The sequence below is a fragment of the Scyliorhinus torazame genome, chromosome 3, assembly GCF_047496885.1.
Source record: "Scyliorhinus torazame isolate Kashiwa2021f chromosome 3, sScyTor2.1, whole genome shotgun sequence".
NCBI lineage: Eukaryota > Metazoa > Chordata > Chondrichthyes > Carcharhiniformes > Scyliorhinidae > Scyliorhinus > Scyliorhinus torazame.
This window is the reverse complement of record NC_092709.1, coordinates 32928-177106: the sequence shown is the minus strand read 5'-3', so window position 1 is coordinate 177106 and position 144179 is coordinate 32928. Positions and strand designations below refer to the sequence as shown.

Here is a 144179-nt window from a genome sequence, read left to right as displayed (position 1 = left end):
GCATGTTTTAATATTTTATCATTTAAATAATAATCCCTTTTGCTGTTATTCCTACCAGAATGGATAACCTCACATTTGTCAACATTGTATTCCATCTGCCAGACCCTGGCCCATTCACTTAGCCTATCCAAATCCCTCTGCAGACTTCCAGTATCCTCTGCACTTTTTGCTTTACCACTTATCTTAGTGTCGTCTGCAAACTTGGACACATTGCCCTTGGTCCCCAACTCCAAATCATCTATGTAAATTGTGAACAGTTGTGGGCCCAACACTGATCCCTGAGGGACACCACTAGCTACTGATTGCCAACCAGAGAAACACCCATTAATCCCCACTCTTTGCTTTCTATTAATTGACCAATCCTCTATCCATGCTACTACTTTCCCCTTAATGCCATGCATCTTTATCTTATGCAGCAAACTTTTATGTGGCACCTTGTCAAAGGCTTTCTGGAAATCCAGATATACCACATCCATTGGCTCCCCGTTATCTACCGCACTGTTAATGTCCTCAAAAAATTCCACTAAATTAGTTAGGCACCACCTGCCCTTTATGAACTCATGCTGAGTCTGCCCAATGGGACAATTTCCATCCAGATGCCTCGCTATTTCTTCCTTGATGATAGATTCCAGCATCTTCACTACTACCGAAGTTAAGCTCACTGGCCTATAATTACCCGCTTTCTGCCTGCCTCCTTTTTTAAACAGTGGTGTTACGTTTGCTAATTTCCAATCCGCCGGGACCACCCCAGAGTCGAGTGAATTTTGGTAAATTATCACTAGTGCATTTGCAATTTCCCTAGCCATCTCTTTTAGCACTCTGGGATGCATTCCATCAGGTCCAGGAGACTTGTCTACCTTTAGCCCCATTAGCTTGCCCATCACTACCTCCTTGGTGATAACAATCCTCTCAAGGTCTTCACCTGTCATAGCCTCATTTCCATCAGTCACTGGCATGTTATTTGTGTCTTCCACTGTGAAGACCGACCCAAAAACCCTGTTCAGTTCCTCAGCCATTTCCTCATCTCCCATTATTAAATCTCCCTTTTCATCCTCTAAAGGACCAATATTTACCTTAGCCACTCTTTTTTGTCTTATATATTTGTAGAAACTTTTACTATCTGTTTTTATATTCTGAGCAAGTTTACTCTCATAATCTATTTTACTCTTCTTTATAGATTTTTTAGTAGCTTTCTGTTGCCCCCTAAAGATTTCCCAGTCCGCTAGTCTCCCACTGATCTTTGCTACTTTGTATGTTTTTTCCTTCAATTTGATACTCTCCCTTATTTCCTTAGATATCCACGGTCGATTTTCCCTCTTTTTACCGTCCTTCCTTTTTGTTGGTATAAACCTTTGCTGAGCACTGTGAAAAATCACTTGGAAGGTTCTCCACTGTTCCTCAACTGTTTCACCATGAGGTCCTTGCTCCCAGTCTACCGTAGCTAGTTCTTCTCTCATCCCATTGTAATCTCCTTTGTTTAAGCACAAAACACTAGTGCTTGATTTTACCTTCTTACCCTCCATCTGTATTTTAAATTCCACCATATTGTGATTGCTCCTTCCGAGAGGACCCCTAACTATGAGATCCTGAATCAATCGTGTCTCATTACACAGGACCAGATCTAGGACCGCTTGTTCCCTCGTAGGTTCCATTACATATTGTTCTAGGAAACTATCGCGGATACATTCTATAAACTCCTCCTCAAGGCTGCCTTGCCCGACCTGGTTAAACCAATCGACATGTAGATTAAAATCCCCCATGATAACTGCTGTACCATTTCTACATGCATCAGTTATTTCTTTGTTTATTGCCTGCCCCACCATAATGTTACTATTTGGTGGCCTATAGATTACTCCTATCAGTGACTTTTTCGCCTTACTATTCCTGATTTCCACCCAAATGGATTCAACCTTATCCTCCATAGCACCGATGTCATTCCTTACTGTTGCCTGGATGTCATCCTTAAATAACAGAGCTACACCACCTCCCTTACCATCCACTCTGTCCTTCCGAATAGTTTGATCCCCTCGGATATTTCACTCCCAGTCGTGACCATCCTTTAACCATGTTTCAGTAATGGCCACTAAATCATAGTCATTCACGATGATTTGCGCCATCAACTCATTTACCTTATTCCGAATACTACGAGCATTCAGGTAAAGTACACTTATGTTGGCTTTTTTACCTCTGTTCTGAATCTTAACACCTCGATCAGTAACCTCTCCTAAGTTATATTTCCTCTTAACCTTTCTCCTAATTTTCCTTGTCATTGAACCCATATCTTCATGTAACAACCTGCCGTGTCGCTTACCATTAATGTTTTCACTTCCCGTTTTATTCCTTTTAGTATTCCTGGTCGTATTCACTGAGCTCCCCTCAGTCACTGTACCTTGTACTGTCGCCCTTTTTGATTTTTGACTATGGCTTCTCTGCCTTAACTTTCCCCCTTACTGCCTTTTGTTTCTGTCCCTGTTTTACTACCTTCCAACTTCCTGCATCGGTTCCCATCCCCCTGCCACATTAGTTTAAACTCTCCCCAACAGCTCTAGGAACCCCCCCCCCCCCCAAGGACATCGGTTCCAGTCCTGCCCAGGTGCAGACCGTCCGGTTTGTACTGGTCCCACCTCCCCCAGAACCGGTTCCAATGTCCAAGGAATTTGAATCCCTCCCTCTTGCACCATCTCTCGAGCCACGCGTTCAACCTCTCTATCCTGACATTCCTAATCTGACTAGCTCGTGGCACTGGTAACAATCCTGAGATTACTACCTTTGAGGTTCTACTTTTTAGTTTAACTCCTAACTCCCTAAATTCAGCTTGTAGGACCTCGTCCTGTTTTTTACCTATATCGTTGGTGCCTATGTGCACCACGACAGCTGGCTGTTCACATCCCCCCACCCCCCAAAGAATGTCCTGCAGCCGCTCTGAGACATCCTTGATCCTTGCACCAGGGAGGCAACATACCATCCTGGAGTCTCTATTGCGTCCGCAGAACCGCCTGTCTATTCCCCTTACAATTGAGTCCCCTATCACTATAGCCCTGCCATTCTCCTTCCTGCCCAGCTGCGCAGCAGAGCCAGCCACGGTGCCATGAACCTGGCTGCTGCTGCCTTCCCCTGGTGAGCCATCTCCCTCAACAGTATCCAAAGCGGTATATCTGTTTTGCAGGGAGATGACCGCAGGGGATCCCTGCACTGCCTTCCTACTCTTGCTCTGTCTTTAGGTCACCAATTTTCTATCTCCCTTAGTAACTTTCACCTGCGGTGTGACCAACTCGCTAAACATGCTATCCACGACGTCCTCAGCATCGCAAATGCTCCAAAGTGAGTCCATCCGCAGTTCCAGAGCCGTCAAGCGGTCTAACAGGAGCTGCAACTGGACACACGTCTTGCACGTGAAGGAGCCAGGGACAGTGGACCCGTCCCAGAGCTCCCACATCGCACACGAGGAGCATGTCACCGGTCTGCGATCTCCTGCCACGTGTTAAACCTTCGGTTAACTTCAACAATTACAATTTCCCCCTGAAAAATTAAATAAATCAATAAACAACGAAGAAAAAAATATATATATATACCAATGAAAAGAAAACGAAAACAGAAACACTACTTACCAGTCACTTGCCAGGGTTAAAACGCACTTCCTCCCCACCCAGCTTTGAATTCCCACCTAGATTCAAATTCCCAAACTCACTCTTGGTTCTGTCTCACTCTGGTTGTGTCTTCTCTGGCTCACTGGGAGAACTCACTGGGAGAGAGTTTACAAGTTGCTCTTTTTAAACTGCCCTGAATTGACTCCCCTCCCCCACCTGCTTTTAGATCAAGGTAGATTTAAGTAACTGACACTTAACTGCCAACCAGTTATGTGAGTGGGTGGGGCAGCCCTTGTTAACCTACACTGCACAATTCTAGCTTAATTTAAATTAATTTAAACTCCTGAAATTTAAAAGGAGCTGCCTTACTGATTTAATTCAATTCCCACCTAGATTCAAATTCCCAAACTCACTCTTGGTTCTGTCTCACTCTGCCTTGTTACCTCTTGACTCGACCACTCCTAGCTGGTCTCCCACCTTCTGAGCTCCATAATTTGATAGTATCCAAAATTCAGTCACCTGTTATGGGGCAAGGTGTTTTCAGAACCCCAAAATGTATCATGGAGTTCAACCAACCTCCCCCTTTAATGCTATTGTTGCTTTTCCGAGCACACGGCTTGTTCCCTAGGAGTGGGATTACAATTATGGACACATGGGTTTTTAAACACAAAACAATTTTTATTCCATGAACTCAACTTAACCTCTTAAATAAACATTGGACCTCTTAACACCCCTTACTTCAAAGATAACCCCGAAAATATTACAACACTAAATAATCCTTCAGTTATTCCTTTCAACATCCATGAGACTTAACACCTTTAAACAGAAACACATCAGGTTAAAGGCTTTACTATTGAGTTTAAATCACCCAAATGATCCAGAGATAGTCTTTCATGGCAGAGATCACAGCAGATCCAGCTCACTGCAAACATAGACACACACCCAAGCTCTTTTCAAACTGAAACTAAACTGCAAAATGGCTGAACTAAAACCAAGCTCCACATCACTGCATTTCTTAAAGATACATTGCTTAAACATCCATATCTTAAAGGTACCCTCACATGACACCTCCCCCAAGAAAAAATAAATAAACCATCAACTTCAAGATGGTTTCATTTTTTCACTTTTGCACCATCCACTAAGAAATGCACACAGTAAAAATACTTTTTTGTTTAAAAAAAAAAACAACACACACAAATAGGCATAATAATATAGTCCATTTTTCTTTGTTCTTCTTCCTCCAACCGAAATCCTTCTCGATTGACAGTCTCTTTGAACAAAGTCTCTGCACTATCCACCCATTCCTCTACTCCTCGGCATTTCTCTTTAGAATCAGATACTTTAGTTAAATCTGACCACAGAGCCCCTTGCAATTCTCCAATACAGGAACATTGGTTACCACAGCTTTCAGTCAGTCAAATGCCTGTTGAAAGTCCGCTGTCCATTGAAATTTTTGACGTTTCTTTAGCAAGTCCATCAGTGGAGCAACCACGCTACAAATCTTTTGCACAAAGGGTCGATCAAATTCACTCATGCCAAGAGATTGCATTATTTCCCTTCGTCTTGAAGGTATCGGAAACTCCGCAAGGAAAGTGATTCGGGCTTCTCCAAATTCACTTTCGGCTAGGTTCATCACCAAACCTGCCGCCTGAAGTCGATCGAAGAACTCCATACGATGTTTTAAATGTTCTTTCCATGTCTGGAAGTTGTACATAAAAGCAGATTGTCCCAATTTCTCAATGCAATCCTTCAAACGCGGGATAGGATAAGAGTCCGTTCTTGTAACTGCATTTATCTTTCGATAGTCCACACACACCTGTTGGGTACCGTCTGGTTTAGGTACCATCACTATGGGTGAGCTCCATTGGTTGCAACCCACTTCAATTGTGCCATTTTTAAGCATACTCTCAACCTCTTTGTTAACCTGTGCCAATTTTAACGGGTTAAGTCTATATGGATGTTGTTTGATCGGAACAGCATTTCCCACATCTACATCATGTATATCCATTTTAGTACTTCCCAATTTATCTCTACAAACTTGCCCATGTGATATCAATGACTCTTTCAGGTCAGTTAGTTTTTCCTCTGGAAGGTACCTTAACAATTCATCCCAACTTTTGAGAACATCCTCATTTTCCAATTTAATTTGAGGTATGTCAAACTCACAGTCATCTGGATTTGGTTTGTCACTTTGAGTTAGAATCATTAAAACCTCCTTTTTCTCTCCTTCCCTTTCAAAGTACCTTTGAAGCATATTCACATGACACTCGGTGAGTCTTCCTTCTATCTTGGGTTTTTAAACCACATAATTCACCTCACTCAATTTCCTTTCAATCTGATACGGCTCACAAAACCTAGCTTATAAAGGCTCACCTACCACTGGTAACAACACTAAAACTTTATCCCCACTGGCAAAACTACGAACGTTGGATTTCTTGTCCGCTACCCATTTCATCACATTTTGTGCAACTTTCAAATGTTGTCTTGCCAATTCACCAGCTCTATTTAATCGTTCCCTAAAATTTGACACGTAATCCAATAGCGTAATTTCCGATTTCTCACCCACCAATTTTTTCTTAATCAGTTTAAGTGGTCCTCTTACCTCATGACCAAAAATTAGTTCCAAAGGTAGACTCATTAGGTGCATCCCTAATTGCAAACAATACGAATGGAATTCCTTTATCCCAGTCCTCTGGATAAACTTGACAATACGCCCTCAACATTGTCTTTAATGTCTGATGCCACCTTTCTAACGCTCCCTGCGATTCTGGATGGTATGCAGTTGATTTAAATAGTTTTATTCCGAAGCTATCCATAACTTCTTTGAATAACTGAAGTAAAATTTGATCCTTGATCCGATTGAATTTCTGTGGGTAGTCCATATCTAGTAAAGAATTTAAGTAACTCCTCCACAATCCTTTTAGCTGTAATATTACGTACTGGAATGGCCTCTGGAAACCTAGTAGACACATCCATTATAGTCAAAAGATTTTGCTTCCCACTTTTTGTTTAGGAAGTGGTCCTACACAATCGATTAGGACCCTTGTAAAAGGTTCCTCAAATGCTGGAATGGGTATTAAGGGCGCTGGTTTTATCACTGCTTGAGGTTTTCCTATCACTTGACATGATTGACAAAATTTAACTACATCTTTATGTAGTCCAGGCCAATAAAAATGTTTCTGGATTTTAGCTTGAGTTTTCCTTATTCCCAAATGACCTCCCACTGGTACCTCATGTGCAACTCACAACACCCCCTTTCTATACCCTACCGGCAATACTACTTGATGAACTTCTGCCCACTTTTCATTCGCCTGCATATGTACAGGTCTCCATTTTCTCATCAAGCCATCACTTTTATGGTAAGAACACTCTGGTATACTCTCAGATTCCTCTTCCGTATATGCTTTCTGATATATCCGTTTTATTTCTACATCTTTCTGTTGTAACTCCGCCAATTTTCCTGAGCTAAAAATATGCGCCTCATCCTCCACCTGTTCTTGTTCTTTTTCAACCATCTGATCGTTTCTGATAATTGCACTTCAACTTCATCTTCACTCTTTGATTTCTCCTCTTGTCTTAACCTGTGACTTTGCAACCTTGTTACTCCATAATCCGGAAATATCCCAGGATATTCGACCTTCAACACTTCAGTTGTCTGATTTTCCACTGGCTTATCAACCACAGTAGGTATCACTCCCATCTGCGATCCAGCTATATCATTACCCAAGATAAACTGTATTCCTGGACAAGATAGTTTCTCTATTACTCCTACTACCACTTCACTCTTCACTGGACTTTCCAACCTTACCTTATATAATGGAACGCTACTCCTCTCACCCTGAATTCCACATATCACCACCTTTTCTGGCAACATTCTTCCCAAATTACATAATTCCTCATCTCTTACCATTAAAGATTGACTAGCCCCTGTATCTCTCAAAATTGTGATTTCTTTACCTGCTCCTCCTGATACACATGAGTAAACTTTACCCACACAAGTAAATTCTTTAAAGACATCTGGCACCTTCTTAACAATTACTTCTTGAACAGGCTGTACAATCGTTTGCACCTCCTTCGCTTCCTTTGGGCTTTCCTTCACCACTCTAACAAATCCCACTGTCTTATCCTGTTTTACCACATCATCCTTCCCAGTGCTTTTTTTCAACCACCAACACTGTGACTTTACATATGGCCTAGTTTATTACAGTGAAAACATTTGAAAATTTTCATCTCTTTTCCAACCTGGATTTCTTTTTTAATCTGAAGTGCACTCTCTTTATTGTCTCCCATCAGATCACCTTTACCTTTACCACTTGAGTATTTCTCATGTCCCCAGTTTCTATCCCTCACCGGCTGAAACTGATGTTGGAAACCAATCTTTGATTTATGAACTAATTCATAATCGTCTGCCATTTCTGCTGTCAACATCGCAGTTTTAACCCTCTGTTCTTCCACATGAGTTCTCACTACATCAGGAATTGAATTTTTAAACTCCTCCAAAAGTATAATTTCTCCGAGAGCTTCATACGTTTGATCTATTTTCAAAGCCCTTATCCACCTATCAGAATTACTCTGTTTGAGCCTTTCAAACTCCATGTATGTTTGACCAAATTCTTTCCTTAAATTTCTAAACCTTTGTCTGTAAGCTTCAGGCACTAGCTCATATGCACTTAAGATGGATTTCTTCACCTCCTCATACGTTCCAGATACCTCCTCCGGTAGTGATGCAAACACTTCTCTAGCTCTCAGTAATACCCATATGTCCTGTGGCCATTTAATTTGTTTAGCTACCTTCTCAAATGAAATGAAAAAGGCTTCCACTTCCTTCTCGTCAAACCTCAGCAATGCTTGGACATATTTAAATAGATTCCCACCAAGCCTTCTACTATTACGCTCTTTCTCACTATCCTCCAACTGTACATTTCCCTTTACGTCTGCCAATTTTAACTGACTGTCATGTTTCATGGCCATTTTCTGAAGTTCAAACTCCCTCTCTTTATCTTTTTCCCTGATCTGTATCTCCCTTTTTCTTTTTGTTCTGCTAGGGCTATTCTTTCTTTTCTCCTTTCTTCTCTCTCCTTTTCTTTTTCCTCTCTCTCTCTTTCTTTTTCCTCTCTCTCACTCTTGTATTCCAGCCGCTTTAATTCTTTCTCATGTTCCATTTGTTTAATTTGCAACTGAATTTTTGCCATTTCCAATGAGTCAAACTATCTCAGGCAACTTTAAATGCTTAACCACCGCCATAATTACCTCATCTTTTCACATTTTGTCAGGTAATGTTAACTGCAATGTTTTTGCCAGACCCAACAGTCTGCGTTTAGTCTCTGTCCATAAGGTACTGCGTGTGACAGTCTCCACCCCAAAATGCTTCGGAGCCTCTGAAAGAGCCATTGTCCACAACACACTTAAACTAAAATACCACACCGGAAAAGCAACAATCCTTCACTGTCTTTAAGTTCACAAAAGCCAATCCAATAGATAGACTTTTATCCCCCTCAAGCCCCCAATTGTTATGGGGCGAGGTTTTCGGAACCCTAAAATGTATCATGAAGTTCAACCAACCTCCCCCTTTAATGCTATTGTTGCTTTTCCGAGCACACGGCTTGTTCCCTAGGTGTGGGATTACTATTATGGACACGTGGTTTTTAAAAAAATATATATTTTATTCAAATTTTTCGGTCAAACAAAGACAGTACAAAATTTTCCCCTTTTGCAACTTTAAAACAATATAAATAATGATGATGACTGTTTTTTTTAAAAGAATAAATAATATATTAACTAGACGGCAACTGCCAGCAACAAAAATAAAAACTAGCCAATATCCAAAATAATAAAGTCACAAAAACCAATATAAATAACTCATATACAAACACCTGTACAAAACCCCTGAGGGCCTGGATGGGCCCTCCCCTTCCCCCCCCCCTCCCCCCCCCCCCCCCTGAGTTGCTGCTGCTACCTTTCCCATTTCCCTTATCGTTCTGCGAGATACTCGAGGAACGGTTGCCACCGCCTGGTGAACCCTTGAGCCGAACCTCTTAGTGCGTATTTTATCCGCTCCAGTTTTATAAACCCCACCATGTCATTTATCCAGGCCTCCACGCCCGGGGGTTTAGCTTCTTTCCACATAAGTAATATCCTTCGCCGGGCTACTAGGGACGCAAAGGCTAAAACATCAGCCTCTCACGCCTCCTGCACTCCCGGCTCGTCCGCAACCCCAAATATCGCCAACCCCCAGCCTGGCTCGACCCGGACCCCCACCACCCTTGAAAGCACATTCGCCACCCCCACCCAGAACCCATGCAGTACCGGGCATGACCAAAACATGTGGGTGTGGTTCGCTGGGCTTCCCGCGCATCTCCCGCACCTATCCTCCACTCCAAAAAATCTACTTAACCTTGCTCCAGTCATGTGCGTCCAGTCATGTGCGCCCTATGTAGAACCTTGAATTGTATCAGGCTGAGCCTGGCGCATGAGGACGAAGAGTTTACTCTACTTAAGGCATCTGCCCACAGCCCCTCCTCAATCTCTTCCCCTAGCTCCTCTTCCCATTTTCCCTACAGCTCCTCCACCATCGAGACGTCTCCCCCTCGTCTCTCATTTCTCTGTATATATCTGACACCCTACCATCCCCCACCCATGGCCCCGAAATCACTCTGTCCTGAATCTCTTGCGCCGGGAGCCGCGGAAATTCCCTCACCTGTTGCCTCGCAAAAGCCCTCAGTTGCATATAGCGAAATGCATTCCCCGGTGGCAACCCATATTTTTCTGTCAGTGCTCCCAGACTCGCAAACGTCCCGCCGAGGAACAAATCCTTCAATTTCACAATCCCTGCTCTCTGCCAAGCTTTAAAACTCCCATCTATCTTCCCCGGGACGAACCTGTGGTTGTTCCTTATCGGGGACCTCACCGAGGCACCCGTCACTCCCTTATGCCGTCTCCACTGCCCCCAAATTTTCAGCGTTGCCACCACCACTGGACTTGTGGTGTATTTCTTCGGGGAGAACGGTAAAGGCGCCGTCGCTAATGCTTTTAGGCTGGTTCCCCTACAGAACGCCATCTCTAGTCTTTTCCACGCTGCTCCCTCCCCTTCCCCCATCCACTTGCATACCATTGATATGTTGGCGGCCCAATAATAGTCACTTAAACACGGCAGTGCCAGTCCCCCCCTATCCCGACTACGCTGCAGGAACCCCCTCTTCACTCTTGGGGTCTTCCCAGCCCACACAAAACTCATAATGCTCTTATCCACTTTCTTGAAAAAGGCCTTTGTAATCATCACAGGGAGGCACTGGAACACAAAAAGAAACCGCGGAAGGACCACCATTTTAACCGCCTGCACCCTACCCGCCAGTGACAGGGGCACCATGTCCCATCTCCTAAAGTCCTCTTCCATCTGCTCCACCAATCTTACTAAATTAAGCTTATGCAAGGTTCCCCAGTTCCTGGCCATCTGGATCCCTAGGTACCGAAAATCCCTTGTTACTCTCCTCAACGGCAAATCATCTATTCCCCTGCCCTGTTCCCCAGGGTGCATCACAAACAGCTCACTCTTCCCCATATTCAATTTATATCCTGAAAATTCCCCAAACTCCCTGAGTGTCTGCATTATCTCGGGCATCCCCTCCTCTGGGTCCGCGACATACAACAAATCATCCGCGATATTGACACCCGGTGCTCTTCTCCTCCCCTAAGTACTCCCCTCCACTTCCTAGAGCCCCTCAGCGCTATGGCCAGTGGCTCAATTGCCAACGCAAACAGTAACGGGGACAGAGGACATCCCTGTCTTGTCCCTCTGTATAGACGGAAGTGGTCAGATCTCTTGCCTATTTGTAATCACACTTGCCACCGGGGCCCTGTATAGAAGCTGAACCCATCCAATAAACCCCTCTCCAAATCCAAATCTCCTCAGTACTTCCCACAGGTAATCCCACTCCACTCTGTCAAATGCTTTCTCTGCATCCATCGCCACCGCTATCTCCGCCTCCCCCTCTGGCGGGGGCATCATCATCACCCCCAACAGCCTCCGTATGTTAGTGTTCAATTGTCTCCCCTTAACAAACCCCGTTTGACCCTCGTGAACCACCCCCGGGACACAATCCTCCATCCTCGTCGCCATCACCTTGGCCAGAAGCTTGGCATCTACATTCAGGAGGGAGATAGGCCTGTAAGACCCGCACTGCAGCGGGTCTTTGTCCCTTTTCAAGAGCAGCGATATCGTCGCCTCCGACATCGTCAGGGGCAACGTCCCCCTTTCCTTGGCCTCATTAAAGGTTCTCGTCAGAAGCGGGGCCAGCAGGTCCACGTATTTCCTATAAAATTCCACCGGGAACCCATCCGGTCCCGGGGCCTTCCCTGCCTGCATGCTCCCAATCCCTTTTACCACCACCTCCACCTCAATCTGTGCTCCCAGTCCTGTCCTCTCCTGCTCCTCAACCTTCGGGAATTCCAACTGGTCTAGGAAGTGCATCATTCCCTCCTTCCCTTCCGGGGGCTGAGCCTTATACAGCCTCTCATAAAATGCCTTAAACACCCCGTTCACCCTCTCCGCTCCCCGTTCCATCTCACCCTCCTCGTCCCTAACCCATCCAATCTCCCTCGCCGCCCCCCTCTTCCTCAGTTGTTGGGCCAGTAACCGGCTCGCCTTCTCTCCGTACTCATACTGCACTCCCTGTGCCTTCCTCCATTGTGCCTCCGCCTTGCCCGTGGTCAACAAATCAAATTCCGTGTGCAACCTTCGTCTTTCCCTGTATAGTCCTTCATCCGGGGCCACCGCATACTGCCTATCCACCCTCAAAATTTCTCTCAACAATCTCTCCCTCTCTTTGCTCTCTTGTTTCCCCTTATGGGCCCTTATGGAAATCAGTTCCCCTCTGACCACCGCCTTCAGTGCTTCCCAGACCACTCCCACCTGAACCTCTCCACCATCATTAATCTCCAGATACCTTTCGATAAATCTCCTTACCCTTACACACACACCTTCGTCCGCCAACAATCCCATATCTAATCTCCACAGTGGGTGCTGTTCCTTTTCCTCTCCTACTTCCAGATCTACCCAATGTGGGGCATGGTCCGAAATGGCTATAGCCGAGTACTCCGTCCCGGCCACCTTCGGGATCAGCGCCCTTCCCAGGACAAAGAAGTCTATCCAAGAATACACCTTGTTGACATGGGAGAAGAAGGAGAACTCTTTACTCCTAGGCCTAGTAAATCTCCAGGGATCCACTCCTCCTATCTGCTCCATGTAGTCCCTAAGCACCTTGGCCGCTGCTGGCCTCCTCCCGGTCCTAGACCTGGACCGGTCCAGCCCTGGATCCAGCACCGTGTTGAAGTCTCCCCCATTACCAACTTTCCCGCCTCCAGGTCCGGGATACGCCCCAGCATACGCTTCATGAAGTTGGCATCATCCCAGTTCGGGGCATATACGTTCACCAGAACCACCGCCTCACCTTGCAATCTGCCACTCACCATCACGTATCTACCCCCACTGTCCGCCACTATGGTCCACGCCTCAAACAATACCCGTTTCCCCACTAATATTGCCACCCCTCTATTTTTTGCATCCAAGCCCGAGTGAAATACCTGTCCCACCCATCCTTTTCGTAATCTGACCTGATCCGCCAGTTTCAGATGCGTCTCTTGCAGCATGACTACATCTGCCTTTAATTTCTTTAGGTGTACAAGTACCCTTGCCCTCTTAATCGGCCCATTCAGCCCTCTCACGTTCCACGTGATCAACGGGTTGGGGGGGCTCTTTACCCCCCCCCCCCCCCCCCCCCTCGTCGACTAGCCATCCCCTTTTTTGGACCAGCTCCTCACCCGGTTCCCACGCACCCACTTGTCCCCCCCAACGGTGTCCTCCCGTCCCGACCATCCCATCCCGTAGCAGCTCCCCCTTCCCCTTAACAGCAGCAACTCAGTTACTCCCCCCCCTGCTAGATCTCCCTCTAGCGTGATTGCTCCCCCCATGTTGCTTCCAGAAGTCAGCAAAATCTGGCTGACCTCGGCTTCCCCCGTTTATCCTCAGCCTCCCATTGTGTAAGGCTCCCTCCTTCCTGTGCCCCCTTTTCCCACCACCATTACCATAGCGTGGGAGCAAAGCCCGCCCTTCCCACTCGGCCCCGCCCCTAATGGCGCAGCTTCCTCTCTCCTTCCCCCTCTCCTTCCCCACCGGCGCCCACAGTTCACCATACCCCCCCCCCCCCATCGAGGGGAAAGAGAAAATGTCTCTTCCCCCCCCCCCCCCTTCCGATTCCCAGTCCCACGCAATCACACCACTACTTTATTACAAAAGTTCTTTCTCTCTCCAGTCTAGTCCAGCTTCTCCTCTTCAATGAATGTCCACGCCTCTTCTGCCGTCTCGAAGTTTCCCTTGATGTGTAACCCACAGTCTCGCCGGCTGCAGCATACCAAATTTAACTTTCTTTCTATGGAGCACCGCCTTGGCCCGATTGAAACTCGCCCTCCTTCTCGCCACCTCCACACTCCAATCCTGGTACACGCGGATCACCGCGTTCTCCCACCTGCAGCTCCGTGTCTTTTTCACCCATCTCAGGACCATCTCCCTGTCTTTATAGCGGTGAAACCTCACCACTATAGCTCGAGGTATTTCTCCCGCCTTCGGTCTTCTCGCAAGGACTCAATATGCTCCCTCCACTTCCAAGGGGCCCGTTGGGGCCTCCGGTCCCATTAAGGAATGAAGCATCGTGCTCACATATGCCCCGATGTCCGCTCCCTCTGCACCTTCGGGAAGGCCCAAAACTCTTAGGTTCTTCCTCCTCGAGCTATTTTCCAGGGCTTCTAGCCTCTCCATACACCTCTTAGGCAGTGCCTCGTGTGTCTCTGTCTTCACCACCAGGCCCTGTATTTCGTCCTCATTTTCGGCAGCCTTTGCTTTCACGCCACGAAGCTCCAATTCTTGGGTCTTCTGCGCCTCCTTTAGCCCCTCAATCGCCTGCAGCATCGGGACCAGCACCTCCTTCTTTAGCTCCTCAACACATCTCCGAAGGAACTCTTGCTGTTCTGGGCCCCATACCAAACGGCCTCCCTCCGCCGCCATCTTGCTTCGTGCTTCCCTTCCTTGCCGCTGCTCCAGAGGATCCTCTGCAATCCGGCCACTATTATCGCCTTTCTCCATGTTCATCCGGGGGGATTCCCTTCTGTTTCATCGCACAATGGGTTTAGCCGTCAAAAATTGCCGTTGGGGCTCCCAATAAGAGCCCAAAAGTCCGTTCAAACGGGAGGTGCCGAAACGTGCGACCTAGCTGGTCATCGCCGCACCCGGAAGTCTCGACACGTGGGTTTTTAAACACAAAACAATTTTTATTCCATGAACTCAACTTAACCTCTTAAATAAACATTGGACCTCTTAACACCCCTTACTTCAAAGATAACCCCGAAAATATCACAACACTAAATAATCCTTCAGTTATTCCTTTCAACATCCGTGAGACTTAACACCTTTAAACAGAAACACATCAGGTTAAAGGCTTTACTATTATGAGTTTAAATCACCCAAATGATCCAGAGATAGTCTTACATGGCAGAGATCACAGCAGATCCAGCTCACTGCAAACACACACACACCCAAGCTCTTTTCAAACTGAAACTAAACTGCAAAATGGCTGAACTAAAACCAAGCTCCACCCACACTCTGACATCACTGCATTTCTTAAAGGCACATTGCTTAAACATCCATTTCTTAAAGGTACCCTCACATAACACACCCCGTCTTAATTTGCAACAAATGCCGTTCCCGTATCACTCCTGTGCTTGCTGACTTACCAGGCAACTAATGTCTTGTCTTTAAAATTCTCAACGTTAACTTTAAATCCTTCCATTGCCTCGCCCCTCTCATCTCTTTCATTTCCTACAGCCCCACAATCCTCCAAGATATCTGCTTGCCTCTAATTAGCCTCTTGTGTATTCCCAATTCTAATTGTTCCACCATTAGTGGCTGGATCCCAGTCTCTGAGGCTGAAGCTTTGAAATTCCTTCCCTACCCCTCTCTTCCTCACTCTCTTTCTTTAAGGCAATCTTCAAAACTCTTTGTCCAAGCTTTTCTAGCCTAATATTTCTTTGTGGGCTGGCATCATACTTTGTTTTTTAATGTTCCTGTACAGCACCTTGGGACATTTCACATGTTAGATAAAGATAGATAGCTTTTTGAAGAATAAAGGGATTAAGGGTTATGGTGTTCGGGCCGGAAAGTGGAGCTGAGTCCACAAAATATCAGCCATGATCTCATTGAATGGTGGAGCAGGCTCGAGGGGCCAGATGGCCTACTCCTGCTCCAAGTTCTTATGTTATAGAAACTGTATCACAGCATTTGGAAAGCAGAGCGTAATCAGATAAAGTCTGATTTACGAAAGGAAAATAATGCGTGACAAATCTACTAGAATTCTTTGAAGATGTGACGAGTAGAGTTGACTAGGGAGAACCGGTGAATGTGGTTTATTTAGACTTTCAGAAGGCTTTTGACAAGGTCCCACATATCAGATTAATATGTAAAGTTACAGCGCATGGGATTGTGAAATAGATATGATGTGGAGATGCCGCATTTGGACTGGGGTGGGCAAAATAAGAAGTTTTACAACACCAGGTTAAAGTCCAACAGGTTTATTTCAAATCACTAACTTTCAGAGCACTGCTCCTTCCTCAGGTGATTCACCTTCATTCACCTGAGGAAGGTGCAGCGCTCCGAAAGCTAGTGATGCAAAACAAACCTGTTGGACTTTAACCCTGGGATTGAAATGGATAGAAAGCTGGTTAGCAGACCGGAAGTAAAAAATTGGAATAAATGGGTCTTTTTCTGATTGGCAGGGATCTGTGCTAGGACCCCAACTGTTCACGTTATATATTAATGATTTGGACACAGGAACTAAATGTACTATCTCCAAATTTGCAGATGGTACAAAGTTGGGTGGGAGGGGTGAGCTGTGAGGAGGATGCAGAGATGCTTCAGGATTTGGACAGGCTGAGTGAGTGGGCACATGCATGGAAGATGCAGTATAATGAAAATAAAAACTGCTTATTGTCACAAGTAGGCTTCAATGAAGTTACTGTGAAAAGCCCCTAGTCGCCACATTCCGGCGCCTGTTCGGGGAGGCTGGTACGGGAATTCAACCGTGCTGCTGGCCTGCTTTGGTCTGCTTTCAAAGCCAGCGATTTAGCCCTGTGCATCAGTCACTGAAAGTAAGCTCGCAGGTACAGCCGGCAGTAAAGAAAGGAAATGGTATGTTGGCGTTCACAGCGAGAGGATTTGAGTATAGGAATGAAGATGTTTTACTGCAATTGTATAGGGCATTGGTGAGGCCACACCTGGAGTATTGTGCACAGTTTGGGTGTCCTTATCTGAGGAAGGATGTCCTTGCTGTGGAGGGAGTGCAGTGAAGGTTTACCAGGCTGATTCCTCGGATGCCGACTCCACCATCCGGCCCTCCCGCCTGCTCCACCATCCGCCCCTCCAGCCTTCTCCGCCATTCGGCCCCTCCAGCCTTCTCCGCCATTCGGCCCCTCCAGCCTTCTCCGCCATTCGGCCCCTCCAGCCTTCTCCGCCATTCGGCCCCTCCAGCCTTCTCCGCCATTCGGCCCCTCCAGCCTGCTCCGCCATTCGGCCCCTCCAGCCTGCTCCGCCATTCGGCCCCTCCAGCCTGCTCCGCCATTCGGCCCCTCCAGCCTGCTCCGCCATTCGGCCCCTCCAGCCTGCTCCGCCATTCGGCCCCTCCAGCCTTCTCCGCCATTCGGCCCCTCCAGCCTGCTCCGTCCTTTATGGCGGGCCTGATAGTAACCTCAACACATTCCTGCCTACCCTCGATAACCTTTCTTCCCTTTGCTTATCAAGAATTGATCTATTTCCGTCTTAAATATATTCAAAGACTCTGTCTCCACCGCTTTTTGAGGAGGAAATTTCCAAATCCTCATGACCCGTAGAGAAGAAAATTCTCATCATCTCTGTCTCAAATGGGTGAGCCCTAAAGATTCCACTTTGAACTGAGCCAATATCCATCATGTGTCATTGGTTTGTTTATCTTTATTGCGTAGGTAAACTGCCCAAAAATTATGACGCTAAAGTGCCTCCAGATCCAGAGCGATGGCTTCCCATGCGGGAACGTTCATACTATCGTGGGAGAAAGAAGGGGAAGAAGAAGGAACCAATAGGAAAAGGAACTCAAGGAACAACGCTATCTGGAGCAGCGGAACTGTGAGTGTCACTCACTGAGATCTTTACTCACAATGTGCCAATAGTAAAGAATGTTGTACAATGCTTGGCACTGTTCAGAGTATCAGATATAGGGCAAAATTGCCTCCTGATGGGCTTTACAATTCCAGGTTTCTACGGGTATGTAATTATGGCCGATTTCAATCATTCTTTGTTGTTTGGGCAGCACAACCTGTGTTTGAAAACCTTCTGGAGTATCCAGAACCCACAGCCTGTGGATATCCAGAACCCTCAGCCTGTGGATATCCGGAACCCGCAGCCTGTGGATATCCAGAACCTCCAGCCTGTGGATATCCGGAACCCGCAGCCTGTGGATATCCAGAACCCGCAGCCTGTGGATATCCAGAACCCGCAGCCTGTGGATATCCAGAACCCGCAGCCTGTGGATATCCAGAACCCTCAGCCTGTGGATATCCAGAACCCGCAGCCTGTGGATATCCAGAACCCGCAGCCTGTGGATATCCAGAACCCTCAGCGTGTGGATATTCAGAACCCGCAGCCTGTGCATATCCAGAACCCTCAGCCTGTGGATATACAGAACCCGCAGCCTGTGGATATCCAGATCCCTCAGCCTGTGGATATCCAAAACCCGCAGCCTGTGGATATCCAGAACCCGCAGCCTGTGGATATCCAGAACCCGCAACCTTTGGATATCCAGAACCCGCAGCCTGTGGGGTATCCAGAACCCTCAGCCTGTGGATATCCAGAACCCGCAACCTTTGGATATCCAGAACCCGCAGCCTGTGGGGTATCCAGAACCCTCAGCCTGTGGATATCCAGAACCCGCAACCTTTGGATATCCAGAACCCGCAGCCTGTGGATATCCAGAACCCGCAGCCTGTGGATATCCAGAACCCGCAGCCTGTGGATATCCAGAACCCGCAGCCTGTGGATATCCAGAACCCGCAGCCTGTGGATATCCAGAACCCGCAGCCTGAGGATATCCAGAACCCGCAGCCTGTGGATATCCAGAACCCTCAGCCTGTGGATATTCAGAACCCTTAGCCTGTGCATATCCAGAACCCTCAGCCTGTGGATATCCAGAACCCTCAGCCTGTGCATATCCAGAACTGCAACCTTTGGATATCCAGAACCCGCAGCCTGTGCATATCCAGAACCCTCAGCCTGTGGATATCCAGAACTGCAACCTTTGGATATCCAGAACCCTCAGCCTGTGGATATCCAGAACTGCAACCTTTGGATATCCAGAACCCTCAGCCTGTGCATATCCAGAACTGCAACCTTTGGATATCCAGAACCCGCAGCCTGTGCATATCCAGAACCCTCAGCCTGTGGATATCCAGAACCCGCAACCTTTGGATATCCAGAACCCTCAGCCTGTGCATATCCAGAACTGCAACCTTTGGATATCCAGAACCCGCAGCCTGTGGATATCCAGAACCCGCAACCTTTGGATATCCAGAACCCGCAGCCTGTGGATATCCAGAACCCGCAGCCTGTGGATATCCAGAACCCTCAGCCTGTGGATATCCAGAACCCGCAGCCTGTGGATATCCAGAACCCGCAACATTTGGATATCCAGAACCCTCAGCCTGTGCATATCCAGAACCCACAACCTGTGGATATCCAGAACCCGCAGCCTGTGGATATCCAGAACCCGCAACCTTTGGATATCCAGAACCCTCAGCCTGTGGATATCCGGAATCCGCAGCCTGTGGATATCCGGAACACGCAGCCTGTGGATATCCGGAACCCGCAGCCTGTGGATATCCAGAACCCCCAGCCTGTGGGTATCCAGAACCCACAGCCTGTGGGGTATCCAGAACCCACAGCCTGTGGGGTATCCAGAACCCACAGCCTGTGGGGTATCCAGAACCCACAGCCTGTGGGGTATCCAGAACCCACAGCCTGTGGGGTATCCAGAACCCACAGCCTGTGGGGTATCCAGAACCCACAGCCTGTGGATATCCAGAACCCGCAGCCTGTGGATATCCAGAACCCTCAGCCTGTGGATATCCGGAACCCGCAGCCTGTGGATATCCATAACCCTCAGCCTGTGGGTATCCAGAACCCGCAGCCTGTGGATATCCAGAACCCGCAGCCTGTGGCTATCCAGAACCCTCAGCCTGTGGATATCCAGAACCCGCAGCCTGTGGATATCCAGAACCCGCAGCCTGTGGATATCCAGAACCCGCAGCCTGTGGATATCCAGAACCCGCAGCCTGTGGCTATCCAGAACCCTCAGCCTGTGGATATCCAGAACCCGCAGCCTGTGGATATCCAGAACCCGCAGCCTGTGGATATCCAGAACCCGCAGCCTGTGGATATCCAGAACCCCGCAGCCTGTGGGGTATCCAGGGTTTTTGCCCTGACTCAGGCCCAGAGACTTTAGATTCATATCTTCAATAATATGCAAATATCTTGCGTTGCTACTATTACAATCCCAGACCAGACCCCAACAGTAGCTACGATGCTGAACAGAAACCCCAATATTTTATTTTAAAAATTTTAAAGTAAATTTAGAGTGCCCAATTCTTTTTTCAAATTAAGGGGGTATTTATTGTGGCCAATCCACCCACCCTGCATCTCTTTGGGTTGTGGGGTGAGACCCACGCCGACAAGGGGAGAATGTGCAAACTCCACGCGGACAGTGACCCAGAGCCGGGATCGAACCCGGATCCTCAGTGCCGTGAGGCAGCAGTGCTAACCACTGTGCCATCGTGTCACCCCATTTTATTTAAATTTTGTTAGACTATGAGGAAAGGACACCTCGCTTCAGGAGTGATTGCACAAAGAAATAGGGATCTGGTAAATTAAAATAAACTTTATTTCCAACACAGTATTAATTACCTTTGACATCACCAGAAAATAGCTTACAATTACCCCTTAAACAATACTACTCACTTCAGTGAATACAATACCCGTAAACTGCTATCGTTATTCCCATTTAAACAACATGGGGGGAAATTCTGCTCTCAATCCACTGTTAACTACCAATGGCAGATAGGAATTTGTGCTTTGCAGATATGTTCTTTGAGAAAGCGAGATCCTCTTTGACACTGCTTTAAATACAAGATCTGACTCCTGTCAGACCCATGCAGAAACCTTGGCTGTATATCTTCAGAAGATGTTTCTCAGCTTGTTTCAGCTCCCCCTTGTTCTCAGACAAGTCTGCACTGCTTTAAAGACTGTTAATGTCTTTTGACTGAACTGCAGTGAGATCAAACTTTAACCTCTGGACACAGCTTCATTCAGATCAGAACTGAACTGAGCTGCTTTCTGATAACTTGGCTCCACCCAATAATGGCATCATCTTACGAAGCTAAAATCTGGTTAACTCCTCAGGGAATTTCCTTAATCAAAACAAAATTCCATTAGCCCAAGTTCTTTATGATGCTTTAATTGCACCCAAACTTTCAAACTAGAATTTATTTTAAAAACATGCCTGCAGCAGTCACACACACAAGGGGCGGATTCTCCGAAATGGAGGCAGAGTGTCCGCGCCGTCGTGAATGTCGTCGCATTTCACGACGGCGCGAAATGGGCGCGGGCACTACCAATTCTGGCCCCCACAGGGAGCCAGCACGGCGATGGAGCGGTTCACGCCGCTCCAGCCTCCCTTCCCGGCGCGGACTGGGTGCCGCGCCAACCCGCGCATGCGCGGGGGACTTCCTCAACGTGCCGGCCCCAACGCAACATGGCGAGGGGGTTCAGGGGCCGGTCGCGTAACAAAATAGGGCCGGGGCTGGAGAGGCCGCCCACCGATTGGTGGGCCCCGATTGCGGGCCAGACCCCATCGGAGGCCCCCCACGGTGAAGGAGATCCCCCCCCCGCACAGGCCGCCCCCCCGGACCCTGCGTGCAGAGTTCCCGCCGGCTGCGAGCAGGTGTGGACGGCGCCGGCGGGACTCTGCTATTTCCTCGCGGCCGCTCGGCCCATCAAGGCCGGAGAATCGGCAGCCCGGCTGCAGACAGCGGCCCGCGACCGGCTCGCACCAAACACACTGGCGCAAATGGCGCCGATTCTCCGCTCCTCGGAGAATCGTGTGCCGGCGGCACGGTGCGGTTGTGGAGATTCTCCGGCCCGGCGTGGGGTTCGGAGAATCCCGCCCAAGAACCCAGGTTTTTAACCCTTGCTGCACCAAATACCTATAATACAATACATCTGAAATTCTAACATTGATCACAGTTTTGCTTCGAGTTCTTCGGATGAATTCTAAATCCGAACACAGCAGAAGCTCGTCCCAAGCTCAGAAGATTCAAACAAACCAAACCAGCAATTAAGAAACATCAGTAAAAATGGGATTGAATTGTCTGGGAGGGGCTGTTGGGGACGTCCCGAACTCGGGGTCACAGCGTAAGAATAAGGGGTCAGCCATTCAGGACGGAGATGAGGAAGAACTTCTCTCAGAGAGTTGTGAGCTTGTGGTTTCTATATCACAGAAAGCTGGTGGGGCCGGTTCATTGGATATATTCAAGACGGGGCTGGACGTGGCCCTTGTGGTTAAAGAGATTGAGGGGTATGGAGAGAAAGCGGGAGTGGGATACTGAATTTGCATGATCAGCCATGATCATATTGAATGGCAGTGCAGGCTCGAAGGGCCGAATGGCCTCATCCTGCATCTATTTCTATGTTTCTATGATTAAGATGGGCCACATGTGACTTATAGGTCATAACTTAGCTAACAACTCGGTTTTATCAAGTTTTGCTAAATTTGGAAGAGCCGTCCCCACTGGTAAAGCAGCAGCTGATATATTCATACTCAACATTTCAGACCACACAACCAATGTCCTAAAACCCTCTTCCAATGTACCGAGGTATGTCCAATGGCAGGACAGACACAGCGGAGGTGACGGGATAATGTTGGGAAGGAGTAGTCCTGGGAGTCCTCAATATTATCTGTGGACTATGACATCTCATGACATCAAATAAAACATGGGCAAGGAAATCTGCTGATTGCCACTGACCATCAGCTAATTAATCCATGCTCCTCCATATTGAACACCACTTGGAAGTAACACTGTAATATATTTCGAATGGGGACTTCAGTGTCCATTACCAGAGTGCTTTTGGAACACCCTTACTGACCACGCTGGCTGAATCTTGAGGAACAGTTTTGCCAGACCGAGCCTGCAGGTAGGTAGAACTAACTCAAGCCAAATACCAACTTGACCTCGCCCCTCGCCAACCTACCTGTCGCAGTCCAGGACAATATTGGTACAAGTGATCAGAGTACAATACTTGTGGAGATGATGTCCTGGCCTCACAATGAGAATGCCCCCATCATGCAAATTGGAAGAATTCGGAACAGTTCGAGCAGCTCCAAATTGGTCCTCCGTGCGACACATCAGCCGCAGAATTATATTCAACCATAATCTTTAACCATATAGCCTGACATTGACATGATGGGGGGGGGTGAGGACAGGATATCATCTCCACAAGGATTGTACTCTGATCACTTGTTCCAATATTGTCCTAGACAGATGCACCTGCGACAGGTAGGTTGGTGAAGGGTGAGATCAAGCAAGTTTACTATGAACAACAGGTCAGGGGACTGACCCTGGTTCAACATGGAGTGTTGGAGTGAATGCCAACCTGCTGACACCACAGCACGACCTTCATCCAAAAGTGAAAGCAGCAGGCCAGAACTTAGTGATCCTACAACCAACAGATTGGATCAGAACTCTGCAGTCCTGTCGTATCCAGTTGTGACTGGTGTGGACAACTAAGCAACTGACAGAGGTGGCTTCAAAAAACCCATTTCTTTTAAAAATAAATTTAGAGTACCCAGTTATTTTTTTCCAATTAAGGGGCAATTTAGCATAGTCAACCCACCTAACCTGCATATCTTTGGGTTGTGGGGGTGAAACCCACGCAGACATGGGGAGAATGTGCAAAATCCACACGGACAGTGACCCAGGGCCAGGATTTGAACCTGGGTCCTCAGCGCCGCAGTCCCAGTGCTAACCACTGCGCCACATGCCACTCCTAAAAAAAACATTTCTCAAAGGTGGAGTTCAGCACATCAGTGCAAAAGGAAAAGCTGAAACGTTTGCACCATCATCAGCCAGAAGTGCCATGTGCATAGTCTCTCAGGGCCTCCTTCTGAAGTTCCCACTAGTCTTCAGCCAATTGAATTCACTCCAATGATATCAAGAAACAGCTGAAAGCACTGGATGCCGCAAAGACTGTGGAGTCTTGTCAACATCCTGACAATAGTACACCAGAATTGTGTTCCAGACTAGCTGTACCCCGAGCCAAACTATTCCAGTACAGCTACATCACTGGCATATACCCAACAATGTGGAAAATTGCCCAAAGTAAAAAATGTAGTTCAGTACAAGTATCACAACTTGTAATCTCCTAATTTACAATCCGAGTATTTCTAGCTCGTGTTAATTATCAAGAAAACCCACTGTTGGGATTTCCCAAGATTCTTGCACCTCTTAAACCAGTTTAATAAATTTTACACATGATGTTTATATTGCCCCTGTAAGTAAATGATTGAATGTGTTTATTCTACTTTAAAGCCCATGTTAATGATTGCTCTGCTTTTTACTCCAGTGATGCTAGCAAGACTGTGAGTAGCCCTCCCACATCTCCACGACCTGGAACTGCAGCAGCAGCTGCATCTTCCAGCAACATTGTGCCTCCTCGGCAACAGAAACCTTCTGCTGCCTCAAAGAAAAAACAGCAGCAAAAAAAGAAAAAGAGTGGAAAAGGGGGATGGTGACACTCAGATTGTGGAATATGTGATGGTGACCACCATCGAATTGTGGGGTTCATGTTTTGCATCTGCCTAGAGACCGTTAAATCTTAATCAGCGTATGATGTATTGGAAGCTTTAATAATAAAGGACTTTATGTGTAAGTCATTTGTGTTTGAATGTTTAATTTATACCAGATGCTGTCACCTATACCGGTACTTAGGCAATTCTTTTTTAGCTTAAGAATTCCCTGTTTGGTTCTCATATCAGTATGCATCTTTATCCAAATTGCGATTGTTTAATGAAGCTTCAAACAGGATTGTTACCAGAATCTTAAAATAAAGTTTACATGCAAAACTTATGTTGTGCTTATTTAGTCATGATGTGGAGATGCCGGCGTTGGACTGGGGTGAGCACAGTACGAAGTCTTACAACACCATGACTTATTTAGTCATGTCACTGCACTGTTCCATTGCTCATCAAAACTGATTAAATGTAAGTGCTCACTTGCTCACCTGAGCCCCAGGTTTGCAAGAATGGCAATGCCAGATTTCAAAATGAAAGATTAAAGTCTAAATTCTGCAGGGTTTCCGGAAGTAGCCAGATTAATGGAAATATACAGGCAAATCTTCAATGCAGTACAAGTATTCAAAAGCAAGATTCTCCCTTAATTCTATAGTGATCTTGCCCAAAGCAAATGTTAAATTATGATCTTCAATCATCAATCATGTGCTGCATTGCAAACTTACGGAAGCTTTGTAACGCATTAGATAAATTAGGATTAGTAAAAACATTTCAACTACCAGTAATTCACAATTTTATTGATATAAGTTGTTGGGAAAAATGGGTTTTAAAAATTGCAGTTTTAAAATGAAAAAGACATTTATATAATATAATTTTTATTAGTGTCACAAGTAGGCTTACGTTAACACTGCAATGAAGTTACTGTGAAAATCCCCCAGTCGCCACATTCCAGGATCTGTTCGTGTACACTGAGGGAGAATTCAGAATGTCCAAATTACCTAACAGAACGTCTTTTAGGACTTCTGGGAAGAAACCGGAGCACCCGGAGGAAACCCACGCAGTCACGGGGAGAATGTGTAGAATTCGCACAGACTACTGCGGGAGGACACCTCGCAAGGCTCATGCAGCGAAGCAATATGGGTAGAGTTCAGGAATAGGAAGGGTGCAGTCACAATGTTGGGGCTTTACTGCAGGCTTCCCAACAGCCAGCGGGAGATAGAGGAGCAGGTATGTAGCAAGATTTTGGATAGGTACAAAAGCAGCAGGGTTGTGATTTTAACTTCCATATTGACTGGGACTCAGTGCAAGGGGCTTGGATGGGACAGAGTTTGTAAGAAGCAATATGTAAATAGTCCAACTCGGGAAGGGGCCGTACTGGATCTGGTATTGGAGAATGAGCCCAGCTAGATGGTTGAAGTTTCAGTAGGGGAGCATTTTGTGAACAGTGACCATAATGCAGTAAGTTTACGGTACTGTTGGATAAAGATAAGAGTAGTCCTTGGGTGAAGATGCTAAAATTGGGGGATGGCTAATTATAACAATATTAGGCAGGAATTGAAGAATCTAGATTTGGGGCAGATGTTTGAGGGTAAATCAACATCTGGCATGTGGGAGGCTTTCAAATGCCAGTTGATAGGAATTCAGGACCAGCATGTTCCTGGATAAGTAACAAGTTTCAGGAATCTTGGATAATGAGAGATATCATGAGCCTTGTCAAAAAGAAAAAGGAAGCATTTGTAAGGGCGAGAAGGCTGGAAACAGATGAAGCCTGTGAGGAATACAAGTAGGAAGGAACTAAAGCAAGAAGTCAGGAGGGCTAAAAGGGGTCATGAAAAGTCATTGACAAACACGATTAAGGAAAGCCACATATATTAAGAACAAGAGGGTTGGCCCACTTGAAGACGGGAGGGAATTTATGCGTGGATCCAGAGGAAATGGACTAGGTATTAACATAACATGGAACTTAAGCAAGGAGTCAGGAGGGCTAGAAGGGGTCACGAAAAGTCATTGGCAAATAGGGTTAAGGAAAATCCCAAGGCTTTTTACACGTACATAAAAAGCAAGAGGGTAGCCAGGGAAAGGGTTGGCCCACTGAAGGATAGGCAAGGGAATCTATGTGTGGAGCCAGAGGAAATGGGCGAGGTACTAAATGAATACCTTGCATCAGTATTCACCAAAGAGAAGGAATTGGTGGATGTTGAGTCTGGAGAAGGGGGTGTAGATAGCCTGGGTCACATTGTGATCCAAAAAGACAAGGTGTTGGGTGTCTTAAAAAATATTAAGGTAGATAAGTCCCCAGGGCCTGATGGGATCTACCCCAGAATACTGAAGGAGGCTGGAGAGGAAATTGCTGAGGCCTTGACAGAAATCTTTGGATCCTCGCTGTCTTCAGGGGATGTCCCGGAGGACTGGAGAATAGCCAATGTTGTTCCTCTGTTTAAGAAGGGTAGCAAGGATAATCCCGGGAACTACAGGCCGGTGAGCCTTACTTCAGTGGTAGGGAAATTACTGGAGAGAATTCTTCGAGACAGGATCTACTCCCATTTGGAAGCAAATGGACGTATTAGTGAGAGGCAGCACGGTTTTGTGAAGGGGAGGTCGTGTCTCACTAACTTGATAGAGTTTTTCGAGGAGGTCACAAAGATGATTGATGCAGGTAGGGCAGTAGATGTTGTCTATATGGACTTCAGTAAGGCCTTTGACAAGGTCCCTCATGGTAGACTAGTACAAAAGGTGAAGTCACACGGGATCAGGGGTGAGCTGGCAAGGTGGATACAGAACTGGCTAGGTCATAGAAGGCAGAGAGTAGCAATGGAGGGATGCTTTTCTAATTGGAGGGCTGTGACCAGTGGTGTTCCACAGGGATCAGTGCTGGGACCTTTGCTCTTTGTAGTATATATAAATGATTTGGAGGAAAATGTAACTGGTCTGATTAGTAAGTTTGCAGACGACACAAAGGTTGGTGGAATTGCGGATAGCGATGAGGACTGTCGGAGGATACAGCAGGGTTTAGATTGTCTGGAGACTTGGGCGGAGAGATGGCAGATGGAGTTTAATCCGGACAAATGTGAGGTAATGCATTTTGGAAGGTCTAATGCAGGTAGGGAATATACAGTGAATGGTAGAACCCTCAAGAGTATTGAAAGTCAAAGATCTAGGAGTACAGGTCCACAGGTCATTGAAAGGGGCAACACAGGTGGAGAAGGTAGTCAAGAAGGTATACGGCATGCTTGCCTTCATTGGCCGGGGCATTGAGTATAAGAATTGGCAAGTCATGTTGCAGCTGTATAGAACCTTAGTTAGGCCACACTTGGAGTATAGTGTTCTATTCTGGTCGCCACACTACCAGAAGGATGTGGAGGCTTTCGAGAGGGTGCAGAAGAGATTTACCAGAATGTTGCCTGGTATGGAGGGCATTAGCTATGAGGAGCGGTTGAATAAACTCGGTTTGTTTTCACTGGAACGAAGGAGGTTGAGGGGAGACCTGATAGAGGTATACAAAATTATGAGGGGCATAGACAGAGTGGATAGTCAGAGGCTTTTCCCCAGGGTAGAGGGGTCAATTACTAGGGGGCATAGGTTTAAGGTGAGGGGCAAGGTTTAGAGTAGATGTACGAGGCAAGTTTTTTACACAGAGGGTAGTGGGTGCCTGGAACTCGCTACCAGAGGAGGTAGTGGAAGCAGGGACGATAGGGACATTTAAGGGGCATCTTGACAAATATATGAATAGGATGGGAATAGAAGGATACTGACCCAGGAAGTGTAGAAGATTGTAGTTTAGTCGGGCAGCATGGTCGGCACGGGCTTGGAGGGCCGAAGGGCCTGTTCCTGTGCTGTACATTTCTTTGTTCTTTGGAACAGTACAGCACAGAATAGGCCCTTCGGCCCTCGATGTTGTGCCGAGCCTTGTCCGAAACTGAAATCAAGCTATCCCACTCCCTGTCATTCTGGTGTGCTCCATGTGCCTATCCAATAACCGCTTGAAAGTTCCTAAAGTGTCTGACTCCACTATCACAGCAGGCAGTCCATTCCACACCCTAACCACTCTCTGAATAAAGAACCTACCTCGGACATCCCTCCTATATCTCCTACCCTGAATCGTATAGTTACGCTCCCTTGTAACATCCACCTGAGGAAATAGTCACTGAACATCCACTCTATCCCCCTCATCATCTTATAAACCTCTATTAAGTCGCCTGTCATCTTCCTCCGCTCCAAAGAGAAAAGCCCTAGCTCTTTCAACCTTTCCTCATAAGACCTATCGTGCAAACCAGGCAGCATCCTGGTAAATCTCCTTTGCACCCTTTCCAATGCTTCCACATCCTTCCTATAGTGAGGTGACCAGAACCGCACACAATACTCCAAATGTGGTCTCACCATGGTCACGTACAGTTGCAGCATAATCCCACGGCTCTTAAACTCAAGCCCCCTGTTCATTAACGCTAACACACTATAGGCCTTCTTCACAGCTCTATCCACTTGAGTGGCAACCTTCAGAAATCTGTGGACATGAACCCCAAGATCTCGCTGTTCCTCCACATTCCTCCGAACCCTGCCGTTGACCCTGTAATCTGCATTCAAATTTTTCCTACCAAAATGAATCACCTCGCACTTATCAGGGTTAAACTCCATCTGCCATTTTTTGGCCCAGCTCTGCATCCTATCAATGTCTCATTGCAGCCTACAACAGCCCTCCACCTCATCTACTACTTCACCAATTGTTGTTGCTGAATCCGTGTTGACTATCCCGGATTAAGCTGCATCTTTCCAAATGGTCATAAATCCTATCCTTCAGGACCTTTTCCATTAACTTACCGACCACCGAAGTAAGACTAACCGGCCTATAATTACCAGGGTCATTCCTATTCCCTTTCTTGAACAGAGGAACACCATTCGCCACTCCACACCTCCGGCACTATCCCCGTGGACAGTGAGAACCCAAAGATCAAAGCCAAAAAGGCTCTGCAATCTCATCCCTTGCCTCCCAAAGAATCCTAGGATATATTCCATCTGGCCCAGAGGACTTGTCGACCCTAAGGTTTTTCAAAATTGCTAAAACATCCAGCCTACCTGCCTGTATGACACTCTCATCCTCAAAAAACATGGTCCCTCTCCTTGGTGAACACTGAAGAAAAGTATTCATTCAACGCCTCTCCTATCTCTTCTGACTGCATGCACAAGTTCCCACTATTGTCCTTGACCGGCCCTAACCTCACCCTGGTCATTCTTTTATTTCTCACACAAGAGTAAAACGCCTTGGGGTTTTCCTTGATCCGACCCGCCAAGGACTTCTCATGCCCCATCCTAGCTCTCCTAAGCCCTTTTTTTAGCTCATTCCTTTCTACCTTGTAACCCTCAAGCGACCCTACTGAACCTTGTTTTCTCATCCTTACATACGCTTCCTTTTTCCTCTTGACAAGACATTCAACCTCTTGTGAACCATGGTTCCCTCACACAGCCATTTCCTCCCTGCCTGACAGGGACATACCTATCAAGGACACACAGTATTTGTTCCTTGAACAAGCTCCACTTTTCATTTGTGCCTTTCCCTGACAGTTTCTATTCCCATCTTCTGCTCCCTAATTCTTGCCTAATCGCATCATAATTACCCCTCCCCCAATTATATACCTTGCCCTGCCGTATGGCCCTATCCCTCTCCCTCTCCATTGCAATAGTGAAAGACACCGAATTGTGGTCACTATCTCCAAAGTGCTCTCCCACAAACAAATCTAACACTTGGCCCGGTTCATTACCCAGTACCAAATCCAATGTGGCACCACCTCTTGTCGGCTTATCCACATATTGTGTCAGGAAACCCTCCTGCACACACTGTACAAAAACTGCCCCATCCGAACTGTTCGACCTATAGAGGTTCCAATCAATATTTGGAAAGTTAAAGTCAAAGTGAGTACTTTGCATCAGTATTCACCAAAGAGAAGGACTTGATGGATGTTGAGTCAGAGGAAGGGTGTCTAGATAGTTTGAGTCACATTATAATCAAAAAGGTGTTGGGAGTCTTGAAAAATATTACGGTAGGTAAGTTCCCAGGGCCTGATGATGGTTGAGTGAGAGGCAGGATTGGCAGCTCAACATCCCGGGATATAGAATCTTCAGGCAAGACAGAGGAGGGGGTAAAAGAAGAGGCAGTTGCTGTAGTAAGGAGTGATGATATCTTGGCAGGGGCATCAAATGGAGCTTTGTGGATAGAGCTTAGGAATAAAAAAGGTACAGCTATGTTGCTAGGTGTTTATTATAGACCCTCAGATAGCGGGACATTGAGCAGCAAATATGTGTGCAATTCGCAGAGGTAGGTAAAAATAATGAGGGTAATTATATTAGCTGATTTCACCTTTCCCAAAATTAATTGGGATAGCCATCGTCTTAAGGGCTGAGATGGAGTAGAGTTCTTAAAATGTATATCAGAGAACCTTTTACCTCAATATGTAGAAGGCAGTACGGTAGCACAAGTGATTAGCACTGTGGCTTCACAGCGCCAGAGTCCCAGGTTCGATTCCCTGCTGGGTCACTGTCTGTGCGGATAAAAGTGCCCTTAGTGACCAAAGAAAATAGGTTAGGAGGGGTTATTGGGTTACGGGGATAGGGTTGAAGTGAGGGCTTAAGTGGGTCGGTGCAGACTCGATGGGCCGAATGGCCTCCTTCTGCACTGTATGTTCTATGTCTAACAAGGAACAGTGCAGGGTTGGACTAAATTCTAGGGAATGAAGCCAGACAGGTGGTTGATGTGTTGTTGGGGGAGGATTTTAGTGATAGCGACCACAATTTGGATCAATTCAAATGTTATGGACAAAGAAATAGATAAGTTGCAAAAAAAAAGGTTTTGGATTGAGAGAGAGTAGATTTTAACAGAATAAGGCAGGATCTGGCCAAGGTAGACTGGAAAGACATATTTGCGGGGAAATCTACAGAAGAGCAGTGGAGGGCGTTCAAAGCTGAAATGCAGAGGATACAGGCTGTTGCTGACCTGCTGTTGTCTCTTAATTTGGCTCTGTTTAATTACAAAGAACAAAGAAATGTACAGCACAGGAACAGGCCCTATGGCCCTCCAAGCCTGTGCCGACCATGCTGCCCGTCTAAACTACAATCTTCTACACTTCCTGGGTCCGTATCCCTCTATTCCCATCCTATTCATGTGTTTGTCAAGATGCCCCTTAAATGTCACTATCATCCCTGCTTCCACCACCTCCTCCGGTAGCGAGTTCCAGGCACTCACTACCCTCTGCGTAAAACACTTGCCTCGTACATCTACTCTAAACCTTGCCCCTCTCACCTTAAACCAATGCCCCCGAGTAATTGACCCCTCTACCCTGGGGAAAAGCCTCTGACTATCCACTCTGTCTATGCCCCTCATAATTTTGCAGACCTCTATCAGGTCGCCCCTCAACCTCCATCGTTCCAGTGAGAACAAACCAAGTTTATTCAACTGCTCCTCATAGCTAATGCCCTCCATACCAGGCAACATCCTGGTAAATCTCTTCTGCACCCTCTCTAAAGCCTCCACATCCTTCTGGTAGTGTGGCGACCAGAATTGAACACTATACTCCAAGTGTGGCCTAACTAAGGTTCTATACAGCTGCAACATGACTTGCCAATTCTTATATTCAATGCCCCGGCCAATGAAGGCAAGCATGCCGTATGCCTTCTTGACTACATTCTCCACCTGTGTTGCCCCTTTCAGTGACCTGTGGACCTGTACTCCTAGATCTCTCTGACTTTCAATACTCTTGAGGGTTCTACCATTCACTGTATATTCCCTACCTGCATTAGACCTTCCAAAATGCATTACCTCACATTTGTCCGGATTAAACTCCATCTGCCATCTCTCCGCCCAAGTCTCCAAACAATCTAAATCCTGCTGTATCCTCTGACAGTCCTCATCGCTATCCGCAATTCCACCAACCTTTGTGTCGTCTGCAAACTTACTAATCAGACCAGTTACATTTTCCTCCAAATCATTTATATATACTACAAACAGCAAAGGTCCCAGCACTGATCCCTGTGGAACACCACTGGTCACAGCCCTCCAATTAAAAAAGCATCCTTCCATTGCTACCCTCTGCCTTCTATGACCTAGCCAGTTCCGTATCCACCTTGCCAGCTCACCCCTGATCCCGTGTGACTTCACCTTTTGTACTAGTCTACCATGAGGGACCTTGTCAAAGGCCTTACTGAAGTCCATATAGACAACATCCACTGCCCTACCTGCATCAAGCATCTTTGTGACCTCCTCGAAAAACTCTATCAAGTTAGTGAGACACGACCTCCCCTTCACAAAACCATGCTGCCTCTCACTAATACGTCCATTTGCTTCCAAATGGGAGTAGATCCTATCTCGAAGAATTCTCTCCAGTAATTTCCCTACCATTGAAGTAAGACTCACCGGCCTGTAGTTCCCTGGATTATCCTTGCTACCCTTCTGAAACAGAGGAACAACATTGGCTATTCTCCAGTCCTCCGGGACATCACCTGAAGACAGTGAGGATCCAAAGATTTCTGTCAAGGCCTCAGCAATTTCCTCTCCAGCCTCCTTCAGTATTCTGGGGTAGATCCCATCAGGCCCTGGGGACTTATCTACCTTAAGGTTTTTTAAGACGCCCAACACCTCGTCTTTTTGGATCTCAATGTGACCCAGGCTATCTACACACCCTTCTCCAGACTCAACATCTACCAATTCCTTCTCTTTGGTGAATACTGATGCAAAGTATTCATTTAGTACCTTGCCCATTTCCTCTGGATCCACACATAGATTCCCTTGCCTATCCTTCAGTGGGCCAACCCTTTCCCTGGCTACCCTCTTGCTTTTTATGTACGTGTAAAAAGCCTTGGGATTTTCCTTAACCCTATTTGCCAATGACTTTTCGTGACCCCTTCTAGCCCTCCTGACTCCTTGCTTAAGTTCCTTTCTACTTTCCTTATATTCCACACAGGCTTCGTCTGTTCCCAGCCTTTTAGCCCTGACAAATGCCTCCTTTTTCTTTTTTGACAAGGCCTACAATATCTCTCGTCATCCAAGGTTCCCGGAAATTGCCGTATTTATCCTTCTTCCTCACAGGAACATGCCGGTCCTGTATTCCTTTCAACTGACACTTGAAAGCCTCCCACATGTCAGATGTTGATTTGCCCTCAAACATACGCCCCCAATCTAGGTTCTTCAGTTCCCGCCTAATATTGTTATAATTAGCCTTCCCCCAATTTAGCACATTCACCATAGGACCACTCTTATCCTTGTCCACCAGCACTTTAAAACTTACTGAATTGTGGTCACTGTTCCCGAAATGCTCACTGTTCCTGAAACTTCTACCACCTGGCCAGGCTCATTCCCCAATACCAGGTCCAGTATCGCCCCTTCCCTAGTTGGACTGTCTACATGTTGTTTTAAGAAGCCCCGCTGGCTCTTGGGAGGCCTGTAGTAAACCCCCAACATTGTGACTGCACCCTTCTTATTCCTGACCTCTACCCATATAGCCTCACAGCCCTCTGAGGTGTCCTCCCGTAGTACAGCTGTGATATCCTCCCTAACCAGTAGCGCAACTCCGCCACCCCTTTTACATCCCCCTCTATCCCGCCTGAAACATCTAAATCCTGGAACGTTTAGCTGCCAATCCTGCCCTTCCCTCAACCAGGTCTCTGTAATGGCAACAACATCATAGTTCCAAGTACTAATCCAAGCTCGAAGTTCATCTGCCTTACCCGTAATACTTATTGCATTAAAACATATGCACATCAGGCCACCAGACCCGCTGTGTTCAGCAACTTCTCCCTGTCTGCTCTGCCTCAGAGCCACACTGTCCCTATTCCCTACTTCTCCCTCAATGCTCTCACCTTCTGACCTATTGCTCCCGTGCCCACCCCCCTGCCATACTAGTTTAAACCCTCCCGTGTGACACTAGCAAACCTTTGCTCAAAAACCTTTGCTTTACGTTTTCTCAAGAGTCACCAGGTATCTTTCGATACCACCACAAGCTTCAAAACTGAATACTGATCAAAGATTCGATACACCAGTTAGTAAGTTCAAAAGCAATGCTCATTTATTTACACAAAGTCAAATCTACTCATGCATAAAACTCTACAACCTAAACTATCATTATTACTAAAAGCCTATAATTAGCTTCGGGTGCCCACTCAGTCAGAGTAACAATGGCCGTTGCTCGGTTCTGAGGCTGCTGGGTTGAGCTGTTTACAGGATAGCAACTAGGAGCGTCTATCTCATAGCGTGCATTGACTTGGAACTTACTTGGTCTGGAGTAGCTTTGGCAGGTCTCTCCTCACTGAGAGCCAAGGCCAAGAGAGAGATTCTCTCTTGGGGAGTCCTTTTTATACCCAAAAGGGCTTTGCGCGCTTTTGGTCGGGCCTTGAACTTGGCCCCAATTAATTGGGTCATTTCCCAATCGTCCTTATCGATTTCCCTCCGATAGAGGGGTGGGTTCCCTGATTGCTGGGCGTGTCCTAGGTGGCCGATGGTTTGCTTTGTTTTAGTCTCCTCTGGCGTCGAGGTGTTTGTTTTAGCATTGTTTACCTAAATGTTGCCTTTTGTTCCCGGAGATAGCTCATTAGTATACAGATGGTTCTGCAGTACCGGTCTTGTCTGAGAGCTACAGCTCTAATCAACAGACAGACCTTGCACCTGCTTGTTTCTTAGCATTGTCCAATTTTCCCTGCATTCTTTGCGAGTGTCCATTTTGTAATCGGGACGTGGCCATCCCAGATGGCTACAGCCCCTCCTTGTGATCCTCAACGCGAAGCGTCGTCTTTGTCCTCTAACCAATCGGGGCACCCATAATCAGGCTCTACTCTGCCCTATCCTATGAAACACAATTTTACCTAAATCATTTTAAATACATACATTATTATAAAACTCTATGGGGCGCTATGACATTAATGCATGCATTACAGAAAAATACAAAACTGGGACCTCTAACCTCTGGGGTTCCTGAGGTTCCGGAGTTCTATGAACACAAGCATAATAGCTGTTATTATTTTGCTTAAGATCTCGTATGTCTGTCTGTCTGTCGTTTGTTGCCAATTTCCCTTTATAATTGGTCACAATCTGTGACTCCCTCATTTTTTTAAAAACCAAATATTTGGGACAAGACATCCGAGAAAAATACTGACATAGTGCGAGCTGTCTCGCAGTCTTTCCGGTCTACCATCCTAGTGTTTGAGGATGTAAATAGCATTTGGAAGCAACCTAAGGGTTGCCAAAACCAAACAAAAGAATTTCAAACTGAAAGTGCCAAAATGGGGTGTGTATGGGCCGCAGTGGGTAAGAAATGGGTGGAATCCCTGGGTAGGACGGTGATCAATGCCGTTTGTGCTCTACCCGACGTAGCTGACCAGAGGAGGTCCTCAGGCAGGGCGGGGACCAGTGCCGTTTCTCCACTGCCTGAGCAGGAACGGGCAAGACTGTGGTCGTCGTGGGGGTTGCCCTGTTGTCTGCTGACAAACCTGTACTTCTAAACTGGTTTCTGTTGACAAACTAGTTCCTCTGAACTGCTGTCTGGGGACAAACTTGTTCCATTAACTGCCAGGGGCATTAAAGGAGTGGTGACGTGGGGCTGTGAAAAAGTTTCAAGTTTACAAACAACACTTAACATTAACACTAACGAACAAACATACAACAAACATGGTGCAGGTTCCATCAGAAAGCACATCGTATCTCTCCATCGGTTCCTTTTTTCCATTATCTGGACACCTCCCTGCTCAATAGCGAACAGGGTCGCAAAGGGATTTGTTTGGTGGGAGTCAGACTCTATGTCATCATCTTCTCCCGGCTGCCAAATTCTTGACTGTAGTAACCGTGCTAAAGCTGCTTGGGCGAATTGGGGTCCATCTCATCATTCCGGATGAGCCTGAACGAATCATCTTGGTCCCAGAATCGTGCGTCGAGGTTGGAGCTACTAGGTTTCAATCCGTAATCGTTGGGCGGTGGGTCTGGGTCAGGGGCTTTGATATATGTAATCTCGAAGGGGTCAGTGGAATCATGCTCGGATTCGCTGGGAGTGGGGCCTGGTACAGGGGAATAATCATAACATGGTGTGCTGTGGCTAGTGTCATCGTGATCGCTATCACTGTCGCTGTCGCTGCTGGTTGAGGGAAGGGAGAGGCGGAGTTGTGCCTCTGGGGGTGGAGTTGAAGTCATGTCTGAGGACGGGCTGGACTGGTTGGGGGAGGGTAGGAAAACGTCATCTGAGGGCAGGGCGTGCTCGTCTGCTGATGCGAGCAGGATGTGGTGTGTGTGGCTATACTGCGAGCCATAAGCCTTGAGCTGGTTTATGTGAAACCACACAGACTTGCCATTGGGATATGTGATCTTGTATACCGAGGGGCTGACTTTGTCCGAAATGGAGTATGGTCCGGAGAACTTAGGGGAAAGGAGTGAGCTGGGGTTGTGTAGGGAAAGCATCACTTGCTGCCCTACTGCAAACTCAGTGGCGTGTACTGTTTTGTCAAAACAAGCCTTGCTCTATTTCTTCCTGGTTCCAAGTCTCACTGCTGCTGCGAGTTGGGCTGCCTTTATGTTCTCTAACAATTGTTGAACCGCATTTTCATGCGTGAAGGCTGTGACATCGGGGCTGACCAAATCCAGTCCTAATAAATACTCTGTCCCTTTCATGGGGCGTCCGGTCAAGAGGGTGTGGGGGTGTATCCTGTGGATGTGGATACCGTGTTCCTTATAAACATAAAGCAAATGGGAGAACTGAATCCCAGGTGCTGTTATTCTGCTGTACCATTTTCCTGAGGGTGGCTTTTAATGTCCTGTTCATCCTCTCTACAATACCACTTGACCGGGGGTGGTATGCAATGTGAAACTTTTGTCGAATGCCGAAAATCGTGAGGACGTTTTTCATTACACGTACTGTGAAATTGGAGCCTTGATCAGATTCTATACTGCGGAGGAGGCCCCATCTTGTAAAGATGTGCTGTGTTCGTATTTTAGCTGTTGTCTTGGCCGTATTAGGTCTCGATGGAAATGCTTCCACCCATTTTGTGAAGGTGTCGATGACCACCAACACATACTTATAACCATTTCTGCAAGGGGATAGGGGTCCTATCTAGTCTATCTGTAGATTTGTCCAGGGTCCATTAACGGGAACGGTATGACTAAGTTGAGCCTTTTTTGCATATCTGTCCGGATTGTTCTGGGCACAGTTCCAGCAATTCTCTATGTAGTGGGTTACATCGGGTTTTAAATCAGGCCACCAGCCAAGCGGTCTGAGGTGGGTTAGGGTGGGTTCAATACCTTGGTGTCCATGATTGTCATGGAACTGACAGATGATCTGGTTCCTGTCTTGGCTGGGAACTATATAAATGCCATCCTTTAAAACACACCGTCATGTGTGGTTATTGCATTCTTGTATTTATCATACGGGGCTGGGAAGGTACCCTTTAAAACTTCCCTGAGTTTCTCGTCCTCTTTCTGTGCCTTCGCTAGATCCTGAATATTGGTCTGTGAGACCTGAACTGCGTGTACTGGGGCGCTTTCAAGGGGGTTCCAAAAATAACCATGCCTGGAGCCTGCCTCCGCTAGGGCGTCTGCTTTAACGTTACCGGGGGGGAAGAACGGTGATGACGGCGAACTTTAATTATTCCATATTTTCTATCCTTCGCTGTCTCTAAGATATGACGGAGTAATGGGGCTGAGGGTAGGGGTTTACCGTCCGCGGAAACATATCCTCTCGTTTCCCACAGGGGTAGGAATTCCGCCAAACTATTGCATACATACAAGCTGTCCGAATAGATGTGTGCTGGGGTCGGGAACGAGTCGGAGTGGTCTACAATGTAAGCGATCGCTGCCAGTTCTGCTGCCTACGGGGCTAAGTGTCCTGGCAACTTTAGTGAAATCTCATCCAGGGCGCGTCCCTGCGCGTCTTCTACGTAAATACTGCAACCGGTGATTCTCTTTCCATTTAACACTGAGGAGGAGCCATCCACATAAATATTCAGGGGTGCGCACGTGTCTGTGGGCTGGGGTCTCTGGGGTGTACTACCTGTTTTCCTGGGAGGTGTCTTGGGTATAAATGGGCCTGTGTTCTGTTTCGTGGTGATGATCTCACATTCATGAGGGGTGCCTGCATACTGCAAATTATCGGCAAGGAAGGTGTGGGTCTTGGTTCTCTTTACCGTGATGTCCCGTCCCTGTAAAAGAAGGGTCCAACGGGCTGCGCAGATTTGGCTGACTGTGCCATCTTTAAGTCGGCCGTCTAACAATAGCTGTGTCGGGGTGTGATCTGTGAGGATGGTGATGGGATTGAGTCCTGTAATGTAGGCGAAGTACTGTACTGCCCAAAAAACTGCGAGCAGGTGCCTTTCACAGGCAGAAAATCCTTGCTCCACATGGTCTAACATGCGTGAGGCGTATGCTATGGGGCGTAATTGGTCATGGCGTTCCTGGAGGAGCACGGCCGAAAGGGTTCGGTCGGTGCTTGCTACCTCTATAGCGTACGGGGAATGTGGATCTGGGACCTGTAGTGCGGGGGCTGGGCTGAGGGCTCTTTTTAAAGCATCCACGGCATCTGGATGCTGTGGAAGCCATTCCCAAGGTGCCTGCTTCTTGAGAAGTTCGGATAGGGACGCTGCTTTAGTGGCAAAACCGTCAATATGGTTTCGGCAGTAACCAACTAGTCCTAAAAATGACCGGAGGGCTGAGACATTGTGGGTAAGGGGCAATTTGACGATCGAGTCAATTCTCACGTTTACCATGTGTGATCACTGTTCCCAAGTAAATCACTTTCTCTTTCAAAATTTGGGCCTTCTTGGGGTTGACTTTACAACCAATTTCTTTTCGGAGTCCTAGGAGTTCGGCAAGAAGCAAAATGTGCTCTCGCTTTGTGTCTGTCTGTAGTAACAAGTCGTCTACGTACTGGACCAGACAATGGGGGCGGGAAAATTTTGCTAATCCATTTGCCAGCTGTCGGTGGAAAATGGAGGGGGAGTTGTGGAAGCCTTGTGGAAGGCACGTCCATGTGTATTGTTGTCCTTGGAATGTGAAGGCAAATTTGTACTGGCACGCTTTATCCAATGGAATGGACCAAAAGCCGTTACTAATGTCCAAAACCGAAATTTTGTTTGACTGGAGTCCCTGTTTGAGCATGGTCTCGGGACTCGTGGCTATGGTGGGGGCTACTACTGGGGTTACTTTGTTCAGTTCCCGGTAATCAATGGTCAGTCGCCATGAGCTATCCGGTTTCCTGACGGGCCAAATTGGTGCGTTGCTTGTGGAGTCTACTGATCTGAGTACGCCTTGATCCAACAAACTCTCTATCACTTTGGAGATTTCTCCCTCTGCTTCCTGGGGAAATCCGTACTGCTTCTGGGGTCTGGGGTCGGGACCTGTAATGTTCACAAAGCCAGCCAATTTGCCAGTCGTGCTTGTGCTGTGCAAATGCCGCTTTGTGTTCCTGCAGGACTGCCCTAACCTGTTTGTCTGCACTAATGGCTCAAGGGTCGAACCAGAAGTCTCCTACTGAGCTAATGCTGTTTACGTATTCTCCTACTGTGAGCGTGGCCGGGGCTCGTGCTGCCTTTCCCATTTTCCATACACACTTGTTAACTGGGTCAAAACAAAGGTTGTGGGAGCTCATAAAATCGATCCCTAGGATATGTTCTGCTGTCTGGGGCAAATCAACCAAACCTACGGGGTTCTTAGTTGCAATGTTACCTATTTGTATCGCTACAGGGGCTGTGTTGTGTCCCTGTTGTAAATGACCTGTAAAACCGCTAAGTGTAATGGTGTCTGTTGTGGGCCACATGTCTTGTTGGAACATCGTGGAGGAATTGAGTGTGGTGCGGGACCCTCCTGTGTTCCAAAGAAATTCCACGGGTTGTCCCCGAACTTTGCCTGCTACTACCGGTCTACCGGACTTGTCCCAAAGGGTTTCGCAGACCCAAGTTGGGGAGCCCGACACCGTCAGTCGGTGCCGTTCGTGGCTGTACTCTTTGAACGGGCGCTATCGCTATGGATTGGCTTTGCCCTATTCTTGTTTAGGGTGCCTGTCTGTTGGTTTCTCTGCTGCTTTTGGGGCGCATTGCACTCTCGTGCAAAGTGTCCGAACTGTCCACAGTTGTAACATTCTTGAGCTTTGGGCTGGGGTGGGCTGTTCCTGCCCTCATTTACCCATGCGGAGTTATGGTGCACTTTAACTGGATTCATGTCTGCCTGCTTATGGGGTTCAGGGTGTACTAGCTAGATGGATAAAGAACTGGCTGGGCAACAGGAGACAGAGAGTAGTGGTGGAAGGGAGTGTCTAAAAATGGAGAAAGGTGACTAGTGGTGTCCAACAGGGATCTGTGCTCGGACCACTGTTGTTTGTGATGTACATAAATGATCTCTGGACGAATGTATAGGTGGTCTGATTAGCAAGTTTGCAGATGATACTAAGATTGGTGGAGTTGCAGATAGCGAGGAGGACTGTCAGAGAATACAGCAATATATAGATAGATTGGAGAGTTGGGCAGAGAAATGGCAGATGGAGTTCAATCCAGGCAAATGTGAGGTGATGCATTTTGGAAGATCTAATTCAAGAGCGGACTATACGGTCAATGGAAGAGTCCTGGGGAAAATTGATGTACAGAGAGATCTGGGAGTTCACGTCCATTGTACCCTGAAGGTGGCAACGCAGGTCAAGAAGGCATACAGCATGCTTGCCTTCATCGGACGGGATATTGAGTACAAGAGACGGCAGGTCATGTTACAGTTGTATAGGACTTTGGTTAGGCCACTTTTGGAATACTGCGTGCAGTTCTTGTCGCCACATTACCAGAAGGATGTGGATGCTTTCGAGAGGGTACAGAGGAGGTTCACCAGGATGTTGACTGGTATGGAGGGTGCTAGCTATGAAGAAAGGTTGAGTAGATTAGGATTGTTTTTGTAGGAAAGACGGAGGTTGAGGGGGGACCTGATTGAGGTCTGCAAAATTGTCTACAAAATGAGAGGTATGGACAGGGTGGATAGCAACAAACTTTTTCCAAGAGTGGGGGTGTCAATTACAAGGGGTCACGATTTCAAGGTGAGAGGGGGAAAGTTTAAGGGAGATGTGTGTGGAAAGTTTTTTACGCAGAGGGTGGTGGGTGCCTGGAACGCTTTGCCAGCGGAGGTGGTAGAGGCGGGCACGATAGCATCATTTAAGATGCATCTAGACAGATATATGAACGGGCGGGGAACAGAGGGAAGTAGATCCTTGGAAAATAGAAGACAGGTTTAGATAAAGGATCTGGATCGGCGCAGGCTGGGAGGGCCGAAGGGCCTGTTCCTGTGCTGTAATTTTCTTTGTTCTTTTTTGCTCTTCATCTGGTTTTATAAATGCGGTTTTGCTTTGGACTGATTGCTCCCAAGTGCGGGACAACCTTTTCAAAACCCATTTTTCATTGTGGGCCTCCTCTGAGGGGTCATAATTTGCACAAGCTTTCTGTCCTGCGTCTGTCGTGTGAGAGACTAGGATTCAAGTCCATTTGGCCATATTAACTGGGGACAAATGGGCGCGGGCTAACTCTCCGAAAACTGCTGTGAAGTGTATCCACAAGCGTCCAGCAAACGCTGTGGGTTGCTCTGTCTTCTTTTGCCTACACTTGTTTAGGCCTTCACGGGATCTCCTCTGTTATAGCCGATCACATCTAGGATCGCTGTGTGCTTCTCTTGGAGTGTGCCTCCTCCTGCATTCTGTGGGCCGGGTAGGGCTGCTACGACTGACGGGTCGAGGCTTAAAACTGTGAGCTTTACTTGCTCCTTTTTGCCCAGGCCGTACATGGTAGCTATTTGACTTTGACGAAAAATTGGTGGGGGTCTGATGTGGGAAGAAACGGTGTAATTTTTCCACACGCGTCCCGTAATTGGGTCACGGTTAACGGGATTGTATACAGGAAATCTGTGTTTCCTTCTGCTGCGGCCCTGCGGTGTGTGGTTACAGGATTCATGGGGGTGTGTTCTGCCTGTTCAGTCGGGGGTTGGGGTGCTTTTCTCTTTTGGGGTTTTTCTTGCGTATATGTCCCATGTACGTATCTGTGGGCAGTCTCATTTAACTCCTGCCAATCGGGGCCGTTTTCCTGGTCCAAACGTACTTTGAAACCCATTCTGGACAGACAGCAGAGGTTGTAATTCTGCAATTTGCTTCCGGCACTTTGCGTGGTCTACGGAGCTCTGCCTTTGTTCCGTCGTGGAAGTGTGGAGCGCTCGTAGGGCTGCTTTCAAATCATTGCACTGTTTTTGCAATTTCTCTACCTGTTGCTCGGTTTTGTGTCTTATCAAGACCGCACGTTGCGTGCCCTGGTAGGCCTTATCATATTGTGTCTGAAAACTACTCAAATCGGCGAGACAAGACTGGTGTGCCATCTTGGCATCATTCACCTCTCTGTCCCTTGCTGATTCTTTTAAATCTTTATTCTCTTTCTCTACTTAGCTCACATTTCCCTCACTATTTCTGTCTCTCTCCTCTATCTCTCTACGGGGCGTCCTAACGACCTCCTCTGTGCCTCGCAATTGTGCCAAGCAGGACACGATTGCCATCGGCTTGCGAGCTTTCCCTAAGCTCTTCTTGTGGATCTCTGACAGGTTCTCCCACCAAGTATGTCCTATACTCCCGGGACCTGTTTCATCATTCGCGCAGGATTCGCTCCAAAGGGGCCATCCTTTCCCTTTGAGGTACTTTCTGATGTCCTCTTCCCATATGGGACTCTGTCCTACTCTACTGGTCGCTGCGACCTCAAATTCCTGGGGGTTCATAAGGCGTTCCATTGCCTTCATTGCCATTTTCTCTATCTGGGTTCTCTACTGAATTTGGAACAGGGGGTGATAAAGTGGTGATGTAAACGCGGGTACGGCTTACACTAATTTCCGGCCTACAAAACTCCCGACAGTTTTACGCAACAAAATCTCTCAGGTTTACCTTATAACCCTGTTAGTACACATGCATTAACACACTTCCGAATCTCGGAGGCTTGATCAGTACTGTTCTTAAGCTTGTTTTTCTGTTTCCAATTGGATTCTCAATTCAAATTTGGATTCTCTCGGAGTGGTTAGGCCACTTCTAAGTCGAGTCCCAGCGGAGTCGCCAGTAAATGTTGCTAACTTGCTGTTGTCTCTTAATTTGGCTCTGTTTAATTACGTTTGCTCAGGTATCTTTCGATACCACCACAAGGTTCAAAACCGAATACTGATCAAAGACTCGATTCACCAGTTAGTAAGTTCAATACCAATGCTCATTTATTTACACACAGTCAAATCTACTCATGCATAAAACTCTACAACCTAAACTATCACTATTACTAAAAGCCTATACTTAGCTTCGGGTGCCCACTCAGTCAGAGTAACAATGGCTGTTGCTCGGTTCTGAGGCTGCTGGGTTGAGCTGTTTACAGGATAGCAACTAGGAGCGTCTATCTCGTAGCGTGCGTTGACTTGGAACTTACTTGGTCTGGAGTAGCTTTGGCAGGTCTCTCCGCGCCAAGAGCCAAGGCCAAGAGAGAGATTCTCTCTTGGGGAGTCCTTTTTATACTCGAAAGGGCTTCGCGCGCTTTTGGGCGGGCCTTGAACTTGGCCCCAATTAATTGGGCCGTTTCCCAATTGTCCTTATCGATTTTCCTCCAATAGAGGGGTGGGTTCCCTGGTTGCTGGGCGTGTCCTAGGTGGCCGTTGGTTTGCTTTGTTTTAGTCTCCTCTGGCGCCGGGAAGTCTGTCTTAGCATTGTTTACCTAAATGTTACCCTTTTGTCCCCGGAGAAGGCTCATTAGTATGTAGATGGTTCTGCAGTCTCGGTCTTGTCTGGGAGCTATAGCTCCAATCAACAGACAAACCTTGCACCTGCTTGCTTTCTCGGTATTGTCCTGTTTTCCCTGCATTCTTTGCAAAGTGTAATCGGGACGTGGCCATCCCAGATGGCTACAAGGCCCAACATGTTCCCTCTCAGGTAATAGGAAGGTGCAAACAAACCCAGAGAACCATGGGTGACCAGAGATATTCAGAATACAATGAGAAGGAAAAGAGAGGCTTTTAACAACTATAAGGAGAACAAGTCTGCAGCGGCATTCGCGGACTACAGAAAGTGCAGGATGGAGCTTAAGAAATCAATTAGGCGAGCAAAGAGGGGATATGAGAAAGCTCTGGCTGGTAAAAGTAGAGAATATCCCAAGATATTCTATAAGTATCTCAATGGGAAGAGGATAACTGAGGGTTATCCTTAGGGCAGTATGGTAGCACAAGTGGCTAGCACTGTGGCTTCATAGCGCCAGGGTCCCAGGTTAGATTCGCCACTGGGACACTGTCTGTGCAGAGTCTGCACATTCGCCCCATGTCTGTGTGGGTTGCCTCCGGGTGCTCCGGTTTCCTCCCACAGTCCAAAGACGTGCAGGTTAGGTGGATTGGCCATGATAAATTGCCATTAATGACCAGAAAAATGAGGAGGGGTTATTGGGTTAAGGGGTTAGGGTGGAAGTGAGGGCTTAAGTGGGTCGGTGCAGACTTGATGGGCCGAATGGCAACCTGCACTGTATGTTCTATGTTCTATAACCAGGGAAATGGTAGGGCCCATTGTTGCTGATTTTCTCCTTGGTTCAATTGCTCTATTTTATTACCTTTGCTCTCGAGTCGCCAGGTATCTTTATGATACCACCACGAGGTTCAAGTCCGAGTAATGATCAATAACCCAATACACCAATTAGTAAGATTTAAATCGAAGCACATTTATTATACACAGTAATCGCTACTCATGCACAAATTCTACGTCTAAGCTACTTCTACAACTAACAGGCCAATACTTAACTTTGAACTGGCCCACCAGGTCAGGGGAACAAATGGCCTTTCGTTCGGGTTCTGAGTCTGCGGGATTCGAAGTTGGTGCAGATTGGTAGCTCGGAGCGCCTATCTCGTAGCAAGCGTTGAATTAAGACTCACAGGCTTCGGTGAACACTGGAGCCACTGCACCGGTCACGGTCAATGTTGGTTTGTGTTGCTGAGTGACCTGGGCAGGACGCAGAGGTGAAGAAGAGAAGAGCGATTTGAACTTGGGGCTCAATTCTTATAGTCCCCAGGGGCTTCCCACCTTTAGGGGCGGACCCTGTACCTGGTCCCAAGTGATTGGACTTTGTCCCAATCGCTTAGTTCGATTTTCTCCAATACTGGAGCGGTTCCCTGATCGATGGGCGGTCTTGAGGTGCTCGTTCACCTCCTTTGTGTTGGCTCCTGCTGGCGCCGAGGAGTCTGGCTTTGCTTTGTGTGTCAAAATGTTACTTATTGTTCCCGGGGATTGCTCATCAGTATGCAGATGGCTGCTACTTTGTTATGCTGATGGCCGCTGGTATCGATGTTGTCTGGCTTTTGCAGAGGTAAATACACAGCAAACCTGCAGCCGCTTATTTCTGTCTTGTTGGCTGACTTTCCCATCAGCCTTTGCCATTCGCCATTTTAAATCGGGAGTTGGCCAATTTAGGTGGCTACACCATTAAGGACGAAGGGGGAAATCTGTGGGCAGAGCCAGGAGACATTGGTAGGGTGTAAATGAATATTTCACATCTGTTCACTCAATAAATGAGGAGGTAGATATGGAACTCGAGGAGAAAGACTGTGAGGTTCTTGAACAAATTGTCATAGGGAGTGACAAGGTATTGGTTGGCTTAAAAGTGGACAAATCTCATGGTCCGAATGAATTCATAGAATTTACAGTGCAGAAGGAGGCCATTTGGCCCATTGAGTCACCCTATCCAAATCCACACCTCCACCCTATCCCCACACCTAACCGTTTTTGGAGAAGGGCAATTTAGCGTGGCCAATCCACCTAATCCACCACAGTCCATCTTTGGACCGTGGGAGGAAACCGGAGCACCCGGAGGAAACCCACGCAGACACGGGGAGAACATGCAGACTCCGCACAGACAGTGACCCAAGCCACAAATCGAACCTGGGACCCTGGAGCTGTGAAGCAACTGTGCTAACCACTGTGCTACCCTGGAATTGTCTCCCAGGATGCTGTGGGAGGCGAGGGAGGAAATTGCCAGGGCTCTGACCCAAATTTTTAATTCCTCTCTAGCCACAGGGGAGGTGTCAGAGGACTGGAGAACAGCTAATGTGGTCCCACTGTTTAAGAAAGGTGATAGAGACACGCCAGGAAACTACAGACCACTGAGTCTCACGTTAGTGGTAGGGAAACTACTGGAGATTCTTTTTTTTAAATAAATTTAGAGTCCCCAATTCATTTTTTCCAATTAAGGGGCAATTGATGAAAATGAAATGAAATGAAAATCACTTATTGTCACGAGTAGGCTTCAATGAAGTTAATGTGAAAAGCCCCTAGTCGCCACATTCCGGCGCCTGTTCGGGGAGGCTGGTACGGGAATTTAGCGTGGCCAATCCACCTAGCCTGCACATCTTTCGGTTGTGGGGGTGAAACCCACGCAAATACGGGGAGAATGTGCAAACTCCACACGGGCAGCGACCCAGAGCCAGGATCGTACCTGGGACCTCAGCGCTGTGAGGCAGCAGTGCTAACCACTGCACCGTCGTGCTTGCCCCTACTGGAGAAGATTCTGAAGGAGAGAGGTCATGCCTAATAAATTTGATTGAATTTTTTGAGCATGTAACCAAGGTGACGGCAGTGCAGTTGACATAGTTTGCATGGATTTCAGCAAAGCCTTTGACAAGGTCCCACATGAGAGACTTATTAAGAAGGCAAATGCACATGGGATACAGGCTGATTTGATAAGGTGGATTCATAATTGGCTGAGGAGTAGGAGACAGAGGGTGATGACAGACGGCTGCTTTAGTGTCTGGAAGTCAGTGACCAGGAGTGTACCACAGGGATCCGTGTTGGGCTGCCTATTGTTTGTCGTTGAGGATGGTTTGCACACTTCCGGGTGCGGCGATGACCAGCTAAGTCGCACGTTTCGGCAGCTCCCGGTGGAACGGACTTTTGGGCTCTTGATAGGAGCCCCAACGGCAATTTTAACGGCAAAAAATACTGTGCAGTAATCCAGAAGGGAATACCCCCTGGACACGGATGGAAAAAAGAGAGGAAGGTGGCCGGATTGCGGTGGATCCTCTAGAGCAGCGGCCAGGAAGGCAGGCACAAAGCAAGATGGCGTCGGAAGGAGGCAATTTAATATGGGGCCCTGACCAACAAGAGTTCCTGCGGCGTTGCGTGGAAGAACTCAAAAAGGAGATGAAGAAGGAGCTGTTGGCCCCGATATTACAAGTGATTGAAGGGCTAAAGGAGGAGCAAAAGACCCAGGAACAGGAGCTTCGGGTCGTGAAGGCAAAGGCTGCTGAGAATGAGGACGACATACAGGGCCTGGTGGTGAAAACGGAGATGCACGAGGCACAACACAAAAGGTGTGTGGAAAGGCTGGAGGTGCTGGAGAATAATGCGAGGAGGAAGAATTTAAGGATTCTTGGTCTTCCCGAAGGTGTAGAAGGGGCGGACGTCGGGGCATATGTGAGCACGCTGCTACACTCGTTAATGGGATCGGAGGCCCCGACGGGTCCGCTGGAGGTGTAGGGAGCCCATCGAGTGATGGCGCGAAGACCGAGGGCTGGAGAAATTCCTCGAGCCATAGTGGTGAGATTTCTCCGATATAAGGACAGAGAGATGGTCCTCAGATGGGCAAAGAGCACTCGGAACAGTAGGTGGGAGAATGCGGTGATCCGCGTGAATCAAGATTGGAGTGCGGAGGTGGCGAGAAGGAGGGCAAGCTTTAATCGGGCCAAGGCGGTGCTGCACAAACGGAAGATTAAATTTGGAATGCTGCAAGACTGTGGGTCACACATCAAGGGGAACACCACTACTTCGAAACGGCAGATGAGGCATGGACATTTATTGTCGAGGAGAAACTGGAGTGAGCGGGCCATAAAAAGAACGTTTGGGACAAAGTGGGGGGGTGAATATGTGCGATGAAGGGGGGGGAAAAGAGGGAAGAGATGACTTCCCAAGTTGTTAATCCTGCGATCCTGTAACTTTTCTCTCTTCCCCATGTCGTGGGGGAGGGAGGATGAGGAGCTGAGGGCGCCGGCCATTGGGGGCGGGGCCAAAAGGGAAGCGCGGGCTTTGTTCCCGCGCTATGTAAATCACGGCGGGAACAGGGAAGCAGGAAGGAGGGGGCCTCGCACAGTGTGAGCCGAGGTCACGGGGGGAAGCCGAGGTCGGCCAGAGTTTGCTGACTTCTGGGAGCAACATGGGGGGTGCAATTACGCTAGTTTGGGATCTAGCGGGGGGGTTAACTGGGTTGCTGCTGCTGGGGAGAAGGGGGAGCTGGTATGGGGGGGGGGTGGTCGGGGCGGGGGGGGGGCCGCTTGGGGGAGATACGGCTACGTGGGAACCGGGTGAGGAGCTGGATTGGAAAAGGAGATGGCTAGTCGTCAAGGCGGGGGGATAAAGAGCCCCCCAACCCGGTTGATCACGTGGAATGTGAGAGGGCTGAATGGGCCGATTAAGAGGGCACGGGTACTCGCACACCTAAAGAAACTTAAGGCAGATGTGGTTATGCTTCAGGAGACGCATCTGAAGCTGATAGACCAGGTCAGACTACGCAAAGGATGGGTGGGGCAGGTGTTTCATTCGGGGCTAGTCGCAAAAAACAGAGGGGTGGCCATACTAGTGGGGAAGCGGGTAATGTTTGAGGCAAAGACTATAGTGGCGGATAGTGGGGGCAGATACGTGATGGTGAGTGGTAAATTGCAAGGGGAGGCGGTGGTATTAGTGAACGTGTATGCCCCGAACTGGGATGATGCCAACTTTATGAGGCGTATGTTAGGACGAATCCCGGACCTAGAAGTGGGGAAGTTGATAATGGGTGGAGATTTTAATACGGTGCTGGACCCAGGGCTAGACAGATCGAGGTCCAGGACCGGAAGGAGGCCGGCTGCAGCTAGGGTGCTTAAGGACTTTATGGAGCAGATGGGAGGAGTAGACCCCTGGAGATTTAGTAGACCTAGGAGTAAGGAGTTTTCGTTTTTCTCCTATGTCCACAAAGTTTATTCACGGATAGACTTTTTTGTTCTGGGAAGGGCTCTGATCCCAAAGGTGACAGGGACGGAGTACACGGCTATAGCCATTTCGGATCATGCTCCACATTGGGTGGACCTGGAGATAGGGGAAGAAAAACAACAGCGTCCACCCTGGAGAATGGACATGGGATTATTGGCAGATGAGGGGGTGTGCTTAAGGGTGAGGGGGTGTATTGAAAGGTACTTGGAACTCAATGATAATGGGGAGGTACAGGTGGGAGTGGTCTGGGAGGCGCTGAAGGCAGTGGTTAGAGGGGAGCTGATATCTATTAGGGCACATAAAGGAAAGCAGGAGGGTAGGGAAAGGGAGCGGTTGTTGAAAGAACCTCTGAGGGTGGACAGACAATATGCGGAGGCACCGGAGGAGGGACTGTACAGGGAAAGGCAAAGGCTACATGTAGAATTTGACTTGTTGACTACGGGTAATGCAGAGGCACAATGGAGGAAGGCACAGGGTGTACAGTACGAATATGGGGAGAAGGCGAACAGGTTGCTGGCTCACCAGCTGAGGAAAAGGGGAGCAGCGAGGGAGATAGGGGGGGTGAGAGATGAGGAGGGAGAGATGGAGCGGGGAGCGGAGAGAGTGAATGGAGTGTTCAAGGCATTTTACGAAAGATTATATGAAGCTCAGCCCCCGGATGGGAAGGAGAGAATGATGTGCTTTCTGGATCAGCTGGAATTTCCCAAGGTGGAGGAGCAGGAGAGGGTGGGACTGGGAGCACAGATTGAGACGGAGGAAGTAGTGAAAGGGATTGGGAGTATGCAGGCGGGGAAGGCCCCGGGACCAGACGGATTCCCAGTTGAATTCTATAGGAAATATAGAATATGCTGGCCCCGCTACTGATGAGAACCTTTAATGAGGCGAGGGAAAGGGGGCAGTTGCCCCCGACTATGTCGGAGGCAACGATATCGCTCCTCCTAAAGAAGGAAAAAGACCCGCTGCAATGCGGGTCCTACAGGCCCATTTCCCTCCTGAATGTGGACGCTAAGATTCTGGCCACGGTAATGGCAATGAGGATAGAGGATTGTGTCCCGGGGGTGGTTCATGAGGACCAAACTGAGTTTGTGAAGGGGAGACAGCTGAATACAAATATATGGAGGCTGCTAGGGGTAATGATGATGCCCCCACCAGAGGGGGAAGCGGAGATGGTGGTGGCGATGGATGCCGAGAAAGCATTTGATAGAGTGGAGTGGGATTATTTGTGGGAGGTGCTGAGGAGATTTGGGTTTGGGGATGGGTATATCAGGTGGGTACAGTTGCTGTATAGGGCTCCGATGGCGAGCGTGGTCACGAATGGACGGGGATCTGACTAGCGGATACTTGGGGAGTTTGGGGATTTTTCAGGGTACAAACTGAACATGGGGAAAAGTGAGTTGTTTGTGGTGCATCCAGGGGAGCAGAGCAGAGAGATAGAGGATTTACCGTTGAGGAAGGTAACAAGGGACTTCTGGTACTTGGGGATCCAGATAGCCAAGAATTGGGGTACATTACACAGGCTTAACTTAACGCGGTTGGTGGAACAGATGGAGGAGGACTTTAAGAGATGGGTCACGGTGTCCCTGTCATTGGCAGGTAGGGTGCAGGCGGTTAAAATGATGGTCCTCCCGAGATTCCTTTTTGTGTTTCAGTGCCTCCCGGTGGTGATCACGAAGGCTTTTTTCAAAAGAATCGAGAAGAGTATTATGAGTTTTGTGTGGGCTGGGAAGACCCCGAGAGTGAGGAGGGGATTCTTGCAGTGTAGTAGGGACAGGGGGGGGCTGGCACTGCCGAGCCTAAGTGAGTACTACTGGACCGCCAATGTTTCAATGGTGTGTAAGTGGATGAGAGAAGGGGAGGGAGCGGCGTGGAAGAGATTGGAGAGGGCGTCCTGTAGGGGGACTAGCCTACAAGCAATGGTGACGGCGCCGTTGCCGTTCTCACCAAAGAAATACACCACAAGCCCGGTGGTGGTGGCTACATTGAAAATTTGGGGGCAGTGGAGACGGCATAGGGGAAGGACCGAAGCTTCGGTGCGGTCCCCGATAAGAAACAATCATAGGTTCGTTCCGGGGAGAATGGATGGGGGATTTGGAGCATGGCAAAGAGCTGGGGTAGTATAACTGAGAGATCTGTTTGTAGATGGGACGTTTGCGAGTCTGGGAGCACTGACGGAAAAATATGGGTTGCCCCAAGGGAATGCATTTCGGTTATATGCAACTGAGGGCTTTCGCGAGGCAACAGGTGAGGGAATTCCCGCAGCTCCCGACGCAGGAGGTGCAGGATAGAGTGATCTCAGAGACATGGGTGGAGGATGGTAAGGTGTCGGACATATACAGGGAAATGAGGGACGAGGGGGAGATCATGGTGGATGAGCTGAAAGGGAAGTGGGAAGGGGAGCTGGGGGAGGAGATTGAGGAGGGGCTGTGGGCTGATGCCCTACGTAGGGTAAACTCATCGTCCTCGTGTGCCAGGCTAAGCCTGATACAATTTAAGGTGTTACATAGGGCGCATATGACTGGAGCACGGCTCAGTAAATTTTTTGGGGTAGAGGATATGTGTGCGAGATGCTCGAGAGGCCCAGTGAATCACACCCACATGTTCTGGTCATGCCCGGCACTACAGGGGTTCTGGGTGGGGGTGGCGAAGGTGCTTTCGAAGGTGGTGGGGGTCCGGGTCAAACCAAGCTGGGGTTGGCTATATTTGGGGTTGCAGAAGAGCCGGGAGTGCGGGAGGCGAGAGAGGCTGACGTGTTGGCCTTTGCGTCCCTAGTAGCCCGGTGCAGGATATTGTTAATGTGGAAGGAAGCCAAACCCCCGGGTGTGGAGACCTGGATAAACGACATGGCAGGGTTTATAAAGTTAGAACGGATTAAGTTCGTATTAAGGGGTTCGGCTCAGGGGTTCACCAGGCGGTGGCAACCGTTCGTCGATTACCTCACAGAACGATAGAGGGAATGGAAAAGAAGTAGACAACAGCAGCAACCCAGGGGGGAGGGGGGAGGGGGGGGGGGAGAGGGGTGGGGGGGGGAGGAATCGAACGGACTCTCAGAGATGTTATTGTATATGTATAATATGTATAGGTAGTTGTTATAGGTAATTGTATATTGGATTGTTGGATTGTATTTTTGGAGAGTATTTATTTTGGACAAGGCAGTTGCCATTCAGTTTTGTTTTTGTTTTTGTTTATATATTATTTATTTATTTGTTTAAAACTGGCCACTGTTATTGATATTGCTTTATTGTTGTGTAAAAGAAACACTACGTACTGTTATGTTTGGCCAAAAATCTTGAATAAAATATATATTTTTAAAAAAGAGGATGGTTTGCACCTAAACTGGAGGAGCACCAATATCCTGGGCGGGAGGTATGTTGGAGCTCTTAGGGAGGGTTTAAACTAGTTTGGCAGGGGATGGAACCAGAGCCAAGGATCAGAGGATAGGGTAGCCGTTGAACGGGTAGAAATAGTACACAGCGAGTCTGTGAGGAAGGATAGACAGTTGATATGGCAAAGTTGCAGTCAGTGGAATGGGTTAAAGTGTATCTGTTTCAATGCAAGGAGTGTCAGGAATAAGGGAGATGAACTTGGAGCATGGATCAGTACTTGGAACTACGATATTGTGGCCATTACGGAGACATGGATTTCACAGGGGCAGGAATGGTTGTTGGATGTTCTGGGGTTTAGATGTTTTAAGAAGAATAGGGAGGGAGGGAGGTAAAATAGGAGGGTGAGTGGCACTGTTAATTAGAGAGTGTATCACAGTTACAGAAAAGGAGGTAGTTGAGGAGGGTTTGTCTACTGAGTCAGTATGGGTGGAAGTCAGCAACAAGAAAGGAGCAGTCACTTTAATCGGGAGTTTTCTATAGACCCCCAGCAGCAGAGAGATAGAGGAACAGATTGGGCGGTAGATTTTGGAAAGGTGCAGAAGTAACAGAGTGGTTGTCATGGGTGACTTCAACTTCCCTATTATTGACTGGAACTTGCAAATGGTTTGGATGGAGCAGAATCTGTCAGGTGTGTCCAGGAAGGATTCCTGACTCAATATGTAGATAGACCGACTAGGGGAGAGGCCACATTGGATTTGGTGGTTGGCAACGAACCAGGCCAGGTGTCAGATGTCTCAGTGAGAGAGCATTTTGGTGACAGTGACCACAACTCCTTGATCTTCACCATAGTCATGGAGAGGGGTTTGCCTCCTCATCAACTCCTCCTGGTGCTTGGATGTGGCGACCCTGGCGACCTACTGCTCCCCGGACCTGGAATACCTGACCGTGAAGTGCCGCCTACACTATCTTCCATGTGAGTTCACTTCAGCCATTATCACAGCGGTCTACATGCCACCCCAGGCAGACGTGAGGAAGGCGCTGGACGAACTGTACACAGTTAGAAACAACTACGAAACAGAACACCCGGAGGCCTTGTTCATCATGGTCAGAGACTTCATCAAGGCCAACCTCAAGAGTGTACTGCCAAATTTCCACCAGCACATCTCCTGTCCCACCAGGGGCGACAACACTCTTGACCACTGCTATTCAAAAAACAAGGGCACCTACCAATTCAACCCCCGACCGCACTTTGGGAAATCAGACCATAAGACGGTGCTCCTTCTCCCGGCATACAAGCAGAAACTCAAGCGGGAGAATCCTGCTAAGAAGGTTGTGCAGCGCTGGTCCGAGGAAACAGAAGAGCTCTTACGTGACTGCTGAGAGACAGTGGACTGGTCCATATTTAAGAACTCAACGACCAACTTAAATGAGTATGCCACCAACGTCACAGACTTCATCAGCAAATGTGTGGACGAATGTATGCCAAAGAAAGCAGTACGTGCGTACCCCAACCGGAAACCATGGCTCAGTCGCGAGATTGACTCCCTACTGAAGGACAGATCTGAGGCGTTCAAGTCAGACGACCCTGACCTATACAAGAAATCCAGGTATGACCTCCATAAAGCCATCCGCAATGCCAAGAGAGAATATAAGACCAAGCTAGAGTCAGAGACTAGCGTTACAGACTCTCGGCAGTTGTGGCAAGGCCTGAACAACATAACGGGCTACAAAGCGAAGTCAGGTAGTATCTCCAGCAGCAGTGCAACCCTCCCCGATGAATGCAATACATTCTATGCTCAGTTCGAGCAGGAAACCAACGATCCGCTGTTGAGTGCCCCAGCAGGCCAAAACATACCCATACCCACTGTCACAGCTTCCGAAGTCAGATCGGCCTTCCTGAAAGTGAACCCTCGGAAGGCGACGGATCCTGACGGGATCCCTGGTCGTGCACTCAGAGCCTGCGTGGACCAGCTGGTAGATGTGTTCGCAGACATCTTTAACCTGTCCCTACTCCACTCCGAGGTCCCCACTGAAGGGCGGGGGGGTGGGGGGGGGGGGGGGGGTTCAGCGATGATACCTATTAAAACTAAATAGTTAGCTTGACACTAGAGTAGTTTTACATAAGTTACTTTATTAAGGATTGAGATTAATTATAGGAAGAGTACCGAGTAATCATTATTAACCATTAAACATGTATTTTTAGGACATAGCAGTAATAAGTAATCAATAGTGAAACAATCCAGGGTGCTGGTTCTGTTGTTGCGCTTCTCACAAACAAACAGCACAGGATGCTGAGATTGTACATAGCTGTCGGGTTGAGGATTCTGCCATCAATCATGGGTTGCTTGCAATTCTATTGGGTGAAGTTTATCCAAAGCAGCTTCAGGGATTGGATCACTTCCAACTGGGGAGGGCTATTGATGTTTGAAAGTTGTATGTGTGCTGAGTTTGTGTCTTTGTAGAAGGACCTTGGCAGCTATCCAGGTCTTATTTCTCATAAACATGAGTGCAAGCTTATGGAATATTAAACCGTCTTCAGATTGTGGATGTATCTGCTGCTCTTTGTGCTGAGTTGAGCCACAGGAGAAAAGCCCACGTGGAAGCTGACTCAATACACAGGCCTTGAAACCACTCCTACACCCACCTGCTTCAAAAATAACACCTTCATACCGGTGCCAAAGAACCAGGCAACGTGCCTCAATGATAAAGTGAAGACAAGCATCCATCAGAGGGCAGTAGAGCGGAGCTTCTGATTGGCTGTTGTGGGGGAGATTTGCATACATCCGTTGTGGTCACCCTAACTTGAAGGTGTACCTGTGCAAGACACCCTAGCTGTTCAAGTGAAGACACACATCCAGCAGAGAGCAGTAGAGCGGAGCTGCTGATTGGCTGTTGCGGGGGAGATTTACATACATCCGTTGTGGTCACCCTAACTTGAAGGTGTACCTGTGCAAGAGACCCTAGCTGTTCAAGTGAAGACAAGTGTCCAGCAGAGGGCAGTAGAGCAGAGCTGCTGATTGGCTGTTGCAGGGAGATTTGCATACGTCTGCTGTGGTCACGCTAATTTGAAGAGCCCCACTGTCCCTATTCCCTAGTTCTCACTCAATGCTCTCACCTTCTGACTTATTGCTCCCGTGCCCACCCCCTGCCATACTAGTTTAAACCCTCCCGTGTAACACTAGCAAACCTCGCGGCCAGGATATTTATGCCTCTCCGGTTTAGATGCAACCCGTCCTTCTTATATAGGTCACACCTGCCCCGGAAGAGCTCCCAGTGGTCCAGATAATGGAAACCCTCCCTCCTACACCAGCTGTTTAGCCACGTGTTTAGCTGCTCTATCTTCCTATTCCTAGCCTCACTGGCACTTGGCACAGGGAGTAATCCCGAGATTACAACCCTCGAGGTCCTGTCGTTTAACTTTCTGCCTAGCTCCCTGAACTCCTGCTGCAGGACCTCATGCCCCTTCCTGCCTATGTCGTTAGTACCAATATGTACAACGACCTCTGCCTGTTTGCCCTTGGAACTATGATGTTGTTGCCATTACAGAGACCTGGTTGAGGGAAGGGCAGGATTGGCAGCTAAACGTTCCAGGATTTAGATGTTTCAGGCGGGATAGAGGGGGATGTAAAGGGGAGGCGGAGTTGCGCTACTGGTTAGGGAGAATATCACAGCTGTACTGCGGGAGGACACCTCAGAGGGCAGTGAGGCTATATGGGTAGAGATCAGGAATAAGAAGGGTGCAGTCACAATGTTGGGGGTTTACTACAGGCCTCCCAACAGCCAGCGGGAGATAGAGGAGCAGATAGGTAGACAGATTTTGGAAAAGAGTAAAAACAACAGGGTTGTGGTGATGGGAGACTTCAACTTCCCCAATATTGACTGGGACTCACTTAGTGCCAGGGGCTTAGATGGGGCGGAGTTTGTAAGGAGCATCCAGGAGGGCTTCTTAAAACAATATGTAGACAGTCCAACTAGGGAAGGGGCGGTACTGGACCTGGTATTGGGGAATGAGCCTGGCCAGGTGGTAGAAGTTTCAGGAACAGTGAGCATTTCGGGAACAGTGACCACAATTCAGTAAGTTTTAAAGTGCTGGTGGACAAGGATAAGAGTGGTCCTAGGATGAATGTGCTAAATTGGGGGAAGGCTAATTATAACAATATTAGGTGGGAACTGAAGAACATAGATTGGGGGCGGATGTTTGAGGGCAAATCAACATCTGACATGTGGGAGGCTTTCAAGTGGCAGTTGAAAGGAATTCAGGACCGGCATGTTCCTGTGAGGAAGAAGGATAAATACGGCAATTTCCGGGAACCTTGGATAATGAGAGATATTGTAGGCCTCGTCAAAAAAGAAAAAGGAGGCATTTGTCAGGGCTAAAAGGCTGGGAACAGACGAAGCCTGCGTGGAATATAAGGAAAGTAGGAAGGAACTTAAGCAAGGAGTCAGGAGGGCTAGAAGGGGTCACGAAAAGTCATTGGCAAATAGGGTTAAGGAAAATCCCAAGGCTTTTTGCACGTACATAAAAAGCAAGAGGGTAGCCAGGGAAAGGGTTGGCCCACTGAAGGATAGGCAAGGGAATCTATGTGTGGAGCCAGAGGAAATGGGCGAGGTACTAAATGAATACTTTGCATCAGTATTCACCAAAGAGAAGGAATTGGTAGATGTTGAGTCTGGAGAAGGGTGTGTAGATAGCCTGGGTCACATTGAGATCCAAAAAGCCGAGGTGTTGGGTGTCTTAAAAAATATTAAGGTAGATATAGTCCCCAGGGCCTGATGGGATCTACCCCAGAATACTGAAGGAGGCTGGAGAGGAAATTGCTGAGGCCTAGACAGAAATATTTGGATCCTCACCGTCTTCAGGGGATGTCCCGGAGGACTGGAGAATAGCCAATGTTGTTCCTCTGTTTAAGAAGGGTAGCAAGGATAATCCAGGGAACTACAGGCCGGTGAGCCTTACTTCAGTGGTAGGGAAATTACTGGAGAGAATTCTTCGAGACAGGATCTACTCCCATTTGGAAGCAAATGGACGTATTAGTGAGAGGCAGCATGGTTTTGTGAAGGGGAGGTCGTGTCTCACTAACTTGAGAGAGTTTTTCGAGGAGGTCACTAAGATGATTGATGCAGGTAGGGCAGTGGATGTTGTCTATATGGACTTCAGTAAGGCCCTTGACAAGGTCCCTCATGGTAGACAAGTACAAAAGGTGAAGTCACACGGGATCAGGGGTGAGCTGGCAAGGTGGATACGGAACTGGCTAGGTCATAGAAGGCAGAGAGTAGCAATGGAAGGATGCTTTTCTAATTGGAGGGCTGTGACCAGTGGTGTTCTGCAGGGATCAGTGCTGGGACCTTTGCAGTTTGTAGTGTATATAAATGATTTGGAGGAAAATGTAACTGGTCTGATTAGTAAGTTTGCAGACGACACAAAGGTTGGTGGAATTGCGGATAGCGATGAGGACTGTCAGAGGATACAGCAGGATTTAGATTGTTTGGAGACTTGGGCGGAGAGATGGCAGATGGAGTTTAATCCGGACAAATGTGAGGTAATGCATTTTGGAAGGTCTAATGCAGGTAGGGAATATACAGTGAATGGTACATCCCTCAAGAGTATTGAAAGTCAAAGAGATCTAGGAGTACAGGTCCACAGGTCACTGAAAGGGGCAACACAGGTGGAGAAGGTAGTCAAGAAGGCATACGGCATGCTTGCCTTCATTGGCCGGGGCATTGAGTATAAGAATTGGCAAGTCATGTTGCAGCTGTATAGAACCTTAGTTAGGCCACACTTGGAGTGTAGTGTTCAATTCTTGTCGCCACACTACCAGAAGGATGTGGAGGCTTTAGAGAGGATGCAGAAGAGATTTACCAGAATGTTGCCTGGTATGGAGGGCATTAGCTATGAGGAGCGGTTGAATAAACTCGGTTTGTTCTCACTGGAACGAAGGAGGTTGAGGGGAGACCTGATAGAGGTATACAAAATTATGAGGGGCATAGACAGAGGGAATAGTCAGAGGCTTTTCCCCGGGGTAGAGGGGTCAATTACTAGGGGGCATAGGTTTAAGGTGAGAGTGGCACGGTTTAGAGTAGATGTACGAGGCAAGTTTTTTATGCAGAGGGTAGTGGGTACCTGGAACTCGCTACCAGAGGAGGTGGTGGAAGCAGGGACGATAGTGACATTTAAGGGGCATCTTGACAAATACATGAATAGGATGGGAATAGAGGGATACGGACCCAGGAAGTGTAGAAGACAGTTTAGTCGGGCAGCATGGTCGGCACGGGCTTGGAGGGCCGAAGGGCCTGTTCCTGTGCTGTACATTTCTTTGTTCTTTGTTGTTCAGAGGGCAGTAGAGCAGAGCTGCTGATTGGCTGTTGCAGGGAGATTTGCATACGTCTGCTGTGGTCACCGTAACTTGAAGGTGTACCTGTGCAAGAGACCATAGCTGAACATAGAACATAAAACATTGCAGCGCAGTACAGGCCCTTCGGCCCTCGATGTTGCGCTGACCTGTGAAACCACTCTAAAGCCCATCTACACTATTCCCCTATTGTCCATGTGTCTATCCAATGACCATTTGAATGCCCTTAGTGTTGGCGAGTCCACTACTGTTGCAGGCAGGGCATTCCACGCCCTTACTACTCTCTGAGTAAAGAACCTACCTCTGACATCTGTCTTATGAAATGAATGAAAATCGCTTATTGTCACAACTAGGCTTCAAATGAAGTTACTGTGAGAAGCCCCTAGTCGCCACATTCCGGTGCTTGTTCAGGGAGGCTGTTACGGGAATTGAACCGTGCTGCTGGCCGGCCTTGGTCTGCTTTCAAAGCCAGCGATTTAGCCCTGTGCTAAACAGCCCCTGCTGTTATATCTATCTCCCCTCAATTTAAAGCCATGTCCCCTCGTGCTAGACATCACCATTCGAGGAAAAAGGCTCTCACTGTCCACCCTATCCAATCCTCTGATCATCTTGTATGCCTCAATTAAGTCACCTCTTAACCTTCTTCTCTCTAACGAAAACAGCCTCAAGTCCCTCAACCTTTCCTCATAAGATGTTCCCTCCATACCAGGCAACATTCTGGTAAATCTCCTCTGCACCCTTTCCAATGCTTCCACATCTTTCCTATAATGCGGCGACCAGAATTGCACGCAATACTCCAAATGCAGCCGCACCAGAGTTTTGTACAGCTGCAACATGACCTCATGGCTCCGAAACTCAATCCCTCTATCAATAAAAGCTAACACACCGTACGCCTTCTTAACAACCCTCTCAACCTAGGTGGCAACTTTCAGGGATCTATGTACATGGACACCGAGATCTCTCTGCTCATCTACACTGCCAAGAATCTTACCATTAGCCCAGTACTCTGTCTTCCTGTTATTCCTTCCAAAATGAATCACCTCACACTTTTCTGCATTAAACTCCATTTGCCACCTCTCAGCCCACCGCTGCAGCTTATCTATGTCACTCTATAAATTGTAACATCCTTCCGCACTGTCCACAACTCCACCGACTTTCGTGTCATCTGCAAATTTACTCACCCATCCTTCTACGCCCTCCTCCAGGTCATTTATAAAAATGACAAACAGCAGTGGCCCCAAAATAGATCCTTCTGGTACACCAATAGTAACTGGACTCCAGTCTGAACATTTCCCATCAACCACCACCCTTTGTCTTCTTCCAGCTAGCCAATTTCTGATCCAAACTGCTAAATCACCCTGAATCCCATGCCTCCGTATTTTCTGCAGTAGCCGACCGTGGGGAACCTTCTCAAACGCTTTACTGAAATCCATATACCACATCAACTGCTTTACCGTCATCCACCTGTTTGGTCACCTTCTCAAAGAACTCAATAAAGTTTGTGAGGCACGACCTACCCTTCACAAAACCGCGTTGACTATCTCTAATCAAATTATTCCTTTCCAGATGATTATACATCCTATCTCTTTCAACCTTTCCAAGATTTTGCTCACAATAGAAGTAAGGCTCACTGGTCTATAGTTACCTGGGTTGTCTCTAATCCCCTTCTTGAACAAGGGAACAACATTTGCTATCCTCCAGTCTTCTGGCACTATTCCTGTAGACAAAGATGACTTAAAGATCAAAGCCAAAGGCTCAGCAATCTCCTCCCTAGCTTCCCAAAGAATCCTAGGATAAATCCCATCCGGCCCAGGGAACTAATCTATTTTCACACTTTCCAGTATTGCTAACACCTCCTCCTTATGAACCTCAAGCCCTTCTAGTCTAGTAGCCTGAATCTCAGTATTCTCGTCGACAACATTGTCTTTTTCCTGTGTGAATACTGACGAAAAATATTCATTTAGCACCTCTCCTATCTCCTCAGACTCCAAGCACAGCTTCCCACTACTGTCCTTGACTGACCCTACTCTTACCCCAGTCATTCTTTTATTCCTGACATATCGATAGAAGGCTTTAGGATTATCCTTGATCCTACCTGCCAAAGACTTCTCATGTCCCCTCCTGGCTCTTCTTAGCTCTCTCTTTAGGTCCTTCCTAGCTAACTTGTAACTCTTGAGCTCCCTAACTGAACCTTCATGTCTCATCTTTACATAAGCCTGCTTCTTCCTCGTGACAAGTGTTTTGACTGCTTTAGTAAACCACGGTTCCCTTGCTCGACCACTTCCTCCCTGCCTGACAGGTACATACTTATCAAGGACACGCAGTAGCTGTTTCTTGAACAAGCTCCACATTTCCATTGTGCCCATCCCCTGCAGTTTTCCTCTCCATCCGATGCATCCTAAGTCTTGCCTCATCGCATCATAATTGCCTTTCCCCCAAATATAACTCTTGCCCTGCGGTATATAAGTATCCTTTTCCATCACCAAAGTAAACATAATCTAATTGTGGTCACTATCACCAAAGTGCTCACCTACCTCCAGATCTAACACCTGTCCTGGTTCATTACCCAGTACCAAATCCAATACGGCCTCGCCTCTCGTTGGCCTATCTACATACTGTGTCAGGAAACCCTCCTGCACACATTGGTCAAAAACGGACCCATCTAAAGTACTCGAACTATAGCGTTTCCAGTCAATATTTGAAAAGTTAAAGTCCCCCATGACAACTACCCTGTTGCTTTCGCTCCTATCCAGAATCATCTTTGCAATCCTTTCCTCTACATCTCTGGAACTTTTTGGAGGCCTATAGAAAACCTCTCCTTTCCTGTTTCTAACCTCAGCCCGTACTACCTCAGTAGACGGGTCCTCATCAAACGTCCTTTCTGCCACCGTAATACTGTCCGTGACTAACAATGCCACCCCTCCCCCTCTTTTACCACCTTCCCTGAGCTTACTGAAATATCTAAACCCCGGCACCTGCAACAACCATTCCTGTCCCTGCTCTATCCATATCACTGAAATGGCCACAACAGCGAAGTCCCAGGTACCAACCCATGCCGCAAGTTCACCCACCTTATTCCGGATGCTCCTGGCATTGAAGAAGACACACTTTAAACCACCTTCCTGTCTGCCGGTACACTCCTGCAACTTTGAAACCTTACTCATGACCTCACTACTCTCAACCTCCTGTATACTGGAGCTACAATTCAGGTTCCCAAGCCCTGCTGAACTAGTTTAAACCCTCCCGGAGGATTAGCAAATTTACCCCCCAGGATATTGGTGCCCCTCTGGTCCAGGTGTAGACCATCCCATTTGTATAGGTCCCACAGACCCCAGAATGAGCCCCAATTAACCAGAAATCTGAAACCCTCCCTGTAGCCACGTGTTCAACTCCTCTCTCTCCCTATTCCTCATCTCGCTATCACATGGCACGGGTAACAACCCAGAGATAATAACTCTGTTTGTCCTCGATCTAAGTTTCCACCCAAGCTCCCTGAATTCCTGCCTTACATCCCTATCCCTTTTCCTACCTATGTCGTTGGTACCTATGTGGACCACGACTTGGGGCTGCTCCCCCACCCCCTTACGGATCCTGTAAACACGATCCGAGACATCACACACCCTGGCACCTGGGAAGCAACACACCAACCGCGAGTCTCTCTCGTTCCCACAGAATCTCCTATCTATCCCCCTAACTATGGAGTCTCCAATGACTCATGCTCTACTCCTTTCCTCCCTTACCTTCTGAGCAACAGGGACAGACTCTCTGCCAGAGACCTGTACCCCATGGCTTACCCCTGGTAAGTCCCCCCCCCCCCAACAGTATCCAATGCGGTATACTTGTTACTAAGGGGAACATCCACAGGGGATCCCTGTACTGACTGCTTCCTCCCAGCCCGTCACCGTCACCCATCTATCTTTATTCTTCGGAGTAACTACATCCCTGAAGCTTCTATCTATGACCACCTCTGCCTCCCGAATGATCCGACGTTCATCCAGCTCCAGTTCCCTAACGCGGTTTCTGAGGAGCTGGAGATGGGTGCACTTCTCACAGATGAAATCAGCAGTGACACTCTTCAAGTGAAGACAAGCATCCAGCAGAGGGCAGTAGAGCGGAGATGCTGATTGGCTGTTGTGGGGGAGATTTGCATTAGTCTGTTGTGGTCACCCTAACTTGAAGGTGTACCTGTGCAAGAGACCCTAGCTGTTCAAGTGTAGAGAAGCATCCAGCAGAGGGCAGTAGAGCGGAGCTGCTGATTGGCTGTTGCGGGGAGGTTTGCATACGTCTGTTGTGGTCACCCTAACTTGAAGGTGGTTTGTGGAGCTGTTGTCAAGTGCCACTTAAACCCAAAACACTTCTTCAGTGTTTCCCTCCCTAGCCCCTCCTGTAACCAAAAAAAAAACCAACCGCCGTACAGATCAAGAGGAAGGCTCGAGGGCAGGTAGAAGTAGAAAGAAGTTGAGCCGTGACCTCACAGCCTGCAGGTAAGGGATTGGCTGGTAACTGGTAAGTAGTTTTTCTTTTATTTTCCCTCAGATGTTGTCATGCGGGGCGCAGAGGTTGCTCAGTGAGTGTTTGCTGAGAAGGGGAGTAAATTAGGATTAGGGTTAGGGTTAACCCTAATCTTATGAGGGAAGGCTGAGGGACTTGAGGTTGTTTTTGTTAGAGAGAAAAAGGTTAAGAGGTGACGTAATTGAGGCATACAAAATGATCAGAGGATTGGATAGGGTGGACAGTGAGAGCCTTTTTCCTCAGATGGTGATGTCTAGCACGAGCGGACATAACTTTAAATTGAGGGGAGATAGATATCGGACAGATGTCAGAGGTAGGTCTTTACTCAGAGAGTAGTAAGGGCGTGGAATGTCCTGCCTGCAACAGTAGTGGACTCGCCAACACTAAGGGCATTCAAATAGTCATTGGATAGACATATGGACGATAAGGGAATAGTGTAGATGGGCTTTAGAGTGGCTTCACAGGTCGGCACAACATCGAGGACCGAAGGGCCTGTACTGCGCTGTAATGTTCTATGTTCTATTACCGTCCGGTGGCCCTGACTTCAGTCATAATGAAGTGCTTCGAGAGGTCATGAAGCGCATCACCTCCATACTCCCAGAATGCCTCGATCCGCATACTGTCGCAACCGGTCCACAGCAGACGCCATCACCCTGGCCCTACACTCATCCCTCAAGCATCTCGACAACAAGGACTCCTACATCAAACTCCTATTTATTCCTAATCCTCCACTCTGCAACTGGATCCTTGACTTTCTGACTCACAGACTACAATCAGTAAGAATAAACAACAACACCTCCTCCACAATAGTCCTTAATACCGGGGCCCCGAAAGGCTACATATTTAGCCCCCTATTATACTATCTGTAGGGCAGCACGGAGGCGCAATGGGTTAGCCCTGCTGCCTCACGTCGCCGAGGTCCCAGGTTCAATCCCGGCTTTGGGTCACTGACCCTGTGGAGTTTGCACATTCTCCCCGTGTTTGCGTTTGTTTCGGCCCACAACCCAAAGATGTGCAGGCCAGGTGCATTGGCCACGCTAAATGTGACAACATAGCTACAGATTTGTGCCCTAGACTAGGCGTTTTCCAAGTCGGGGTCGCGACGCGCGGTTGGATTTACATGGATTTTTTGTCACTTCTTCTTTTTGCTCTTTTGTCTTTTCCTTGTTGCTTTCGCTGTGGCCATTGTTGTCAACTGTGTCTCATTATCCGCCTGTGTTCCCCACTCTTTTCTCCCCCCGGCTCCCATCAATCACTATTTGTCGATGTACTTTGTCAATTATTCTTTTTGTTTACTGTGTACGTTCCCTTGACCGCAGAAAAATACTTTTCACGCACTTCGGTACATGTGACAATCAATCACCTTTGTCGTTCCTGCCCTCCCCAGTGCCCCCTGGCTCTCCTCTTGGGTTTGGTTGTGCTTTCCTATTTCCCTGGATCCTCCCCCTCCCTCCCTTCTGTGTTGATGCACGATCAATTGCACAAAGACGAGAGTTGAATACAACTGAAGCTTTATTGATCTAAGATGTGTGGCCTCCCACAGCAACTGGCGAAATGGCTGCTGCACGGAGGACACACATATTTATACTCCGGGGGTGGTGGAGAATTATATACAACTGAATTTTACATGTACAATTTTTGTGAGAAAAAAATTGTCTTTTGAAGTCCAGTGGACCCGTACGAGATTCAACCGGTCCGGGGCCTGGATGTGCCGCTGGGAGCGACGCAGTGGTGGCGGCGATGCCAATGCTGGTCTGGTCTTCGGTGACTCTGGGAGCATGCCGGAATCCTCGTCATCCTCGGGCGTGGGCAGGGGGAGGACGGATGGTCCTGGGGGGGGTTGCTGCTGGGGGCGCCGGGGGAGGGGAGGGTGGCGCCGGGCCGGACGGGTGTATGTGGGGAACCTGCTGGTGCCAGGTCTCTGAGGGAGACAGTATCCTGGCGGCCGTCGGGGTACGCCAAGTGGGCATTCTGGGGGTTCACATGGAGCAACTGCACCCTTTCCACCAATGGGTCTGCCTTGTGGATTCGGACGTGCCTACGGAGAAGGATGGGTCCTGGAGCTGCGAGCCAGGTCAGGAGCGACACCCCGGATGTGGACTTCCTGGGGAAGGCAAAGAGACGTTCCTGGGATGTGTTGTTAGTGGCGGTGCACAGTAGTGCCCGAATGGAGTGTAGTGCATCAGGGAGGACCTCCTGCCAGCGGGAGGCCGGGAGGTTCCTGGACCGTAAGGCCAGTTGGACAGCCCTCCAGACCGTCCCGTTCTCCCTCTCTACCTGTCCGTTTTCCCCGGGGGTTGTAGCTTGTCGTTCTGCTGGAAGCGATACCCCTGCTGAGCAGGAACTGACGCAGCTCAACACTCATGAAGGAGGATCCCCTGTCACTGTGGATGTAGGCGGGGAAACCGAACAGAGCGAAGATTGGGGGCTTTGATGACGGTGGCAGACGTCATGTCGGGGCATGGGATGGCGAAGGGGAATCTGGAGTACTCATCGACCACACTGAGAAAATATGTGTTACGGTCGGTGGAGGGGAGGGACCCGTTGAAATCCACATTGAGGCGCTCAAAGGGGCGGGAGGCCTTCACCAAGCATGCACGGTGCGGCTGGTAGAAGTGCGGCTTGCACTCCGCACAGACCTGGCAGTCCCTGGTGATTGTCCGTACTTCCTCGATGGAGTAGGGCAGATTGTGGGCCTTTATGAAATGGTACAACCGTGTGACTCCCGGGTGACAAAGGCTATTGTGCAGGGTCCGGAGTCGATCTACTTGTGCGCTGGCACATGTACCTCGGGATAGGGCGTCTGGGGGCTCGTTGAGCTTGCCGGGGCGATACAAAATCTCGTAATTGTAGGTGGAGAGCTCGATCCTCCACCTCAAGATCTTATCATTCTTGATCTTGCCCCGCTGTGTGTTATTGAACATGAAGGCTACCGAAGGCTCCTGCCGGCCAGGTAATGCCTCCAATGCCGCACAGCTTCAACGATAGCTTAGGCCTCTTTTTCGACGGATGAGTGCCGAATTTCTGAGGCATGAAGGGTGCGGGGAAAGAATGCCCCGGGCCTGCCTGCCTGATTGAGGGTGGCGGCTAGGGCGACATCTGATGCGTCGTTCTTCGCTTGAAAGAGCAGCACCTCGTCTACTGCGTGCATCCCGGCCTTGGCGATATCGGCTCTGATACGGGCGAAGGCCTGTTGAGCCTCGGCCGTCAGGGGAAAATGGGTGGACTGTATGAGTGGGTGGGCCTTGTCCGCATAATTTTGGACCTACTGGCGTAGTATGAAAAGAACCCCAGGCAGCGTTTGAGGGCCTAGGGGCAGTAGGGAAGGGGGAGCTCCATGAGGGGGCGCATGCGGTCGGGATCGGGCCCCAGAACTCTGTTCTGGTCCACATAGCCGAGGATGGCTAAGCGGTTCGTGCTGAACACGCATTTCTCCTTGTTGTAGGTGAGGTTTAGAAGAGTGGCGGTGTGGAGAAATTTGGCAAGGTTGGCATCGTGGTCCTGCTGATCATGGCCGCAGATGGTGACGTTGTCTAGGTATGGGAAGGTGGCCCGCAAACCGTACCAGTCGACCATTCAGTCCATCACCCTGTGGACCATCAGGACCATCACCCTGTTGGAAGACCGAGACCCCGTTGGTGACGACGAAGGGAACCCTGAGGAAGTGATAAGATGCAACCGTCTGCCTTGAACGCAGTGTATGGACGGTCCGCTTTACGGATGGGGAGCTGGTGGTAGGCAGATTTGAGGTCTACCGTTGAGAAGACCCGGTACTGTGCAATCTGATTGACCAAATCAGATATGGGTGGGAGGGGGTACGTGTCGAGCTGCGTGTACCAATTGATGGTCTGGCTGTAGTCCACGACCATTCTGTGTTTCTCCCCTGTTTTCACCACTACCACTTGGGCTCTCCAGGGGCTATTGCTGGCCTCGATGATGCCTTCCCGAAGCAGCCGCTGGACCTCGGGCCTGATGAAGGTCCTGTCCTGGGTGCTGTACCGTCTGCTCCTGGTGGCGACGGGTTTGCAATCCGGGGTTAGATTTGCAAAGAGGGAAGGTGGATCGACCTTTAGGTTCGCGAGGCCGCACACAGTAAGGGGTACCCGCCGAATTTCAGGGTTAGGCTCTGGAGGTTACACTGGAAATCCAGGCCGAGTAGTAGGGCAGCGCAGAGATTAGGGAGGACGTAGAGGCGGAAGCCGCTGAATTCTACGCCCTGGACCGTGAGTGTACAGTACCCCCGGATCGCCACGGAATAGGGTCCAGAGGCCAGGGAGATTCTTTGATTGGCGGGGTGTACCGCAAGGGAGCAGCGCCTTACCGTACCCGGGTGGATGAAGCTTTCGGTGCTCCCGGAGTCCAGCAGGCAAGAGGTCACGTGTCCATCGATTTTAACGCTGGTCAATGCGGTAGCCAGGTTGTGCGGACGAGACTGGTTGATGGTCACTGAGGCGAGTCGTGGTTGGTCGTCGCTGGTGTCGGATGGTGGGGTGCCCGGGGAGCACGGGTCCTGGAACGCTGGTGGTGCCCATGTGCCATGGGGGAGACAAGATGGTGGCGCCTGAAGAACTTGGGGAGGACAAAATGGCAGCACCCATGGGCCGCACGTGGTGGGGGTTGAAAAAGATGGCGGTGCCCATGGACCGCACGTGTTTCGCGGAGGGGAAGGTGACGGCGCCCACTGGCCACACGTGGTCTGGGGAGGTGAAGATGGCTGGCACACCGCGGCAAAGTGCCCCTTCTTACCGCAAGCCTTACAAAGGGCAGCGCAGGCCGGGCAGCGTTGGCGAGGGTGTTTCTGCTGGCCACAAAAGTAACATCGGGGACCCCCGGGGTTCGCTGGCTGGCGCATGGCACAGGCATATTGGCTGGGTAAGGCCCCCGCTGGGGCGGCCATCTGTGGGGTCCACGATGCGTAGGAGCGGTGGGCCGCACGGCAGGGGGTGTAGGCCTGGATATAGTGTACGGCAACTGTCATAGAGAGCGCTACCTTCTTTGTCTCTGTGAGATCGAGCGTGGCCCCCTCTAGAAGTCGCTGGCGTACAAGGTCCAACCCAATCCCCGTAACAAAAGCGTCCTGCATAAGGAGGTTTGAATGTTCCGTGGCCGTAACGGCCTGACAGTTACATTCCCGGACTAGTGAGATTAGGGCCCGCCAGAAGTCTTCTATGGACTCACCAGGGAGTTGAGAGCGAGTGGCGAGTGCGTGCCTGGCGAAAGCGTGTTCGTCTTACAAAGAACAAAGAACAAAGTACAGTAAGAAGTCTTACAACACCAGGTTAAAGTCCAACAGGTTTGTTTCGATGTCACTAGCTTTCAGAGCGCTGCTCCTTCCTCAGGTGAATGAAGAACATACCTCTTCATTCACCTGAGGAAGGAGCAGCGCTCTGAAAGCTAGTGACATCGAAACACACCTGTTGGACTTTAATCTGGTGTTGTAAGACTTCTTACTGTGCTCACCCCAGTCCAACGCCGGCATCTGCACATCAAAGAAAAGTACAGCACAGGAACAGGCCCTTCGGCCCGCCAAGCCTGCGCCGACCATGCTGCCCGTATAAAATCTTCTACACTTCCTAGGTCCGTATCCCTCTATTCCCATCCTATTCATGTATTTGTCAAGATGCCCCTTAAATGTCACTATCGTCCCTGCTTCCACCACCTCCTCCGGCAGCGGGTTCCAGGCACCCAGTACCCTCGGTGTAAAAAACTTGCCTCGTACATCTCCTCTAATTCTTGCCCCTTGCACCTTAAACCTATGCCCCCTAGTAATTGACCCCTCTACCCTGGGAAAAAGCCTCTGACTATCCACTCTGTCTATGCCCCTCATAATTTTGTAGACCTCTATCAGGTCACCCCTCAACCTCCGTCGTTCCAGTGAGAACAAACCGAGTTTATTCAACTGCTCCTCATAGCTAATGCCCTCCAAACCAGGCAACATTCTGGTAAATTTCTTCTGCACCCTCTCTAAAGCCTTCACATCCTTCTTCTGGGCGTAATGTTCTTTAAGTAGCGTCATGGCTTCGGCGTAGTTTGGCGCGTCCTGGATCAGCGTAAAGACGTTGGAGCTCAACCTCGAGTACTGTATCTGTATTTTCTGAGCCTCCAGAACAGGGCTTGGCACCGAGTTGATGTACGCCTCGAAACAAGCTAGCCAGTGCTAAAAGTCCTTTTTGGCGTCCCTTGCTTGCAGATCCAGCTGCAGGCAATCCGGCTTGATACAGAGGTCCATCTTCTGAAAATCTTAGAGCAATAAATTGATGCACGATTCAAATGCACAAAGACGAGAGTTGAATACAACTGAGGCTTTATTGCTCTAAGATGTGTGGTCTCCCACAGCAGCTGGTGAAATGGCTGCCGCACGGAGGACACACATATTTATACTCCGCCTACTGGGCGGAGCCAGCAGACAGGGACTACCGTCGTACCTGTAGTACAGGTCCTACTATACATCACCTAATATAGGTGCAATAGTGGTTTACCACGTGTCGTGGCTACTCTCCCTCTGTCCCTGGCTACCTAGTTGTTGGCCACAAACAGGTTTCTGAACAGTCGGGTGAATGGCTCCCGTGTTTTGTGGAAACCCTCTTCCGACCCACGGATGGCTAATTTGATTTTCCCATTTGGAGAGATTCCGATGGGTCGGACAGCCAGTCTGCAGCTTTGGGTGGTGCTGCTGACCGCCAGCCAGTCTGCAGCTTTGGGTGGTGCTGCTGACCGCCAGCCAGTCTGCAGCTTTGGGTGGTGCTGCTGACCGCCAACCAGTCTGCAGCTTTGGGTGGTGCTGCTGACCGCCAGCCAGTCTGCAGCTTTGGGTGGTGCTGACCGCCAGCCAGTCTGCAGCTTTGGGTGGTGCTGCTGACTGCCAGCCAGTCTGCAGCTTTGGGTGGTGCTGACCGCCAGCCAGTCTGCAGCTTTGGGCGGTGCTGCTGACCGCCAGCCAGTCTGCAGCTTTGGGTGGTGCTGCTGACCGCCAGCCAGTCTGCAGCTTTGGGTGGTGCTGACCGCCAGCCAGTCTGCAGCTTTGGGTGGTGCTGCTGACCGCCAGCCAGTCTGCAGCTTTGGGTGGTGCTGCTGACCGCCAGCCAGTCTGCAGCTTTGGGTGGTGCTGACCGCCAGCCAGTCTGCAGCTTTGGGTGGTGCTGCTGACCGCCAGCCAGTCTGCAGCTTTGGGTGGTGCTGCTGACCGCCAGCCAGTCTGCAGCTTTGGGTGGTGCTGCTGACCGCCAGCCAGTCTGCAGCTTTGGGCGGTGCTGCTGACCGCCAGCCAGTCTGCAGCTTTGGGTGGTGCTGACCGCCAGCCAGTCTGCAGCTTTGGGTGGTGCTGCTGACCGCCAGCCGAGCAGGATTCTACGGCGGGCGATCAGGGAGGCAAAGGCAAGGGCGTCTGCCCTCCTCCCTATGAAGAGACCTGACTGGTCTGATACCCCAAAGAGAGCCACTTTCGGGCACGGCTCCACCCTCATCCACACCACTTTGGACATTGCCTCAAAGAAGGCTGTCCAGAGCCTGCAGAGGAATGGGAGGAGGGGAGGGGGAGGAGGAGGGGTCAGGGGGCGGGGCCCGGTGTCAGGAGGGGCGGGGTCAGGGGGCGGGGCCCGGTGTCAGGAGGGGCGGGGCCGGGGGGCGGGGCCCGGGGGCCGGTCACAATGGCCCCTCCCGCAGCCCCGCCCCCCCGGCGCTGATCCGGATCCGGGGGTCGGGGTCGGTCCCGATGCTGGAGCAGGTTTCCCGGGTCGGGCTGCTCGGAGTGGCCGTGGCGCTGGTCGGCAGCATCATTTATGCCGCCTGGGACCAACTGTTCGGCGGGCAAAGGCCGGCGCTCGGAGCGGAGGTGAGGCCCCGGCCTGGGGCGGGGGTGGGATAGGGGGGTGGGGGGGCAGGATGTGGGGTGGAGGTGGGGGTGATGTGGCGCTGGGTTGGGGGTAGGGTTGGGGGGGTGGGGTGGGGGGGTGAGGGGTGGGGGGGGTGGGGGTAGGGGTGAGGGGTGGGGGGGGTGAGGGGTGGGGGGGGGGGGGGTTGATGATTGAGGGTTAGTTGTTGGTGGATATTTTTTCTTCATATTCGCCAATTGGTTGGTGTTTGTAGAAAGAAGCCGGGAACGACAGGCCCACGTTTGTGGTAAAGAAACTATTAGAAATCATAGAATCCCTACAGTGCAATAAGAGGCCATTCAGCCCATCAAGACTGGGTGGAAACGCCGCAGACGCTGGATGATGTGCAAACTCCACACAGGCAATCGCTCAAGTTCTCGGGGATTCGGAGAGCTAAGAGAGGGCATGAACAATCTCTGGCGGGTAGGATCAAGGAAAACCCCAAGGCCTTTTACACATATGTGAGGAATATGAGAATGACTAGAGCGAGGGTAGGCCCGATCAAGGACAGTAGCGGGAGATTGTGTATTGAGTCTGAAGAGATAGGAGAGGTCTTGAACGAGTACTTTTCTTCTGTATTTACAAATGAGAGGGGCGATATTGTTGGAGAGGACAGTGTGAAACAGATTGGTAAGCTCGAGGAAATACTTGTTAGGAAGGAAGATGTGTTGGGCATTTTGAAAAACTTGAGGATAGACAAGTCCCCCGGGCCTGACGGGATATATCCAAGGATTCTATGGGAAGCAAGAGATGAAATTGCAGAGCCGTTGGCAATGATCTTTTCGTCCTCACTGTCAACAGGGGTGGTACCAGGTGATTGGAGAGTGGCGAATGTCGTGCCCCTGTTCTAAAAAGGGACTACGGATAACCCTGGGAATTACAGGCCAGTTAGTCTTACTTCGGTGGTAGGCAAAGTCATGGAAAGGGTACTGAAGGATAGGATTTCTGAGCACCTGGGAAGACACTGCTTGATTAGGGATAGTCAGCACGGATTTGTGAGGGGTAGGTCTTGCCTTACAAGTCTTATTGAATTCTTTGCGGAGGTGACCAAGCATGTGGATGAAGGTAAAGCAGTGGATGTAGTGTACATGGATTTTAGTAAGGCATTTGATAAGGTTCCCCATGGTAGGCTTCTGCAGAAAGTAAGGAGGCATGGGGTAGTGAGAAATTTGGCCAGTTGGATAATGAACTGGCTAACCGATAGAAGTCAGAGAGTGGTGGTGGATGGCAAATATTCAGCCTGGATCCCAGTTACCAGTGGCGTACCGCAGGGATCAGTTCTGGTTCCTCTGCTGTTTGTGATTTTCATTAATGACTTGGATGAGGGAGTTGAAGGGTGGGTCAGGCAATTTGCAGACGATACGAAGATTGGCGGAGTTGTGGATAATAAGGAGGGCTGTTGTCGGCTGCAAAGAGACATAGATGGGATGCAGAGCTGGGCTGAGAAGTGGCAGATGGAGTTTAACCCTGAAAAGTGTGAGGTTGTCCATTTTGGAAGGACAAATATGAATGCGGAATACAGGGTTAACGGTAGAGTTCTTGGCAATGTGGAGGAGCAGAGAGATCTTGGGGTCTATGTTCATCTTTGAAAGTTGCCACTCAAGTGGATAGAGCTGTGAAGAAGGCCTATGGTGTGCTTGCGTTCATTAACAGAGGGATTGAATTTAAGAGCCGTGAGGTGATGATGCAGCTGTACAAAACTTTGGTTAGGCCACATTTGGAGTACTGTGTACAGTTCTGGTCGCCTCATTTTAGGAAGGATGTGGAAGCTTTGGAAAAGGTGCAAAGGAGATTTACCAGGATGTTGCCTGGAATGGAGAGTAGGTCTTACGAGGAAAGGTTGAGGGTGCTAGGCCTTTTCTCATTAAAACGGAGAAGGATGAGGGGCGACTTGATAGAGGTTTATAAGAGGATCAGGGGAATAGATAGAGTAGACAGTCAGAGATTTTTTCCCCGGATGGAACAAACCATTACAAGGGGACATAAATTTAAGGTGAATGGTGGAAGATATTGGGGGGATGTCAGAGGTAGGTTCTTTACCCAGAGAGTAGTGGGGGCATGGAATGCACTGCCTGTAGAAGTAGTTGAGTCGGAAACATTAGGGATCTTCAAGCAGCTATTGGATAGGTACATGGATTACGGTAAAATGATATAGTGTAGATTTATTTGTTCTTAAGGGCAGCACGGTAGCATTGTGGATAGCACAATTGCTTCACAGCTCCAGGGTCCCAGGTTCGATTCCGGCTCGGGTCACTGTCTGTGCGGAGTCTGCACATCCTCCCCGTGTCTGCGTGGGTTTCCTCCGGGTGCTCCGGTTTCCTCCCACAGTCCAAAGATGTGCGGGTTAGGTGGATTGGCCATGATAAATTGCCCTTAGTGTCCAAAATCGCCCTTTGTGTTGGGTGGAGATGTTGACTTTGGGTAGGGTGCTCGTTCCAAGAGCCGGTGCAGACTCAATGGGCCGAATGGCCTCCTTCTGCACTGTAAATTCAATGATAATCTAGGACAAAAGTTCAGCACAACATCGTGGGCCGAAGGGCCTGTTCTGTGCTGTATTTTTCTATGTTCTATGTCCCTGGCGCTGAGGTCGCCATGCTGACCATGAAGAAAACTCATTTCCACTTGGAGAGTCATGGTTTGATCAGGAATGGTCAGCATCACTTCTGATGGCGATTCTGAAGGAGTAAGTCGCACATTTGGTGGCTCCCACTCGGGTCGGACTTTTGGACCTTTTCCCCCGATTTTCTACTGGACTTGAATTGAAAAATTGATGACAGAGGCAATTTTGTACTGAATTCCCACATCGGTGCATGGAGAGGAGGACTAGAAGTACTCGTAAAGGCAGAAACAGAAAGACAGAGAAAGCTTGGGCTTTAGTTGCAGCGGGAGACAGCATGGCGGAGGACCGGACCTCTGGTTTGTCGACCCAGCGGTCAACGGAGCAGCTGATGCAAGTTATTCAGGAGGGCTTCGCTAAGCAGAAACAGGACTGCTTGGACCCGATAAAAGAGTCAATTGAGTGGCTGGAGCTTAGATTGGATGCCCTAGATCACACGATGCAGAAGGTAGAGAAGGTGCTGGCTCAGCAGGACGAACATCAAACTGCAGTGGAGCTGGGGATGCTGAGAGACCAACAGAAGAAGCTCCTGGAGAAGGTGGAGGATCTAAAGAATAGGTCCCGCCGGCAGAACTTGAGAATCGTTGGGCTCCCGGAGGGGGTCTGAAGCAGCGGACGCTGGGGCATACACTGCAGATATGTTTGAGAAGCTGCTGGGGGATGGGGCATTCTCCCGACCCTTGGGAGGTGGACAGAGCTCACGGAGCACTCGCAAGGAAGCCGCGAATCGGAGACACCCCCCCCCCCCCCGAGGGCAATGGTGGTGAGATTCCACAGGTACTTGGATAAGGAGCGCATTCTACAGTGGGCCAAGCAGACACGGAGCTGTAAATTGCACAGCAGTATCCTGCGGATCTACCAAGACCTGAGTGCGCCAGGGATGGGGGCCACCAAGCTAGCTGGGCGGGCTAGCTCACGGAAGCGTAGTGGGGGGGGTGCATATGTTACGTTTATTAAAGGGGTTGGTATACAGACTGTTGTTACTGGGGGGGGAAGGGGGTAAATGTTCTGCTGATGAGGGAGGGACCTGTGCTCAGGGACAGAGAGGAGGTTGGGGGCAGAGGCGGCCTGGGGGCGGTCTGGTGGAGGCGCGGAGCACGGGATGGAGGCTGGCACAAAAAAAGGGGATGGCTGATCGGCGAAGGGGGGGGGGGTCAATGAGCCCCCCAACTAGGCTGATCACCTGGAATGTACGAGGGCTAAATGGGCCGGTCAAGAGGGCATGCGTGTTCGCGCCTCTGAGGGGACTGAAGGCGGACGTGGTAATGTTGCAGGAGACACACCTTAAGAGTAGCTGACCAGATTAGATTGAGGAAAGGCTGGGTCAGTCAGGTCTTTCACTCGGGGATAGATTCAAAGACTAGAGGGGTCGCGATCCTGATCAATAAGCGGGTGGTTTTTGAGGTGGGTAGAATAGTCTCAGATGTGGGAGATCGGTACATTATGGTCAGTGGGAAACTGGAGGGGGTGCAGGTGGTATTAGTAAATGTGTATGCGCCAAATTGGGATGATGTTGAGTTCATAAAGAGGATGCTGGGGAAGATACCGGACCTGGACTCGCACAAGTTGGTCATGGGAGGGGACTTTAACAGTTATTGACTCTGGCTTAGACCGGTCAAGCTCAAAAACGGGCAGGGTGCCAGCAATGGCAAAGGAACTGAAAGGGTTCATGGAGCAGATGGGGGGGGTGGATCCATGGAGATTTGGGCAGCCGAGGGTGAAGGAGTTATCCTTCTAATCTCACGTGCATAAAGTCTACTCCCGGATTGATTTCTTTATTCTGAGCAAGGCTTTACTGACGGGGGTGGTGGACACGGGGTACTCGGCGATCACAATCTCAGACCATGTTCCGCACTGGGTTGACCTGCAGGTTAGTAAAGACAGTAACCAGCGCCCGCACTGGAGGTTAGATGTGGGACTTCGGGCTGACAAAGGTTGTGATGTGGCTGAGGAAATGTATTCAGAACTACCTGCAAGTCAATGACACGGGGGAAATTTCAACAGCGGTGGTCTGGGAAGCACTGAAGGCGGTGGTCAGAGGGGAGCTGATCTCGCTATGGGCCTACAGGGAGAAGGTAGACAGGGCAGAGACGGACCGACTGGTAAAGGAGATACTACAGATCGATAGGAGGTATACGGAGACCCCAGAGGCAGGGCTTTTAAGGGAACGGCAGAGACTACAGGTGGAGTTCGGCTTGTTAATCACAGGGAGGGCGGTGGAGCTGCTGAGAAAGGCGAGGGCGGGGCGATCTATGAGCATGGAGAGAAGGCCAACAGAATGCTTGCACAACAGCTTAGAAAGAGGGAGGCAGCCAGGAAGATAGGGAAATTAAATGACGGAGATGGGAACCTGGTGGGAGACTCAGCAGGGGTGAATAAGGCGTTTAGGGATTTTTACCGTTGGCTGTATGGGTCGGAACCCCCTACGGGGCCAGAAGGGATGAGGCACTTCTTAGGGGGGCTGAATTTCCCAAATGTGGACGAGGAGCTGGTAGAAGGGCTGGGGGCCGCGATCGGGTTGGAAGAGATAGTGGAGGGTCTGAAGGCCATGCAGGCGGGTAAAACCCCAGGGCCAGATGGGTACCCAGTGGAGTTCTATAAAAAGTTCTCTGGGATATTGGGACCGTTGTTGCTGAGGATGTTCAATGAGGCAAGGGAGAGAGGGGTGCTGCCCCTGACGATGTCACAGGCCACAATTTCGCTGATCCTGAAGCGGGACAAGAATCCGGAGCTGTGTGGGTCCTACAGGCCGATATCCTTGTTGAATGTGGACGCCAGACTGCTGGCCAACATTTTGTCCTCCAGGATTGTGGACTGTGTTCTGGTCGTTATTGGGGAGGACCAGACAGGGTTTGTTAAGGGTAGGCAGTTGGTGGCCAATATAAGAAGGCTATTAAATGTGATCATGATGTCCCCGGAAGGTAGGGAGGTGGAGATAGTGGTTGCAATGGACACAAGGCTTTTGATCAGGTAGAATGGGAATATCTGTGGGAGATACTGGGCCAGTTTGGATTTGGGTGTGGCTTTATTGACTGGGTCAGGTTGCTGTATCAGGCTCCTGTGGCAAGCGTCCGGACGAATAGGACAACATCGGACTACTTTAGACTGCACCGGGGGGTGAGACAGGGATGCCCCCTCTCCCCACTGTTGTTTGTGCTCGCTATTGAGCCGCTGGCAATTGCTCTGAGAGCTTCAAGGGGCTGGTCACACGGTGTAGGTGGAGCACAGAGTCTCGCTTTATGCAGACAACCTGCTTCTGTATGTATCGGACCCAATAGAGGGGATGGAAGAAATCGTGAGGATTTTAGGGGAATTCGGCCGTTTTTCGGGGTATAAGCTAAATATGGGAAAAGTGAGATGTTTGCGGTCCAGGCGAGGGGACAGGAGAGGCGATTGGGGGAGCTGCCGTTTAGATTAGTAGGTGGAAGCTTTAGGTATCTAGGCATCCAAGTGGCGCGGCAATGGGGCCGGCTGCATAAATTAAATCTGGCCCAACTAGTAGACCAAATGAAGGACGATTTTCGGAGATGGGACGCGCTTCCGTTGTCACTGGCTGGGAGGGTGCAGGTGGTGAAGCTGATGGTCCCACCGAGATTCCTTTTTGTATTTCAGTGTCTCCCTATTTTTATTCCGCGGTCCTTTTTTAAAAGGGTCAACAAATTGATCACTGGCTTTGTTTGGGCGGGCAAGACCCTGCGAGTAAGGAAGGTAATGCTTGAGCGGAGTCGGGGAGAGGGCGGGCTGGCGCTGCCAAATTTTAGTAACTATTACTTGGCGGCGAATATAGTCAAGATCAGGAAGTGGGTGATGGGGAGCGGTAGGCATGGGAACGTATGGAGGTGGCTTCATGCAAGGGCACCAGTTTGGGGGCGTTGATAACGGCGCTTCTGCCATTCCCGCCGGCACGGTACTCCACCAGCCCGTGGTGGTGGCGGCCCTGAGAGTCTGGGGGCAATGGAGGAGCCATGTAGGAGCAGCGGTAGCATCGGTCTGGGCCCCAACCTGTAATAATCACCGGTTTGCCCCGGGAAGTATGGATGGGGGTTTCCGGATATGGCGGAGAGCAGGAATTGAGAGGATGGGGGATGTTTATAGAGGGAAGCTTTCCAAGTATGAGGGCGCTGGAGGAGAAGTTTGGGTTGGCGAGGGGGAAACAAATTCAGATACCTGCAGGTGTGGGACTTCCTACGCAGACAGGTCTCAACCTTCCCGCTCCTACCACCAAGGGGGATTCAGGACAGGGTAGTTTCCAGAGGGTGGGTGGGAGAAGGGAGAGTCTCTGACATTTACAAGGAACTTATGGGGTCAAAGGAAACGCAGACCGAGGAGCTGAAGCGCAAGTGGAAGGAGGAGCTGGGAGGATAGAGGATGGTTTATGGGCGGACGCGTTGAGTAGAGTCAATCCCTCTGCAACATGTGCCAGGCTCAGCCCGATACAATTCAAGGTCGTTCACCAGGCTCACAGGACAGTGGCCCGGATGAGCAGATTCTTTGGGGTGGAAGACAGGTGCGCAAAGTGTGCGGGAGGACCAGCGAACCATGTTCACATGTTCTGGACATGTCCGAAGCTTAGGCAATTTTGGCAGGGGTTTGCAGATGTCATGTCCATGATGTTAAAAACAAGGGTGGCACTGAGTCCAGAGGTGGCGATTTTCGGGGTGTCAGAAGACCCGGGAATCCAGGAGGAGAAAGAGGCAGACGTTCTGGCCTTTGCTTCCCTGGTAGCCCGGAGACGGATACTATTAGCTTGGAGGGACTCAAAGCCCCCGAAGTCGGAGACCTGGCTATTGGACATGGCTAGCTTTCTCTGTTTGGAGAAAATCAAGTTGCCTTGAGAGGGTCACTGTTCGGGTTCACCCGGAGGTGGCAGCCGTTCGTCGACTTCTTTGTGGAAAATTAATCGTCAGCAGAAAGGGATGGGGGGTAGTTTAGAGTAGGTGGTTAATAAAGGTGGGACCTGTAAGGGAGGGAGATGGCTTTTGCACTATGTTTATAGATTCATGTACATTGTTTATTCTATTGTTATTGTCATACCAAAAATACCTCAATAAAATGTTTATTTAAAAAAAAGGAATGGTCAGCATGGCTTTGCCAGAGGGAGGTCATGCCCAACAAATTTGATTGAATTTTTTGAGCAGGTGACCAGGTGTGTGCAGATGAGGGTAGTGCAGTTGATGTAGTTTACATGTCAAAGGCTTCGCTGAAATCCAAGGTCCTGCATGGGAGACTTATAAAGAAGGCAAACGCACATTGGGATACAGGGTGATTTGATGAGGTGGATTCATAATTGACTTAGCTGTAGGAGACAGAGGGTGATGACAGACGGCTACTTTAGTGTCTGGAAGTCAGTGACCAGTAGCGTACCACAGGGATCCGTGTTGGGCCCCCTATTGTTTGCCATTTTAAAAAATAAATTGAGTACCCAACTATTGTTTTCCAATTCAGGGCCAATTTAGTGTGGCCAAACCACCTACCTGCACACCTTTGGGCTGTGGGGGCAAACCCCACGCAGACACGGGGAGAATGTGCAAACTCCACAGACGGTGACTCAGAGCCAGGATTGAACCTGGGACCTCGGCGCCGTGAGGCAGCAGTGCTAACCACTGCGCCACCATGCTGCAGCAATATTTAGTTATAATCTACAGGCTGAAACTTGCTCCATGCACATTATTTTTAAATGATAATTGTCAATCCAGTTCCTATAGCCATGGGCCAACAGAGCTCGAATCTGACGCAATGTTCACAATTTGCTTAAGACAGCTGATGCGAAGAATGTAAAAATGTTGCACATCCGTGCAGAGAGCATATACATCTGTCGTGATCCACATTGGGACCAATGTCATAGGCAGAAAAGGATTGAAAGCAGATTTTAGGAAGTTAGAAAGGAAATTGAAAAGCAGGATATCAAGAGCAGTAATCCCACGATTACTCCCAGTGCCTCGCGCTAGTGAGCATAAGAACAGGAAGATCGAGCAGTTTGACACATGGCTGGTGAAATGGAGTAAGAGGGAGGGCTGTAGATTTCTGAGGCATTGAAACCAGTTATGGGGCAGGTGGGACCTATACAAGAAGGACGGGTTACACCTTAACAGGACTGGGGCTAATGTCCTTGCAGGGAGGTTTGCTAATGCTGTTGGGGAGGATTGAAGCTAAATTGGCAGAGGGGTGATAACCTGAGGGGAAATTCAGAGTGGAGAGGAGAAAAGCTGGCAACAGGAAGTAGTGAAGTATAAACTGATAAGGAGGATATATCAGAGAGTACCGAGATAGATAGAATACTTGACAGTTTGACAGAGTCAGCAATACTAAGTAATTACCAGGGCACAAGTTGACAAATGGACAGCACGGTAGCACAGTGGTTAGCACAGTTGCTTCACAGCTCCAGGGTTCCAGGTTTGATTCCTGGCTTGGGTCACTGTGTCTGTGGAGGTTAGGTGGATTGGCCATGATAAATTGCCTTTGGTGTCCAAAAACATTAGGTGGGGTTATGGGGAAAGGGTGGAGGAGTGGGTTTAAGTGGGGCGCTCTTTCCAAGGGCCGGTGCAGATTTGATGGGGCGAATGGCCTCCTGCACTGTAAATTCTATGATTCTCTAATTCTATGAAATGGAATTAAGATATTGCTATAATGGACACCTGGATCAAAGAAGGGCAGGGCTGAGCTTTAAATATTCCTGGGTACCAGGTATTTAGACAGAAAAGAAGAAAAGAGATTGTGGGGATAATGGCAGTACTGATTAAAGATGGTATTACAGTCCTGGGGGGAGAGGATGTTTCAGAGGAGCCAAGGACAGAATCTCTCTGGCTGGCTGGAATGAAAAAGGTACAATAACGTTGATTGGTGTAGTTTATAGACCACCAACTAGTGGAAGGGTTGTAGAGAAATAAATTTGCAAAGAACTTGCAGAGATGTGCAAGAATTATAGAGTACTTATAACAGGGGCTTCAATGATCCAAATATAGGCTGGAATCGGGATAGTGCAAAGGGACCAGAAGGGTCAGAGTTCCAGAGTGTGTTCACTCTAATAGTGGAGCAGTATGCTTCCGCTCCAACTTGGACCTGGTTCTGAGGAATGAGTTGGCCCAAGTGGATCAAAAATAGTGGGAGAGCATTTAGGGGACAGTGACCATTTTATCACAAGGTATAGATTGGCCATGGCAAAGGACAAGGAGCGATCCAGAGCAGGGATAATTAGTTGGGGGAAAGCCGACAACGGGATCAGAATGTACCTGAGTCGAGTGAGTTGGAATCAAATGTTGGCAGAAAGACGGCGGCTGAACAATGGGCCACCTGAACGAGATCATATTGCAGGCAGTAGTCCCTTGAAGGGGACATGTAGGAAAAATAAATCTAGAACATCCTGGGTGATGAGAGAGAGCTGAAGATTAAAAGGAAGAAATGCGCATATGACAGATGTCAGGTAGAAAATGCAATGGAGAATCAGATTGAATAGAAAATGACCAGAGGGGAAGTAAAAAACTAATAAGAAAAGCAAGGAGAGAGCATGAAAAGAGACAGGCAGCTAACATAAAAGAAAATCCCACGGTTGTCTATAAGCATGTAAATAATGAAAGGGTGGCAAACGAAAGAGTAGGGCCGGTTAGGGATTTTAAAAAAGAGGCTTGCATGTGGAGGTCGTAGCGGAGGTACTAAACAACTACTTTGCACCTGTCTTTGCAAAGGAGGAGGATGCTACCTGACCTAAGGTGAGAGAAAAGGTATTATTACAATGGAGAAGGAGGTGTTAGAAAGGCTATCTTCACTTAACATTGATAAGTACCAGGACTCGCTGAGATGCAACTAAGGATACTGAGGGAGGTGTGAATGGAAATTTCAGAAGCAGTGGTGATAATCCTCCAGTCTTCCTTAAACACGGGAGTGGTGCCAGAGGGGTGGCGAATACATCCTTATTCAAAAAGGGGAGCGAAGATAAAGCCGACAACTGCAGGCCAATCAGCCTGACTTCAGTAGTAGGGTAACATCTGGAAATATAGCTCGGGACCAATCAGTAGTCACTTAGACAAGAGCAGGATAATTAAAGAAAGCCAGCAAGGATTCATTAAGGGAAAATCATGTTTAATCAACTTGCTGGAGGTTTTTGAGGTGGTAACAGAGGAGGTTGATAAGGGCAATGCTGTTGAAGTGTATATGGATTTTCTAAAGGAGCCACACAACCGACTTGTGATTTAAAAACTCTAGCTGATGGAATAAAACGGAAAGTAGGCACTTGGATCTGAAATTGACTTCGGTGTCAGAGTAATGATAAATGGTTGTTTCTTAGATTGGAGGTTTGTAGTGGAGTTCCCCAGGGGTCAGTGTTGGGACTCTTCCTGATATATATTAATGGCCTTATATATATATTAATGGTGTGCATGGCATGATTTCAAAATTTTCAGATGATACGAAGATGGGAAGCATTGGCAACTGTGATGAGCATAGCCTTGAACTTGAAAAGGACATAGACATGTTGGTGGATTAGACAGTCAAGTGGCAGATGCAGTTCAATGCAGAGAGGTGTGAGGCAACTCATTTTGCCAGGAAGAATGTGGAGAGGAGTATAAAACAAAGGGAGAAACTCAAGGAGGTGCAAAAACAAAGAGATCTTGGGGTATATGTACACAGGTCATTGAAGATGGCAGGGCATGTTGAGAGAGTAATTAATCAAGCATATGACATCCTAGATTTTATTTAATTTATTTATTTTTAATAAATTTAGAGTACCCAATTAATTTTTTCCAATTAAGAGGCAATTTAGCGTGGCCAATCCACCTACCCTGCACATCTTTGGGTTGTGGGGGTGAAACCCACGCAAACACGGGGAGAATGTGCAAACTCCACACGGACAGTGACCCAGAGCCGGGATCAAACCTAGGACCTCGGTGCCGTGAGGCAGCAGGGCTAACCCACTGCGCCACCGTGCAGCCCAGCATCCCAGATTTTATTACTAGGGGCATTGAGTACTAACATAAGGAGGTCATGTTGAACTTGTTAAATACACTAGTTAGGCCTCATCCGGAATATTACACCCAATTCTGGGCACCATAGTTGAGGAAGACGTGAGGGCTTTGGAGAGACTACAGAGGAGATTCACAGGAATGATTCCGGGGATAAATCAACACGAGGTGCAGGGAGCAGTGAGCAGAGTTGGGTAAGTGGGGAAATTAGGTGAAGTGGTGGAGTTTTTTTTCCCTCTTTTCTGACGTTTGTTTTCTGAACTACTTTCACTGGGGCAGCTTCAGACCAAGTCCCCAAAAGCTGAAGATTATTCTGGGATTAAGTGAGAAGCAGCAGGAATGAGTAAAAGATCCGAGACCGAGAGGAGGCTAAAGTTAAAGTAATGGGAGTATCTTTAAGATTAAGTAATTAGCAAAGTTAGTGCGTAGCTCGGTAAGCCGACATTTGTCATGGCAGGTGAGGTCAGCCGAGTGGAACGTGTGACTTGTCATATGTGCTAAGTCATGGACCCTACCAGCATCCTAGAAGAGCATGTGTGCAGGAAATGCCCCCGAACCCAGAAACTTCTGCCCGAGCGGTGCTGGAGACACTTTGGAACATCCACGAGGCTGAGAGCGGATAGCACATTTAGAGAGGTGGTCACAGCGCATCTGAAGGAACTGGAGGAAAAAAGAGAGTGGGTGACCACCAGACAGTCAAAAAGAAATGACCAGGTGGTGCAGGAGACTCCTGGCATCCCGCTCACAAATCAGGTTTCCATTTTGGAAACTGATGAGGGTACTGGTTCCTCCAGGAAGTGCCGACAAAGCCAAACTTCTGGCACCGCAAATGGCCTGACAGCACATGAGGGGAGTTTGAAACTTCGTAATTTGGAGCAGTGTGGTAATTAAAAGAGGTAAGTGGTGAATTTAGTTTTGCTGTTTTTTAGTTAAAGGTTGAGTGGACCAGTTAGCTGGAGCTGCCCACACCCTAATTGCTGAGTGGCAGTTATCTGTCAATCACCTAAAGCCTGATTAGAGGCAAAAGTGTAAATTGTTTTCAACATATAAAAGGTGAGAGAGGCAAAAATAGAGATTGGACCACTGGGAAATGTGGCTGCAAAAGTAATAATAGGAAACAAAGAAATGGCAGATGAACTGAATAATTACTCTGCATCAGTCTTCACGGTGGAAGACACCAGTGGGATGCCAGAGCTCCAGAAGAATCAGGGGGCAGAGGTGAGTGCAGTGACCATTACAAAGGAGAAGGTTTTGGGGAAACTGAAAGGTCTGAAGGTGGATAAGTCACCTGGACCAGATGGACTACACACCAGGATCTGAAAGAGATAGCTGAGGAGATTGTGGAGGCATTAGTGGTGATCTTTCACGGATCACTGGAGGCAGGAAGGGCCCCAGAGTACACAAAGTGGCTAATGTAACATCACTGTTTAAGTAGGGAGGGAGGCAGAAGACAGGAAATCATAGGCCAGTTAGCCTGACTTCGGTCATTCGTAAGATTTTAGAGTTCATTATTAAAGATGAAATCACGGAGTACTTGGAAGTGCATGATAAAATAGGACTGAATCAGCACAGCTTTGTCAAAGGGAGGTCATGTCTGACAAATCTGTTCGAGTTCTTTGAGGAAGTAACAAGGAAGCTAGACAAAGGAGAATTAGTGGACAGGGCTGGTTTAGCTCAGTGAGCTAGTCAGCTGGTTTGCAATGCAGAACAAGACCAGCAGCATGGGTTCAATTCCCAGACCAGCTGAGAATTCTGAATTCTCCCTCTGTGTACTCGAACAGGCACTGGAATAGGCGACTAGGGGTTTTCACAGTAACTTCATTGCAGTGTTAATGTAAGCATACCTGTGACAATGAAGGTTATTTATTCATTTATTTATTTATTTAGATTTCCAGAAGGCCTTTGACAAGGTGCCGCATAGGAGACTGTTAAATAAGTTAAGAGCCCATGGTGTTCAGGATAATATCCTGGCATGGATAGAGGACTGGCTGACTGGCAGAAGGCAGAGAGTGGGGATAAAGGAGTCTTTTCCAGGATGGCAGCCTGTGACTAGTGGTGTGCCTCAGGGGTCTGCTGGGACCACAACTTTTCACAATATACATTAATAGAACAAAGAAAATTACAGCACAGGAACAGGCCCTTCGGCCCTCCCAGCCTGCGCCGATCCAGATCCTTTATCTAAACCTGTCGCCTATTTTCCAAGGATCTACTTCCCTCTGTTCCCCGCCCGTTCATATATCTGTCTAGATGCACCTTAAATGATGCTATCGTGCCCGCCTCTACCACCTCCACTGGCAAAGCGTTCCAGGCACCCACCACCCTCTGCGTAAAAACTTTCCACACACATCTCCCTTAAACTTTCCTCCTCTCACCTTGAAATCGTGACCCCTTGTAATTGACACCCCCACTCTTGGAAAAAGCTTGTTGCTATCCCCCCTGTCCATACATCTCATAATTTTGTAGACCTCAATCAGGTCCCCCCTCAACCTCCGTCTTTCCAACGTAAAGGCTCTTTGACCCTCCAAGCCAGCTCCGGCCATGCTGCCCATCTAACCTAAAACCTTCCACACTTCCGGGGTCCGTATCCCTCTTCCCATCCTATTCATGTATTTACCAAGACACCACTTAAACATCACTGTCGTACCTGCTTCCACCACTTCCTCCGGCAACGAGTTCCAGGAAACCACTACCCTTTGAAATGAAATGAAAAAAATGAAAATCGCTGATTGTCATAAGTAGGCTTCAATTAAGTTACTGTGAAAAGCCCCTAGTCGCCACACTCCGGCGCCTGTTCGGGGAGGATGGTACGGGAATTGAACCGCGCTGCTGTCCTGCCTTGGTCTGCTTTAAAAGCCAGCGATTTAGCCCAGTGTGCTAAACCAGCCCCTGTGTAAAAAAATCTTCCCTTGCACATCCTCTAAACTTTGCCCCTCGTACCTTTCACCTAAGTCCCTAGTAGTTGACTCCTCCATCCTGGGAAAAAGCTTCTGACTATCCATTGTGTCCAAGTCCCTCATAATGTTCTGGACTTTTATCAGGTCACCCCTCAACCTCCGTCGTTCCAGTGAGAACAAACTGAGTTTATCCAACCTCTCCTCATAGCTAATGCCCTCCATACCAGGCAACATCCTGGTAAACCTCTTCTGTAACCTTTCCAAAGCCTCCACATCCTTCTGGTAGTGTGACGACCAGAATTAAACACTATATTTCAAGATACAGACATCTTGGAAGGGTCTTCTAATGAGGCGTTGTGGGTAGAGCTTAGGTACAAAAGGGGGCAGTCACATTGCTGAGAATATTATAGACCACCAATTAGCAGGAAATAGAGAAGCAGATATGTAGACAATTCACTGAGGTGTGTAAACACAATAATAGAGCAATTATATTTGGAAATTTCAACTTTCCCAACATTATTTGGAATGGTTGCGTTGTAAAGGGTTTAGAAGGAGAAGATTTTTAATGTTTCAAAAGAGCTTTTTATATCAACATGTCAAAGGTCCAAGAAGGGATGGTGCAGTGCCGAACCCAGTTCTGTGGAATGAAGCCGGACGGGTATTCGAGGTAGCGGTGGGGGTGGGGGTGGGGGTGGGGGGTGGGGGGGGGGGGGGGGGGGGGGAGGGGAGGGGAGGGGAGAGGGCGGCATTTTAGTGATAACGACCACAACACTACGTTTTTAATTTGTCATGGGAAAAAAAAAATGGTCTGCGAAAAGGGGTTTTGGATTGTGGGAAGGGTGATTTTATTAAAATAAGGCAGGATCAGGGCAAAGTAGACTGGGAACAACTTCTGGGCAAATCAGCAGCAGAACAGTGTGAGTGGGGTGGGGGGGGCGTTCAAAACGAAAATGGCGCGAGTACAGGTCCAAGATGCAGGAGCAACAAGTCTAGAAAACCCTGGATGTCTCAGAATATTCAGGACTGAATGAGAAGGAAATGAGAGACTTTTAACAGGTATAAAGGGTGCAAATCTACAGAGGCCCTCGTGCACTATAGAAAGTGCAGGGGATAGATCAAAAAGCAATTAGGAGAGCAAAGAGGGGGCCTGAAAACCCACTGGCAGCTAAGAATAGGGAAAATATCAAGATATTCCATAAACAGCATGGTAGCACAGTGGTTAGCACAGTTGTTTCACAGCTCCAGGGTCCCAGGTTTGATTCCCGGCTTGGGTCACTGTCTGTGCGGAGTCTGCACGTTCTCCCCGTGTCTGTGTGGGTTTCCTCTGGGTGCTCTGTCTTAAAGACACTGTGATTTGGCCTCCACAGCCAATAAGGTGTTAAACGAGTACTTGTGTCTTCACATTGGCAAGGAAGGATGTGGGTCCAGAATTCAGACAGAGGGACTGTGAGGTTCTTGACCAGTTTGACATAGGGAGTGAGGAGGTACTGGAGGTTTTGACGGGCTTAAAAGCAGACAAATCCCCAGCTCCCGATAAGTTTTATCCCATGGTGCTGTGGAAAGCAAGGGAGGAAGTTACAGGGTATTTTTACACTCTGGCCACAGGGGAGGTGCCAGAAGGTTTGAGGACAGCTAATGTGGTTCCATTTTTCAAGAAGGGTAGTAGAGATAAGCCAGGGAGTTACAGATCAGTGAGTCTCACATCGGTGGTAGGGAAACTTGGAGAAAATTCTAAAGAACAGAATCAATCTTCACTTGGAGAGGCAAGGTTTAATCAGGGACAATTAGCATGGTTTTGTCAGAGGCCTAAAAAATGTTATTGAATTTTTTGAGGAGGTGACCAGGTGTGTAGATGAGGGTAGTGCAGTTGATGCAGTTTATGTGGATTTCAGCAAAGCCCCACATGGGAGACTCAGAAAGAAGGCAAATGCACATGGGATACAGGGTAAAGTGGCAAGTTGGAACCAAAATGAGCTGAGTGATTAGAGACAGAGGGCGGTGGTTGAAGGCTGTCCGTGTGACTGGAGGCCAGTGTTCAGTGAGATAATAATCGTTATTGTTACTTCCGGTTGCGGTGATGCACTGCTAAGCCGCACGTTTCGGCAGCTCCCGTTCCAACGGACTTTTGGGCTCTTATCGGGAGCCCCAACGGAATTTTTTTTCCCGACCTAACCCAGTGTGGGGTGACGAAGGAAGGAGTCCCCCCGAGTATGTATGGAAAGGAGTGGCGGTAGTGGCCAGATTGCGAAGGATCCTTTGGAGCAGCGGCAGAGAAGAGAAGGGAGAAGCAAGATGGCGGCGGATGGAGCCCAGATGGTATGGGGCCCGGACCAGCAGGAGTTTCTCCGACGATGTGTGGAGGAGCTCAAGAAAGAGGTGCTGGCACCGATATTACTGGCAATCGAGGGACTGAAGGAAACACAAAAGGTCCAGGTGATGGAGCTCCGTGGAGTGAAGGCAAAGGCAGCCGAAAGTGAAGATGAGATACAGGGCCTGGTGGTAAAAACGGAGACACACGAGGCACTACACAAGAGGTGTATAGAAAGGCTGGAAGCCCTGGAGAACAGCTCGAGGAGGAAAAACCTACGGATTCTAGGTCTCCCCGAAGGAGCAGAGGGAGCTGATGTTGGGGCTTATGTGAGCACGATGCTCCACACACTAATGGGAGCTGAGGCCCCAACGGGCCCCCTGGAAGTGGAGGGAGCGTACCGGGTCCTCGTGAGAAGACCAAAGGCAGGTGAAACACCAAGAGCAATAGTGGTGAAGTTCCATCGCAACAGGGACAGAGAGATGGTCCTGAGCTGGGCCAAGAAGGCACGGAGTAGCAAATGGGAGAATGCGATGATACGTGTGTATCAGGACTGGAGTGCGGAGGTGGCGAGAAGGAGGGCGAGCTTTAACCGGGCCAAGGCGGTGCTCCATAGGAAGAAAATAAAATTTGGGATGTTGCAGCCGGCGCGATTGTGGGTCACGTACCAGGGCAAGCACCACTACTTCGAGACGGCGGATGAGGCATGGACATTCATCCAAGAAGAGAAACTGGACTAGATTTGAGAGTTTGATGTTTGGAGAGAAGCAGCGAGGTGGTGGTACAGAAATGTAAAGTGGGGAAAGGGGAGGACTATTGTACAGCAATGTTGGACGGGGACACACAGAAATGTGGGCGCCGGTGGGAAAAGGGACAGGGAAGGGGAATGAGGGAACTGCGCCATAGGGGGCGGGGCCGAGAGGAAAGCGCGGGTATTTTCCCGCGCTATGGAAATTATAGCGGGAAAACGGGCGCAGGAAGGAAGGGAGCCCCACACGCAGGGAGGTCAAAGAGTGAACGGGGGAAGCCGAGGTCAGCCAGAGTTAGCTGACTTCCGGAAGCAATATGGGGGGAGTAACCAAGCTAGAGGGGGATCTGGGGGGGGGGGGGGGGGGGAATTAACTGGGTTGCTGCTGCTGAGTGCAAGGGGGAGCTGGTAAGAAACGAGGTGGTCGGAGCGGGAAGGCGCTGCCTGGGGGACAGACGGGTGTGTGGGACCTGGATGAGGAGATGGCCTAAAAAAGGGGATGGCTAGTCGATGAGGGGGGGGGGGGTGAATGGCCCCCCAATCCGGCTGATCACGTGGAATGTGAGAGGCTTAAATGGGCCGATGAAGAGGGCACGGGTGTTTGCGCACATAAAGAGACTGAAGGCGGACGTAGTCATGCTCCAGGAGACGCACCAGAAGGTGGCGGATCAGGTTAGACTAAGAAAAGGATGGGTGGGACAGGTATTCCACTCAGGGTTGGACGCGAAAAACAGAGGGGTGGCAATATTGGTGGGGAAACGTGTATCATTCGAGGCTAAGAATATAGTGGTGGACAGTGGGGGCAGATATGTGATGGCGAGTGGCAGACTGCAGGGAGAGGCGGTTGTGCTGGTGAATGTATATGCCCCGAACTGGGATGACGCGGGATTCATGAAGCGAATGTTGGGAAGTATCCCGGACCTGGAGGTGGGAAATTTGATAACGGGGGGGGGCGGGATTTTAACACCGTGCTGGATCCAGGGCTGGACCGGTCCAGATCCAGGACCGGGAGAAGGCCGGCAGCGGCCATGGTGCTTAAGGGATTTATGGAACAAATGGGGGGAGTGGATCCGTGGAGATTCGCCAGGCCGATGGCTAAAGAGTTCTCTTCTCCCATGTCCGTAAGGTCTATACTCCCGGATAGACTTTTTCGTTTTGGGAAGAACACATCCCGAAAGTGGCAGGAACGGAGTACTCGGCCATAGCCATGTCAGACCACGCCCCGCATTGGGTGGATCTGGAACTAGGAGAGGAAAGGGAGCAGCGCCCACTCTGGTGACTAGATAGGGGACTACTGGCGGATGAGGGGGTCTGCGGAAGGGTGAGTGGGTATATTGAGCGATACCTGGAGGTCAACGACGATGGGGAGGTTCAGGTGGGGGTAGTATGGGAAGCACTGAAGGCGGTGGTGAAGGCGGTGGTTAGAGGAGAGCTGATCTCCATCAGAGCCCACAAGGGGAAACAAGAGGGCAAAGAAAGAGAGATTAGTGGGGGAAATTTTGAGGGTGGATAAAAAATATGCGGAGGCCCCAGAGGAAGGGCTATACAGAGAAAGACGAAGACTACAGGCGGAGTTTGACCTGCTGACCACGGGAAAGGCAGAGGCACAGTGGAGGAAGGCACAGGGGATGCAATATGAGTATGGGGAAAAGGCGAGCCTGCAGTTGGCCCACCAACTTCGGAAGAGGATGGTGGCGAGAGAGATCGGGGGAGTTAGGGACGAAACGGGAAATATGGAGCAGAGAGCAGAGAAAGTGAACGAGGTGTTCGAGACTTTTTATGAGAGGCTATATAAGTCCCAACCCCCGGGGGGAAAAGAAGGAATGCTACACTTTCTGGACCAGCTAAGGTTCCTGAAGGTGAAGGGGCAGGAGGTGGCAGGTCTGGGGGCGCCGATCGAGGTGGATGAGGTGATTAAAGGACTGGGGAACATGCAGGCAGGGAAGGCCCCGGGACCAGACGGGTTTCCGGTGGAATTCTACAGGAAGTATATGGATCTGTTGGCCCCGCTTTTGGCGAGAAACTTTTAATGAGGCTAAGGAAAGGGGGATGCTACCCCCGACAATGTCGGAGGCGACGATATCACTAATCCTGAAACGAGATAAAGACCCGCTGCAATGCGGGTCATACAGGCCTATCTCACTCCTAAATGTAGATGCCAAACTGCTGGCCAAAGTGATGGCGACAAGGATAGAGGATTGCGTCCCAGGGGTGGTGCATGACGATCAGACAGGGTTTGTAAAGGGGAGACAACTGAATGTTAATATACGAAGGTTGCGGGGGGGGGTGATGGCGCCCCCACCGGAGGGGGAGGCAGAGATAGTGGCGGCGATGGATGCAGAGAAGGCATTCGATAGGGTGGAGTGGGACTATCTGTGGGAGGTGCTGAAGAGGTTTGGTATCGGTGAGGGGTCAGACTCTTGTATGGGGCCCCGATGGCAAGCGTAGTCACAAACCGGCAAAGATCGGGGTATTTTCGGCTACACAGGGGTACAAGACAAGGGTGTCCCCGTTACTGTTCGCGTTGGCAATTGAACCACTGGCCATAGCGCTGAGGGATTCTAAGAAGTGGAGGGGGGTGCTTAGAGGGGGAGAGGAACACAGAGTGTCGCTCTACGCAGATGATCTACTGCTATACGTTGCGGACCCGGTAGAGGGGATGCCAGAAGTAATGTAGATACTTAGGGAGTTTGCAGAGTTCTCGGGATATAAACTAAATATGGGGAAGAGCGAGCTTTTTGTAATGCACCGGGGAACAGGGTAGGGGGATAGATGCTCTGCCGCTGAGGAGAGTGGTAAGGAACTTCCGATACCTGGGGATCCAGGTGGCCAGAAACTGGGGAACCCTGCATAGACTTAACCTGCCGCGACTGGTGCAGCAGATGGAGGAGGACTTTAAGAGGTGGGATATGGTGCCGCTGTCGCTGGCGGGCAGAGTGCATGCAGTTAAAATGGTGGTCCTCCCGAGGTTTCTTTTCGTGTTTCAGTGCCTCTCCATTCTGATCACAAAGGCCTTTAAAAAAAAAAAAAAAATAGATATGAGCATTACGAGCTTTGTGTGGGCAGGAAAGACCCCGAGAGTAAAGAGGGGGTTCCTGCAGCGCAGTAGGGACAGAGGGGGACTGGCGCTGCCGAGTTTGAGCGACTACTATTGGACTGCCAATGTGTCGATGGTCTGTAAGTGGATGAGGGAGGAAGAGGGAGCAGCGTGGAAGAAGCTGGAGATGGCGTCCTGTAAGGGAACGAGCCTAAAAGCGCTGGTGACGGTGCCGCTGCCGTTCTCCCCGAAAAGGTACACCACAAACCCAGTGGTGGTGGCAACCTTGAGGATCTGGGGCAGTGGAGGCGACACAGGGGAGTGACGGGTGCCTCGGTGTGGTCCCCGATAAGGAATAACCACAGGTTTGTCCCAGGGAAGATGGATGGGGGGGTTCCAGTGTTGGCAACGAGCAGGAATTAGGAAGCTGAGGGACCTGTTTATAGACGGGACGTTTGCAAGTCTGGGAGCGCTAGAAGAAAAATATAAGTTGCCCCCAGGGAACGCCTTCCGATATATGCAAGTGAGGGCATTTACGAGGCAACAGGTGAGGGAATTTCCGCAGCTCCCGACGCAGGGGATCCAAGATAGAGTGATTTCGGGGGCATGGGTTGGAGAGGGCAAAGTGTCCGAAATATACCGGGAGATGAGGGACGAGGGGGAGGCGATGATAGAGGAGCTGAAGGGAAAATGGGAAGAAGAGCTGGGGGAAGAGATTAAGGAGGGGCTTTGGGCGGATGCCCTAAGTAGGGTAAATTCCTCGTCCTCGTGTGCCAGGCTTAGCCTGATTCAATTTAAGGTTCTACATAGAGCACATATAGAACATAGAACATAGAACAATACAGCGCAGTACAGGCCCTTCGGCCCACGATGTTGCACCGAAACAAAAGCCATCTAACCTACACTATGCCATTATCATCCATATGTTTATCCAATAAACTTTTAAATGCCCTCAATGTTGGCGAGTTCACTACTGTAGCAGGTAGGGCATTCCACGGCCTCACTACTCTTTGCGTAAAGAACCTACCTCTGACCTCTGTCCTATATCTATTACCCCTCAGTTTAAAGTTATGTCCCCTCGTGCCAGCCATATCCATCCGCGGGAGAAGGCTCTCACTGTCCACCCTATCCAACCCCCTGATCATTTTGTATGCCTCTATTAAGTCTCCTCTTAACCTTCTTCTCTCCAACGAAAACAACCTCAAGTCCATCAGCCTTTCCTCATAAGATTTTCCCTCCATACCAGGCAACATCCTGGTAAATCTCCTCTGCACCCGCTCCAAAGCCTCCACGTCCTTCCTATAATGCGGTGACCAGAACTGTACGCAATACTCCAAATGCGGCCGTACCAGAGTTCTGTACAGCTGCAACATGACCTCCCGACTCCGGAACTCAATCCCTCTACCAATAAAGGCCAACACTCCATAGGCCTTCTTCACAACCCTATCAACCTGGGTGGCAACTTTCAGGGATCTATGTACATGGACATCTAGATCCCTCTGCTCATCCACACTTTCAAGAACTTTACCATTAGCCAAATATTCCGCATTCCTGTTATTCCTTCCAAAGTGAATCACCTCACACTTCTCTACATTAAACTCCATTTGCCACCTCTCAGCCCAGCTCTGCAGCTTATCTATATCCCTCTGTAACCTGCTACATCCTTCCACACTATCGACAACACCACCGACTTTAGTATCGTCTGCAAATTTACTCACCCACCCTTCTGCGCCTTCCTCTAGGTCATTGATAAAAATGACAAACAGCAACGGCCCCAGAACAGATCCTTGTGGTACTCCACTTGTGACTGTACTCCATTTTGAACATTTCCCATCAACCACCACCCTCTGTCTTCTTTCAGCTCGCCAATTTCTGATCCACATCTCTAAATCACCCTCAATCCCCAGCCTCCGTATTTTTTGCAATAGCCTACCGTGGGGAACCTTATCAAACGCTTTGCTGAAATCCATATACACCACATCAACTGCTCGACCCTCGTCTACCTGTTCAGTCACCTTCTCAAAGAACTCAATAAGGTTTGTGAGGCATGACCTACCCTTCACAAAGCCATGCTGACTATCCCTGATCATATTATTCCTATCTAGATGATTATAAATCTTGTCTCTTATAATCCCCTCCAAGACTTTACCCACTACAGACGTGAGGCTCACCGGTCTATAGTTGCCGGGGTTGTCTCTGCTCCCCTTTTTGAACAAAGGGACCACATTTGCTGTCCTCCAGTCCTCTGGCACTATTCCTGTAGCCAATGATGACATAAAAATCAAAGCCAAAGGTCCAGCAATCTCTTCCCTGGCCTCCCAGAGAATCCTAGGATAAATCCCATCAGGTCCCGGGGACTTATCTATTTTCAGCCTGTCCAGAATTGCCAACACCTCTTCCCTACGTACCTCAATGCCATCTATTCTATTAGCCTGGGGCTCAGCATTCTCCTCCACAACATTATCTTTTTCCTGAGTGAATACTGACGAAAAATATTCATTTAGTATCTTGCCTATCTCTTCAGACTCCACACACAATTTCCCATCCCTGTCCTTGACTGGTCCTACTCTTTCCCTAGTCATTCGCTTATTCCTGACATACCTATAGAAAGCTTTTGGGTTTTCCTTAATCCTTCCTGCCAAATACTTCTCATGTCCCCTCCTTGCTCGTCTTAGCTCTCTCTTTAGATCCTTCCTCGCTACCTTGTAACTATCCATCGCCCCAACCGAAACTTCGCACTTCATCTTCACATAGGCCTCTTTCTTCCTCTTAACAAGAGATTCCACTTCCTTGGTAAACCACGGTTCCCTCGCTCGACGCCTTCCTCCCTGTCTGACCGGTACATACTTATCAAGAACACGCAGTAGCTGATCCTTGAACAAGCCCCACTTATCCAGTGTGCCCAACACTTGCAGCCTACTTCTCCACCTTATCCCTCCCAAGTCACGTCTAATGGCATCATAATTGCCCTTCCCCCAGCTATAACTCTTGCCTTGCGGTGTATACTTATCCCTTTCCATCATTAACGTAAACGTCACCGAATTGTGGTCACTGTCCCCAAAGTGCTCTCCTACCTCCAAATCCAACACCTGGCCTGGTTCATTACCCAAAACCAAATCCAACGTGGCCTCGCCTCTTGTTGGCCTGTCAACATATTGTTTCAGGAAACCCTCCTGCACACACTGTACAAAAAACGACCCATCTATTGTACTCGAACTATATCTTTTCCAGTCAATATCTGGAAAGTTAAAGTCTCCCATAATAACTACCCTGTTACTTTCGCTCATATCCAGAATCATCTTCGCCATCCTTTCCTCTACATCCCTAGAACTATTAGGAGGCCTATAAAAAACTCACAACAGGGTGACCTCTCCTTTCCTGTTTCTAACTTCAGCCCATACTACCTCGGAAGAAGAGTCCCCATCTAGCATCCTCTCCGCCACCGTAATACTGCTCTTGACTAGCAGCGCCACACCTCCCCCTCTTTTGCCTCCTTCTCTGAGCTTACTAAAACACCTAAACCCCGGAACCTGCAACATCCATTCCTGTCCCTGCTCTATCCATGTCTCTGAAATGGCCACAACATCGAAGTCCCAGGTACCAACCCATGCTGCCAGTTCCCCTACCTGTATGATGGGAGCAAGACTGAGCAGGTTTTTCGGGGTCGAGGATGGGTGTAGGAGGTGCTCAGGAAGCTCGGCGAACCACACACACATGTTCTGGTCGTGTCCGGCACTGCATGAGTTCTGGGGGGGGTGTGGCAAGGGTAATTTCAAAGGTGGTGAAGGTCCGGGTCAAGCCAGGCTGGGGGTTAGCTATATTTGGGGTTGCAGAAGAACCGGGAGTGCAGGAGGCGAAAGAGGCCGATATTTTGGCCTTTGCGTCCCTAGTAGCCCGGCGTAGGATTCTACTCGTGGAAGGAAGCGAAACCCCCGGGCGTGGAGGCCTGGATAAACGACATGGCAGGGTTCATAGGATTGGAACGAATAAAATTTGCGTTGAGAGGATCGGCTCAGGAGTTCTCCAGGCGATGGCAACTGTTCCTTGACTATCTTGCGGAACGATAATGAAAAGATAGAAATGACAGCAGCAGCAACCCAGGGGGGAGGGGGGGAGCACTATTCTGTGTTTTTGCTATTTTAAAAATTTTTTCGTTTTTGTTGTAAGTTCACTATATTATTTAAATAATGTTATTTACCAGTTAATGTATAATCCCTTGTTGAGTTGTAAAAATGGAAAAATTTGAGGCAACAGGTGGGGGAATTCCCGCAGCTCCCGATGCAGGAGGTGCAGGACAGAGTGATCTCAAAGACATGGGTGGGGGACGGTAAGGTATCAGACATATATAGGGAAATGAGGGACGAGGGGGAGATTATGGTAGATGAGCTGAAAGGGAAATGGGAAGAGGAGCTGGGGGAGGAGATTGAGGAGGGGCTGTGTGCTGATGCCCTAAGTAGGGTAAACTCATCGTCCTCGTGTGCCAGGCTAAGCCTGATACAATTTAAGGTGTTACACAGGGCGCATATGACTGGAGCACGGCTCAGTAAATTTTTTGGAGTAGAGGATAGGTGTGCGAGATGCTCGAGAAGCCCAGCGAATCACACCCACATGTTTTGGTCATGTCCGGCACTACAGGGGTTTTGGGTGGGGGTGACAAAGGTGCTTTCGAAGGTGGTGGGGGTCCAGGTCGAACCAAGCTGGGGGTTGGCTATATTCGGGGTTGCAGAGGAGCCGGGAGTGCAGGAGGCGAAAGAGGCTGATGTTTTGGCCTTTGCGTCCCTAGTAGCCCGGCGCAGGATACTGTTGATGTGGAAGGAAGCCAAGCCCCCGGGTGTGGAGACCTGGATAAATGACATGGCAGGGTTTATAAAGTTGGAATGGATTAAGTTCGTCCTAAGGGGATCGGCTCAAGGGTTCACCAGGCGGTGGCACACCGTTCGTCGAATACCTCACAGAAAGATAGAGGGAATGGAAAAGAAGAAGACAGTAGCAGCAACCCAGGGGGGTGGGGGGGGGGGGGGGGGGGAGGAACCAGAAGGACTCTCAGGGATGTTAGTGTATATGTAAAATATGTATAGGTTGTTGTTATAGGTAATTGTATATTGGACTGCTAAATTGTATTTTTGGAGAGTATTTATTTGGGACAAGGCAGTTGCCACTTAGTTTTGTTTTTTAAATCTCGATATTGTTTATATATTATTTATTTCTTGCTTAAAACTGGCCATTCTTATTTATATTGTTATATTACTGTATATGTACTGTCATGGTTGGCCAAAAATTTTGAATAAAATATATTTTAAAAAAACGGAAAAATTTTAGTTTGAAAATTTAATAAAATATATATATTTTTAAAAAAATAATCTTTACTGTCACAAGTAGGCTTACATTAACACTGCAATGACGTTACTGTGAAAAGCCCCTAGTCGCCACATTCCAGCGCCTGTTCGGGTACACAGAGGGAGAATTTAGAATATCCAAATTCCCATGCAGCACGTCTTTGGACTGTGGGAGGAAACCGGAGCACCCGGAGGAAACCCACGCAGACACAGGGAGAACGTGCAAACTCCACACAGACAGTGACCCAAGCTGGGAATCGAACCTGGGACCCTGGCGTTGTGAAGCAATAGTGCTAGCCATTGTGCTGACACAAAGATTGATCAGGTGGTTGACAGTGACAAGAAGGACTTCGTTTGCAGGAGGATATAGGCGGATTGGTTACATGGGCAGATCAGCAGCAGATAGAATTTAACCCTGTAAACTGTGAGGTGATGCACTTTGGAACGGCATGGGAGTACTCCATGAATGGCAGGACACTAGAAAGCTCAGCGGAACAGAGGGATCTTGGGGGTGCTTGTCCACAGATCCCTAAAAGCTGCAGGACAGGTGTCTTTATAAGTTCTAGCATAGATTATAAGAGCAGTGAGGTTATGTTAGAACAGTAAGAAGTCTTACAACACCAAGTTAAAGGTATGACCTCTTCATTCACTTGAGGAAGGAGCAGTGCTCCGAAAGCTAGTGTTTGAAACAAACCTGTTGGACTTTAACCTGGTGTTGTAAGGCTTCTTGCTGTGCTCACCCCAGTCCAACACGCCCGGCAGCTCCACATCATGGTTATGTTAGAAGACATAGAAAAAATAGGCGCAGGAGGAGGCCATTCGGCCCTTCAAGCCTGCTCGCCATTCATTATGATCATGGCTGATCCTGCAGCTCAGTAGCTTAATCCTGCTTTCCCCCAGGTCACAGAGTCACAGAAAAATACTTTGCAGACAAGGCCTTTCGGCCCATCGAGTCTACCGCCACATGAAAGGCACCTGATCTGCCAATCCTAATCCCATTTGCCTGCACTAATCCTTTGATCCCCTTCGCCCTAAGTACTATATCAAACTGCTTCTTGAAACCATGCAATGCTCTGGACTCAACTACTTCCTGTGGTAACGAATTCCACAGGCTGACCACTCCCTGGGTGAAGAAATTTCTCCTCATTTCTGTCCTAAATGGTTTATCCCGTATCCTCAGACTATGACCCCTGGTTCCAGAAGCTGTTGGAGTTGTACAGGACTTTAGTTAGGCCACAGCTGGAGTACTGTGTTCGGTTCTGGTCAGCGCACTATAGGAAGGATGAGATTGCATTAGAGAAGGTGCAGAGGGCGTTGCCTGGGATGAAGCATTTTAGCGATGAAAAGAGGCTGGATAAGCTTGGGTTGTTTTCTTTGGAGCAGAGAAGACTGAGGGGTGACCTGATTGAGGTGTATAAGATTGAGGGACATGGACAGGATGGAGAGGAAGCAGCTGTTGCCCTGAGATGAAGAGTCAAAATCAAGGGAGCATGATTTTAAGGTGACAGGCAGGAGGTTTAGAGGGGATTTGAGGAAAGGTTTTTTTTACCCAAAGGGTGGTGGGAATCTGGAATTCACGGTCTGGGAGGGTAGGTGAGGTAGGAAACCTCACAACCTTTAAAAAGTACTTGGATGAGCACTTGAAATATCACAACATTCAAGGCTATGGCCAAATGCTGGGAAGTGGGACTATTGGAGATTAGAGTAATTGTTTTTGTTGGTGCAGGCTTGATGGGCTGAAGGTCTCTTCTGTACTGTATGATTCTACGGTAAAGTGGAGAGATTGGGTCTATTTTCCTTGGAGAAAAGAAGGAGGCTTGGTAAGTAGTTTTCAAAATCACGAGGGGTGAGGGTAAATAGTGAGAAACTGTTCCTCCTTAAGATAAGATCAAGATCCAGAGGGCACAGATTCAAAATAATGGGCAAAAGGAAAATAAGTGATGTGAGGAAAACTTCTTTCACCCAGAGGGTGGTTGAAGTCTAAAATTAACTTTTTGAAAATGTGGTGGAGGCAGGTTTAACCGAGGTATTCAAAAAGGAATTGGATTGCTATCTGAAAAGAGAGAATGTGCAAGGTTATGGAGGAGTGGGATTAGGTACAAGGCTCTTTCTGCGAGCCAATGTAGACTTGATGGGCTGAATGGTATTCTGCTCTGGAAAGATTCTGTGAGGTAGGAGCTTTACTTTGTCTCAGCAGCCTTTGGTATTCTGCAATGAGATGGGAATGTGCGATGTGGGAGCTCAGAGACACGTTCTCCGTCCGTGGTTCCTTCACATGCAAGAAGTGTGTCCAGTTGCAGCTCCTGTTGGACCGCTTGACGGCTCTGGAGCTGCGGATTACCTCACTTTGGAGCATCCACGATGCTGAGGACGTTGTGGAAAGCATGTTTAGTGAGTTGGTCACACCGCAGGTAAAGAGTACTGAGGGAGATAGGAAATGGGTGACCATCAGACAGAGGAAGAGTAGAAAGGCTGTGCAGGGGTCCCCTGCGGTCATCTCCCTCCAAAACAGGTATATCATTTTGGATACTTTTGAAGGAGATGGCTCACCAGGGGAAGGCAGCAGTAGCCAGGTTCATGGCACCGTGGCTGGCTCTGCTGCACAGGAGGGCAGGAAGAGAACGAGTTGTAGAGCTATAGTGATAGGGAATTGATTGTAAGGGGAGTAGACAGCCGTGTCTGCAGATGCAAACAAGATTCCAGGAAGGTGCAAGGGTCCTGGATATCTCGGAGCGGCTGCAGGACATTCTTAAGGGGGAGGGGGAACAGCCAGCTGTCGTGCATATAGGCACCAACGATATAGGTAAAAAATGGGATGAGGTCCTACGTGCTGAATTTAGTGAGTTAGCTAAACTTAAAAAGTAGGACCTCAAAGGTAGTAATCTCGGGATTGCTACCAGTGCCATGTGCTAGTCAGGGTAGGAATGACAGGATAGACGAGATGAATGCTTGGCTTGAGAGATGGTGCAGGAGAGAGGGATTCAGATTTTGGGGACATTGGAACCGGTTCTCTGAGAGATGAAACCATTACTAATCGCATGGTCTACACCTGGGCAGGACTGGAACCAATGTCCGAGGGGGGCTGTTTGCTCGCGCTGTTGGGGAAGGTTGAAATTAATATGCCAGGGGAAGGGGAACCTATGTAAGGAGTCAGCGAAAGAGGAAGCAAGGACAAAAACAAAAGATAGAAAAGCGATAGGCGAAGAAACCAAGGGCAAAATTCAAACATTTTGGGAACAAGAAAAAGTGAATACTGAATCAAAATTTTAATTTAGGGCCTCTCCTACCTCCTCAGACTCTAGGCACAGGTTCCCTCCACTGTCCCTGATCGGCCCTATTCTTTCTGATCATCCTCTTATTTCTCACATAAGTGTTGAACGCCTTGGGATTTTCCCTAATCCTTCCCGCCAGTGCTTTTTCATGCCCCCTTCTAGCTCTCCTAAGTCCATTTTTGAGTTCCTTCCTGGGGTGCCATATCCTTGCTTCCTCAATCGTAAGCAAGCTTCCTTCTTCCTCTTGACCAGAAGCTCCACTTCTCTTGTCATCCAAAGCTACTTCACCTTACCATTCCTTCCTTGTCTCAGTGGGACAAAACTATCCAGCACTCGCAGCAAGTGCTCCTTAAACAACCTCCACATTACTGTTGTGCATTTCCCTGAGAACATCTGTTCCCACTTTATGCTCCTCATCGCCTGACTAATAGCAGTATAATTTTACCTTCCCATACTGTCTGTTCCTATCCCTCTCCTTGACTATGGTAAAGGTCAAGGAGTTGTGGTTGCTCTCACCAAAATGGTCTCCCACCGAGACATCTGACACCTGACAAAATCTGCTCCATCCAAACCATTTATACTGAGGAGGTTCCAGTCAATATGAGGGACGTTGAAGTCATCCATGACAACCACTCTGTTACTTCTGCACCTTTCCAAGATCTGCCACCCAATCTGTTCCTCCATCTCTCTGTTGCTATTGGGAGGTCTATAGAAAACTCCCAATAAAGTGACTGCTCCTTTCTTGTTTCTGACTTCCACCAATACTGACTCAGTAGTCAAACCCTCCTTGACTACCTCCTTTTCTGCAGCTGTGATGCACTCCCTAATTAACAGTGCCACTCCCCTTCCTCTTTTACCTCCCTTCCTATTCTTCTTAAAACCTCTAAACCCCGGAACATCTAACAACCATTCCTGCCCCTGTGAAATCCATGTCTCCGTAATGGCCACAACATCGTAGTTCCAAGTACTGATCCATGCTCTTGAGTTCATCTCCCTTATTCCTGACACTCCTTGCATTGAAACAAATACACTTTAACCCATCCCACTGAGTGTAACATTGCCCTATCAACTGTCTATCCTTCCTCATAGACTCGCTGTGTACTATTTCTGCCTGTTCAACAGCTACCCTAACCTCTGATCCATAGCTCTGGTTCCCATCCCCCTGCCAAACTTGTTTAAACCCTCCTGGAGAGCTCTAGCAAACCTCCCACCCAAGATTTTGGTGCCCCTCCAGTTTAGGTGCAACTCGACTTTCATGTACAGGTCCCACCTTCCCTAGAAGGTATCCCAATGATTTACATATCTGAAGCCTTCCCTCCTGGACCAGCCCTAAGGATGAGGAAATAAGAAATTTGCAAATGAATATGGATAGGTTAGGAGAGTCGGCCAAAATTTGGCAGATTTTAACGTGGCGAAGTGAGCTTATCCATTTTGGGCGGAGGAACAAAAAGGCAACTTATTATCTAAATGGAGAGAAAATACAAAATGCTTCAGTACAGTAGGATATGGGTGCATTTATGCGTGAATCGCAAAAAGTTAGTATGCAGGTGCAGCAGGTAATGAGGAAGGCAAATGGAATTTTGGTATTCATTTTGAACAGAATAAAAGTAGGAAAATGCGGTTGCTGCAGTATAGGACAATGGTGAAGCCGCATCTGGAGCACTACGCAGTTTTGGTCCCCGATACATTAAAGTCTGTTCAGAGAAGTTTCACCAGATTGATTCCAGAGATAAAGAACTTTTCTTATGAAGAGAGATTGAGCAGTTCAGACCAATATTCAGTGGAGTTTAGAAGAGTGGCCATAGTTTTAGGCTAAGGGGTGGCAGATTTAAAATAGAAATGAGGAGGAATTACTTCGCTCAAAGGGTCACAAATCTGTGAATTCTTGTGGCAGCACGGTGGCGCAGTGGCTCGCTCTGCTGCCTCACGGCGTCGAGGACCCGGGTTCGATCCCGGCCCCGGGTCACTGTCCATGGGAAGTTTGCACATTCTCCCCGTGTGTGCATGGGTCTCACCCCCACAACCCAAAGATGAGCAGCCTAGGTGGATTGGCCATGCTGAATTGCCCCTTAATTTGAAAAAGAATAATTTGGTATTCTAAATTTAAAAAATGAATCTGAATTTTCTAACCCAGAGGGTAGTGGAAGCTGGAACACTGAACAAAGTTGAGGAGAAAGATAGGTTTTTAATTAGCAGGATGAAGGGTTTTGGGGAGTGAACAGGAAGGTGGAAATGAAACCGAGAGGAGACCAGCCATGATCTGATTGAATGGCGGTGGAGCAGGCTCGAAGGCGGAATTGCCTTCTCCTGCTCCTAGTTCTTGCGTTCCTCCTCAGAGCTAGAACTATTTGAAGCTGACACTGTGTCCAAATTACTATGCTGTCATCTCAATATGAGATCAAAAAGGAAGAAAAATTAAATTTACATTTATCTTGTGTTCTTGGTGAGGGTAAGTACGCAGTACCTGAATTTTCAACATGCTCTACAATTTCAGTCTCTGTCAGAACTAACACTTCCTCCCTCTTAATAACGACCTGTTCTAAAGTGTTTACACATCCCTCTGAGACACCACAATCAACGTGTCCCTCTCCTTTGTGAATACCAATGCAAAATAGTTATTAAGGATCTCACCTTCTTCCTTTGGTTCTATGCATAATTTCCCTCTGTCCTTGAGTGGACCAACTCTTTCTCTAGCTCCCCTCTTGTTCCTAATATACGTATAAAATGCCTTGGGATTCTCCGTAATCCTGACTGCCAAGGACATTTTGTGACGCTTTTTGCCAGAAAGAGTACAATACTCAATTTAATTCATCCATCTTCCCAGTGCAGTAGCTAATTGTTTCTTAAATGATTCCAGCATTTTTGCTTTTCCTACTCTGGTAGTCTGTTCTATATGGTAATCACACTCTATTATCAGTCTTAGAATCATCATGGAATCATAGGGGTGGCACAGTGGTTGGCACTGCTGCCTCACAGCGCTGAGGACCCAGGTTCGATCCCAGCTGTGGGTCACTGTCCCATGTGGAGATTGCACATTCTCCCTGTGGAGTTTGCACATTGTGGGTCTCCCCGTGTGTATGTGGGTCACACCCCTACAACACAAAGATGTGCAGGTTAGGTGAATTGGCCACTTAAATTGCCCTTGATTGGGGAAAAAATAATTTGGTACTCTAAATTTTTTTAAACAAAAATCATGGAACCATAGAATCCCTACAGTGCAGGAGGTGGCCATTTGGCCCATCGAGTCTGCACCGACATTCTGAAAGAGAACCCTACCTAGGTCCACTCCCCTACCCTATCACCATAATGATGTAACATCACCTAACCGTTGGACACTGGAGGGCAATTTAGCATGACCAATCCACCGAATCTTCACATCTTTGTTTGGGAGAGGCTGTTTGGGGGTAAATCCACATTTGGCATGGGGGAGTCTTTCAAGGGGGAGTCTTTCAAGGAGCAGTTGATGGGAGTGCAGGACAGGCATATGCTGGTAAAAAGGAAGGACAGGAAAGGCAGGATTTGGGAACCGTGGATGATCAGGGAAATTGCCAGTCTAGTCAAAAAGAAAAATGATGCATATGTGAGGTCTAGGCAACTAAAAACAGATGAAGCACTTAAAGAGTCTCTGGGAAGCCAGGGAAGAGATTGCTGAGCCTTTGGCTTTGATTTTTATGTCATCATTGGCTACAGGAATAGTGCCAGAGGACTGGAGGATAGCAAATGTGGCTCCTTTGTTCAAGAAGGGGAGTAGAGACAACCCCGGCAACTATAGACCGGTGAGCCTCACGTCTGTTGTGGGTAAAGTCTTGGAGGGGATTATAAGAGACAAGATTTATAATCATCTAGATAGGAATAATATGATTAGGGGTAGTCAGCATGGCTTTGTGAAGGGTAGGTCATGCCTCACAAACCTTATCGAGTTCTTTGAGAAGGTGACTGAACAGGTAGACGAGGGTAGAGCAGTTGATGTGGTGAAAATGGATTTCAGTAAAGCGTTTGATAAGGTTCCCCACGGTAGGCTATTGCAGAAAATACGGAGGCTGGGGATTGAGGGTGATTTAGAGATGTGGATCAGAAATTGGCTAGTTGAAAGAAGACAGAGGGTGGTGGTTGATGGGAAATGTTCAGAATGGAGTTCAGTTACAAGTGGCGTACCACAAGGATCTGTTCTGGGGCCGTTGCTGTTTGTCATTTTTATCAATGACCTAGAGGAGGGCGCAGAAGGGTGGGTGAGTAAATTTGCATACAACACTAAAGTCGGTGGTGTTGTCGACAGTGCGGAAGGATGTTGCAGGTTACAGAGGGACATAGATAAGCTGCAGAGCTGGGCTGAGAGGTGGCAAATGGAGTTTAATGTAGAGAAGTGTGAGGTGATTCACTTTGGAAGGAATAACAGGAATGTGGAATATTTGGCTAATGGTAAAGTTCTTGGAAGTGTGGATGAGCAGAGGGATCTCGGTGTCCATGTACATAGATCCCTGAAAGTTGCCACCCAGGTTGATAGGGTTGTGAAGAAGGCCTATGGAGTGTTGGCCTTTATTGGTAGAGGGATTGAGTTCCGGAGTCATGAGGTCATGTTGCAGCTGTACAAAACTCTGGTACGGCCGCATTTGGAGTATTGCGTACAGTTCTGGTCACCTCATTATAGGAAGGACGTGGAAGCTTTGGAGTGGGTGCAGAGGAGATTTACCAGGATGTTGCCTGGTATGGAGGGAAAGACTTATGAGGAAAGGCTGATGGACTTGAGGTTGTTTTCGTTAGAGAGAAGAAGGTTAGGAGGAGACTTAATAGAGGCATACAAAATGATCAGGGGGTTAGATAGGGTGGACAGTGAGAGCCTTCTCCCGCGGATGGAAATGACTAGCACGAGGGGACATAGCCTTAAAATGAGGGGTAATAAATATAGGACAGAGGTCAGAGGTAGGTTCTTTACGCAAAGAGTAGTGAGGCCGTGGAATGCCCTACCTGCAACAGTAGTGAACTCGCCAACATTGAGGGCATTTAAAAGTTTATTGGATAAGCATATCGATGATAATGGCATAGTGTTGGTTAGATGGCTTTTGTTTTTTGACTTCCCATGTCGGTGCAACTTCGTGGGCCGAAGGGCCAGTACTGCGCTGTATCGTTCTATGTTCTATGTTTTAATACAAGGAAAGCAGAAAAGAGCTCAAGCAGGGAATCGGAGGGCAAAAAGCGTCACAAAATGGCCTTGGTAGACAGGATTACGGAGAATCCCAAGGCATTTTATACGTATATTAGGAACAAGAGAGTAGCTAGAGGAAGAGTTGGTCCACTCAAGGACAGAGGAAGGAAATTATGCATAGAACCAAAGGAAGAAGGTGAGACCCTTAATGAGTATTTTGCCTCGGTATTTACAAAGGAGGAGGACAGGTTGATTGGTGGTTTCTCAGAGGGATATGTAAATATTTTAGAACAGGTCGTTATTACGAGGGAGGAAGTGTTAGGTATGTTAAAAAATATTAAGAAGTCCAACAGGTTTGTTTCAAACACTCCTTCCTCAGGCCCTCCGGGGCAGCACGGTAGCATTGTGGATAGCACAATTGCTTCACAGCTCCAGGGTCCCAGGTTCGATTCCGGCTTGGGTCACTGTCTGTACGGAGTCTGCACATCCTCCCCGTGTGTGCGTGGGTTTCCTCCGGATGCTCCGGTTTCCTCCCACAGTCCAAAGATGTGCAGGTTAGGTGGATTGGCCATGATAAATTGCCCTTAGTGTCCAAAATTGCCCTTAGTGTTGGGTGGGGTTACAGGGTTATGGGGATAGGGTGAAGGTGTTGACCTTGGGTAGGGTGCTCTTTCCAAGAGCCGGTGCAGACTCGATGGGCCGAATGGCCTCCTTCTGCACTGTAAATTCTATGAATGAAGAGGTATGTTCCAGAAATATATATATAGACAAATTCAAAGATGCAAGACAATGCTTTGAATGCGAGGATTCGCAGTTAATTAAGTGTTCACAGATCCAGCAATAGGGATGACCCCAGGTTAAAGAGGTGTGAATTGTCCCAAGCCAGGACAGTTGGTAGGATTTCGCAAGCCTATGCCAATGAATCTACCAATGAACTGGAACAGCAGACCGAGAGATCTGCGGTGCGGCAACCGAAGAGGAAAGAGTTGAATTGGACCCCTCCGGAAGGCCACTGCCCTAGACTCGACATGTATGCTCAAGCCGTCAGGAGTCGTGTCAATGCCAGATTCATCAGTCGTCTTCACAAGACAGCCCTGAACGTCACCCAAGCACAACGCAACGCCATCTGTGCTCTCAAGACCAACCGCAACATCGTCATCAAACCAGCAGACAAAGGAGGTGCCATCGTCCTACTGAACAGAACAGAACTGAACAGAACGGACTACTGCAAAGAAGTGTACCGCCAACTCAACAACCAGGAACACTACAGACAGTTACCCGCAGATCCGACCAAGGAACACATCCGCCAACTCAACAGACTGATCAAGACCTTGGATCCAGACTTTCAGAGCACCCTACGTGCTCTCATCCCACGTACACCCCGCATTGGAGATCTCTACTGCTTTCCGAAAATACACAAGGTCAACACACCAGGCTGTCCTATCGTTTCAGGCAATGGACCCTGTGTGAGAACCTCTCTGGCTACATCGAGGGCATCTTGAAACCCATCGTACAAGGTACGCCCAGCTTCTGTCGCGATACGACGGACTTCCTACAGAAACTCAGCACCCATGGACCAGTTGAACCAGGAACATTCCTCGTCACAATGGACGTCTCGGCACTCTACACCAGCATCCCCCATGACAACGGCATTGCTGAAACAGCCTCATAACTCAACACCGACAACTGCCAATCTCCAGACGCAATTCTGCAACTCATCCGCTTCATTCTGAATCACATCGTCTTCACCTTCGACAACAAGTTCTTCATCCAGACGCACGGAACAGCCATGGGGACCAAATTCGCACCTCAATATGCCAACATCTTCATGCACAAGTTTGAACAAGACCTACTCACCGCACAGGACCTTCAACCGACGTTATACACCAGATACATCGATGACATTTTTTTCCTTTGGACCCACGGCGAAGAATCACTGAAACGACTACACAATGACATCAATAAGTTCCATCCCACCATCAGACTCACCATGGACTACTCTCCAAAATCAGTTGCATTCTTGGACACACTCATCTCCATCAAGGACGGTCACCTCGGCACTTCGCTTTACCGCAAACCCACGGATAACCTCATGATGCTCCACTTCTCCAGCTTCCACCCTAAACACATTAAAGAAGCCATCCCCTAAGGACAAGCACTCCGTATACACAGGATCTGCTCAGACGAGGAGGAGCGTAACAGACATTCACAGACGCTGAAAGATGCCCTCATACGAACGGGATATGGCGCTCGACTCATCGATCGACAGTTCCAACGCCCCACAGCAAAAAAACCGCACCGACCTCCTCAGAAGACAAACATGGGACACAACCGACAGAATACCCTTCGTCGTCCAGTACTTTCCGGAGCGGAGAAACTACGACACCATCTTCGCAGCCTTCAACACGTCATCGATGAAGATGAACATCTTGCCAAGGTCATCCCCACGCCCCCACTACTTGCCTTAAAACAACCGCGCAACCTCAAACAAACCATTGTTTGCAGCAAACTACCCAGCCTTCAGAACAGCGACCACGACACCACACAACCCTGCCATGCAATCTCTGCAAGACGCGCCAGATCATCGACATGGATATCACCGTTACACGTGAGAACACCACCCACCAGGTACGCGGTACATACTCATGCGACTCGGCCAATGTTGTATACCTCATACGCTGCAGGAAAGGATGTCCCGAAGCGTGGTACATTGGCGAGACCATGCAGACGCTGCGACAACGAATGAACCGACATTGTACGACAATCACCAGGCAGTAATGTTCCCTTCCAGTCAGGGAACACTTCAGCAGTCAAGGGCATTCAGCCTTTGATCTCCGGGTAAGCGTTCTCCAAGGCGGCCTTCAGGACACGCGACAACGCAGAATCGCCGAGCAGAAACTTATAGCCAAGTTCCACACACATGACTGCGGCCTCAACAGGGAGCTGGGATTCATGTCGCATTACATTCATCCCCCACCACCTGGCCCGGGCTTGCAAAATCCTACCAACTGTCCTGGCTTGAGACAATTCACACCTCTTTAACCTGGGGTTACCCCATCTCTGGATCTGTAAACACTTAATTAACTGCAAATGCTCGCATTCAAAGCATTGCCTTGCATCTTTGAATTTGTCTATATATATGTTTCTGGAACATACCTCTTCATTCACCTGAGGAAGTAGCAGTGCTCCGAAAGCTAGTGTTTGAAACAAACCTGTTGGACTCTAACCTGGTGTTGTAAGTCTTCTTACTGTGCTCACCCCAGTCCAACGTCAGCATCTCCACATCAAAAAATATTAAGGTAGACAAATCCCAGGGACAGGTGGCATCTATCCCAGATTACTGAGGGAGACAAGAGATGAAATTGCTGGGCCTCTGACAGAAATCTTTGTGTCCTCATTGGCCACAGGTGAGATCCCAGAGGATTGGAGGATAGCCAATGTTGTCCCGTTATTTAAGAAGGGTTGCAAGGATAACCCGGGTAATTATAGGCCTGTGAGCTTGACGTCAGTGATAGTGAAATTGTTGGAAAAGATTCTCAGAGATAGGGGGCGGGATTCTTCCTTCTGGGGACTAAGCCCCCACGCCGGCAGGAGAACCAGCGGCAACCACTCCGGCGTCAATGGGCCCGAAAGTGTGCAGTTCTCCGCACGTCCGGGAGCTCGGTGGACGGCGGAGGGTTGGCGCTGCTCCAAACTTCACAGAAGGGACTGTGCGAGTTCGCGCATGTGGCGCAGGGCCGGCGAGATCTCGCGCATGCGTGGGACTGCCGGCGTGGTTCCGCGCATGTGCAGACCGACTGGCGTATTTTGGCACATGCGCGGGGAGTTCTCTTCTCCGTGCCAGCCATGGCGGAGCCCTACAGGGGCCGGCATGGAGGGAAGGAGTGCCCCCACGGCACAGGCCTGCCCGCAGATCGGTGGGCCCCGATCCCGGGCCAGGCCACCGTGCCCCCCCTCCCCCGGGGTCGGATTGCCTCGTGTGCCCCCCCCCTGCGAGGACCGCCCCAGCCGACCTATCTGCCAGTTCCCGCCGTGTGGGACCATGCATAACCCACGCCAGTGGGACTGGCCAGAAATGGACGGCCGCTCAGCCCATCGGGGTCCAGAGAGTTGCCGGAGGGGGCCGCTGCCAACAGCCCCCGACCGGCATGGCGTGAACCCCGCCCCCGTCCGAAAACCGGCGCTGGAGAATCCGGCAGCCGGCGTCGGGGCGTGATTTGCGCTGCCCCCCCGGGGATTCTCCGACCCGGCGGGGTGTTGGAGAATCCCGCCCAGGATCTATGCACATTTGGAAGTGAATGGTCTTATTAGCGACAGGCAGCATGGTTTTGTACGAGGGAGGTCATGTCTCACTAATTTAATTGAACTAATTTAAGGGAAGGGCTGTGGATGTTGTCTACATGGACTTTAGTAAAGCATTTGACAAGGTCCCTCATGGCAGGCTGGTGCAAAAGATTAGATCACACGGGGTCAGGGGTGAACTAGCTAGATGGATTCAGAACTGGCTTGGCCATAGGAGACAGAGTGTAGCGGTGGAAGGGTATTTTTCCGAATGGAGGTCTGCAATTAGTGATGTTCCGCAGGGATCGGTACTGGGACCTCTGCTGTTTGTGATAAATATAAATGACTTGGAAGAAAACGTAGCCTGTCTGATTATCAAGTTTGCGGATGATACTAAGATTGCAGGAGTTACGGATAGTGATGAAGAATGTCAGAGAATACAGCAGCATATAGATCGGCTGCAAAATTGGGTGGAGAAATGGCAGATGGAATTTAACCTGGACAAATGCAAGGTGTTGCATTTTGGTAGATCCAATTCAGGTTGGAGCTATAAAATAAATCGCAGGTGCATAGACACACAGAGATCTGGGCGTGCAGGTCCACAGTTCCTTAAAAGTGGCAGCACAGGTGGAAATAGTGATAAAGAAAGCATATGGTAGGCTTGCCTTCATCGGACGGGGTATCGAGTATAAAAGCTCGCAAATTATGTTAGTTATATAGAAAGTTGGTTAGGGCCCATTTGGAATACTGTGTCCAATTCTGGTCATCACACTACCAGAAGGGCATGGAGACTTTGGAGAGAGTACAGAAAAGGCTTACCAGGATGTTGCCTGCTATGGAGGGTATTAGCTATGAGGAGAGATTGAATAAACGGGGATTGTTCTCCCTTGAGAGACGGAGGCTGAGGGGCGACCTGATAGAAGTTTATAAAATTATTAGGAGTATATAGATAGGGTGAACAGTTGGAGGCTTTTTCCCAGGGCGGAAATTACAATTACAAGGGGGCACAAGTTCAAGGTGAGGGGGGATAGGTTCAGTGGAGATGTGCGGGGGAAGTTGTTTTACACAGAGGGTGGTGGTGGCCTGGAATGCACGGCCAAGTGAGGTGGTTGAGGCAGATACTTAGCGACCTTTAAGACTTATCTGGGTCGACACATGGACAAACGGGGTATAGAAGGATATAGGGAATTGATCTAGATAGGATACGTGGTCGGCGCAGGCTTGGAGGGCTAAAGGGCCTGTTCCTGTGCTGTACTGTTCTTTGTTGTTCTTTGACTGTGGGAGGAAACCGGAGCACCCAGAGGAAACCCATGGGGAGAATGTGCTAACTCCACATAGACAGTCACCTAAATCCAGAATTGAACCCGGGTCCCTGGTGTTGCGCGGCAACAGTGCTAACCACTGTGCCCGCCCCTTAAATTTTCATTTTTCTAGTTTCCATCACTGACCCTTTTGTCTTGGCCTGCATAGACACAGAATGAAAACTGAATAGTTAATGTCAGTAACTGGAAACAAGTTATCATTGAGGAGGGAAAGTTCTATAGAATTTCTTCAACGGATTATGGGCAGGTGGTAAGACTTCTCAAGGATAATAGAGAGAGTTTCATCTTATATTCATTAAACCATCACCAACCGCAACCTGGTAAATAGCCTGAGTGGTGAAGTCCCAGCTTTCAACCTTGCGCGGAATGTTTGGAGAACCCTCAACTGCTTGAGAACGGTCCAGAGAAGATGAGGCCACTTGCTCCACAAGTGGAACATGAGGAACAGCTCAAATTATGACTGTGGCTATTCAAGTCAGACCATCGCCCATCTGCCCTGGGCGATCCATTCCTGGTGGCATCACAACCATTCACACTGCATTAGTGGATGACAGTGAATTAATTGGTAACCACACCATTGAACTATAATTGCTTCCTCAGCTGTAAAAAAAGCGATCTTAAATTCAATTGTCTATATCTGACCTGGGCACAGACTCTCCTCTTGATCTGATAACATGGACAGAGTATTTATCTATACTGGATGAGTTGCTATGGTGGAAATTCACTTTACCATCTCTAAAACTTTGCAAAAGACCAAGTTTACTTTTGACTGTTTGTCTTAAAGATTTGAAACTTTGTTTTGAAAGGATGAGGAAAGCATGAAGCAAGTTCTTGTCGTTGGTCTTGATGGTGCGGGGAAGACTAGTGTTCTGCATAGTCTGTCTACCAATACAGTCAAAAGGAGTGATAGACCTACCGCGATGTTTAACAGCGTGTGTGTGAAAACTGAAGTAGCTGAGATTGAATTTCTCGAGGGTAAGTCGAAATGTTTCAGTTTAACCTTTCAAGACGTGTGTAAATGTGGAGATGGAAAAGTTTGATTGCCAGATAGAGGGGCAACATGCCATTCCGAAGGTCTTCATACGTATTCTGTGTTTGTTTTTAGTAGTCAATCTCCTGTAGCTTTGTCATTAGTTAGTGAGAGGAAAGCAGTTACGTGGGTACAAAATTCAGGAGAAAGAGTTGTGGTCTCGGTCAGCAGAATCCCTTTTAATAACGTTTCCCAGAATTTCCAGGCCTGAACTTGGGGGTGGGAACTATGCACCTGCACTGCCATTGAAATGACTTCATTCTCCACACGGGTTCCTGGAAAGACCAGATTTTTCCAAGTAGGTCCCCTCTCCCACTCCCGAATCTTTTAATGGGACTGGGGGCTTGTAAGTACAGAGAGCATTATTATTTGTCGTCTTAAAGTATGCCAAACCCAAACATCCAGCTCCCTAGTTCACATGTCACTTTGAGCAGTTAATGCTGGAACTACTACTTTGTCATTTAGTTGTAGCTCTTACATTTTAAAGTAATAATTTTGTTGAAACTCATTTGTAGCAGTGCTGGGGTTATTTACTGCGTTTCTATTGACACCAGTTCTGAAATAATATTCTAAGCACATTAAGATGCGTATTAAAAAGAGACACCTTGTAGCAACTAATTACAGCATCGTGTACAGCGGTTCTGGGACTGCCTCCTCTCCTGCTCCAGGTCAGATTGACTGTATCTGAAACTGCTTTTCCTTTGTTTGTGACACCTAATCGTGGACACAGTCACAAGGAGAGAGGATCTGACAGAATGGTGGCATATTTTCAGATTAGTGAGAGTTAATTATTGTATGTTTATATTATATTTGATTGTATTTGACAGAGTTGTCAATAATCCAGAAGTGATGTGTAGCTCGGAGCAGTCTGGAGAAGGAGGGGAAACGGGTCAATGAAGGTGTAAGAAAAGGGTCAAAGAGTTCATCCCAAATTTGTATACAGTAAATAATTGTGTAGGGGACAATTAGAATATTGTCTAAATTTGGATGTCTTTCTGTAGGAGGGATGTCAAGGCCATGCTGGAGGTACAAAGATTCACTATAATAGTGAATATAATAGTGCAAGCCTTCAGTGATAATCAAGAACTAGAAAAACATAAAAAAACAAAGTGCTGGAAAAAATCCGTCTGTCTGGCAGCATCAATGGGGCGAGAAAGTGAGGTAATGGGCACGATCTAACAGAAACGTTTCTTGAAATTTAAAAAAAAAAAAATTTTTAAGAGTACCCAATTCATTTTTTCCAATTAAGGGGCAATTTAGCGTGGCCAGTCCTATCCTGCACAACTTTGGGTTGTGGGGGTGAGATCCACGCAAAAACAGGGAGAATGTGCAACCTCCACACGGACAGTGACCCAGAGCCGGGATCGAACCTGGGACCTTGGCGCCGTGAAGCAGCAGTGCTAACCACTGCGCCACCGTGCTGCCCTAACAGAAGCGTTTCTACATGTCATTTATGGTGGGTTTTTCAGGGAGTTTCTCCCCGACTCTCTCAGCGACTTCCCCACCGCTATTCAATGACACTTAGTCACTTTTTTGAACCCTCGGGAGTTCCTCTCTGGTAAATTATATTCATCACTGGGGGGCTGAACTCTCTGGCCAGACCGGCTCCTCCGAGATCTCACTGGCCAGACCGGCTCCTCAGAGAATGGGCCACCATTTTGAAAGTCTGTCCCGATCTCTAAGTGAGCTTGAGGGTAGCCCCCCCCCAAACCACGGGCAATGTCACCCCTCACACACACCCTGCTATGGGGTCACTGAGGGTCTCCTTTTCAGGCCTTCCCAAGCCCCCTTTCGGGCCTCTGCTTCCAGGACCCCTCCCCCAACCTTCAAGAGACCCCTTCACACTCACTCTGCACCACCTCCCGCCCTTTATAACCCCCTCCACCCTCCTTTCATAGGCATGCCTCACCCAGGCCCTGATCCTTGGCAATGCCAGCCTGGCAGTGCCAAGGGGCCCGCATTCCTGGGGAAGGGCTGGGGGGCCACCGTGCCATGTTCCTGACCACCCAGGAGGCCTGCCTCCGATGGCCCAGGAGACCCCCCGGTGTTCCTCTTGATCCACGTTTGTGTGGACCAGTACTCTATGCTGCCTGGCTGGGGCTCCCTGGGGAGGCCATTAGATACTGGGAGCTTGATCGATCCCGGGTGAGCATACCCTAAGTCAGTTAAAAACCAACTCGACATGCAAGGCATGGTGACGCCCATTGTGGGCAGGGTTCTGATTGTAATACCTTGCTGGATAGATCTCGTCAGGCATGCTGGCTGCTGGAAAACCTGCAGGAGGCCTCTCCTGGCATCTACTGATCGCATTGTGCTCCCGTTCAATGTTTTCATTAACTGTTTCTCGCTCTACAGATGCTGCCAGATCTGCTGAGTTTTTCCAGAACTTCCTGCTTTTATTTCAGATCTCCAGCATCCGCAGTATAAATTCATAAGGTATAGGAGCAGAATTAGTCCATTTAGCTCATCGAGTTACTCCGCCATTCGACCATGGCTGATCTCATCCTGGCCTTATCTCCACTGTCCAAGGGCAGCACGGTGGCACAGTGGTTAGCACTGTTGCCTCATGGCGCTGAGGACCTGGGTTCAATCCCGGCCCACGCTCACTGTCCGTGTGGCGTTTCCACATTCTCCCCGTGTCTGTGTGGGTCACACCGCCACAACCCAAAAGAAGGGTAGGGGAGGTAGATTGGCCACGCTAAATTGCCCCTTAATTGGAAAACCTAATTGGTACTCCAAATGTTTTTTAAAACTCCTCCACTCTGCCTGTTCTCCATAACCCTTCAGCCCATTACCAATTAAAAAATCTGCCTAACTCCTCCTTAAATTTAGTCACTGTCCCAACATCCACCACACTGGGGCAGCGAAGTCCACAGATTCACAACCCTTTGGGAGAAGTAGTTTCTCCTCAAATCTGTTTTAAATTTGTTACCTTTTATCCTAAGACTATGACTCATTCTAGAATGCCCCACAAGAGGAAGCTTCCGCTCCACATCTACTTTATCCACACCTTTTAGCATCTTACATACCTCAATTAGATCTCCCCTCATTCTTCTAAACTCTAAGGCAGCAGGTTACGTGACAGGTTATTATGTAGAGATATGGGTTCAAAGACAAGGAAAATTAGGAGAAAGGGTAAGAGGAAAAATAATTTGCGAAAAGTTACTGATTAAGGTGTTAGGATTCATAACAAAGACATAAAAAACAGCATAAGTGTACTTTACCTGAATGCTCGTAGTATACGAAATAAGGTAAATGAGTTGATGGCGCAAATCATCGTGAATGACTATGATTTAGTGGCCATTACTGAAACATGGTTAAAAGATGGTCACGACTGGGAGTTAAATATCCAAGGGTATCAGACTATACGAAAGGATAGAATGGACGGTAAGGGCGGTGGTGTAGCTTTGTTGTTTAAGGATGGCATCTGGGCAATAGTAAGGGATGATATTGGTGCTATGATGGACAAGGTTGAATCAATTTGGGTGGAAATCAGGTGAAAAGGTCACTGATAGGAGTAGTCTATAGGCCACCAAATAGTAACAGGATGGTAGGGCAGGCAATAAGCAAAGAAATAACGGGTGCATGTAGAAATGGTACAGCGGTTATCATGGGAGATTTTAATCTGCATATCGATTGGTTTAACCAGGTTGGTAAAGGCAGCCTTGAGGAGGAGTTTATAGAATGTGCCCGGGATAATTTCCTGGAACAGTATGTAATGGAACCTACAAGGGAACAAGCGGTCCTAGATCTGGTCCTGTGTAATGAGGCAGGATTGATTAATGATCTCATAGTTCGGGATCCTCTTGGAAGGAGCGACCACAATATGGTGGAATTTAAAATACAGTTGGAGGATGACAAGGTAAAATCAAACACTAGTGTTTTGTGCTTAAACAAAGGCGATTACAATGGGATGAGAGAAGAACTAGCTAAGGTAGACTGGGAGCAAAAACTTCATGGTGCAGCAGTTGAGGAACAGTGGAGAACATTCCGAGCGATCTTTCACAGTGTTCAGAAAAGGTTCATACCGACAAAAAAGAAAGACGGTAGAAAGGGGAAAAATCGACCGTGGATATCTAAGGAGGTGAGGGAGAGTATCAAATTGAAGGAAAAAACATAGAAAGTGGCAAAAATTAGTGGGAGACTAGAGGACTGGGAAGTCTTTAGGGGACAACAGAAAGCTACTAAAAAAGCCATAAAGAAGAGTAAGGTAGACTATGAAAGTAAACTGGCTCAGAACATAAAAGCAGATAGTAAAAGCTTCTACAAATATATAAGATAAAAAAGAGTGGCTAAGGTAAATATTGGTCCTTTGGAAGATGAGAAGGGAGATTTAATAATAGGAGATGGGGAAATGGCTGAGGAGCTGAACAGGTTTTTTGGGTCAGTCTCCACAGTGGAGGACACAAATAACATGCCAGTGACTGATGGAAATAAAGATATGATAGGTGAGGACCTTGAGATGATTGTAATCACTAAGGAGGCAGTATTGGGCAAGCTAATGGGGCTAAAGGTAGACTAGTCTCCTGGCCCTGATGGGATGCATCCCAGAGTGTTAAAAGAGATGGCTAGGGAAATTGTAAACGCACTAGTGACAATTTATCAAAATTCACTAGACTCTGGGGTGGTCCCAGAGGATTGGAAAGTAGCAAACGTGACACCACTGTTTAAAAAAGGAGGTCGGCAGAAAGCGGGTAATTATAGGCCGGTAAGCTTAACTTCGGTTGTAGGGAAAATGCTGGACTCTATCATTAAGGAGGAAATAGCGGGGCACCTGGAGGGAAATTGTCCCATTGGGCAGACGCAGCATGGGTCAATTTGGGTAGGTCGTGTCTGACTAATTTGGTAGAATTTTTTGAGGACGTTACCAGTGCAGTAGATAACGGGGAGCCAATGGATGTGGTATATCTGGATTTCCAGAAAGCTTTTGATAAGGTGCCACACAAAAGGTTGCTGCATAAACTAAAGATGCATGGCATTGAGGGCAAAGTGGTAGCATGGGTAGATGATTGGTTAGCTAACAGAAAGCAGAGAGTGGGGATAAATGGGTGTTTCTCTGGTTGGCAACCTGTAACTAGTGGGGTCCCTCAAGGATCAGTGTTGGGCCCGCAGTTGTTCACAATTTACATAGACGATTTGGAGTTGGGGACCAAGTGCAATGTGTCAAAGTTTGCAGACGGCACTAAGATAAGTGGTAAAGCAAAAAGTGCAGAGGATACCGGAAGTCTGCAGAAGGATTTGGATAGGTTAGGTGAATGGGCTAGGGTCTGGCAGATGGAATTCAATGTTGCCAAGTGTGAGGCTATCCATTTTGGGAGGAATAACAGCAGGATGGATTATTATTTAAACGGTAAGATGTTAAAACATGCTGCTCTGCAGAGGGACCTGGGTGTGCTGGTGCACGAGTCGCAAAAAGTTGGTGTGCAGGTGCAACAGGTGATTAAGAAGGCTAATCGAGTTTTGTCTTTCATTGCTAGAGGGATGGAGTTCAAGACTAGGGAGGATATGCTGCAATTGTATAGGGTGTTGGTGAGGCCGCATCTGGAGTATTGTGTTCAGTTTTGGTCTCCTTACCTGAGAAAGGACATATTGGCACTGGAGGGAGTGCAGAGGAGATTCACTAGGTTGATCCCAGAGTTGAGGGGATTAGATTATGACGAGAGGTTGAGTAGACTGGGACTGTACTCATTGGAGTTTAGAAGGATGTGGGGGGATCTTATTGAAACATATAAAATTATGAAGGGAATAGATAGGATAGATGCGGGCAGGTTGTTTCCACTGGTCGGGGAAAGCAGAACTAGGGGGCATAGCCTCAAAATAAGGGGAAGTAGATTTAGGACGGAGTGTAGGAGGAACTTCTTCACCCAAAGGGTTGTGAATCTCTGGAATTCCTTGCCCAGTGAAGCAGTTGAGGCTCCTTCTTTAAACGTTTTTAAGTAAAAGATAGATGCCTTTCTAAAGAATAAAGGGATTCGGGGATATGGTGTACGGGCCGGAGAGTGGAGCTGAGTCCACAAAGATCAGCCATGATCTCATTAAATGGCGGAGCAGGCTCGAGGGGCCAGATGGCCTACTCCTGTTCCAAGTTCTTATGTTCTTATGTTCTAGAGAGTATCGGCCTAAACTGTTCAATCTCTCCTCATACGACAAACCCCTCATCTCTGGAATCAATCTAGTGAATCTCCTCTAAACCGCCGCCAATGCCACTCCATCTTTCCTCAAATAAGGGGACCAAAGCTGCACAATACTCCAGGTGTGGTCTTACCAATGCCTTGTATAGTTGCGACAACACTTCCTTACCATTATACTTTATTCCTTTGGCTATAAATGCCAACATTCCATTCACTTTTATTATTACCTGCTGTACCTGCATGCTCGTTTTCTCATGAACGAGGAACTCCAGCGCCCTCTGCAACGGAGCACTCCGAAGTCTCTCCCCATTTAGATAATTTGCCGTCCCATTTTTCCAACCAAAATGCATGGATCACACTTATCCACTTTGAGTTTTGAGAAACTGGAGCACTTTTCATTAAAATAAACAAGATCAAGAGAAAATCTGATATGTAGTTAAACATTTGAGGGTAAATGGAGAAAATCTATTATTCCTTCCAGTGAACTAGAGAGAATGTAATTTAAGACCATCAGCAAAAGAACAAGGGAGAGATTAGGAAAACTTTTATACAATAGGTTAATGCACTGGCCACAAACGATAGTGGAAGCAGAATGCATAACAGCTTTTAAAGGAGAAGTGGAAAATCATTTTTAAAAGGCAAATTTCTAGGAAATGCACAAGAGAAATGGGACTCAGAGAGCCAGCACGGGATGCTGCTCCAAATGCTCTTTGGTGCTGTAAGATTCTAATTTTCAACAAAATTATTATTTTTAAAACAAGCTTGTACTTTGCTAAACTCTGGTCCACTGCATCACCTATTCTGTTTTCTCTTGAAGTTGGTGGGAGTAAATCTCTACGTAAATGCTGGTCCTCTTATCTACCTGGGTCACAGGCACTGGTTTACGTGGTGGATTCAGCAGACCATAAACGGATGACACTTGCTAAAAAGGAGCTTCACCAATTGGTCCGAAGACATTCAACACTTCCTGTTGTTGTTTTAGCCAACAAGCAGGTACGTGCCTCATCAGTGTTCACAAAACAAAGGTCAACAGCAATGTGAGCAATTTTCACCAATATTTTGTATGGACCATGTTTGGTAACTGTGTTCTCTTAATCAGACCCGCTGCATTGAACTGGTGTCCAAACTGCAGCAAATGGACCACATGTAAGTTCCTTGGCTGATGACCCATCCTTAATGTTCAAAAATATTTACTAGTTCTATACTGCTTGAGAAAACCATTCCCAACACACTCCAGAAACTCATCCTTCACAGTATTTGTGCTCATTAGGTTTATCCAGTCTATATGCAGATTGAAGTCACCCGCGATTACTGTATTATCCATGCTAGAAAGAACACTACAGCACAGGAACAGGCCCTTCGGCCCTCCAAGCCTGTATCGGTCATGATACCCACCTTGGCCAAAACCCTCAGCACTTCCTTGTGGCAGATAAAGATAGATAGTTTTTTGAAGAATAAAGGGATTAAGAGTTATGGTGTTCGGGCGGGAAAGTGGAGCTGAGTCCACAAAAGATCAGCCATGATCTCATTGAATGGTGGAGCAGGCCTGAGGGGTCAGATGGCCTACTCCTGCTCCTAGTTCTTATGATCTTATGTATATCTCTATACCCATCCTGTCCATGTATTGGTCACGATGCCTTTTGAACGCCTGTAATGTATCTGCTTCCACAACCTCCCCTGGCAACGTGTTCCAGGCACTCATAGATCATAGAACTCACAGTGCAGAAGGAAGCCATTCAGCCCATCGAGTTTGCACCGGCCCTTGGAAAGAGCACCCTACTTTAAAACATTTTAAAAAAAATTTAGAGTGCCCAATTATATATATATATATATATATATATATATAATATATATATATATAATATATATATTTCAAATTAAGGGGCAATTTAATGTGGCCAATCCACCTAACCAGCACATCTTTGGGTTGTGGGGGTGAAACCCACGCAGACATGGGGAGAATGTGGAAACTCCACACGGACAGTGACCCAGGGTCGGGATTCGAACCCGGGTCCTCAGCACCGCAGTCCCAGTGCTATCCACTGCGCCACCCTCTTTTTAAAAAAAAAATTAAAACATTTAGAGTACCCAATTATTTTTTGTCCAATTAAGGGGCAATTTAGCATGGCCAATCCACCTACCCTGCACATCTTTGAGTTGTGGGGGTGTGACCCACACAGACATGGGGAGAATGTGCAAACCACCCAGGGCTGGGATTTGAACGCGGGTCCTCAACGCCATAGGCAGCAGTGCTAACCACTGTGCCACGTGTCACCCTTGGAGCACCCTACTTAACCCCACACTTCCATCCTATCTCTGTAACCCAGTAATCCCACCTAACCTTTTTGGACACTAAGGGCAATTTTGCACCCTCTGTGTAAAAAAAACCTGCCTCGCACATCTCCTCTAAACTTTGTCCCACGGATCTTAAACCCATGCCCCCTGGTGACTGACCCCGCCTCCCTGGGAAAGTGTGCCTGCCCATCCACTCTATCCATGCTCCTCATAACCCTGTAGACCTCTATCAGGTCACCCCTCAACCTCAGTCTTTCTAATGAAAACAGTCCGAGTGTACTCAGCCTCTCTGCATAGCTAACATCCTCCACACCAGACAATAGCCTGATAAAACTCCTCTGTACCCTCTCCAAAGCCATCACATCGTTCTGGCAGTGTGGCGACCAGAATTGTGTGCAATATTCCAAGTGCGGCTATACAACCATAGCATGACTTGCCGGTTTTTATACTCGATGCCTCGTCCAGTGAAGACTACCTTGTCCACTTGTGTTGCCACTTTCAAAGATCTGTGCACCTGCACACCCAGATCTCTGACTTTCTATAATCCTATGAGTTTTGCCATTTACAGTATATTTCCCTTCTGTTATACCTACCAAAATGCATTACTGTACATTTGTCTGGGTTAAACTCCATTTGCCATTTCTTTGCCCAAGTCTCCAACCTATCTATGTCCTGCTGTATCCTCTGACAGTCCTCAACACTATCTGCCACTCCACCAACCTTGGTGTCAGCCGTGAACTTACTAATCAGACTGGCTACATTTCCTCCAAATCGTTTATGTACACTACAAACAACAGAGGCCCCAGCACCGATCCCTGTGGAACACCACTAGTCACAACATTCCATTCAGCAAAACACCCGTCTACTGCTACCCTTGGCCTTCTGTGACCGAGCCAGTTCTGTATCCATCATGTCACCACACCTCTGATCCCGTGTGACTTTATCTTTTGCACCAGTCTGCCATGAAGGGAGGGAGGCAGATGACGGGAAATTATAGGCCAGTTAGCCTGACTTCGGTCATTGGTAAGATTTAAGAGTCCATTGTTAAAGATGAGATCACGGAGTATTTGGAAGTGCATGGTAAAGTAGGACTGAGTCAGCACGGCTTTGTCAAAGGGAGGTCATGTCTGACAAACCTGTTAGAGTTCTTTGAGGAAGTAACAAGGAAGTTAGACAAAGTAGAACCAGTGGGCATGATTTATTTAGATTTCCAGAAGGCCTTTGACAAGGTGCCGTATAGGAGACAGTTGAATAAGTTAAGTGTGTTAAGGGTAAGATCCTGGCATGGATAGAGGACTGGCTGACTGGCAGAAGGCAGAGAGTGGGGATAAAGGGGTCTTTTTCAGATGGCAGCTGGTGACTAGTGGTGTGCCTCAGGGGTCTGTGCTGGGACCACAACTTTTCACAATATACATTAATGATCTGGAGGAAAGGACTGAAGGCACTGTTGCTAAGTTTGCAGATGATACAAAGATCTGTAGAAGGGCAGGTAGTATTGAGGAAGCAGGAGGGCTGCAGAAGGACTTGGACAGGCTAGGAGAGTGGGCAAAGAAGTGGCAGATGGAATACAATGTGGAAAAGTGTGAGGTTATGCACTTTGGAAGGAGAAATGGAGGCATAGACTTTTCTAAATGGGAAGATGCTTAGGAAATCAGAAGTACAAAAGGACTTGGGAGTCCTTGTTCACGATTCTCTTAAGGTTAACGTGCAGGTTCAGTCGGCAGTTGGGAGGGCAAATGCAATGTTAGCATTCATGTCGAGAGGGTTAGAATACAAGACCAGGGATGTACTCTGAGGTTGTATAAGGTTCTGGTCAGACCCCATTTGGAGTGAGCAATTTTGGGCCCTGTATCTAAGGAAGAAGCAGAGATCACAATCTCAGACTAAAGGGATGATCCTTTAAAACAGAGATGAGGAGGAATTTCTTCAGCCAGAGGGTGGTGAATCTGTGGAACTCTTTGCCGCAGAAGGCTATGGTGGCCAAATCATGGAATGTCTTTAAGACAAGAGATAGATAGGTTTTTTGATCAATTTGGGGCAGCACGGTAGCATTGTGGATAGCACAATTGCTTCACAGCTCCAGGGTCCCAGGTTCGATTCCGGATTGGGTCACTGTCTGTGTGGAGTCTGCACATCCTCCCCGTGTGTGTGTGGGTTTCCTCCGGGTGCTCCGGTTTCCTCCCACAGTCCAAAGATGTGCAGGTTAGGTGGATTGGCCATGCTAAATTGCCCTTAATGTCCAAAATTGCCCTTAGTGTTGGGTGGGGTTACTGGGTTATGGGGATAGGGTGGAGGTGTTGACCTTGGGTAGGGTGCTCTTTCCAAGAGCCGGTGCAGACTTGATGGGCCGAATGGCCTCCTTCTGCACTGTAAATTCTATGATAAAATTCTATGAAGTGGATCAGGGGTTATGGGGAGAAGGCAAGAGAATGGGGATGAGAAAAATATCAGCCATGATTGAATGGCAGAGCAGACTTGATAGGCCGAGTGGCCTAATTCTGCTCCGATGTCTTCTGGTCTTATGAGGCACCTTGTCAAAGCCTTTACTGAAGTCCATGTAAACAACATCAACCGTCCTCCCCTCATCAATCATCTTTGTTACCTCCTCAAAAAACTCGATCAAGTTAGTGAGGCACGACCTCCCATTCACAAAACCAAGCTGCCTATAGCTAATGAGTTCATTTGTTTCCAAATGGGTATAAATCCTGTCCCTGAGAATTCTCTACAATAATTTACCGACTACCGATGTGAGGCTCACCGGCCTATAGTTTCCTGGATTATCCCTGCTGCCTTTCTTAAACAGCGGTACCACATTAACTATTCCCCAGTCATCTGGGATCTCACCTGTAGCCAATGAGGATACAAAGATGGCAGTCAAGGCCCCAGCGGTTTCCTTCCTTGCTTCCCTCAGTATTCTGGAATAAATCCCATCCGGCCCAGGAGACTTATCTACCTTAATATCTTTTAAAAGACTCAATTTCACCTCCTTTTTGATGTCAACATGACCCATACTGACCACACACCCTACCCAAGTCTGATCCACTACCCTCGGGTGTGTTTGCTGTAACATTGCCATGTCCGTCTTCAACCTCCTCTAATGCACGAACACGCAAGCCCTCTCGACCGGCCCATTCAGCCCTCTCCTGTTCCATCTGATCAGCCTGATTGCCCCCCCCCCCCCCCCCCCCCCGATCAGAACGGTGAAGCATCACCCTTCTTAGGCCAGCCTCCAGCTCAGGGCCTCCTCAGGCCCGCCCTCGGTCACCCACCATCGTCGACCTCCAATTTGTCTCCCAACGGCAATCCCTCCCCTGTCAGCAGAACAATTCCCTTCTTCCCACCTCCTCCCTCCCACTAACAGAACAACAATCCCAACCCCCCCATACCAAACTGATCACCTGCTCGTCCCCCACTGAGCTTCCATGAGCTAGCCCACCCAGCTAGCCTGGTAACCCCCACCAATGGCGTCAAGCATCCTAGCCCCCATTGTTCTCCCTCCTCACACTCAAACATACAATTGCAAAACATAACAATCCCCAACAAACACAAAGAAGAAAATTCCACCCAACATGCCCCCACAAGAACAAAGTTAATCTGCATACAAAAATTAGTACAAAACACTACATTCATAGCCCAAAAAGAAAAAAACATTTTAGCAGCAAAGGCACAGAATTACTCACCCCCACGTTCAATGCCCTGCATCACCTACTAGTCCCCTGTCCTTAACAAATTTCATCGCAACATCTGGCGATCTGAAATAAAGTTCTTGACCCTCGTAAGTGAGCCACAAACAAGCTAGGTACAATATCATAGAATTTATGCAGAAGGAGGCCATTCGGCCCATCGAGTCTGCACCGGCTCTCGGAAAGAGCACCCTACCCCAAGGTCAACACCTCCACCCTATCCCCATATCCCAGTAACCCCATCCAACACTAAGGGCAATTTATCATGGCCAATCCACCTAACCTGCACATCTTTGGACTGTGGGAGGAAACCGGAGCACCCGGAGGAAACCCACGCATACATGAGGAGAATGTGCAGACTCCGCACAGACAATGACCCAAGCCGGAATCGAACCTGGGACCCTGGAGCTGTGAAGCAATTGTGCTATCCACAATGCCGAACTTCACCCCCTTCTGGAAGAGAGCCGTTTTAACTTTGTTGAAGCTCGCCCGTCTTTTGGCAAGTTCCACACCCAAATTCTGGTAAATGCGCAGCATGTTATTTTCCCATTTACAGCTCCTCGTCTGCCTGGCCCATTTCAAGATCTGTTCCTTATTCAGGAACCGGTACATTCGTACCACTATCGCCCTCGGCGGCTCATTCATCCATGGCTTCCTCACAAGCGCTCTGTGCGCCCTGTCCACCTCCAAGGGTCAAGCAAATGCACCTTCGCCCAGCAGCTTCTCGAACATATGCGCCACATATGCCCCTGCATCCAATCCCTCAATGCCCTCCGGGAGACCAACGATCCTCAGGTTCTGCCTGCACAACCTATTCTACAGATCCTCCACCTTCTGCAGCCTTTTGTCGTCGCCCCTCATCAGATCCATCGGCGCCGCCATCGCGGTTAGCTGGTCCTCGTGCTTAGCCACTGCCTCTTCCACCTTCTGGATCGCCTGTCCCTGGGCTTCCAATCTTTACTCCACCCAGTCAATCCCCATCGTAATCGGGTCCAGGTACACTTGTCTTTGCTTAGCAAAGCTCCCCTGAAGGAATTCCACCAGCTGCTCCTATGACCAGTAAGCCAGCAATCCCAGTCCCCGAGCCTCCGCCATGTTTTCTTGTGCTGCAGACTCCACTCCCTTTGCCCAAAAACCTCTCCTTTGCAGGCCACTTCTGGTCCACGACTCCATAAACTGGTGGGGGATTCCTCTCCTCTACCTCACCAATCTCCAATTTTACCAATCAAATCCCCCATGAGTCGGGGGAAATAGGTCCCAAAGGTCCACCATGAGTGGGAGCTACCAAATAAGTGACCTCTCACTGCATGGCTGTCCCCATGTAACTATTTTAAAGAGATAATCTGACCCCCACAGGGGCCTCTCTACACAACCCCTCCCCTGACTGTGGGGACTCCCCCACATCCCCCCGACTAACCACACCCTCACCCGCATAGGACAACCCCCTCCCCAATTTGGGGTCCCAACTGTCATCACAGACCCGACTCCCAGGACCTGGCAACCCCCTCTGATGTCTCAACCCACACCACCCCTCCCATTGTCCGACACCCCCAAATCTGATTCACTGACCTTCTGCCTGCCCAGCCAGTGTCAATGGGACCTTAAGCGAACCTGTTTCACTGCAGCAAAAAAGGGGGCGTGTCCTTCTTGACTCCAACTCTGTTAGACTTTGGTGCTGGGCCCCAGTGAAAGCTGTGCAACCAGGATCTCACTAGGCCTGAGTCAGGAAGGTCAGATGAGACAGGCACAGAAGACATTTGGTGGCAGTAAGTGGGCACAGCGTGGCAATTCCAAGCTGATAGCCACTCCATGGAAGTTACGGCCCAAAGGGCCTGTTTTCCGGCAATTACCAAAGAATTCAGAACCTGCAACAAAATGTTAATGGGGATGATTACCTTGTCTATAAGATTAGATTATTTTGTGTCTTACAGGATGTTAAAGGAGCCTGCACTATTTCAGAAATCCATGAACGACTTTCCCTTGCTAAATTAGGTGATAAAAGGAAGCTTTTCCTTATTGGAACCCATGTTGCTGAAGATGGGTCACAAATACCACCAAACATGCAAGATACCAAGGAACTAATTGCCCAGCTGGTAATCTACTGAGGAGTGAATTTGCATAAAATTCTCTCACTCCTGCTTTGAATCACTGCCTTTTCATCACATTCTCTTGTTGTAATATTTTTACTAAAGCGCTATTGGGTCACATTTGATTGTGTGATATAGAAACGTTTTTTCAATCTAAAAATGTAAAAGACAAATTTGGGTTTGGAAAAAGGTACTTTTTGCGGATGATTTGAACTTGATTTCACATTTGATATGTTATCAGAAGCAACTGTCAGGTATTTTGTAATAAATAGTCGCTCCGCCTTTCTATATTACTGTGCCCCAGGGTTACAGTGAATATTTCCTATTAGTAAATGGTGGGACCGGAGCACTGTTGACAGTAGTAAGGGTTGATCCCAGAATCTGTGCACATTTGTTCAACTCAGAAATACCGAAGCTGCAGATAATCACAATCATTGTATTCAAGAAAAACATACTCACCTTTGAGAATGATTAAATATTTTTGGTTTGATTGAGAGAACATTGGAAGCTTGCAGTATGGTGTAGAGGTAATGCAGTTAATCTACGTTTTACTAGGGGGTCAGTTAGTCAGTTGGCTGGATGGCTTATACGGAGCGATGCCTTAAATCACCAGAGTCAACTCTTAAAGGTGGTCCTCTGGGACTGTGGCAACATTTTCTTTTTGAATAAACTTTTTATTGAGGTATTTTTGGTATAGTAACAACAACAAAATAAACAATATACATGAAACCATAAGCAGTGCAAAAGCCATTTATCTCTCGTACAGGTCCCACCCTTATTGACCCCCTGCTCTACCCCCCCCCCCTTCCGGTCTGCTGACGATTAATTTCCTGCCAGGAAGAAGGAAGTCGGCGGACGGTTGCCACCTCCGGGTGAACCCCAACAGTGACCCTCACAAGGCGAACTTGATTTTTTCCACACACAGAAAGCTAGCCATGTCCGATAGCTAGGTCTCCGACTTCGGGGGCTTTGCATCACTCCAAGCTAATAAGCAAAGGCCAGAACGTCTTCCTCTTTTTACTCGTGGATTCACGGGTCTTCTGATACCCCGAAAATTGCCACCTCTGGACTCAGTGCCACCCTTGTTTTTAACACCGTGGACATGACATCCGCAAACCCCTGCCAAAATCCCCTAAGCTTTGGACATGTCCAAAACGTGGACATGATTCACCGGTCCTATAAAACCCCGCCCGAATCCAAACCATCCCAGTACCTCCCACTGATAGTCCCATTCTACACGATCAAAAGCCTTTTCTGCATCCATTGCGATCACTACCTCCACCTCCCTACCTTCCGGGGGCATCATGATCACATTTAATAGCCTTCTTACATTGGCCACCAACTGCCTGCCCTTAACAAACCCAGGTCCGGCATCTTCCCCAGCATCCTCTTTATAAACTTCACATCATCCCAATTTGGCGCATATACATTTACTAATACCACCTGCACCCCCTCCAGTTTCCCACTGACCATAATGTACCGATCTCCCACATCCGAGACTATTCTACCCGCCTCAAACGCTTATTGATCAGGATCGCGACCCCTCTAGTCTTTGAATCTAATCCCGAGTGAAAGACCTGACTGACCCAGCCGTTCCTCTGTCTAACCTGGTGCGTTATTCTAAGGTGCCTCTCCTGCAACATGACCACGTCCGCCTTCAATCTCCATAGATGCACGAACACACATGCCCTTTTGACCGGCCCATTTAACCCTCGAACATTCCAGGTGATCAGCCTAGTTGGGGGGCTCATTGCCCCCCCCCCCTCCGCCGATCAGCCATCCCCATTTTGAGGCACTCCTCCAGCCCGTGCTCCGAGCCTCCACCCGTCCATCCCTAGGCAGCCCCCAACCTCCTCTCTGTCCCTCAGCTCAAGTCCCTCCCTCGTCAGCAGAACATTCGCTTCCCCCCCTAGTAACAACATCCTGTAACCCAACCCCCTTCCTAAACCAAATATATGCACATCCCCCACTACTCGGTGGCCCCCACCCCTGGCGCCAGATAGTCTCCCACCTATTGTTCCCCCCCCGCTCATTCAAACAAACTCCAGTATCAAACGATCCCCACACAATTGCCCAATAGAAAAACACCAAGATCAAAACAAGCACCCCTCCATCCCCCAACAGTGCAAATGAAAACCTAAACTCACTCAGCTCTACCGCTGGTTCCAAATAAATGCAAACGGCATCACAAACATCTTCCATAAAACATCAAACGAGAAACAAAAAGAAAATCAAAACAAAAACATGAACGTTGCAGCCAAGTTCAAAAGTTCTCAATCCTTCGCCAGCCCTTTCTTTTTTCGCAAAGTCCAACGCGTCCTCAGGCGACTCGAAGTAGAAGTGCTGATCCTCATGCGTGACCCAGAGACGGGCTGGGTATAACAGTCTAAACTTCACCTTTTTCTTAAAAAGGATCGACCTAATCTGGTTGAAGCCTGCTCGCCTCCTGGCCACCTCTGCACTCAGGTCCTGGTAAACCCGCAGGGTGCAATTGTCCCACTTACAGCTCCGTGGCTGCTTGGCCCACTGTAGAATGTGCTCCTTGTCCATGAACCTGTGGAATCTGACCACCATTGCCCTCGGGAGGGGGGGTGGGGGTGTCTCCCATTCGCAGCTTCCTCGTGAGTGCTCTGTGAGCTTTATCCACCTCCAAGGGCCGGGAGAATGCACCATGCTCCAGCAGCTTCACAAACATTTCTGCAATGTATGCACCAGCGTCCGTTCCTTTGGACCCCTCCGGGAGCCCAACGATTCTTAGGTTCTGCCGGCGGGACCTATTCTCAACATCCTCCACCTTCTCCAGGAGCTTCTTCTGCTGGTCCCTCAGCATCCCCACCTCCAGCTCCACTGCAGTCTGATGTTCCTCCTGCTCAGCCAGCGCCTTCTCCACCTTCTGGATCGCCCGATCTTGGGCGTCCAATCTGTGCTCCAACCGCTCAATCGATTCTTTTATCAGTCCAAGCAGTCCCGTTTCTGCGTAGCAAAGCCTTCCTGAATGACTTGCATCAGCTGTACCATAGACTGCTGGATCGACAAGCCCGAGGTCCAAACCTCCGCCATGCTGTCTTCTGTTGCAGCTACAGCCCAAGCCTTCTCTGTCTTTTTGTTTCTGCCTTTACGGACACTTCTAGTCCTTCTCTCCATGCACCAATGTGGGAATCCAGTACACAATTGCCTGTCATCAGTTTTACAGTTCGTCCGGTAGAAAATCGGGGGAAAAGGTCCAGAAGGCCGACCCGAGCGGGAGCCACCAAATGTGCGACTTACACCGGAAGTCCCTGTGGCGACATTTTAATTTCAGGTTTTAGTCCGCTTCCAATATATGAGCCAGACCAGAGTGTTCTGTTCATCGAACTGAAAAGAACAGCTTTTGATTTTCGATGCTTTTTTTACTTGACGCATCTCTGGGAGTTGCAAAAGTGGTTACAACTTTCACCCTGCTTTGACCTTAGGGTTATTTGAATATTGTGTGTCAGAACCTTGGCACCTGCTGAAATGGAGTGGAGTTTGGGACCCTGTCGTGGTCTTAAGAGTGAGTGTGGCCTCAAGAGTGAGTGTGGCCTCTTGGTCAGTACAAACTATCACAGAGTTGCTATGGCACAGAAGAAGGATGGCACAGAAGGTCATTTGCCCAATTTGTTTCATGCCAGCTCTTTGTTGATCAATGCAGGATCTCTTATTTTTCTCCCAAATAATGTAAACAGCCTGGTTGATTGGACGTGTCCAAAACATGATTCATTTAATACACTTGTATAAGAACTGAATCAAAACTTAGATAAAAATAATGCATAAACTTGTCAAGACACATCGAAAAAGTGTTAAAAACAAACATAAGAAAAATGCAAAGAAATTACTTTGAAAACAAAAGCAATTTAACAGATGCTTCAAGAATTCCGGAAAACTAGAATTCTGCGCTAAAATTAATCATACAATCTTATTCTTAAGGAAATCCTTATCTACAATTTAGTCCCTTGTTCATTTTTCATTGGTTCTAACTCTCGGCTGAGACTCCCTGATTTGTTCAATAAAATATCAATCATTCAACAGATGATTAGTTAATTAAATATTGATCACTTAAGATTATTTCTTTTTCTTTTAAAAAAATAAAATAAATTTAGAGTACCCAATTAAGTTTTTCCAATTAAGAGGCAACTTAGCATGGCCAATCCACCTACCCTGCACATCTTTTGAAACCCATGCAAACACTGGGAGAATGTGCAAACTCCACACGGGCAGTGACCCAGAGCCGGGATCGAACCTGGGACCTCGGCGCCGTGAGGCAGCCATGCTAACCACTGTGCCAGCGTGCTGCCCTACTCAAGATTAATTACTATTTCCCTGACAGTTTCTCGCGCTCTTTCTCATGGCTAGTCTTTACATCATGGCTAGCCATGAGCCTTGCTATAGTTACTTGGTTGTTGCAAATTGCTAAATGTGTCTGCAATACAATGGCATATCCATATTGTAAAAATTGTGTCTTTTTGGAGCCAATAAGTGAAAAATGAAATGAAATGAAAATTGCTTATTGTCACAAGTAGGCTTCAAATGAAGTTACTGTGAAAAGCCCCTAGTCGCCACATTCTGCCGCCTGTTCGGGGAGGCTGTTATGGGAATTGAACCGTGCTGCTGGCCTGCCTTGGTCTGCTTTCAAAGCCAGCGATTTAGCCCTGTGCTAAACAGCCCCTAGTGGCTGAAAATTGCATTATTCCATCTATTTTTTTAGGGTTAGGGTAAGGGTTAGTGTTAGGGTTATCGTTCGGTTTAGGGCCAGGTTTAGGGTTAGGGTTAGGGATTTGTAAAAATTGTCACAATATTATCACGGCCCGCTTTTGAAAAAGATGCATCTTGCTGCTGCTAGGCCGCGAGCCCACAGGCTTGCAACATCTGTGCACTCCGTGCACAATGAAAAAAATTAGCACCTTTTGGAGCATGTAGGTTGCTTAAAATTACACCATTCTATCTATTTCTTAGGGTTAGGGGTTTACCATAATGGTTAGGGTCGGGGTTCGGGGATTGTAAAAATAGTCAATAAATTCTCATGGCGTTCTATGAAAAAGGGATGTCTTGTTGCCGCCAGGCTGGAAGCCCATAGGCTCATAACTTCTGCACACGCGGGCATGCGCTGAAAAAAATTCACACCTTTTTGGAGCCTGTAAGTGGCTTAAAATTGCACCATTCATAGAACATAGAACAATACAGCGCAGTACAGGCCCTTCGGCCCTCGATATTGCACCGACCTGTGAAACCACTCTAAAGCCCATCAACACTATTCCCTTATCGTCCATATGTCTACCCAATGACCATTTGAATGTCCTTAGTGTTGGCGAGTCCACTACTGTTGCAGGCAGGGCATTCCACGCCCTTACTACTCTCTGAGTAAAGAACCTACCTCTGACATCTGTCCTATATCTCCCCTAAATTTAAAGCTATGTCCCCTCGTCCGAGACATCACCATCCGAGGAAGAAGGCTCTCACTGTCCACCCTATCCAACCCTCTGATCATCTTGTATGCCTCAATTGAGTCACCTCTTAACCTTCTTCTCTCTAACGAAAACAGCCTCAAGTCCCTCAGCCTTTCCTCATAAAATCTTCCCTCCATACCAGGCAACATTCTGGTAAATCTCTGCATCCTTTCCAATGCTTCCACATCCTTCTTATAATGCGGCGACCAGAATTGCACGCAATACTCCAAATGCGGCCGCACCAGAGTTTTGTATACCTGCAACATGACCTCATGGCTCCTAAACTCAATCCCTCTACCAATAAAAGCTAACACACCGTACGCCTTCTTAACAACCCTCTCAACCTGGGTGGCAACTTTCAGGGATCTATGTACATGGACACCGAGGTCTCTCTGCTCATCCACACTGCCAAGAATCTTACCATTAGCCCAGTACTCAGTCTTCCTGTTATTCCTTCCAAAATGAATCACCTCACACTTTTCTGCATTAAACTCCATTTGCTACCTCTCAGCCCAGAACTGCAGCTTTTCTATGTCCCTCTGTAACTTGTAACATCCTTCTGCACTGTCTACAACTCCACCGACTTTAGTATCAACTGCAAATTTACTCACCCATCCTTCTACGCCCTCCTCCAGGTCATTTATAAAAATGACAAACAGCAGTGGCCCCAAAACAGATCCTTGTGGTACACCACTAGTAACTGGACTCCAGTCTGAACATTTCCCATCAACCACCACCCTTTGTCTTCTTCCAGCTAGCCAATTTCTGATCCAAACTGCCAAACCACCCTGAATCCCATGCCTCCGTATTTTCTGCAGTAGTCTACCATGGGGAACCTTATCAAATGCTTTACTGAAATCCATATACACAACATCAACTGCTTTACCCTCATCCACCTGTTTGGTCACCTTCTCAAAGAACTCTATAAAGTTTGTGAGGCACGACCTACCCTTCACAAAACCATGTTGACTATCTCTAATCAAATTATTCCTTTCCAGATGACTATACATCCTATCTCTTATAAACCTTTCCAAGATTTTTCCCACAACAGAAGTAAGGCTCACTGGTCTATAGTTACCAGGGTTATCTCTACTCCCCTTCTTGAACAAGCGGACAACATTTGCTATCCTCCAGTCTTCTGGCACTATTCCTGTAGACAACGATGACTTAAAGATCAAGGCCAAAGGCTCAGCAATCTCCTCCCTAGCTTCCCAGAGAATCCTAGGATAAATCCCATCTAGCCCAGGTGACTTATCTATTTTCACACTTTCCAGAATTGCTAACACCTCCTCCTTATGAACCTCAAGCCCTTCTAGTCTAGTAGCCTAAATCTCAGTATTCTCCTCGACAACATTGTCTTTTTCCTGTGTGAATACTGATGAAAAATATTCATTTAGCACCTCTCCTATCTCCTCGGACTCCAAGCACAACTTCCCACTACTGTCTTTGACTGGCCCTACTCTTACCCTAGTCATTCTTTTATTCCTGACATATCTATAGAAAGCTTTAGGGTTATCCTTGATCCTACCTGCCAAAGATTTCTCATGTCCCTTCCTGGCTCTTCTTAGCTCTCTCTTTAGGTCCTTCCTAGCTAACTTGTAACTCTCGAGCGCCCTAACTGAACCTTCATGTCTCATCTTTACATAAGTCTCCTTCTTCCTCTTGACAAGTGTTTCGACTGCTTTAGTAAACCACGGTTCCCTCACTCGACCACTTCCTCCCTGCCTGACAGCTACATACTTATCAAGGACTCGCAGTAGCTGTTCCTTGAACAAGCTCCACATTTCCATTGTGCCCATCCCCTGCAGTTTTCCTCTCCATCCGATGTATCCTAAGTCTTGCCTCATCGCATCATAATTGCCTTTCCCCCAGATATAACTCTTGCCCTGCGGTATATACCTATCCCTTTCCATCACTAAAGTAAACGTAATCGAATTGTGGTCACTATCACCGAAGTGCTCACCTACCTCCAAATTTAACACCTGTCCTGGTTCATTACCCAGTACCAAATCCAATATGGCCTCGCCTCTCGTTGGCCTATCTACATACTGTGTCAGGACACCCTCCTGCACACATTGGACAAAACCGGACCCATCTAATGTACTCGGACTATAGCGTTTCCATTCAATATTTGGAAAGTTAAAGTCCCCCATAACAGCTACCCTGTTGCTTTCGCTCCTATCCAGAATCATCTTTGCAATCCTCTCCTCTACATCTCTGGAACTTTTCGGAGGCCTATAGAAAACCCCTAACAGGGTGACCTCTCCTTTCCTGTTTCTAACCTCAGTAGACGAGTCCTCATCAAACGTCCTTTCTGCCACTGTAATACTGTCCTTGACTAACAATGCCACCCTCCCCCTCTTTTACCACCTTCCCTGAGCTTACTGAAATATCTAAATCCTGGCACCTGCAACAACCATTCCTGTCCCTGCTCTATCCATGTCTCCGAAATGGCCACAACATCGAAGTCTCAGGTACCAACCCATGCCGTAAGTTCACCCACCTTATTCCGGATGCTCCTGGCATTGAAGAAGACACACTTTAAACCACCTTCCTGCCTGCCAGTACACTCCTGCAACTTTGAAACCCTACTCATGACCCCACTAGTCTCAATCTCCTGTATACTGGAGCTACAATTCAGGTTCCCAAGCCCCTGCTGAACTAGTTTAAACCCTCCCGAAGAGCATTAGCAAATTTCCCCCCCAGAATATTGGTACCCCTCTGGTCCAGGTGCAGACCATCCCGTTTGTAGAGGTCCCACCGACCCCAGAATGAGCCCCAATTATCCAGAAATCTGAAACCCTCCCTCCTGCACCATCCCTGTAGCCATGTGTTCAACTCCTCTCTCTCTCTCTCTCTCTCTCTCTCTCCCTATTCCTCATCTCGCTATCACGTGGCATGGGTAACAACCCAGAGATAATAACTCTGTCCTAGATCTAAGTTTCCACCCTAGCTCCCTGAATTCCTGCATTACATCCCCATCCAATTTCCTACCTATGTCGTTGGTACCGATGTGGACCATGACTTGGGGCTGCTCCCCCTCCCCCTTGAGGATCCCGAAAACACGATCCATCTAATTCTTAGGGTTAGGGTAGGGGTTTGTAAAAATTGTTAGGGTTAGGGTCAGGATTAGGGGATTATAAAGATTGTCAATAAATTTTCGCGGCGTTTCATTAAAAAGGGAAGTCTTGCCGTGGCCGAGTGCCCTGGCCACGGGAGCCACCAGTTGCCCACTCCCGGGCTGCATTTGTCCACCCCACACTCCCACTCCACCCTCACACCCACCCCCCACACCCACCCCCCGTTCCCCACCCCTCTGTACACCCACCCCCTCCAGAACCACCACCATCCGCCACCCCAGCCCGCAGTCCAATCACGCGTCTTATCTTGTGTCAGGATCATCTGGCGATGAGGAGGGCCCTTCTGGTGCCTCCAGCCCCTGACATGGGCAGTGGGCAGAACAGGGTGGCACCATGCCACCTGGGTCCCTCCTGGCCCATCCAGGCTCGGTGGCCCCAGGAGATGACCACCAAATGGGCCGCAGGCCCCAGGGCGGGAATCCACTCTTGATGTACCGCCTGGGGATCCACCAAGACATATGGCACGGGATCAGCACATAGGATAGTGACAGGGGTTAGGGCACAATACACACCTGTTCACAACATTACAACCTGCCTCGGTGCTCTGTCAGAAGGGTGTGAGGGACGGGCTGAGCTGGGCTGGCTGTAGAGGGGGTGTTGGGAGGAGGGGGGGGGGAGGATACGGGTGGGACACCAAATCGGTGAGCAGTGAGAGCTGGCTGAACTGGGGACCCTGGACCAAACCCACTCCCCCCATCGCCTATCCACCACTGCAAGGGTTCGCTGAGACTGTGATGGAATGGCCAGCTCACATGCAGGGATCACCCAGGTGGACGGTGGGAAGTGCTACCGTGGGCTGGAGTCAGACATTGTCAAATGATGCGGAGCACCAGAGCTCATGGTAGAGCAGTTGTCATCATCCACCATCCCATGGACTGGACCCACTGTTAAAGCCAACCCAGAGCCTGCACCCCATAGAGAGGCAGGTAGGAATCACAGAGCGGGTTGCAAGGGAGGGTGTTGCTGGCCAGTGAGGGTGTATGGGGTAGTGGGGTGTGTGGAAGTGGGGTGGGATGCCCGTGACAATGGTCAGGCCCCCAGTCGATGAACCTGCAGGCGATCAGAGTGTCCTGTGCATATCGACCTGGGCGCGCACAGGGGACGGCCTCCTGTACCTGCCCGTGCCCCATGTGCTGCCCATCCTCACCCTCTCTGCATCATCCTAGCATTCATCCTTCTCCAGCAAGAAGAGGACAACAAGCTCTTCTTCGACACTCCTTGACCACGGCCCTTGCCATCTATTCACCGTACCCTTTGACTTTCCACTCTCTGAGGCTGAATATGCTGTACTCAGCAAAGTGCTCAGCTTCAAACCCTTCCTTCCCACCTCAAAGAATTTTGGGCTCAACGCGATGATAAATGATTTCTCCGCTGCCTTTGTCTCCGTGCTCATTTGTTCGGACAGGAGCCCTCGTTCCGTTCAACAGATTCTTCTACCGCCTCCAGTATTCTCCCGACACCCACTCCACCCTCCAGCCGCCTACCTGCACTTAATCTTCTCGCTGAGAACTGTGTGTATGACATGGACTGTCTCAATTTCTCTGCTCCTCTCACCCATTCTAACCTGTCTGCTTCTGAACCCCCCCACCCCGGGCCCGGCAGCCCGTTTTGACCTCCTCCCAAAATCCACAAACGGACTATCTCCCGCCCCCCACCCCCCCCCATCTCCACGGACAGACTGCTTCTCCCTCCTCCCCAAAATCTTCAAATAGCACTATTCCAGTACCCCCGCCATACCTATCTTCTCTTTACCATGGCTGTCCAATCCCTCTATACCTCCATTCCCCACTAGGATGTCCAATCCCTCTCTCCCTCCATTCCCCACCAGGCTGTCCAATCCCTTTCTGCCTCCATTCCCCACCAGGATGTTCAATCCCTCTCTGCCTCAATTCCCCTGTCCTCAATGAGCGTTCGCAAGCTAGTCTGCCCTCAATTGATGTTCCCAAGCTGACCGTGTCACAAGGGGGCAGGACTGCACAGCGCTGGAGCCTACGCAGACCGGGGCGAAGGAGCCTACGCAGATCGGGATGCTGGAGCCTACACAGACCGTGGCGATGGGCCTGTGCAGAGCGGGGTGCTGGAGCCTACGCAGACTGGGATGCTGGAGCCTACGCAGGCCGCGGTGCTGGGCCTGCGCAGAGTGGGGTGCTGGAGCCTAAGCAGACCGGGCACTGGAGTCTACGCAGACAGCGGCGCTGGGCCTGTGCAGAGCAGGGTGCTGGAACCTGCGCAGAGTGGGGTGCTGGAACCTGCGCAGAGTGGGGTGCTGGAACCTGCGCAGAGTGGGATGCTGGAGCCTACACAGACCATGGCAATGGGCCTGCGCAGAGCGGGGTGCTGGAACCTACGCAGACTGGGATGCTGGAGCCTATGCAGACCATGGCGCTGGGCCAGCGCAGAGTGGGGTGCTGGAGCCTGCGCAGACCGGGGTGCTGGAGCCTGTGCAGACCACGGTGCTGGAACCTGCTCAGACCGGGGCGCTGGGCCTGCGCAGAGTGGGGTGCTGAAACCTGCGCAGACCGGGGTGCTGGGCCTGCGCAGAGTGGGGTGCTGGAACCTGCGCAGAACGGGGCGCTGGGCCTGCGCAGAGTGGGGTGCTGGAACCTGTGCAGACCGGGGCGCTGGGCCTGCACAGAGTGGGGTGCTGGAACCTGCGCAGACAGGGGTGCTGGAGCCTGCGCAGACCGTGGTGCTGGAACCTGCGCAGACTGGGGCGTTGGGCCTGCGCAGAGCGGCGTGCTGGAACCTGCGCAGACCATGGCGCTGGAACCTGCGCAGACTGGGGCGCTGGAGCCTGCGCAGACCGCGGTGCTGGAACCTGCGCAGACCGGGGCATTGGGCCTGCACAGACCAGGGTGCTGGAATCTGCGCAGACCGGGGCGCTGGGCCTGTGCAGAGTGGGGTGCTGGAACCTGCGCAGACAGCGGTGCTGGAACTTGCGCAGACCATGGTGCTGGAACCTGCACAGACCGGGGCGCTGGGCCTGTGTAGAGTGGGGTGCTGGAACCTGTGCAGACCGGGGTGCTGGAACCTGCGCAGAGCGGGGTGCTGGAGCCTGCGCAGACCACGGTGCTGGAACCTGCGCAGACCGCGGCGCTGAGCCTGCGCAGAGCGGGGTGCTGGAACCTGCGCAGACCGGGGTGCTGGAACCTGCGCAGACCGGGGTGCTGGAACCTGCGCAGACCGGGGTGCTGGAGCCTGCGCAGACCGGGGTGCTGGAACCTGCGCAGACCGGGGTGCTGGAACCTGCGCAGACCGGGGTGCTGGAGCCTGCGCAGACCGAGGTGCGGGAACCTGCGCAGACTGAGGTGCTGGAACCTGCGCAGACCATGGCGCTGGGCCTGCGCAGACCGCGGCGCTGGGCCTGCACAGACCGGGGCGCTGGAGCCTGCGCAGACCACGGTGCTGGAACCTGCGCAGACTGGGGTGCTGGGCCTGCGCAGAGCGGGGTGCTGGAGCCTGCGCAGACCGGGGTGCTGGAACCTGCACAGAGCGGGGCGCTGGGCCTGCGCAGACCGCAGTGCTGGGCCTGCGCAGAGCGGGGCGCTGGAGCTTGCGCAGACCGGGATGCTGGAGCCTGCGCAGAGCGGGGCACTGGGCCTGCGCAGAACGGGCACTGGAGCCTGCGCAGAACGGGGCACTGGAGCCTGTGCAGACCAAGGTGCTGGAGAGCTGAGCAAAGAAAGGCCTTCCAACAAAATATCAAAATTCCTGACAACTGTAAGGCTGATAAATTTCCCACCAATAGATAGAACTTTGATGAAGAGTCTTGAATGGCTTGTTCTCTATCTGACTTTTCAAACACACACAACAAAACTCATTCTCTACTCTCAGTGTAACAGGCAGCTTCCATTGTATAAGATGTGGACAAAGTCAACGTGGAGCAGATGCTTCCTCCTATGGGGCATTCTAGAACGAGAGGTCACAGTCTTTAGATAAGAGGGAGCAAATTCAAAACAGACGAGGTGAAACTATTTCTCCCAAAGGGTTGTGAATCTGTGGAATTCGCTACCCCAGAGTGCAGTGGATGCTGGGACAGTGAGTAAATTTAAGGAGGAGTTGGACAGATTTTTAATTGGTAATGTGGTGAAGGGTTATGGAGAGCGGGCAGGACAGTGGAGTTGAGGCCAGGATGAGACCAGCCATAATCGAATGGCAAAGCAGGGTCAAAAGGCTGAATTCTGCTCTTTTATTTCTTACCTTACTTACGGTAGCATAGTGGATAGCACAATTGCTTCACAGCTCCAGGGTCCCAGGTTCGATTCCGGTTTGGGTCACTGTCTGTGCGGAGTCTGCACATCCTCCCCATGTCTGCGTGGGTTTCCTCCGGGTGCTACGGTTTCCTTCCACAGTCCAAAGATGTGCAGGTTAGGTGGATTGGCCGTGATAAATTGCCCTTAGTGTCCAAAATTGCCCTTAGTGTTGGGTGGGGTTACTGGGTTATGGCAATAGGGTGGCGGTGTGGGTTTGGATAGGGTGCTCTTTCCAGGAGCCGGTGCAGACTCGATGGGCCAAATGGCCTTCTTCTGCACTGTAAATTCTATATTATTAGCAACCCCACCCCTCAGGGAAATGTGGACATCGGGGGATTGTGTGAAATGGCTGCCGTCAGCTCAGTTGCATCTCTTCAATATTCAAACTGTCTCAATGTGTCTCTGAAATCCAGCCTGGTTCCAGTTAGTGAGTTGTCCTGTGATGTGGACCATCGTCATGGAGACCAGGAAAGAGCCATGGGGATGGGGGGGGGAGGGGTTTGGGAGGTATGACAGATTGGGTGATAGTAGATTAGGGCCGCCAGAGTCAATGGGAATGAAAATGGAGCTGCTGCCCAGGATGGGTTTCAGTCCCTGCTTTAACCTCCAGCCTGTGCTGTCTTATTGGATCTCAGGTGGTCCAACAGGTGGCTGGTGTACACTCACACATTTTGTGCTACTGTCCAAGACAACTGTAAACTCCTGCTGTAATCTCCACTGAGTTATCCAATCACATCTGGATGTCAATGAGGCTGCAACAGGCAAAAGCTCAATCTCCATTTTCTCACTGCCGCTGGCTTGAAATCTTGGAACTGACAACTTAACGATGTTGGTGTATCTGCACCACATTGAACGCAGCGTTTAAAAACAGGGCTCGGGGACTTCCGGTTGCGGCTATGCAGAGCTAAGTCGCACGTTCGGCAGCTCCCGCTAGAAACTGACTTTTGGGCTCTTTTTAGAGCCTGTAACGGCGCTTGCTCGAAGTTTCCCGGTGTGGGAAGGGGATAGCAACATTCCCCCAATAGTGTATGGTTTGGACCAGGAGTGGGGCGACCAAAAAAGTGGCAGTGAAGCAAAAGAGGGAGGAAGACCAAGATGGCGGCGGGTGGAGACCAGGCAGCGTGGCTGCAGTGGGCGCAAGAGCAGCAGGAGTTTCTTCAGCGCTACTTTAGGGAGTTGAAAGCGGATCTGCTGGAGCCGATGAAGGCTTCAATCGATAAGCTGCTGGAGACCCAGACGGCCCAAGGGGCGGTGATCCGGGAGTTCCGACAAAAGGTCTCTGAGAACAAAGATGAGATCCTAGGCCTAGCGGTGAAGGTGGAGGCGCACGAGGCGCTCCATAAAAAATGGAAGGAGAGGTTCGAGGAGATGGAGAACCGGTCGAGGCGGAAGAACCTGCGGATCCTGGGCCTCCCAGAGGGATTGGAGGGGTCGGACGTGGGGGCCTACGTGGTCACCAAGCTGAATTCGCTGATGGGAGCAGGGTCCTTCCAGGGGCCCCTGCAGCTGGAGGGGGCCCACCGAGTGCTGGTGAGGAGGCCCAAGCCCAACGAGCCACCGCGGGCGGTGCTGGTGCGGTTCCACCGCTTTGCTGATCGGCAGTGCGTGCTCAGGTGGGCCAAGAAAGAGAGGAGCAGCAGGTGGGAGAACGCGGAGGTCTGGATCTACCAAGAATTGAGCGCGGAGGTGGCGAAGAAGAGGGCCGGGTACAATCGGGCGAAGGCGGTGCTGCACAGGAGGGGGGTGATGTTTGGCATGCTGCCGCCGGCTTGTCTGTGGCTCACCTAAAAGGACCGGCATCATTATTGTGAGTCCCCAGAGGAGGCGTGGGCCTTTGTGCAGGCCGAAAAATTGGACTTGGACTTAGGGTCAGGGGGGGGGGGGGGGGGCGCGGTGCAGGGATGGTTGGGGATTGTTGTGTTATATTTTGAGGGGGGGGTTCTTAGTTCATTGTTGGTTCTTTGTTTTTCGGGGGTTGGTTGGGCAGTGTTTTGGTTGGGTCTGCCGGGTGGGCTCGTGGAGGGGGGCTGGTAAACGGCTAGGGGGGATGGGGCCCCGTGGGGGGGGTGAGGCCCCGCGGGAGGGGGGGTGAGGCCTGGGTTGGGGGCAAGGGGACCGGGCCTGGAAAGGGAGCTGCGGCAGAGGAGGCGGGGCCGGGCGAGTGGAAAGCGCGGGCTTTTTCCCGCGCTAAGGGCTGAAGGGGCGGGGAAGCTGGGAAGCGCTGGGAGTGGACGGGAGAGGGGGAGAGCCTGCTGGTGAGCAATGGGGGGGGGGGAGAGGGGAAGTTCCACACTGGGAGGGGTCGAGGGACTGGCGGGAGTGGCCAGAGTCAGCAGGAGTCGGCTGACTACGGGAGTGCAATGGGGGGAGCAATGCAACTGGGGGGAACCTAGCTGGGGGGGGGGGGGAACCGGGTTGCTGCTGGAATGGCCAAGGGGGAGCTGGAGTCGGTAGAGGAGGTTGGGGCGGGGGTCTGCCGCTATGGGGAACGGGCCGTGTGGGGGACGTGGGCACGGGGCTGGCCTAGGAGGGGATATGGCTAGTCGGCAGGGGAGGGGGCGGGTAGCCCCCTGATCCAGCTGATAACCTGGAACGTAGGGACTGAACGGGCCCGGGTGTTCGCGCACCTGAAGGGGCTGAAGGCAGATGTGGCCATGCTTCAGGAGACGCACCTGAGGGTGGCAGATCAGGTAAGGTTGAGAAAGGGGTGGGTTGGCCAGGTGTTTCATTCTGGGTTGGATGCAAAAAATCAGGGGGTGGCGATCTTGGTGGGGAAGAGTGTCGTTCGAGGCATCGAGCATTGTGGCAGACAAGGGCGGTAGGTATGTGATGGTAAGTGGCAAGCTGCAGGGGGAGCGGGTGGTGTTGGTCAATGGTCTCCCTCCATTCCCCACCAGGCTGTCCAATCCCTCTCCCTCCATTCCCCACCAGAATGTCCAATCCCTCTCTGCCTCCATTCCCCACCAGGTTGTCCAATCCCTCTCTCCCTCCATTCCCCACCAGGATCTCCAATCCCTCTATACCTCCATTCCCCACCATGATGTCCAATTAATGTTGAACTGATCTCGCCGCAGGAAATGCTCCTCGCTGATTGTGGCGCCATTTTAATCAGCAGCTCCGAATTACCCCCCCTTTCTGGCCCCACCCCAGCCCGCAAACCTGTCGAAGCCCCTGGGAACAGACCCCTCAGCTCCTCCAATTGGCAAGGCCCCCCCCGGCCTGACCCCTGTAGTGCCAGCCTGGCACCCTGGGAGTGTCACACGGACACCTGTCAGTACCAGATTTAGTGACATTGCCAAGGTGCCGGCTTACCAGGGAATGCCAGGGTACCACCCTTCTCTGCCCCTGGTCACCCATGGGTCTCCAATGGCCTGCCAGAGTCCCCGGAGGTGCTGTTATGTCTGGTCCACATTTGTGTGGGTCAGCACTGAACATCGCCATGGTGAGGTGTCACAGGCGCAGCCATTGAGTCTCAGGTGCCAGGTGATTCCGGCATCTGGGTATTTAAATCAGCCACTGGGCTCATTTGAATATGCAGATCTGGATCTCGCCCAGCGAGGGTGGAGTGTGTCGTTTGACTGATTTGGGGCTCTTGCATGATTCACCCATTGTGCCCCGATCCATGTCAGGTGTAACGGGGTCGCTGAATCATTTTGCAAACTAATGTCCATCTGGGCATTGGGTTCTGTCTCAGGGTTGCTCTGAACTCAAGTCTCCACACACAAGATGCTTGAGTCATTTGCTGGAAAGAGGAGCTTAGCTGGTATCGAGCTTCTTGAGTGTTGTTGGAGCTGCATTCATCCAGGCGAGTGGGGAGTATTCCATTACTCTCCTGACTTATGCCTTGTAGATGATGGACTGGCTTTGGGAGCAAGCGGTGTTACATAGACAGAACCTTCCAAATGCACAACCTTTATCATTTAGAAGGACAAGGGCAGCAGGTACTGGGGAACACCACCACCTGCAAGTTTCCCACTGAGTCACACACCCTCCTGACTTGGAAATATATTATCGTTCCTTCACTGTCGCTGGGTCAAAATCCTGCAACTCCCTCCCTAATCCCACTGTGTGTGTTCCTCCACCACATGGATTGTAGCGTTCAAGAAGACAGCTCATCACCACCTTCTCAAGGGCAATTAGGGATGGACAATAAATGCTGGTTTAGCCAACGATGCCCAAATCCTGTGAAATAATAAAAATCACATGATGGAGAAAGGAATAGAGGGATATCAGAGCGGTTTAAATGAAAATGGAATTAAAGAGGCTCATCCGGAGCAGAGGTCAGTTGGGCCCGAAGCGAGAGAACCAGAGAATTCCTACGGTGCAAAAGGAAGCATTCGGCCCATCGAGTCTGCAGCGACCCTCTGAAAGAGCATCCTACTTCGGCCCATTCCGCCCCCCTATCCCCGTAATTCTATCCAACCTGCACATCTTTGGACACTAAGGGGCAATTTAGCAAGGCCAATGCACCTAACCTGCACATCTTTGGACTGTCCTGATTCTATGGTACATTCTATGCATTTCAATATACCTCAGAACGCAGCTCCCACATGAAATGAAATGAAAATCGCTTATTGTCACAAGTAGTCTTCAAATGAAGTTACTGTGAAAAGCCCCGAGTCGCCACATTCCGGCGCCTGTTCGGGGAGGCTAG

At 49.0% G+C, this 144179-nt stretch overlaps 2 protein-coding genes across 5 annotated transcripts in view; both read left to right on the top strand.

Moving 5' to 3' along the window:
• srp72 (signal recognition particle 72) overlaps positions 1-24829 on the top strand; it is a 171053-nt gene extending 146224 nt beyond the window's left edge. For both annotated transcript variants that reach the window (XM_072495169.1, XM_072495170.1), the window contains exons 18-19: positions 17628-17787; positions 24331-24829. In XM_072495169.1, the coding sequence (XP_072351270.1) occupies positions 17628-17787; positions 24331-24499 (329 nt within the window). In that variant the 3' untranslated portion in view covers positions 24500-24829. The remainder of the gene's footprint in view (positions 1-17627; positions 17788-24330) is intronic.
• Positions 24830-71312: 46483 nt separating this feature from the next.
• On the top strand, positions 71313-127405 carry arl9 (ADP-ribosylation factor-like 9). Of its 3 annotated transcripts, XM_072495167.1 has the most exons (5): positions 71313-71492; positions 112251-112419; positions 119423-119598; positions 119705-119751; positions 126515-127405. In XM_072495167.1, exons 1-5 carry the CDS (start codon positions 71373-71375, stop codon positions 126573-126575), a joined length of 573 nt encoding a protein of 190 aa, XP_072351268.1. In that variant the 5' UTR covers positions 71313-71372; the 3' UTR covers positions 126576-127405. The 3 variants fall into 3 exon arrangements, with proteins under 3 accessions (XP_072351268.1, XP_072351267.1, XP_072351269.1); XM_072495166.1 differs by lacking the exon at positions 119705-119751 and having other exon boundaries at positions 71315-71492; XM_072495168.1 differs by lacking the exons at positions 71313-71492; positions 119705-119751 and adding an exon at positions 99157-99246.
• Positions 127406-144179: the final 16774 nt, after the last annotated feature.

Coding starts and splice junctions, on each gene's coding strand:
- arl9 (XM_072495166.1), top strand. CDS start 71,373: ATGCTGGAGCAGGTTTCCCGGGTCGGGCTGCTCGGAGTGGCCGTGGCG. Junction 71,493..112,250: donor GGCCGGCGCTCGGAGCGGAG/GTGAGGCCCCGG, acceptor TTGTTTTGAAAG/GATGAGGAAAGCATGAAGCA. Junction 112,420..119,422: donor TGAGATTGAATTTCTCGAGG/GTAAGTCGAAAT, acceptor TTTCTCTTGAAG/TTGGTGGGAGTAAATCTCTA.